Source organism: Cricetulus griseus (assembly GCF_003668045.3).
Source record: "Cricetulus griseus strain 17A/GY chromosome 1 unlocalized genomic scaffold, alternate assembly CriGri-PICRH-1.0 chr1_0, whole genome shotgun sequence".
Lineage (NCBI taxonomy): Eukaryota > Metazoa > Chordata > Mammalia > Rodentia > Cricetidae > Cricetulus > Cricetulus griseus.
In genome coordinates this window covers 119541485-119646419 of record NW_023276806.1, presented here as the reverse complement: position 1 = coordinate 119646419, position 104935 = coordinate 119541485, and the positions used below count along the sequence as shown (strand labels likewise).

General features: G+C 39.6%; 2 protein-coding genes across 10 annotated transcripts; one reads left to right on the top strand and one right to left on the bottom strand.

Annotated features, from left to right (window-relative positions):
• The first annotated feature begins 21058 nt into the window (after positions 1 to 21058).
• Positions 21059 to 101025, top strand: Phc3 (polyhomeotic homolog 3). 9 transcript variants are annotated; one of them, XR_004772095.1, is made up of 17 exons: positions 21059 to 21158; positions 24508 to 24673; positions 28696 to 28851; positions 32050 to 32127; positions 41980 to 42138; positions 44345 to 44443; positions 50964 to 51207; positions 56499 to 57370; positions 57662 to 57709; positions 61782 to 61935; positions 66424 to 66674; positions 73980 to 74139; positions 85898 to 86012; positions 87626 to 87758; positions 87849 to 88080; positions 92921 to 93359; positions 100762 to 101025. XR_004772095.1 is itself a non-coding variant. In XM_027392046.2 (16 exons), the coding sequence occupies exons 1-16, from the start codon at positions 21145 to 21147 to the stop codon at positions 93073 to 93075; spliced, it is 3036 nt and encodes a 1011-aa protein (XP_027247847.1). In that variant the 5' UTR covers positions 21059 to 21144; the 3' UTR covers positions 93076 to 101025. The 9 variants fall into 9 exon arrangements, 8 of the variants coding, with proteins under 8 accessions (XP_027247847.1, XP_027247849.1, XP_027247848.1 ...); XM_027392046.2 differs by having other exon boundaries at positions 92921 to 101025; XM_035451871.1 differs by having other exon boundaries at positions 21156 to 21173; positions 92921 to 101025.
• Positions 101026 to 103199: 2174 nt separating this feature from the next.
• Positions 103200 to 104521, bottom strand: Gpr160 (G protein-coupled receptor 160). Its single transcript, XM_035451873.1, has one exon. It carries the CDS (start codon positions 104453 to 104455, stop codon positions 103445 to 103447), a length of 1011 nt encoding a protein of 336 aa, XP_035307764.1. The 5' UTR covers positions 104456 to 104521; the 3' UTR covers positions 103200 to 103444.
• Positions 104522 to 104935: the final 414 nt, after the last annotated feature.

The following is a 104935-nucleotide window of genomic DNA, read 5'->3' as shown; positions in this document are numbered from 1 at the left end:
GAGAAAGACGACATGTGACAGAGCTTGGATGGAGGGTTGTTTTTTTTTATTATTATTATTTTATTTTATTAGTTCTAGTTAGGGAACAAGCTTATTTCAAGTCCCTTCTCCCTCTCCCTCCCTCATCCCAACCCTCCTCCCCCACCCCAGCCTACCCCCCACCCCATCCACCCACCACTCCCCAGGCAGGGTAGGGCCCTCAATGGGGGCTCTGCAAAGTCCACCAAGTCTTCCTATGCTGGTCCTGGACCCTTCCCCATGTGTCCATGGCCAGAGTGTATCCCTTCACGTGGGATGGGCTCTCAAAGTCCCTTCTTGCACCAGGGAAAAATACTAGTCCACCACCAGAGGCTCCCTGGAGTGCAGAGGCCTCCTTATTGACAGGATGGAGGGGTTTTTTTTTACTGGGAGAAAGTGAATGGGAAAAGGGGAGAGGGGAAACTGGTCTCTGGGGATCAGAATGGCAGAAGAGAGAGGCAGAGACAGAGAGAGAGAGAGTGAGAGATAGGGAAAGAGAGAAAGATGGGAGGGCAGGGTCCTTTTAAAAGGAGATGTAGTGCCGGGTGTTGGTGGCACACGCCTTTAGTCCTAGCACTCGGGAGGCAGAGGCAGGTGGATCTCTGTGAGTTCGAGACCAGCCTGGTCTACAAGAATTAGTTCCAAGACAGTCTCCAAAGCCACAGAGAAATCCTGTCTTGAAAAAAACCAAAAAAAGGGAGGGGGGATTAGTGAATGTGCACAGGTGGTGTTCTTAGTGGATGCAGCTAAGAGCATATCCTGTCAGAACCCTAAGAGCAAGCCAGTACAGATACCTGAATACTAACAGTCCATATGGACCATGGACACAAGCATGTACCCCCACTGTAGCTCGAACCACAGATACCAACATGTCCTCTGGGGACAGCATGGTCCATGGACATCTTTGGAGGATGCCCAATCCAGAAAATGAACAGTTCTCCATCTTAGGTATCCCGTCATTGCCTAGAGTCAGGGTTGTAGGGGGAAAAGGGCTAGCCAAAGAAACACACCCTGAACAGAGCCAAAGAAACACACTTTGACCCTGTAACCAGAGCCAAGAAATGCACCCTGACCCTGAAACCAGTGCCAAAGAAACACATTTTGGCTCTGGAACCACAGCCAGTGAAAGAAATACACCCTGACCCTAAAATTAGAGCCAAAAGGCTAGAAAGGACCAGTGAAAGAAACACATTTTGGCCCGGAAACCAGAGTTAAATCTGACCCTGAACCTTGCAGAAAACTAACCAATGCCTGAGCAGGCGATCTAGCCATCCTAAACTCATGGACTGAAATCTGACCAATCTCCACACTAGAAATCTCTCTGGAAAAACTTCACCCTTAGGAAGCGCTGGTTTCAGGGCCAAACAACTTTACATGCATTGCAACGAGTCATTGGTCTGGTTCAAGGTTTCTGGTTTCTGAATACCATCAATTCTGGGCTATCACTGAGACTCGTCTTGGATATAGTGCTGTTGCCCGAGTCAGGACGATCTTAGCTGGAACCTGACGAGCTCCAGACTCTCGAACATCTTCCTGTCCTTGGTGAGGGCTGTTGTATTGTGCTTGCAGCCTGTAGGCCACTCCGAGGCCCTGTGCCATACCCTTTGCCACAGTGTCTCTAGTTTTGCTGTTCTGCACCATGCGCCTGGCTCTGCTCCATCATCTTTCCTTCCAGTTTTATGAGTCCACTTTTTAAAAGCATCCTCCCATAAGACCTGCCCTTTTCAGTTGTTGCAGAGATGCTTCGGGCTCTGCAGACTCCTCCTCCTCTGAGGCAGCAGCCCCTTTTGTAGCCTCGGGTCTCTTAGGCCCTCAGGACTGCTCCTCAATACCATGGTGTTGCTGCAGCCATCTTGGATCTGTCCTCCATTTAACGTAGAAGTTTAAGTTCATGACTTGAGATTATTCTTGAGTTTTTAAATATAAATGTTCAATGAAAATACTCTGAATACTTCAAGTGTACCCATACATTTTGGTTTGTTTTCATTTTATCCATCTCAGTATTTCATTGTTTTCTTCTGATCTCTTCTCTTTAGGGGAATGTTTAACCTTCACTTTTGTGACTATGCCAAATTTCCTTCTGAGGATTGTTTCTAATTGCATCCTACCGTGGTCAAAGGACATGCTTTTAGTTACTTCAACCCTTTCAGCTTCATTGCAACTTGTTTTATAGGCAGCATGACTATAAATCTATCTGGGGGATTGTTCCCTGAACTTGACAAGAATGTGTGTTCAGCTGTTGAATGGTAGTCTTTTCTACACTCCCAACCTACTTTAGTGTTTCTTGTTAATGCCCTAATGTAATGTAATGTAACAGTTAATGTAACAACTGTTCTACACCGTTATTTATGATCCCCTGCCCTCCTTTCCCCTCCCCTCCCCTTTCCTCTTCTCTTCTCCTCTTCCAGGGCTTTGCTATGTGGCCCATGTTGACCCTCACACCTCAGCCTCCCAAGCGCTCGTAATACAAATATGAAACACCAGGATTACTTTTTATTTATTTAGACTTTTCCATGTGATTGTGGGGAGAATGTCCATAGGGTTTCCTTTATGTGCATTCATGAGGTAATAAGTAGATAATGTAATGTACAAACAGATAAATGGAACACAGAAATGTAATTTTCAGTAACAAACTACTGGAAAATATTGAGAATATTGAGGCAACTCTTTTGTTGTTATTGTCAACCTCTTTAATTAAAGAAAATAAGAGTCAGTAGAAGAGAGCTTTATGTTGCACGGTTGTTTGGTTTTGAGACACTATCTCACTCACTATGTAACCTCAACTGGCCTGAACCTTACCATGTAGACCAGGCTGGCCTCAAATTCACAGAGATTCACCTGCCTCTGCCTCTGCCTCCCAAGTACAGGCATTAAAGGCATGGACCGCTGGGCCCAGCAGTTGAAGAGTTAAAAGGACCTGGTCTAACCTGAATCATATCTCAAGGTTATGATTATCTTATCCTTATAAGGATAAAGATTATAAGGATAATCTCATCTTAAGAAACCTTCCTTTTTAAAGACAGAGTTACTTTCAAGAAGATTGCTTATCCCCCTGATGGACTTTTATGTTCAGTCTGAATTGGCCCTGACAGTGTGTTCTTTGGCTGGGATCAAATGTGTTTTTCTGCCCTTCATATGGTCATGAAAATCTGCCACTTGGTCTTCAATGTCTGTTTCTCATTTTTCTGTTGCCTAAATGTATAATGATCCTTAATAATATCCCCAGCTTTGTGTTAGAGACACAGTGCAGTGGCGGAGTGCTTGCTTGGAGTGCATGAGGCTGTGCATCCATTTCCCTGTCCTGAAAGAAGAAATCAATACCCTCAATTTTGCACAAGCCTGCCATTCTCTGTGGTTTCATTGAACCTGTGACAACACCATTAAAAGGAGAGAAAACTATTCAAAATGGAAATCCTGGTCATTTGGAGGGTTTTGTTGCCTTCTAGAGATAAGCATTGGCTGTTGGGCTCAATTATACTTGCCTCTGGCTGAATGTAATACTTGTAGTAAGAAAAAATCAAATTCGCACTAAAAATCCATAGGCTAAAGAGACTTAAAAATAGTATTTGCAAATGTCTCTCTATTTACAGTCATCAGAGCGCTTGTCCCATTGTGGAGTGAGGAAAGAGTCTGTTTGAAGAATGGTGAATGAGAGAGACACAGATTCTGTGTGGCCATGCTTTAGTATCACATTGTTTTACGTAAACTTTGCATATGGTGGTTGGGTGTGTGTGAATAATTGTATATGCATGTTTGTCATGTGTGTGTAGAATCCAGAAGCCAATTTTGAATATCCTTCCTCACTCAGGAACCATGCACCTGGTTCTTTGAGACAAGATCACTCATTGGAACCTGGGGATCATCGATTAGGCTAGGCTGTCTGGCCAGTGAACCCAAGAAACTACCTCTATCTCCAACTCCCCAGCACTGGGATTCTAACTATAAGCCACCACACCTGGATTCTAAAGGCTAATCACAGGTCCTGATACCTGTTGGTAAGCACCACATGAACTATCAAACCAGCCAGTTACGTAACTGCTGTGTTCAGAAGAGAAGACTGCTCTGACATGGGTTAAGTCAATAGAAAGTCTTTATTAACCAGCCAGCAACTACACTCACTGGGTGTATGGGATCTCAATGTAGTACTGAGCCTTTCTCAAATAGAACTTCCTCACCCGCAAGACAGTACTCTCTGTGTAGCCTTGCCTGTTCTGTAACTCACTCTGTAGACCAGTCTGGCCTCCAACTCACAGAGATCCACATGCCTCTGCCTTCCAAGTGCTGGGATCAAAGGCCACCACTATCAGGCTCAAATAGAGATTCACACACACACACACACACACACACACACACACAAAATGTTCTGGATGACATACTTCACTTAACAAGAACAGTTAGTTAGCCAGAAGCAGAACTGCAGAAGCTAAAAAGCAAGGTTAGTACATTTTGAGACTTTCCCAGAACTATATGGACCTTGATAGATGAGGCCTTTGATTTAGTTTTGGCAGGTGGTACTGTCTACGTGCTGAGTTTTACAGCCTGAATGGCACTTCCATCATGGAGTCAGTTGTGCTACAATATGTGGCTCTGCTACACTAACTTTAAGAGAAAAAGGCATACTTGGGAAGCAGAGGCAGGAGGATCTCTGTGAGTTTGAGACCAGTTTAGTCACATAGGAAGCTGCAGGACATCCAGGGCCACATAGAGAAACCCTGTCTCAAAACAAACAAACAAGAAAAAGTCATGAGCAAAAATGATCAAGACTCTTCACTGGAGTCTGATAATTAGGCTAATGCATTTAATTTTTATTCTGTTGATTAATCTTTTCGAGTTAGCATAGATAGCTAACAAGGTCACTTCAACTTTTCTGTCTCCTTTTCTTGACTCACTGCTACCTGAGTCCCTACTTCACTGACATGACCAACTTCATCTCAGGTAATTTCTGGGTTCTCCCTTCATCTGAGCCACACAGACGTATTTACACATGGTTTTCCAATCTCCTGGCCCACACACTAATTATATAGCATTCAAGCTATTCTTTGAAACAGAAGTGCTTGATTTTAAATTTATGTAATATTAAAAATATTTTGTTTCTTGATAATCATAAAAAATAGTTAACTTATTGATTCAAAAACACACATGCATAGACAAGCACGTGCGCACACACGTACTGGTATACATACACAAAATAAAAATAGTATCAAGTAAAAAATCATAATAAATATCTAATGAAGATAACAAAATACTCAATGTGGTCTCAATGTGGTCTAAGAAAGCCTGACTAATTACCTTTTGCAGCACTAATGCACTGTCTTCTTTTTCAAGCAAAGTATAGTCCAGAGGTGCCATCAGGACACCAGCTAATCAAAAGAAAAATGCAAAGTAGTGTCCATTATAAACAGTAAGCAAGAACAATACTCATAGTGACATTTATCTTGTTTGAGAACCAAACAACACATTGTTTCCAGTTAGACTAAATGGACAAAGTTAACTCTACAAATAACATGTTGGAGCTGGAGAAATAGCTCAGTCGTTAGGAGTATTTGCTGCTCCTACAGAGGTCCCAAGTTCAATTTCCAGTATCCACCCTTAGTAAGTCACAACATCCTGTAACTCCAGCTTCCAGGAATCTGACACTCTCTTCTTGACTTGAAGACACCGTATTTAAGCATTTATACTCACAACCAAACACACACACACACACACACACACACACACACACACACACACACACACACACAAATAAAAAATGTAGATGACATTATTAAAGAACTTCTGTCAAAATACAGAAACTTCTTCTGATAGTTTTTTCTTTTCGTTTGAATTGGAGTACTGGAAACTGAATTTGGGGCCTTTCACATTTTAAACCCACACTGAACCAATAAGCTACAACCTCAGAGCCCATAGACATCTCACTGCTTAATATTATTTAATGATATCTGCACAAGTATGTTGGGACTAACAATTAAAATATAAATTAGCTCCAATCTAGAGAATTTCCTTAAAAATGGCAGATTGCACTGAAAATATAAGCACATTGTAATAATGTCTCTGAACTGGCAGCATCTACCAAGCCTGCCATGGCCTCCTCCGGGAACCAGCTCTCTCCCTGACAAAGCTGCTGGACTTTGCCTGTCTCTCAGAAGCCACCTCTGCTTGCTGTTTTGGGCTCCAGCATTTCTGTACTGATTTTCTTCTGATCTTGAGTAGAACTAAACCGTACCCTATTTGGGGCCACAGATAAATCAGGGGGAAAATGGAGCTGCCAGTCTGGAATGATTTCTGTCTGTCTGTCTGTCACATAAGCAGTGCCAGTGGAAGGGCACTAGGAGATAAAGCCACCAAGTTCATCAGCATACTCTGCTGTTCACCCTTGACTCCACCATGTGACTGCTACTGAATGGCTTCCTACTCCAGAAAATAGCCATCTAGGAGCAAGCCTATAATTAAATCAACCCAGAGCTCCACACTCAGCCTTTTGAAGCAAGCAGCTATTTTCTTTAGGTGCCTCATAAACAGAAATGCCACTTTGTAAAGTCCTGTTGACACTTAGAAAATTACTGGCCCTTCCCGTTTGTGGTTGTGTCTAGTCAGCTCCTGGATCTCCCAGCCCACCGAATTAAGAGCTACTTTGCATGTGGAGTGTAACATGCAAAATAAAGAAAAAGAAAAGACTCAGAGACTGATATTTGGGTTCAGGCTTCAATATGAAGATCAGAAAAGCAAAGCAGCTGGCCACTAACTCTTACTTTTACCAGACTGAAAGCAATCCTGGCTCCACTAAACTTCAGACTACTGCCTCTCCTCAGCATGGCTGGAGAATCCTGAGACTTCAGTGTCTTCCTATCCTCAGTGTGACTGGAGAATGAATGCCTGATACTGACTACTGAAGATCCTGCTCCTATCTTTTATACCTTTTATGGGTCCTGGAATGAAAGGCACGTAGTCCCAAGTGCTGAGATCATCTTTGTGTGAGTTGTTTCTTCTTAGGACTGGATATATTTCTTGGGGTTCAATGTGGCCTTGAACTCACAGAGATCTGTCTACCTCTGCCTCCCAAGTGGTGGGATTAAAGACGTGTACCACCACCATCTGGCTTCTATAGCTTGTGGCTGGCATTGCTTTCTGAATCCTCAGGCATGCTTTAATCAGTCATAAATAATATATCACCACAAAATCAATCTATTTTGAATTGCACTGTGAATACTGTGGATGCCATTTGGACTACTAAAAGAGAATAAAGTATAACAGGCTCATGAACTTTCAAAGAAAAGAGAAAGATTGGTTTGAAGGCTAAGGTCTCCGGTAAACAATGCCCATGCTGAACTAGGGATGTAGCTCATTGGTGGTGCTTGCCTAACATACACAAAGTCCTGGGTTGGATCCTCTCTGAGTTTCTTTTTGAGTTGATGTGATAAAATACTCTGACAAAACCAATTTAGGAGAGACAGAGTTCATTCTGTCTCACAGTTTCATGTTATAGTCCACCATTTGGGAGGATTAAGAAAAACCCTAGCAGAAGCACACAGATAATCCTCCATTGGAATTTCCATCCTGGGTGGTTCCAGACCCTCCTGCCAAGTTGACAATGAGAGGAAGGCCTGTAATCTAAGAACTTGGGAGATAGAGGCTGGAGGATCAGAAGTTAAGGTCATCCTTGGCTACACTGGAAATGTAAGGCCATCCTGACTACATAAAACTCAATTTCAAAAACAAAACAGGATGGGTGGGCAGGAGAGATGGCTCAGTGATTGACAGGACTAGCTGCTCTTATAGATGACCCAGGTTTGGTTCCCAACACTCCCAGCACCCACACCAGGCAGCTCATGACTACTGTCTGTAATCCAGTTCCGAGGTGTACAATGCTTGTGGGCACTTGAATGTATCTGATGTACATACATACATACATACATACATACATACATACATACATACATACACAAAAATGAAATAAAATTAAATCCTTACAAAAAAAGTGCCATGCTGAAAAAATGTAAATAAGACTATCAAGGTACACAGAGAGGAAAAATAGAAACACCAAACAGAAGAATGATGAGGAGACACCACATACATGTGAACATGCATGCTCACACTCACATGCAGATTCAAACAAGAAAGAGAAGGCATGGACTAGAATGGTTACTAAAATCTGCTTTGTTGGAGGTAACTATATTAGAAACCCCACTACATGTGAAAGACTTAGTAGGGGGAATGCACTTGCTTTTCCAGAAGGCCCATGGGATACAGCCTGAGCTGAAAGCATCATTTGCCTGCCAGTTCTTGGTGTGAAAAATCATCCCATAGCTTCATTGTACAGAACTGGGGTGTCATCTGCGAAGGTACAGTTACTGGAGTGAATGTGAGGAAGCTGGGCCTGTGATGTAGGAGGCAAGGTTACTTGGGGGAAGTATGTTCAGGTTACCAACTGTCCTGCATGTGGCGATGGATACATACATATGGGCTGACTGATCTGATGGTGGGTCCGAATAAGCAATTCCTGTTGGTAGCTGAAAACCAAAGGTCAAGTGGGAAAACCATCATTGCTGCAATCTTTTTGAATACTACCAACAGCGTTGGGTATCTGCAGTTGTCAAGAAAACTATCTAGGACTGATGAGATGACTGAGTGGGTTAAGGCACGTGCTGCCAAGCCTGACAACCCAAATTCAGTGTCTGTGACCCACATGGAAGGGGAGAACTGACGACCACAAGCTGGTTTCTGACACCACGTGAAGGCACCCACACACAGACACAGATAAATAAGACAAATGTGCTTTTAAATTTCACAAATAGAACTATTCACTACATCATAGAAATTAAAATGGGAACACAAAATTATTTGTATTTGACAAATGGTTAAGTAAACCATTGCGCATGTCCAACACTAAACTTAATCTCGACCAGACAGGAAGGAAGGTGGCAACATTGAATAAAGCGAGTCTTTATTTTCTGTTTTTCCTACTGTTATTCCCACCAGTTGAGAATAAAGACCGCCAACACAGTATAAAGCCAAATTAGAAGCAAGCTTTAATTAAATACTGACCAGATGGGTGGGTTCTGGCCAGGTTCATAACCAGGTTCCCATTAAATGCCCCTGTGTCACCTTTTGCAGGGGCTTAAGAAGGCAAAACCTGTAATATACCAACATTTCCCACAAGGTCCAATCAGGGGCAAGCATGTATGCTGATATACTTCCTGCCTACATACCTCCTGCCTCCGTCCAATCAGGGGCAAGCATACATCCTGATATATTTCCTGTTCATTTACCTCCCGCCCACTTGCAATCAAGCACATCTGGTTCATGATGGGGAATGTCCTTCTGTGTATATGTTTATCTTATTGTTTGTTGAATAAAGCACTGTTGGCCAATAGAGGAGCAAGATAGGTGGGACTAGGAGTTGAGGAGAATTCTGGGAAATGTAGGAAAGAGAAGTCTGGTGATCCAGACAGGAAGTGACATAGCAGGCAGATTCAGAATTTAAGCAAGAACAAGCAGGAAGTCATTCTCTTTCTCTTCCTCTTCCTCCTGCTCTTTTTCTCTTTGGAGCCATCATGTGATCCCAGGAAGAGGAAGCCAGTGGAAGGCGTCCTCCATAAGTCTTATAAAATATATAGATTTATGATAATTAAGACTGTGTTAGCATATAAGAAATCCTAGTCAATCGGCCAGCGGCATTGTAAACTAATATAAGACTCTGTGTTATTCTGGGTGGCCACGTGTTGGCTGGCTTGGGCGGCATGGTGTAAAGATTTATCATTACAGGTGCAGGTGGGTCAAAAAAGCTTATTTAGGGGAGTGAAAACATGTGGCTTATTATCTCCCATAAACAATAGACTCCAGCATTTTAGGAACTATCTGTCCTTGGGCAAGGGACTTACAGATCAGAGGCATTTTTGTTTCATGGACTATTTAGGTATAGTAATTAAAAGTTAAAGTGTAAGCCAGGTGTTGGTGGCGCACACCTTTACTCCCAGCACTCAGAAGGCAGAGGCAGGCAGATCTCTGTTCGAGGCCAGCCTGGTCTACAAGAGCGAGTGCCAGGATAGGCTCCAAAGCTACATAGAGAAACCCTGTCTAGAATAAAACCAAAAAAAAAAAAAAGTTAAAGTGTAACTTGGGCTCTCACACTATATTTTTGAAAGTTTCCTTCATTACATTTTTATTGTATGTTTTTGTGTATGTGCAGAGGTCAGAAGGCAGGTTGTAGGATTCGGTTCTCTCCTCCCACCTTGAGGATGCTGGAGCTCCAACTCAGGTGGTAAGGCTTGGCTGTGACCTTTCACCAGGCCTTTCTGGCTAATTTAAAATGCTGACAAGCAGAGATAGTTGATAGTACTCTCCCTCCAGGCAAATCCCAGTGTGAAGGGAGAGTCTTAGCTAATTCACTTTGCCTCTTTTAGAATCTGCACAACATGTGTGTGAGAGGGGCCCCTGTGCAGAGATAAGACGACAGCCTCCAGAGCTGTCCTCAGAGTAGGTAATGGCCACCTTTTCTTCTAGGAGACAGGGTTTCTCACTCAACTAGACCTTGCCAGTAGGCTAGGCTAGCTGTTCAATAAACACCAGGGATCTGATGTCCCTGTCTCCCCAGAACTGGGATTATAAGTGTGTACCAAATGCCTGGCTTTTTTTTTTTTAATATGGTTTGTAGGTCTCAAACCCAGTCCCTCATGTTTGTAAGACAACTACTTTATTGTCTGAGCTCTCTCCCAGCCTGTTGTTTGGAATCTTTCAAACAGAATCATGGGATGGGTAAATTAGTAGTTGGAAGTCATTTTGTATTATCTACGAAATGACTGATTTTATAACATAGCAGGGTTTTTCATTGTTTGATACAACTTAAAAATAATTAAATATGTAACTTATCTACATGGTTTTGGTCACAGAAACGAAATAATTAAAAGAAGTAAAAATAAAGCAGGGCATGGCGGCACACACCTTTAGGTCTAGCACTCAGGAGGCAGAAGCAGGCAGGTCTCTGAGTTTGAGGCCAGCTTGCTCTACAGAGTGAGTTCCAGGACAGCCAGAGCTACACAGAGAAATCCTGTCTCGAAAGGAAAAATACAGTAAAAATACCATAAATTTGAAATTGAAACTTTCTGGTAAATGAAGAAAAAGTCCTATAATTTCCTGAAGTTCTTAGTTTTACTTTTTGCATTTTATTTACATGCTGGAGATCTAACCTCATGCTAACACCATGTAATGAGTTACTATTAAAGGGTAAAGGGTCATGTTAGCCCACAATAGCGTGGTCTTTTCACAATCAGTAGGTTCATCATATGTATGAAAGTGTATGTACTGAGTGTCATTTCTTGATATACCTTTTTTTTTCTTATTCAGTCAGCTTTTCAGAAATTTATTAGGAGGGGTTGGCTAGGTGGTTTCGCAGTTAAGCTGAATGCTTACATCAATCAGCTAAGAGCAGTTAGGCAGTTGAGAGCACTGCCTGCTCTTCCAGAGGAATCACCTTGGATTCCCACTACCCACATAAAGGCTTACAACCATCTGTGACTCCAGTTACAGGGGAGCTGATGAATTCTGGCCTGTAAGGCACCGGGCAGGAACATGATGGGTAGGAATGCATGCAGGATTAACACCCATACACACAAAATAAAACAATCTTTTACATGTTTTTGTGTTTTTTATTGTTGTCATTTGTTTGTTTTTGAGACAGGACCTCATGTATCCCAAGCTGACCTCAGACTCCTTGTATAGCTAAAGATTACCTTGAATCACTGAACTTCCAGCCTCTACCTCCCAAGCACTGGGTTTACAAGCATGTAATCACCATACTTGGTTTATGTAGTATTGGGGATCCCACCATGGGCCTCCTGTGTGCTGGACAAGCACTCTACCAAACTAAGCTAAGTCCTCAGCAATATTTAGTTTGGATTTTATATTTTAACCCAGTTAAACAGCTCCAAAAACCGATTATGTTCAGGCTAGATTATTTCATCTCCTTCTGTCATCTAACTAGGAAGCAAGCTTAAACTAAAAGGGGGAACAGAGTGTATTTTCCTTCATTCTTAATAATTTAAGACTGCCATTCTCTTAAAAGTAAATTTTCTGACTTTTAGAGGGAATTCTATGGTTTTTTAAATCTGTTTATAGATTTTTTCTAAAAATGTTTAATAATAATATTAAGAAACACTTTACCCATATTCTTTGTGGTAGTATTTTGTTCATGAGCTAATAAAGCTTACCTGAAGATCAGAGTGCAAAGCTAGACACAGCCATAGAGGCCAGGCAGTAGTGGCACATATCTTTAATCACAGCACTCAGGAGACAGAGGCAGATGGATCTCTATGAGTTCACGGCCACCCTGGGCTACATGAGAGTGAATCAGTCTAAAAGAGAAACAGTGCTCACACCTTTAATCTCAGCACTAGGGAGGTAGGGACAGGAGTGATATGGCTGGGCAGAGAGAGGAATATAAGGCGGGAGGAGACAGGAACTCAGGGCAGTATGAGTCAATCTGAGGAGCAGTTAAGTCGGGAGCAGTCTGGGATTCAGTGGACCACCCCTTCGGTCTGAGCATTGGTAGAGGTAAGAATTCCCTTGTAGCTGGCTTCTTTGCTCTTCTGATCTTCAACTTGAACCCCAATATCGTTCTCTGGGTCTTATTATTTGTGTTACAATTCTTTATTAGACTATTTGTCACTCTCTTGCTTCTTCGAAAGCAACAGTGAAGCACTAGAAAGTTTACAAATGAAAGCCTCTGCCCTCTCCAGCCACTTATTTAAAGCAACCAAAAGTTTCTCTTTCCAGTCCAAGTACTAAACAGGCCTGAACCCACTGCGTTTTTGAGAGCAGAAAACAGGCTTGTTCAAGGTGGGACAGCTGCAAGCAAACTTAGCAGCCCTTCCTATGGTCCCATGGGAAAAGAATGGAACTCAAGACTGGTAGCTTTCTTTCTTTCTTTCTTTCTTTTTTTCTTCCTTCCTTTCTTCCTTCCTTCCTTCCTCCCTCCCTCCCTCCCTCCCTCCCTCCCTTCCTTCCTTCCTTCCTTCCTTTCTCTCTCTTTTTCTTTCTTTCCTGTTTTCTTCCTTTCTATTTTTATTTAAATTAGAAGCAAGCTTGTTTCACATGTCAATCCCAGTTCCCTCTCCTTCCCTTCCTCCCCTGCCCCCCCACCAAACCCCCCAACCCATTCCCTTTCTGCTCCCCAGGGAGGGTGAGACCTTCCATGGGGAATCTTCAAAATCTGGATATCATTTGGAGCAGGGCCTAGGCCCTCCCCGTGTGTCCAGGCTGAGAGACTATCCCTCTATGTGGAATGGGCTCCCAAAGTCCATTCATGTACTAGGGATAAATACTGATCCACTGCCAGAGGCCTCACAGATTAACCAGACCTCCAAACTGACATCCACGCTCAGGGGGTCTGGAACAGTCCCACGCTGGTTTACCAGCTATCAGTCTGGGGTCCATGGGCAACCCCTTGTTCAGGTCAGCTGTTTCTGTGGATTTCTCCAGCCTAGTCTTGACCCCTTTGCTCATCACTCCTCCCTCTCTGCTACTGGATTCCAGAGTTCAGCTCAGTGCTTAGCTGTGGGTGTCTGCTTCTGCTTTCATCAGCTACTGGATGAAGGCTCTAGGATGGCATATAAGGTAGTCATCAATCTAATTATCAGAGAAGGGCATTTAAGGTAGCTTGTTGACAATTGCTTAGATTGTTAGTTGGGGACAACCTTGGAGATCTCTGGACATTTCCCTAGTGCCAGATTTCTCTTTAAACCTATAATGGCTCCCTCTATTATGTTATCGCTTTTCTTGCTCTCCCCCATTCTTTCCCTGACTCGATCTTCCTGCTCTCTCATGTCCTCCTTTTCTCTCCTCTTCTCCCCTTCTCTTTCTCCTAACTCCCTCTCTCCTCCTCCCATGCTCTGAATTAGCTCAGGAGATCTTGTCCCTTTCCCCTTCTCCAGGGGACCATGTATGTCTCTCTGGTAATTTTCTTTCTTTCTTTCTTTCTTTCCTTCTTTCTTTCTTTCTTTCTTTCTTTCTTTCTTTCTTTCTTTCCCTACCCTCCTTCCTTCCTTTCCCTCCCTCCTTTCCTTTCCTGTGCTGAGGATTAAACTCAGGGCTTTGCCTGTGCTGAGTTTACCACTGATCTATATCCCTAGTTGAATTTCATATTTTTCAAAAGAATTGTTTAAATGCACAAATAATATCTTGAAATATCTGTTGCTGGCAGATCTCTGTGAGTTTGATGCCATCCTGGTCTACAAAATGAATGCCTAAGGGGAAAAAAAGGAAAAGAAAAAAAAAAGAGTCACTGTATGTTCACTAGATACAACTTTCTTTTCTTTTAATAAACTGAGAAATAATGTTTCTGCCCCCTAGTTGATGCAGTCCCCCTGGCAATGTCACACATCAAACGACAGTTGAGGTTGTGTGACAGTCCCAAGCAGTAGACCAACATCAAGCAAACTGTTAATCTTGTGAAGAACAGGTAAGCTCTGTAGAAACTGAGAGGTAATTATACATAGCTAGGTCAGAGAAATAAAAAACAAACAACAAACCAAACTGTCTGATAAGTTATCTCAGAAGATAGATATGTGTGGCCTGAAACAGGAGCAGTTCTGTTTCATAAAAACTACTTTATCAGGAGCTAACTGAAAGAGCCCTTGTCAAAATGCAATGATCCCAGACCTAAATTCAAAGACAGCCAGGGCCCTCCTTTCACATGTGATAGGCTAAGGGCTGCTATTTAGCTGTTCAAGCCTGCTTTTCCTCAGCAGAAAATTCAGGATTGAAGATCACCAGGACCCACAGCAGTCTACAATTATAAGACTCTGAGGCCTGAGTTGGGAACCTTTGATTTGAGAAATTCATTCGACTTTCAGTTTCATGCACCGAGCATGATCTAGCTTCAGCATTTATTGGTTGACATTAGAAATCGTGAATCAGCTTTTCACCCATAAGATGTTTATTGAAGGTTTATTATATAATCCTGTGCTAGACCTTAAGGTAGGAAAACATAAACCTTACAGTTAAGTAGCTCACAGTAGCAGAGCTCTGTCAATATTTACTTAAAAGCATGTGATAAAGTTCAAGGTAAGTCAATGGGGGAAAAGAATAGTTTCACTGTTGCTTTTAAACAAGTAATTCTGGTACAATTAGTCCATCCATATACACAAAGGAGTGAAGTCAGACCTCTACCTCAGCTATTTATAAAAATTAACTTAAAACAGGTCAAAGATCTAGATGTAAGAGTTTAAATTATAAAACACTTAGGAAAAATGATCTTGAAGTAGAGGATTATTTCTTAGATATGATTCCAAAACCACAAACAACAAAAGAAAAAAAGAAGGGTGGGGCTTGGTGAAGCACACCTTGAATCCCAGCAGAGGCAAGTGGATCATCTAGGTTTACACAGATAATTCCAGGCCATCTAGGGCTGCATAGTAAGACTCACCTTAAAAGGGTTTCATAGAATTAAATGTGCCACACTGAGGCCTGAGTTGGGAACTCAGTAGATGGTGGAGTACCTCTTTAATCCCAACACTCTGGAAGCAGAGGCAGGTAGATTTCTATGGGTTCGAGGCCAGCCTCGTCTATAGAGCTAGTTCCAGGACAGGCAGGGCAACCTCAGAGAAACTTCATTTTAAAAACAAAGCAAAACAAACAAAAGGAATTAAACATACCGAACTTCAGAGTTCATCATTGACACAAGTCATCAGACAGAATTTGGATCTCTAAAACCGGTATAAATGCCGGGTAGGCATGGCAGTCCACCTGTAATTCCAGCTTTGGAAGGCTGCTTGCTCATATACATACAACCCTCCCAAACTCCCAACAACAATAATAACAACAAAACCCAAAATGTTCTTCAAATGATGAATGGACAAACAAAGATGTAGTATACCCACATATTATCATTCAGTGGCAAAAAAGAATAAATCACTGATATGCATAAACTACACAAATCTTAGGTGCTCTAGTGGTGCAATCGGTTAGTGCGTGGTACTTATACATAAATTACACAAATCTTACAAACATTGTGTAAAAAGAGACCTTATCTACCAGGCTACATATTATATGATTCTTTTTCTATTAAATGTCCAGAATAGGCAATCCATAGAGACAGGAAGTTGTTACCTGGAGTAGCAGGAAAGGGGGAGAGAGGAACGATACATGATCAGCACGAGGTTACTTGCGGGGTGATAGAAATGTTTTGAAATTACAAAATGCTAATGATTATACAATGTGTATATACTTGCATACACACACCTGAGTATATGCTTTAAATAAATTTTATGTTATATGAATTATATCTCAATTTTAAAAAGCACTTGATAAGTACTATGAATATTAAATACTATAGGAACAGCTGATTCCATCTGGGAGAGGCTGTGAGAACTGATGGAAGAAAATGGTATGCAAAATTTGAAAAACAATCCCGAATGAAAACAGTAGGTAAAGAGAAAGCAAGTAAAAAACCTGCCTTTGAGTACTGGCTCAGTGGGTAAAGGAGTTTGTTACACAAACTTGCCTGTTGGGGATCTTCCCTGGAGCTGCCCTCTTCAGACCCCACCCCTGAGAAAGCCTGCCAAGGGTCAGCTCCTCCCCCGGGATGCTGAAGACCTCACCTACAGGCTATTTAAGATTTCGTCTTCCTGCCTGCGCTGTGTGGTTCTCCCTCCTGGTTTCTCCCCTTCCCCTGGGACCACCAGGGAATGCTTTTCTCAGAATAAAACCTGGACTTTAATTCAGCTTGATCTGATTTATTACATCGGGATACAGAGAGACTTAATATTGGGATACAGAATCTTATCACTGGCAACCCAAGTTTGGTCCTTAGACCCAACAGTGGCAGAAGAGAACTGACTCCCGAGAGTTGTCCTCTTGACTTCCAAGTGCAGACTATATGGCACATGTGAGCCCACACTTGCATGCATCTTGTGCATGTGTGCACACATAATTAATAAAATAAATTTTTCCTGGAAGTGGTGGCACACGCCTTTAATCACTGCATTCGGGAGGCAGAGGCAGGCGGATCTCTGTGATTTTGAAGCCAGCATGGTCTACAGAATGGGTTCCAGGACAGCCAGGAATGTTTCAAAGAGAAACCCGGTCTCGAAAACAAAAACAAACAAACAAACAAAAAAGAAAAGAAAAGAAAAGAAAGAAAATAAATTTTAACAAGAAACCATGCGTGCCAGTCCTGCCAGTGAGTGGCATTGTTCAGACTTACTAACATGACTGTCTTCTTCTGCAAGATGAAGACTAAAATCTATTTCATGGATTGTTGTGTGCATTGGACAGTACAACGTGTGTAGAGCAGTCAATAGGCATTCCATACATGCTGCCTCTCTTCCTCCTCTATATTTTTTACTGCTAATTTTGGAGTAACTGACAGTGGCTATAAATGCAGAGCAGGGGAAAGGCTTTCTTTGTGTCGGAATAGTGAGAAATTTGATGAGACTGAAGTCTAAAGGCAGCAGGAAGCAGACATTAGAAGTTTTGAATAAAAAAGGGGACAAAAAAAGGTCTTTAGGATTTAGTCCTGAGAGATGCAGAAATCAGGGGACACTGGGAGGAGGAACAGAGAATGAAGACATTGGTTCTTTAGATGGTTTAGATGGTCCCAGAATGATCTCATTAGAGGATGTGGTTTCCTAGCCTCATTGAGTACAAGCCAGTGCCTGGCATTTTAACGGAGATATATATAATATATATATATATATATATATATATATATATATCTGAAGAAGACCTTGAATTTCTGGTCCTCCTACCTTTACCTCCTGAGTACTGGGAATGCCACGCCCAGCTACCCTTTTCTAAGTAGTGAATTACCTGGAAAATATTCTATTCCCTTTACAAAGAGTACATTGTTTCTGGCTCTTACACTACTATGTTGCAGCCTAAAATTTGTTGTAGGATGAATAATCTGGTGCAAATGAGCTTTTTCGTTGTTATAACAAAATAGCTGAGATAAATAACTTATAAAGGAGAAAATGGCTCATGCTTTCTGAGGTTTTAGTGGGACACGTGCTTTCTCAGGACACATACTTTTTGTTTGTTTTTCAAGACAGGGTTTCCCTGTGTAGTTCTGGCTGGCCTCAAACTCAGCGATCTGCCTGCCTTTGCCTCCTGAGTGCTGGGATTAAAGGTGTGTACCACCACCGCTTAGTGGGACAGGTGTCTTTAGGCCTGTGGGCAAGGTGGAACATCATAGTAGAAGTGTGTGGTGAAGGTCCTGGCTGGGAGAGAGTGAGAGGAGAGAGACCACAAGAGGTAGAGATGGAGATAAGAAGGTATTCAAGCATGCTTATCTCAAGTTGGTGATGAGCATTCAAAACTCTGAGGAGTGGGATGGAAAGACACTGGAGAATTTTAGCAGGACAGTACCACATTGTGGTTACATTTCTTCTTGGAGCTACTGTGTGAACAACAGAACATAGAAGAACAAGGTTGACCTGCGGTTGCTTACTGCTGTAGTCTGGGAGAAAGATCATGGTAGCTTGGCCTAGGCTGGTGAACGTTTCCTTTCTGTGACTGTGCCAAAATACCCTGACAAAAATCAACTTCATGAAGAAAGGGGTTTATTTTAGTTTACAATTCCAGGTCACTGCAGGTCGTTACGGCAGGATATCAAACAGCTAGTCATACCTGTCCACAGCCAAGAGCCGAGGCAGGTTAATACACACCTGCTTGCTTGCTTTTGCTCAGCTTAGTTTCTCTACTCTTTTGTTGTTTGTTTTTGTTTTTCGAGACAGGATCTCTCTGTGTAGCTTTGGAGCCTGTCCTGGAACTTGCCCTGCAGACCAGGCTGGCCTCAAACGCACAGAGACCAGCCTGCCTCTGCTCTCCAATGCTGGGATTAAAGAAAGGTATGTGCCATCACTGCCTGGCAGTTTCTCCACTCTTACACAGTTCAGGAGCCCTTGCCTGGGGAATGAGGCTGCCCACGAAGGCTGGATCTTTCCACACATCAATTGATTTAACTAACACAACAACCTATAGACACACCTAAAGTAGACAATTCCTTACTGAAGCTCTCTTCCCATGATTTAGGTTGTACCAAGTAGACAATTATGGCTAACTATCACAGCTAGTAACAGTGGAGGTGGTATACAATGACAACAGATTTGTACTTTGGTAAGTTCATTTGTGCCCCAGGGTGGTGGGGATAGAGACAAGCATATCATTGGAAGGTGGAGCTGAATGGATTTCAGGTGTTTACAAATGATGGGTACAACAGAAAAAGGACTCAAGTTGACTTCATCCTAAAACTCCACTTCTCAAACTCATCTGGTATGCCAGGGTGATAAATGCATACCATACAGAAAGGCTGAGTAGAAACTGGGTCCACAGCATCTTTGAGTGTTTCTTGTACTGAGGTCTCGAGGCACATGGCAAAATGCCTCTGTAGTGGGTGATCAGAGGTCATGGTCCAAATTTTGCAGTTACCATGGATTCTTGCTACATGACATCTAAGTGCCCTTGCATCTTTAAGGTTCTGTGCTGTGGTATTCAGCTGGGGCGGGGGGAGATAAAGCCCCTGTATCAAAGGGGTCAGACAGCAAGGTTGAGGCTTGGCACCATGAAGAGAACCCAGGAGAGGCTATTGGTGAAAGTGTCCTCCCCCAGTTGTCACAGAAGACCCCAGAATTTTGGAGATGTCAGTACCATGAGATGACCACCAAAACAGCAGCAGTCCTGGAGCCAGCTACATACTAGAAGACAAGCTGTGTGTGCTGTAGAAAATGGAACTAGACACTGGACCCAAACCCTTTGGAAGATCTCAGTAGATTGTCCGTGAATCCTAGACATGGGACATTGAATAATTTACACACTTGGAGTTTGGGATGCTCTGGTTCTTTCCTCCTGAAGTAAGGACTTATTTAACTTATTTTGTTTTTATGGGAGCCTACTGCTGAGAGACATTAGATTATAAAAGACTTTGGATTTTAAAAGAGACTGAATTTTTAAGTGTTTAAAATCTTGAAGACTGTGGGACTTTTAAAATGTGTTATATTGTAATGCTTTTATGTACGATTTTGGTGATGAAAAAGAAACGGAAGGTTGTGGCTTAACAGCAATTGGTTTCTGTGTCAAATTGACACGGGGGTCAGTTGTACTGGTTAGTTTTATGTCACAAAACTTGACACAAGCTAGACTGATTTGAGAGGAGGGAGCCTCAAATGAGAAAATGCCTCCATAAGATTAAGCTGTAAGCAAGCCTGCAGGCATTTTCTTAATTAATGATGGATGTCCACCCCATTGTGAGTGGAGTTATCCCTGGACTGGTGGTCCTGGGTTCTATAAGACAGCAGGTTGAGCAAGCTATAAGAGCAAGCCAGTAAGCTGCACTCCTTCATGGCCTCTGTATCAGCTTCTGCCTCCAGGTTCCTGTTTGAGTCCCATCCTGACTTCCTTTGATTGAACTGTGATGGAAGAGTAAACCAAAGGAGCCCTTTCCTCCCCAAGGTGCTTTGGACATGGTCTTTCATCACAGCAACAGTAATCCCGATTTTATCTCAGGAAATATGAGACATTGTTTGTGATCAGTATGTTTCCTTTTCTGTCAAAAGCAATAGCGATTTACACACTTCATGGATCTGTGAAGCAAAGTGATATATGTGTGCAGATGTCTACAAAATCTACTCCACAGATAAAGACCACTTCAGATCCTCATCTTTAATATTTTACAGTTGAAGTCAATTTTTGGCCTTCTTTTTGCTTCACATATCCCAGACTAGCTTTAAACTTTCTATATAGCCCAGGGATGACATTGAAATTTTATTTCTGGTGCCTACACTTTCCAGGGGCTCCACCACACCTGGTTTATGCGGTGCTGGGGATTGAACCTAGGACTTCATGCACGCTTCTGCAAGTACTCATCAACTTCTACATTTCCAGCGCTAGGCAGAACTTTTTCTGTTTTTGTCGCAGACCCCGGCCTCAGACGAAGATTCTGCATAGAAATAGAAGGTGGCCGGGGACAAGTAGGGAAACACAGGACACTTCACAGAAAGCCAAGGTTGGAGGGAGACAGCGGCTCGCTGGCCTCACGTGACCTCAGGGACCCCGGGGTAGCTCGAGTCCCGCCCCTCGGCTCTTGCAGGGGGAAGGGGAGGCGCATGCGCACCCCGTGTTAGTGATGGAGGAGAGAAGATGGCGGAAGCGGAGTGAGTGACTTGCTGGTGACTGATGTCGTAACCGGGGGGCGAGTGAGGGCAGCGACACGTCCCCCCGAGGGAGTTCTCAGGGCTCTGAGGTTGACAGTGCAGGGCTGAGGAGAGGCGAGAGCCACGGCGTGGCGGAGGAGCCCGGGCAGGGGCGGAGGAGGATGGCCGGTCTCGTCAGCCTCCTCTCGGGAGTGCGTGCGGCGCGGTCCGCTCCAGCGGCCGCGCGGCCCTGTCAGCACAGCCACCCTGGGGACCCGGGCCTGCGGGGTGTCGCCTGACACGAGCCCTGGGGCGCTCTTCCGGGGCTGTCACTCCGGCCGCGGCCCCGCCGAGGTGTGTCGGGCTGGCCGGGAGCCGCCAGGCCTCCGCGCTGACTTTTGCGGCCCATCGGCGTCCGGCGGGCTGTGCGGCGGGCTGGACAGCGGAGCCGGGGGACCGCGGGGACCGCGGGAGGCTTCCGGGCGGCGCTGCGGCCGGCCCAGGCCGAGGCCTTTCCTGCCTGGCACTCCCCCTCCGGGCTCGGGCTGCAGCGGCGTGCCTCCCTCCCTGGAGGGCCGCATTCTTGTGTGGCGCTGTGATGGTATGCTCGGTTAGCGACTTGAAACTTACTGGTTTCCTGGTAGGCCTGGGTGTAGCAGAGCTGAACAGCGCAGGCATTTCCATGCCAAGCCCATGCACTCATCAAAAGTGTTCTTTTGTACCAGGCCTCGAAATGTGATGCGATGATTTTTTGGCCAGTTGCACTCACCAGTATTTTAGAATTAATGTTTAGGTTCTCTGTGACCATTTTTGGTTAGTCAGAAATGCTCGGCATCGCCTTTGGGCTTGAGAGCACAGCTGAGCAGAAAAAGACTTTGCTGATTGGAAGGCAATTAAGAAAAAAAAAATAGCAGCGAAGTATAAAAAAAAAAGTATGATTCAACTTACAATAAAAGAAGTTAGTGAGAATCATTTCCCTCCGTTTTTTTCCTTTCACATTTCTCCTTGTAAATTGGATGTTAATTCAGGTGTGGTGGGCTGGAGAATTTCGAGTCTCATTGAGGCCAGCCTGGGCTCCATAGTGCTACCGTTTTGTTTTAGAGAAAAAAGTAAATGTTCTTGTTCCATTTTGGTCAACGATGGGAATGTCAGGTGGTTCAAATGTTATTTCTCAAGAGAAAAAGACAGATAAGGAAATAGGAAACTAGTAAAACTTCACGTGAGTTTCTGACCCCGGAGTGACAACTAATGTGGTTTTAGTGCAACAACATGGGAAGCCTTTGGAATTGACTATAGACATTTGAGTTTATTAAAATAGATTTCTCCCCCCCCCCCTCTCTCTCTCTCATTTTTTGAGACAGGATTTCTCTGTGTATCCCTAGCTGTCCTGGAACTCACTCTGTAGACCAGGCTGGCCTTGAACTCACAGAGATCCACCTGCCTCTGCCTGCCTAGTGCTGGGATTAAAGGTGTGCACGACTACTGCCTGGCAAAATATATATTTCTTACTGGGTGAAACTTCGTATCGAGGAAAAAGATTAGAAAGTTTGATACAAAAATGTACTTTACCGGCTGTATATAGGAAAGTGAATCAATTATATTCTACCACCACCCCAAATTTTAGAGCAATTCTTCGTGAAAAAAGATTTTTGTTAGGATATAAGAAGTTGCTTTTATTGCTACCTCATTTCCCTAAGTGTACTAATCTGTTGTTATGCTAAACTGTTACTAGAATTAGTAAGGACAATGTTATAGACTAATTTTAAAAAAGGCTACTGAGAGTTGAAAACAATTAAGATTTTTATGTGTATGGGTATTTTGTCTGCATTACTACATGGTGTGTGCCTGGCCCCTCAGAAGCCTGAAGAAGGCATCTGATCCTGGGACTCAGTTTTTGAGTGTCATGAGCCTCTGTGTGGGTGCTGGGCATGAAACCCAAGTCCTCTGCAAGAGTAGCCAGTGCTCTTAACTATGGGACCATCTCTTCATCCTCACTACTTTTGATTTTTAATTGCTATTTTTTTTTTTAAGAGACAGGGTCTTGTGTAGCCCTGGCATGTAGCTAAGGATGACCTTCCCCAAGTGCTGGAATTACATGTGTGTGTGCTACCATACCAATAACCATATGGCACTTGCAGTTAAACTAGTGAATTTAAGTCCTTAGGAGAGATGGCCAGCGGTTAGTAAAGGACCGGGGATCAATTCCCAGCAGCCACATTGTGGCTCAGAACTGTCCATAACTCTCCATATACATGTATAGGAGCATACAGGCATACAGACATACATACAACTCTCCTCTCTCCAGACACCCAAGAAGACATAAATAAGTAAAGAGCTCTGATACTGCTTGGTTTCATATCTCTCTCTCTCTCTCTCTCTCTCTCTCTCTCTCTCTCTCTCACTCTCTCTCTCTCTCTCTCTGAGACCGGTTTCTCTGTGTAGCTTTGGCTGTCTGTCCTGGGACAACTCACTTTGAAGACCAGGTTGGCCTCAGATTCACTGAGATCTCTCTGCCCCTGCCTCCATCACCACCATCATCACTTGGCTTCAAATCTTTTTTATGGAAAAAATTTTTCATAGAATATTTTTGATCATGTTTTTTCCCCTGCAGTTCCTCCCAGAGTGTCCCTACCTCCTTTGCTACTCAACTTTGTGTTCTTTTAATTCTCAGTCTTTTTTAAACAAATAAACATAAAACCAAAACCAAACCCCCAGAAACTGTTGGGCAGTGGTAGCACATGCCTTTTGGCAGGTGAATCTCCTTGAGTTTCAGGACAGCCTGGTCTACAGAGGGAAACTCTGTCTGGAGAGGTGGTGTAAAAGAAAACCCCAGAAATATACAACTCCCTACAAAAGCCTACAAAAATGAAAATCAAAATAAATAGGCACAAGACCAATTCTAGTCACAAATTGCCAAAATGAAGCAAAATGTAGCAAAACATCAACAAAAGTTCTGTGTTGTCTAACTACTCCTGAGCATGGGACCTGCCCTGATGTGTGGGTTGATTGATATATCCAGTGAGACTCCATTGGAGAAAATTTATTTTCCACTTCTAATGGGTATCAATTGCAGATTGCTAGTTAGGACTAGGACCCTGTCTCTCAAATCTGCCCCCTTTTCAATAATGCAAACATAAACTTCAATGTAGGCTTCATTTTAGTTACTGTTCTGAGTTATTTGAATTCAGTTTAGCAGATATACCCATCGACTATTCTGTATATGGGGGAAGTATGTTTCCCATCTATTTGGTGACTGTGTTGCTAGCTTTATTGTATTAAGGCCTTCCCAAACATTTCAACTCAGAACTAATTATTTCTTTATAGTGGATAGTGCTTTTTACCAGTACTGATCCTTTGTGTTGTCTACCAGGTTTAAGGATCACAGTGCAGCCATGGATAGCGAACCAAACTCTGGAACATCTTCTGTGTCAACAACAGCCAGTAGCACTACCACCACCACCATCACCACTTCCTCCTCTCGAATGCAGCAACCACAGATCTCTGTCTACAGTGGCTCAGACCGACACGCTGTTCAGGTATTTCAGCCATATGGGGAGGTTAAGACTGAAAAATGTCATACTGTTTTGTGCCTATGTCAGCTGTATGTGTTGATTCGTATCCATAGTAGAATTGTAATAGTTCAGGTTGGGAATATAGCTCAGTGGCTGAGTGCTTGCTAGTCTGTGTTTGATCTCTAGCATTGCCAAAAACCAAGTAAAAGAAAAAAAAATTAAGTTTTTTTAAGACCAATAAAGTTATTTAATAATTGTACTGTTGAGAGGGCTTACATTTGTCCACATGAAGCTTATAAGATTTCGTGTCAGGAAAATTATAATTGAATGTCTCTTAAGTGCTGCTGTAAGAGTGAAAATATGATTGTTAGATATTTAGGATAGCTGCTTTTCTGGCTTATTTTATACTTGAGCCCACCAGGCAACTTACAGAGAACTTCTCACTTTCAGGTGGTATAAGAACACTAAGCAGGAAGGCTCTACAGCTTCTTGGGGTAGAGTGGGAAGAGAATATTTTGAAAGATTTTTATGTAGTCACTTAGTTGAGAAAGTAAAATTGATTTAGTTGAACTTTATACCAGTGGAGACAATGAAGTATTGTTTTAAAAAGACATGAGTGTTGCAGTCTGATGGGTTCTTTGTGAACTCTGTGTGCCCTTGGGCAGAGGACATAATCATCTTCTTGAGTCCCAGGAAACGGTAAAAAGAGGATAACACTGTGTACTTTTATCAGTTATCATGAGAATTAAATGAAACATCTAGAACTGTGGGGGGGATGTTATAGGTCACTAATAAATGACCATAGTATCTGTCTATTGAACTATTTTCTGTGCTAAGCATTCAATGAATGCTTTCCTTATGTGGATTATTTTGTTTAATCTTCACCAGACCTTTATACAGCAGGCATCTTACAAATGGGAAAACCAGTGTTTTAAATTGGCTAAATAATTCCAAACTCACATTGCTGCTAGGTCTTCTGATTTCAGCTTCTGCTATAAGCTACTCTGTGTTCTTGCTGCTTCTATGTTATTTGCCTTCATTTTATAGGACCCTCAATTGCATTCTTTAAAGTTGTTGTTGTATTTTGTTTTGTGCTGGGGATCAAAGTTATTCACTGTGCTATACTGCTCACTCTGCTCTGTTCTTTCATGTTAGATAGAGAACTGTTGGAGACCTAGTTAGCGTAGCAGAAATTCAAACTTGAATGCACAGCATGCTTTTAACGTCCTCTTTTTTCTCTGTGGTGAGTGATGTATGGAAGGATATTATATTGAAGAACATACAGATAATATGATATTTGACTATGCTATTTTTTCATTTATCCAGCTTATTCAGTTAAGCTGGATAAATTTATAAATGAAATGTTACTTAGAGACATTGCAGGTGCTGATATGTCTCACAGGAATCACAAACTCTAGTTATTACAGATCATTGAATTACCTCATCTAAAATGTTTCAAAGCCATGTTCATTGAACCAGCTAATTTGTTTTCCCTGCCCCCCTCCCCAGACAGGTTTTCTTTGTGTAGTTCCAGCTGTCCTGGAACTAGCTCTGTAGATCTGCCTGCCTCTGCCTCCCAAGTGCTGGAATTAAAGACATGCGACACCACCACCCAGCCTTAATTGCTCTTTAACTTTCAAGCTTTCTTTTTTAGTCATGTGGACTAGTCTCCCTGGTTTCAGTAGAGAAACAAAATAAAAATGGTATAATGTGTAATTATAGTAGGTATCTATGGTGAATAGACTATGCTGACACGGGACATCACTATACTGAGAGAATGAGACCTCAAGTTGATTATTCACTTGCTCTTGAGTGTGAGTTCTTAGATATTTGTTATGGAATTAATGATCATATGTGGATTTATCTGACCAAAGAGAAACATTGTTGTTCTGAGTCATTTAGTGTTTTATCCATAGTCTTCTGCTTTGAGGACTCAACTAGGAATCTTGAGAAGAGTTTGTAGCAGGGACCATCTGTAGTTGTTGAGAGATAAGAACACATGCAAATGAACAGTAACTCATGGCAATCTGAGTAAGGGATTCTTGGCTTTATATCAGACATCCTGTCTTACTGTGATTTGAATACACTTACTCCATTGCTACTGTGAAAACGCTCCTGCAATGCTGAGATTAGAGCTCTGTGTATGCTGCTTCAGAGTCATAGAGGGCATGATGAGGCAGTCTGACTTATCCTTTGAACAGATGGAGGGAGGATTTTTCTATTGTCATTTTAGACTACTTGACCTCTCTGTGTATGCTCAGATTTTATATCTATTAACAATTACTATAGTTAATGATTTTTATGAGTTTATTTTTAACAGAATTACTCTATTTTATTAAAAATATTTGGATTTATTTGTGTAAGAGTGTTTTGGCTGCATGCATGTATGTCTTCCAAGTACATGAAGTCCAGGAAGGTCAGAAGAGGGTGTCCAGTCCTGTAGAACTGGAGCTATGGATGGTTGAGAGCCACCACAGTGGGTGCTGGGGACTGAATCTGGGTCCTTTGGAAGAGCAAGTGTTCAAAACAGCTGAGCCATCACTCCAGCGCTGTCTACATTTTGAATGTGTGTGTTTGCCTGCATGTATATCTGTGTACCATGTATGTGCTACTTACCATCCAGAAGATGGTGTCAGATGCTCTGGAACTACAGTTGTAAGTGGTTGTCAACTGCCACATGGTGCTGGGAACCATACTCAGGTCCTTAACTGAGCCAGCCCTCCAATTCTAGGAGTTTTTTTTTAAATAAATGCTCTTCCATCAAAGTCCCAGGAGCTGATAAGATGGCTCAGCAGATAAAGGCATTTGTCTTCATTCCTGACAGCCTGAGTTTGATTCCCAGAGCCCACATCATGGAAGGAGGGAACCAGCTCCTGTAAGCTGTCCTCTGACCTCACACACATATGTATGCCATGGTACACCAGTACACAAATAAAGAAATACAATTTTTAAGAGATAATTAAGACTATTCCTTTGTGGAAACAAAAAAATCAGATATTTTTTAAAAATAAAAAATTGAGTCATTTTTAAAGAGACGTGCCTTTTTTTTTTTTGTTGTTGTTGTTGTTTTGTTTTTTGAGACATGGTTTCTCTGTGTAGCCCTGGATATCCTGGAACTTGCTCTATAGACCAGGTTGGCCTTGAACTCACAGAGATCCGCCTGCTTCTGCTTCCCAAGTGCTGGGACTAAAGGTGTGTGCCACCACTCCCTGGCTGAGAATCTTATAAATCTTATACAATGTTTAAACCAGACACTAAAGGTCATTGCTAATATACTCACCTTATCTCCTTGAATATTTCAGAATTTTTAAGATCAAATGGTATCCTACTCAAAATTATTTTCTTCACTTTGTAATGTATTGGTTCTTTATATTGTATAGCTTTATATCTCCATTATGTAATACAGAATCACTAGGTATACTTGTAGCGATTTATATTAAAATTAATATTCAAGTTCAGTTTAAAGTTAAAATTCACTTCTTTAGCCCTTTTTATGTACTTGCTGGTCATGTAGCTGGTGGTCATTGCATGTCTGTATTACTGTTTGCAATGATACATGGCGAAAGCACTCTGTATACATATGCCCTGAAACCTACCACATTGTATATAGAAAGGCTATAAAACTTAAATTCTTACTGCTAGTATAGGAAGGGTTATTTTCCTAGTCAGTAGTAGTAATCTTTTGGATCTTTGTCTGTCCAAAAGTTGTAAATTGCTGTACCACTTTAATTAATAAGTTTTTGGACTACTAATGAGATTTAAGATTTCACATATTTGTCCCATTTTACTTTAAGTGAATCATCTGGGTAATTTAACCTAGTAGTGATAAGTAACAATAGGTAAATGTGTCAATAAGCTTAATGATATTGAATATTAAAGTCGTAAAAACTTAAGCTGTCACTTTCTATCCTAAGTTTATGGTTAATCTAATGGTTGATCTGGAGTTACAGTGGAGTCTGTGCTCAGCATGCATAAACCTCAGAAGCCGAGGGGGAGGACAGAGGTTGAGATGCTGGTTTGACATAGGGTCCCTTACCTCATCACAGGTAATCCAACAGGCATTGCACCGCCCTCCCAGCTCGGCTGCTCAGTACCTCCAGCAGATGTACGCGGCTCAGCAACAGCACTTGATGCTGCACACAGCTGCTCTTCAGCAGCAGCATCTAAGCAGCTCCCAGCTCCAGAGCCTTGCTGCTGTTCAGGTGAGAAAATAAGTGGACAATTTGTGAGGCCTCAGTTTATGTTAGATACGGTAATAACCTAAGATAACTTGGCAGGTGTTCATCTGTCAGCGTTCTGAAATGTCCTGTGATTGTTTCCCTAGAGGAGGTAGTTTAGTATACTGGCCGATAAATACAAGTTCACTGGGAGGAGAATGGGTATATTTTGTATGTTGTCTTGTTGCTCTTTATCTAAGCTAGATAAATGCTCTCTATATGGTATACTTTGTCTCTAAAATTTTAGGGACAACATTGAATACTTAAGGTTATATGAATTACATTTTTTTAAGCAAAAGTAAGTTATTTTTATTATATAGGTAGTTTATATTCATTAAAGAACATCAAATGGAATAAAATTACAAGAGGAAGATGGGGTAGAGTTGCTCATTCTTTCTATACCTGTCACTCCTGTTCTTCAGAGGTGGCCATGTGACAGTATACAGATGTGTGTGTATGTGTGTACCTTTCTTAAAAGTGAAATTAGTTCTATCAATAACATGATTTTATGACTAAAGGTTTGTATTTTAAAATACATTATCATTAATATTGTACAGTTTTAACTTTTTGTGAGATTTAGTTGTTAATCTTAAATCTCACCAGAAAATAATCTAAATTCTAAGAACCTGAAAAAAAATTCTGATATCTGTAGGTACCAGCTCTTGCTTCTTTTCAATAGTGTACTTTTGAAATTATTATTTTGAAATAGGGTTTCTTTGTGTAGCCCTGGCTGTCCTAGAATTCACTTTGTAGGCTTGAATTCACAGAGAATCTGCTTGCCTCTGCCTCCCAAGTGCTGGGATTAAGTGTACCACTGCCTGGTTAATTTCTCTCTCTCTCTCTCTCTCTCTCTCTCTCTCTCTCTCTCTGTTTTTCAAGACAGGGTTTCTCTGTGTAGCCTTGGCTGTCCTGGAACTCACTCTGTAGACCAGGCTGGCTTCAATCTTATAGAGCTCCACCTGCTTCTGCTTCCCAAATGCTGGTATTAGAGATGTGTACCACTATGCCAGGCTTCAATAGTAGAGTTTTTTTTGTTGTTTGATTTTTGAGACATGGTTTCTCTGTGTATCTCTGGCTGTCCTGGAACTCACGCTGTAGACCAGGCTAGCCTCAAACTCACAGTGATCCACCTGCCTCTGCCTCCCACGTGCTGGGATTAAAGGTGTGTACTGCCACTGCCTGGCTTCATTTTCTTTTTTAACAGTTATTAGTGGTTTTGGTGTATTGTGTGTGATTTACACATTAGCCTGTATGTGTATCCAAGTGTGTAATGTGTGTACCTATGTTCACTTGTGGAGGCCAGAGTAGGATACCAGTATCTTTCTTAGTTTTCTTTCTCTGTAGTTCTCCCATCTGATTGCCTTGAAACAGGGTCTTTCTGGAGCCAGAAGCTCACTGTTTCAGCTAGGCTACAGTCTGCAGGATCTCCCTGCCCTTTTCCTTCAATATTGGGTTTAAAAGAATGTAAAGCCATGCCTGGCTTTTTATGTGAATGCTAGGGATCCAAATTCAGTGTCCTTGGGCTTACAGAGCAAGTGTTCTTACCCACAGAGCTGTCTCTGCAGCTCTTAGCTTCTTTTTTATGGAGTAGGGAACTCAATTTTAAAGACAATAGTAGAGTGAAATTGATGAATTGTTCTACAGTCTGGAGAGTGATCTATCATAGTCATTTTTTTGTTGTTGTTGTTTTTTGGGTGAGACAGCGTTCTTTGTGTAGCCTTGGCTGTCCTGTAACTCACTCTGTTCTAGACTAGGTTGGCCTCAAACTCACAGCTCCACCTGCCTCTGCCTCTGGACTGCTGGGATTAAAGTCATGCCCCACCCCCACCTGGCATTTTTTTTTTATTTTGAATGAATGAGTTTATTAAGTAGATAGTAAGTGAAAATAAAAGGATAGATAAATAGAAAGAAGACATCAAATCAGGTGTTCAAAACAACCAGCAGGGCAAAACCCCATTGAGGCAGTTGGTTTTCCTAACAGTGTCCTGGATGGAGAAGTGTCCCCTGAGGTAAGGCTCCCAAGTAGTAGCATAAGTAACAGGGGGGAAGTCATACCATCAGGTCAGGGGCTTGCAGACATCCAGCAGAGCTCCCATTAGACATGTCGAGTTGGAGCAGAGTATCTGGATAACATCATCAAATTTGTGCTTACAAACTCCAGCAAAAAATAACAGAGAAATGAGGGAGTCGTTTAGATTTTCCAATTGAGCTTTCTCTGCATGGTTGAGCTCCACCCACACTCCTTCTCCCTATGGCTGAACTTCCAGATTTTCTTTCCCTTTTATTATTTACTTATTTAAGGATTTTATGTATGCGTATGTGTGTGTGTGTTTGTATGCACATCTGTATGCTAGTGCCTGTGGAGGCCAGAGAGGCTATTGGGTCTCTTGGAGCTGGAGTTACAGGCAGTGTGAACCACTCTCCAAGGATACTGGGAATCCAACTCTGCTCCATCTGCATGATAGCTGTTTTAACTACTGAGCCATCTTTCCAGCCCCAGTGCAGGCACTTTTATTTGGATGGGGATGGTTTGTGTTCTAGCTGTTTTGTTTGTTTGTTTGTTTGTTTGTTTTGTTTTGTTTTTTGTTTTTTTTTTACTCTTAGGCTGTTATGTGTCTTCCCTTGTGCCACAGAGTTAGTGAGGTCCAGCCCATTCCCAGGCAAGGGGGTCTCAGTAGATACTTGACATAATAGACCTGCTTGGGACATAATAAACATGCATAATAGTACATGCTGCTCAGTGACTTCAGATAACATATGACAGTTTACCAATAGAATGTACTGTATGAGAGTGTAGCTAATAAAACAATATTAGGGTCATGGAGATGGCTTAGAGGGTAAAGGCACCTGCTGCTAAGCTTGGCAAAAAATTTGATGAACTGAGTTTGATCCCTGGGATCCACACAGTAGAAGTTGTGTTCTGTGAAGCACATGTATACAGTAACATAAAATAAATACATACAGAAATGGAGAAGTGAGACTAGCCAGTGGGGCCTCTGTTTTTATCTTTGCTTTTTCTTTAAAAATGACCAGGGTCAAGCCATCTTGTAAAATTATTTGTTTCATGCAAAGACTTGGAGAATTTTTATTGTAGTTGTGGCTCAAGGAAGTGTTTGGTTCCCTCCCCAAGGAAGTTTTTAACTAAGTTTTTATAGACATATTATAATAGTTTTATTATTTTAGGCAAGTTTGTCCAGTGGAAGACCATCTACATCCCCCACAGGAAGTGTCACACAACAGTCAAGTATGTCCCAGACATCTGTAAGTATCCTAAAATTTCTCCTGGATTTAAAAATTTTTAACTGTTATTCTCCAAAAGTAAACCTGCTATTTATGAAGCTGCTATGTAATTAATGAGTGCTGAAAATGGAGTAATAAGGTTGGAGTGTTGGTGGTTTTTTTTTACTCTTTACTCTTTATGCTTTAGCTCTTTGGGGATCCGACACCCAGCTCCCAAATAAATCAAACACATGGAGTCTTATTATTACTTATGAATGCCTGGACTTAGCTTGGTGAATTTTCAGCCAGCTTTTCTTAACTTATCCTATTTACCTTTTGCCTCTGGGCTTTTACCTTTCTCTATTTCTGAATATCTTTTCTTTCCTTCTTACTCTGTGACTGGCTGTGTAGCTGGGTGACTGGCCTCCTTTTTTCTTGATCATTGATCTTCTATCTCTCTTCCAAGATTTTTCCTCCTATTTATTCTCTCTGCTTGCCAGCCCCAACTACCCTTTCTCCTGCCTTGCTATTGGCCATTTAGCTGTTTTTTAGACCAATCAAGTGTGTTCCAAGGCAAAGGAACACAGCTTCACAGAGTTAAACAAATGAAACAAAAGAATGCAATACATCTTTGCATCATTAAACAAATGTTCCACAGTATAAACAAATGTAACACATCTTAAAATAATATTATGCAACACTGGAGAGTTAAACTTTTGAAAATCTGAGGTTTTAAAAAATGGCTTATTTCACTGGGCAGTGGTGGTACACACCTTTAATCCCAGCACTTGGGAATCAGAGGCAGGTGGATCTTTGTGAATTCAAGGCCAGCCTGGTCTACAGAGCAAGTTCTAGGACAGTCCAGGCTATACAGAGAAGCCCTGTCTCAAAAACAAACAAACAAACAAATAGAAAAAAAAAAGGAAAGTGTTTTTTCTCATTATGATTTTATGTGTGAGGTACTTACAGAAACTCCAAGTGAATGTGCCTTTAAATGACATAATTAATACTACTTGTCCTAAGCCAGACAGCATTGAACTAAAACTTTGTGTGGCTGGCTGGGTAAGACAAGTATGATGTTAGGTAAAAATAAACATCATGTTTACTGTTCGGGTAGCTAGCTGTTCCACAATGGCCAAAGTAGCTTACAAAACTCAGTTCAACTGTGGAGAGACATGTAGTTGTCTTTTTCTCTGGGCTGCCAGCTCCCAAATAACAAGATGGGAGACTTATTAATTATGAAAGTTCAGCCTTAGCTTCAGCTTGTCCCACTAACTCCTATAACTTAAATTAACCCATTTATATTAATCTACATTTTGCCACATGGCTTTTACCTCTCTTCCATCCTGTGTGTCTCATTCATTCTATAGTATCTTTCTTGCATCTAGATTTATCTCCTACTTCCTCTCTCTCTACCTGGAAGTTCTGCCTATACCTCCTGCCCTGCTATAGGCTGTTCAGCTCTTTATTAAACCAATCACAGCAATAATATATCTTCACACAGTATACAAATATCCCACAACAGAGACAGATTGTGGTAACAGAACAGAAATCTCTAGGTAGTAATAATGAGCAATAAATTGTTAGGGAGCAGTCTACTCATGCTCTCTTGGTGTCCTCCATCCCCTCTGACTCCTACAACCCCTCTTCCTCAGGGTTTCCCAAGATCTGAGAGGAAGGGACTTGATGAGACCTCCAGTTTAGACTCTCTCTCTGCATGTTTGGTTGTGGGTGTCTGCACCCACTCTCATCTGCTACTGGAGAAAGGCTCTGTGATGATGACTAGACAATGAGTGTAGTAGAATATCATTAGGAATCATTTCATTGCTTTCTTTTTGAACAGTCCTGTTTGGTTCTACCATAGATATCTGGGCTAGCCAGTCTCCAGTTCCTGCCCATCTAGGCAGTATAGGATGGGGGTTTCCTTTTGTGGTATGGGCCTCAAGTTAAACCAGACATTGGTTGGCCACTTCTCATATATTCTGAGTCACCATTGCCCTAGCACATCTTGCAGGCAGGACATTTTGTTGGTGGAGGGTTTTGTGGTTGGTTGGTGTCCAGGTTTCTCTTTCTGTAGCATGCAGAGTACCTTCCTAGGCCAAAGAGACTAGACTGTAGGGGTGAAGTCATTCACTGAGATGTAAGGATGTTGTCCTCAGCAATTCCCCCTTCCTCCATCAGTTTTTGGAGAGCAGCCCTCTGTCCTAGCAGCAGGCTGGGTTGTTTAGGGATCTCCATGGAATCTCCTCAGCCAACAACTCAACCGAGAATGCAACCCAGTCCCACCACTGGAAGTTTTGCCTTGTTACAGAAGACTCCATATCCTTCATTACTGGGAGTTTCACTAGGGTCAAACTCATGGATTCTGGAGAGTTTCCAGTGCACTAGGTTGACAGACCGACCCCCAAATGCCTCCCAATTCCAGCTGTCTCTCCCTGTATTTCTTCCTTCATCTCTCCCTCCTTCACCTGATCCCTCCCCACCTACTCTCAGTCCACCCTCAAAACTTATTCTACTTCCCCTTCCCAGGGAGATCCATGAATTCCCCCAGAGCCCTTCTCCTTAACTAACCTCCCTGAGTCTTTGTATTGTAGCTTGATTATCAGCACCTAATGCCCACTTATAAGTGAGTACATACTGTGTCTGTCTTTCTGGGTCTGGGTTACCTCAGGATGATTTTTTTTTCTAGTTCTATCCTTTGCCTTCGAATTTCTTGATGTCATTTTTTTTTAAACATCTAAATACTCCATTTTGTAAATATACTTATTTTCTTAATTCTCTCTTTGGTTGAGGGACATCTAGGTTGTTTTCAGTTTCTGGCTATTATGAATAAAGCCACAATGAATGTAACTGAACAAGTGTCCTTGTGGTAAGGCGGAGTGTCCTTTGGGTACATGCCCAAGATTGCTATAGCTGGGTCTTAAGGTAGATGGATTCCCAATTTTCTGAGGATCTGCCATATTGATTCCCAAAGTAGCTGTACAAGTTTGCACTCTCACCAGCAATGGAGAAATGTTCCCCTTGCTCCACAACCTCACCAGCATGAGCTTTGGCTTGTGTTGTTGATCCTAGCCAAGATGGAATTTCAAAGTAATTTTGATTTGTATTTCCCTGATGGCTAAGGATATTGAATATTCCTTTAAGTGCTTCTCAGCTTTTTGAGATTCCTCTGTTGAGAATTCTGTGTTTAGATCTGCACTCCATTTTTAATTTGAATATTTGTTTTTTTGATATCTAGTTTCCTGAGTTCTTTATATATTTTGGATGTTAGTCCTCTATCATTTATATAAAAAGTCTTTTCCCATTTTGTAGGCTGCCATTTTGTCCTTTTGATAGTGTCCTTTGCCTTACAGGAGCTTTTCAGTTTCATGAGGTCCCATTTATTGTTTTTTTTTTTTTTTTTTTTTTTAAAGGTTGTGCTACCTCACCATTTTTTTTTTCAAGATTTTATTTATTTATTATGTATACAACATTCTGCTTCCAGGAGAGGGCACCAGGTCTCATAACGGATGGTTGTAAGCCACCATGTGGGAATTGAACTCAGGACCTCTGGAAGAGCAGTCAGTGATCTTAACCTCTGAGCCATCTCTCCAGCCCCAGAGGTCCCATTTATTAATTGTTGATCTTAGTGCTTGTTCAGGAAGTTATCTCCTATGACAATGTATTCAAAGCTATTCTCTATTTTTTTTTCTATCAGGTTTAATGTGTCTGGTTTTTGTTTTTTATTTTATTTTTTTCCAAGACAGGATTTCTCTGTGTAACTTTGGCTGTTCCTGGAATTTGCTCTATAGACCAGGCTAGCCTTGAGCTCATAGAGATCTACCTGCTTCTGCCTCCTGAGTGCTGGGCAATGTGTCTGGTTTTATGCTGAGGTCTTGTTTTTCCCTTCTTCCAACTCCTCATAGAAACTCTCTACCTCCCTAGCCATGCAACTTTATGTTCTTTCTTTACAAAAATCAGAAAATAGAAAAAAAACTCAATGAAACCCACAGAAACAGCTGACCTGAACAACAGGGAGCTCTTGGTCCCCAGACTGATAGCTGGGATACCAGCATGGGACTGATCCAGACCCCAAGAACGTGGGCTTTAATGAGGAGACCTTGGAAATCTATGGGACCTCCTGTAGTAGTTCAGTACTTATCCCTAGCATAGGAGTGGACTTTGGGAGCCCATTCCACATAGAGGAATACTTCCTGAGGCAAGACACACGGGGGTGGGCCTAGGCCCTATCCCAAAGGATATGATAGACTCTGATGACACCTTATGGAAGGCCTCATTCTCCCTGGGGAGCAGAAAGGATATGTGATAGGTAGGGTTTTAGTTGAGGGGGGATGGTAGGGGAGGAGGGGAGGGAGAGGGAACTGGGAGTTACATGTAAAACAATCTTGTTTCTAATTCAAATAAAAAAAAGATGGAAAAAAAGAAAAAAAAACCCCTCAAAACAAGAAATGTGAACAAACCCCCATTTTCATTTAATCAAATAAGAAAAAGACCAAAAATTCAAAAAACAAACAAACAAACCTCAAAGCAAAGCAAAACAAAACAAAATGAAATAAAAAGTCCACAAAAATACCACTGAGTTCCTTTTGTATGGGCTGGCTCCTTCTGGGCATAGGGATCTGATGTCTTCTTTTGGCCTCTGTAGCCACTTCATTCACCTGCCATCCCCACCAACTCCCTCACATATGTACACAAGTAAAAATAAATCTTTTTAAAAGAAAATTCAAGTTATGAGAAATTCAAGTTCTAACATCATACCCAGTGACATCACTGTTATTATGATGTGTTATGAAAGCTTGATTGAATGGACATGATTTTTCATGTTAAATTCTGTAACTGGCTAGTGATGTAACTTAGGGCAAGTAAGCTATTTAATTTCCTAGCACTCCAAGCTTTTGTGATACTGTCTATTTAGATTCTCTAGTTTTTCTTCATTCACATATCTCTAAATTTAGATTAAAGAGAGAAGGTTCAGTAAATGATGATATGGACTGAATTGTGTCTTCCCAAAATTCATATGTTGAAAACCTAACCCATGTTTGTATACTAGAAATAGACTCTGTAGTGAACTGATTTAAAGTTAAATGAGGTCTTAAGGGTAGAGCTCTCATATTAGAGGAGCTCTCATCAAAGAGGAAGTTTCCAGTGATCTCTCTAGCATGGGAGGATGTAGAAGGTAGCAGGCTGCTAGCTAAGAAGAGAGCCCACACTGGAAACTTAATGGACCAGCACTTGGGTTTGAACTCCCACACTCCCCACAATTGTAAAAAATAAATTTCTTTTTTTAAAGTTTGTGGTGCTGGGAATTGAATATAGGCTTTCCTGCATCCTTATGCAGCTCTACCACTTAGCATAGTCCCTGTTGCTCAAGTTGTTGGGTTGTGGTATTCTCTTATGGCAGACTAAGACAGACCAGGCTTTGGATCTTATGTTAAAGTTAGCCAGACAGATAAGTTTTTGAATTTTCAATAATACTGTTTTTGAAGAGAGGATTTTATTAAATAGAGTACTGGTGATTTGGATGTTAATTTATGACTTTTTCAGGGTTTCTTAAGTAGTTTGTTTTAATTAGTGTTCTATTGTTGTGAAGAGACACCATGACCATGACAACTCTTATAAAGGAAAACATTTAATTGGGGCTGGCTTACACTTTAGAGATTTAGTCCATTATTGTCATGGTGGGAAGTCTCACAGCCTGTAGGCAGACATTGTGCTGGAGAAGTAGCTGAGAGTTCTACATCTGGATCAGCAGGCAGCAGAAGAGAATGAAACACACTAGGCCTGGCTTGAGCTTCTGAGACCTCAAACCCCACCTCCAGTGACACACTTCCTCCAACAAGGCCACTCCTCCCAATAGTGCCAGTCCTTGTGAGCCTATGGGGCCATTTTCATTCAAATGACTACATTTTACATGTATGATAAAAATATGTGTATCTATTACATTGAAGGGTGAATGGTAGGGATAATGAGCATAAACTAGAATATAGATAATTTTAATATAGGCTTTTTATTGTTGCAAGTAGGTCATCTATAAACACAATCCTTATAGGATACAGTTCCATTTTCTGGAATTAGGTGATAGAAGAGGGTCTGATCCTGACCAAATAATAATGAGATTTTGGGATGGTGGTTATGGAAAGGCAGCCAATTATCTATTGTTCAGCATTGTGCTAGTTGTCTTGAGTGTGCACACGAGTTATAGACCCTTCCTTCATGGACAGCAATATTCATTTGAAGAATTATACCTAGACATAGAAATTATTTTAAGTATATAATCAAGTGATAATTGGCATGGTGGTGAATAGGAAAGAATTTGAAGGGATTGTCATATATAAAGTAGTTTTATATGGGATGTTAGTTTTTACAAAAAGTTTTCAGAGCCCAACAAAATAATGGATACCTGAAACTGACCTGTTTTGTTGGGTTCTGTGTTAGTCTTCTACACTCAAGAGAAAAATCTGTTCTAGTACCTTTGGGTGTGTGTGCATTTGTACTTTGCATGTGGAAGACTGAAGTCCATAGGGGGTCTGTTGTGATCATATTCCTTTTTAGTTTTTGATACAGGGTTGCTAATTGAATCTGGAGCTCCTAGCCTACCTTAGAGTGGCCATCCAGCAAGTCCCAGGGATCCTCCTATCTCTGCTTTCCTAGTGCTGAGATTATAGATTTGTACCATCTTGCCCCACCTTTTATGTTGGTACTGGGGCCAAACTCAGGTCCTCATTCATGTGTGACAAGCACTTTACTGACTGAATCATCTCTCCTGTGTTCTGTCAGGCATAGTATTGGGCACCAAAGATATATTCAAATAAATAGTCAAAGGCCATTATGGTGAGCATTCTGTTTGGTGGATATCTTATGATGCCTTACTTGTAGTGAACACATTGGAAATAAACTTGAATATTTAGTATGCCTGAAAATTTCTGTTTCAAACCCTTTGCAATTATTTTAACAAGGGTGTTGTATAAGTATTTTTTTTTTAAGGAAATTTGAAAACAAGGATGTTTGTTTTCAGAATTTTAGCTATTAAGCCTGAAAGTGCAACTTGATCATGGAGTACTTGCCTAGCATGCCATATGGCAAGGACTGAAAACAAATACTTTCTTCATCTACAAATAGAAACAGAGGGACAGTAGCAAGGATCAGACCTGGGGGTAGGCAGGGAAAAGGTCAGGGAGCCATGGCATGCTAAAAGGACAAATGTCACCTACTACTGATCCTAGCAAAATAGATTATCTGATCCACCTAACAAAGAATTCACTTAACTGCTTTGAGGAAAATTAAAACTTTAAATACAGAAAACCAATTCAGAGATTTCATCAGTGAAAGTTAACAGATTAAAATTTAAATAAAAAAATCCAATGCAAATCTTGGAACTGAATAATACATTGAAGAAGAAGAGGAGGAGAAAGAGGAAGAAGGAGGAGGAGGAGAAAGGAGGAGGAGGAGAAGGAGGAGGAAGAGGAGGAAGAAGAGGAAGAAGAAGAAGAAGAAGAAGAAGAAGAAGAAGAAGAAGAAGAAGAAGAAGAAGAAGAAGAAGAAGAAGAAGAATGCAGCCTGGGTTCATAGCCTGTGGCCTCCAGGAATGGCTTAGCCTTGGACTGGAACCTTCTGATTGTTGTGGCTGATGCAGTCAACTAAATGCCTGACCATATCACAGAGTTTATGAGTCCTATCTAGGGCAAGGGTAGGTTGTTCATTTAGTGAGTGGGTACCAGCCTAGAACTAGGGGTTGAGAGAGTCTGCTTGAGTCTGGGGGAGGGGTAACACAGGTAATGTGAATGGTTTCTCCAACATCTTTTCTTATTATGTTGTGACTATCTCCAATGTGTCTCACCTGGGTCTCATGAAGGGAGATCCATGTGCAGATATTTCAAGTTGATGTTTCCTCTGGTGGAAGATTGCTACAGAGCCCTGCTTTGCCATTTTGTTCCATCAAATTTAATGTGTGGATTGTATTAGAAGGCTATGCAGGGACTGTGAATTTGGGTTTTATACCCATACATGATAAATGTCTGAAATTTTTGATTCTCATAGGTGTCTCCCTCCACCCTTCCAGTATGTCAGGGCAGGTATAACAGCTTCCCAGCTGCTTGTCAGAATATATGATTAGAGCTTTTCACATATTGATCAGCCTTTCTCAGGATCTTGTCTCAAAATAGGGATTTTACTTCCAGCTTTACAGTATAATAGGCCAGCATGGACATTTCATCTTTGTAGACTTAATAAGCCTGGAGGTGCCTTGGTGTCAGCTGTTGCTTATGTGTCTAGGTTGGCCCTTCTTACTGACACCTGGGCATTTTCCTTCCCTGCTCCCTTGTGCACTTTAGCTCCATTCTTGTTTTCATGTTATTTGAGCATTTCAGAAAGTCTTTGAGCACTTGGATATGTATTGTATTCACTTCCTGAATCAGAAGTCTAATAAGCTATTTCTTAATTTTGTTTTCTACTTTGTTCCACAAAAAGATTTAAAGTGAGGTTGAGTTATGTTATTCTCTGAAATCATTTAAGAATGAATGATACATGAACATGATATGACTTGGAAAGACAAGCAAGGATGTAGTGTATCACTCTCTTCCCTGTTTCTCCACCTAACTCTTTCCATTTCCCCTTCACAGATCCAAGCAAGTTGACAGTTTCTAATGTGTTTTTCAGGGATCTGTTAGACTACACACTTTTGTTTTTGAGCTAGTATTTTATTATGTAGCTCAGGCTGGCCAGGAAGCTGAAGTGTAGCCTAGCTCAGACAAACCACAAACTAACAGTCCTCCTGCCTCAGCCTTTCTAGTGCTGGGATGACAAGCTTGTGCCACCCATTCAGCCACATACTCATTCCCCCCTTTTACTTTTTTTGTTTAGACCAAATCTCATGTACCCCAGGGCTGGCCTGTAACCCACAAGTCTCCTTCCTCAGCCTCTTGAGTGCTGGATTATATGACTCACTACACCTGCTTTCTTACTTTTTTGGGGGTGGGGTGGGGTTCTAGAGGGTTTCTCTGTGGCTTTGGAGGCTGTCCTGGAACTAGCTCTTGTAGACCAGGGTGGTCTGGAACTCACAGAGATCCCCCTGCCTCTGCCTCCTGAGTACTGGGATTAAAGGCGTACACTACCACCGCCTGGCTTACATCTGCTTTCTAATTAATTCTTAAGCTTGACTTGAAACTTTTAAAATGTTTGTTCATTAATTTTGTAGCCAATATTCATGATGTTTCTGTTTTGCACATAGCAATTGTATTTTCTTCTGATTTTAGAGCTTTTAAGTTAAAGTGATTATGTGTTACCTGCATGTTTTTAATATATGGATGGATTATTTGTGTTTTAAATTTTGTTCACTTCAGAAGCTCCTCAAAATGTGAGAGTGTGACAAAGCAATGTAGCAAAATTAGAATTTTAAAGTTACTCTGTGGAATATTAAAGTAATTGGATATTAGCCCTAATTTTGGGAAGGTAGTTGTAATGACATTTTTGTTTGTTTGTTTGTTTGTTTTTTGAGACAGGGTTTCTCTGTGTGGCTTTGGGGCCTGTCCTGGAACTCGCTATGTGGACCAGGCTGGCCTCAAACTTTCAGAAATCTGCCTGCCTCTACCTCCCGAGTATTGGGATTAAAGGTGTGTGCCACTACCACCCATCAAGTAAGGAGGTCATTTTTAAGATGCTAGAAGTCTTATGAAATGTGGATATGTTTCAAAGTTGTTCCAGTAAGTAAGCAGTCTATGCCCTGTGCTTGTATTCAGTCTGTGCTTATATGCAAGTAGTTGCCCAAAGTGAAGGGTTCTATCAAAGTTCAAAGCCTGTCCTTGAGGTGTCTACCATTGATGGCCTTGCTTTAGCTGGGTGAAGATGAGAACATGGAGGCAAGATACGGAAGATAACCTGTTATATTTCCTTCCTTAGATCAACCTCTCCACTTCTCCTACACCTGCTCAGTTGATGAATCGTTCCCAGGCTTCCAGTTCTACTAGTGGCAGTATTACCCAACAGACGATGTTACTAGGCAGTACCTCCCCTACCTTAACAGCCAGCCAAGCTCAAATGTATCTCCGAGCTCAGATGGTAAGATACAAGATACCAGCTTTTCAGTGTCTAAGGACTGGAGAGTGCAAATGTTTCTGGGTTTGATGCAATAGGCATTTTTAATACTTAAACAGTATTTAACAAGTGAGAGCATGTGCTTGTGTGTGCTCAGCCTTTGAACACTTACAAATATGCATAAATTCCACCTTGAATTCAGAGGCCTTCTTGGTAACAATATTTTTTTAATACTGTTACTGATTTTAAAACTTTTTTTCATGTTTTGACAACCCTACAATTCAAGTTTTTTTGTTTGTTTGTTTTGCTTTTCGAGACAGGGTTTCTCTGTGGCTTTGGAGGCTGTCCTGGAACTAGCTCTTGTAGACAAGGCTGGTCTCAAACTCACAGAGATCCACCTGCCTCTGCCTCCCGAGTGCTAGTATTAAAGGCGTGTGCCACCATCTAGCAACTGAAGAGCTTTTTGTAACTGATGGCATTTTACAGTTTTAGTACTTACAGTGATATATAAATCATTTATTCTGTTGATATTGATGATTTATGTCCAAGGACCTTCTGAAATCTGGATTGGAGTTCTGATAGTTTTTCAGATAATTCATAGCTTTGGTTATTACTGTCTCAAATTCTGTTGCATTCTTAGGTGTACTTCAGGTTTTTTTCTTTATTATTATAGTAATGGTAATTGGTAATTCTATAATTAGGTACCTACTGTTTTCCTGATTAATTGATGAACTTTTTTAAGCCATGTAGACATTGGCTGATATAATTTTGTACAGTTAGGCAAATGTTTTGGTATATATAAGTATATATATGTATTTCATTAGTTAATTTTGCAGTACCAGGGATTGAAACGGGGGCTTCATGAATAGTAGACAAGCGTCCTAGCAATACTCTCAGCCTCCTTAATATTCATATTTTTGACCAATGAACTGAATATGTATCTGATCCCTACTTCATTTAAAATTGGAAATTTTTGAGTCGTATTGCTGGCAGGAAGTGATGATGTGACACAACTTTTATTTGCAAATTGTAGAGTAGATGTTACCTTTTTCTTTTGGATTACTTTTCTCCCTTGAAATTGTTTTTAATAATATGATTTGAACTATTTGAAATATTTTTTGTTCTGTTTTGTTTTTGATGATTTTGACCTTTAAAATGGGCAATTCATACTGCTCAAACAGTAATATTTTCCTTTTTGGGTGGAGAGCTTTTAGGCCGCATGCACCAAAAGTAAGAAAATTTGTTGGTGAATTTACTTAGATTCAGTAAATGAGTAAAGAATTAAAATGTAAAAGAAGGGGTTCAGGAAAGGTGTGTATGGGGTGGTAAATAGGAGCAGGGGATAGTGAATATGATCACTATGTATGCGCATGCATGAAAATCACAGTGAAACCCAGTATTGTATATTTAATACCTGCTTGTAAAGGTTTAAGATGAGAAAGTTCCCTAATTGATCATTTTAGTTTAAATAGCAGGAAGTAGAAAGTACCTCCTGAAATGACTTTAAAATAGTGTAGCTACACACTCTAAAACCTATCATTATTTACTAAATCCAGTTAGACTGAATAGACTGTATTGTCTTAGAAATTAATGGTACTTGTTTAATGTTAAAAGTTTGAAACAAGATGGTGATGTACAGGTTGTTTATTTCTTTTGTTGTTTTGGTGTGAAGGCCTTTGGTTGCTCTGTTTTAACATTCTAGCATTTACATTTAGAACAAATAGCCCTTTACAAACAGGGTTAACATCAAGAGCAACCTTACTTTGTCCTACAACTGGTCCCTTGTAGGTGAGAAAGATCATAGTGTAGTATGTGGCACTGTTACTGTGTGGACTGAAGAGACGTTTTGGTGTTTCTTTTCCTGTTTCTTAACAAACATTAATCTATATCCTAACAGTTTTATTTTCACTTTCCATCTTAGGAATCCTGAGATAGTAGCTTTTACTTGGGACAAAATTGGGTTTGAGGGTCTCATCTCACCAAAGCACATTCTTTTCTTTGAATAGTTTTCCCTACTCTTAGAATTGTGAGCTATTTCAAAGCTGTTGATGACTTTTTTAGCTCTGTGATCATAACTTTGTTGTCGTGTGAAGCCTTTTGCTTAGGAGGTAGTCCTAATTGGCATTGTCTCTCTGTCACAAAGTTCAGTCTCTTGCCTGCTTGCTACACACTGTGTGTGGGACATGTTCTTTAGTCTTAGGGTATTATTTTTGGTTTTCTGTCTGTACAGCTGATTTTCACACCCGCTACCACTGTGGCTGCTGTGCAGTCTGACATTCCTGTTGTCTCGTCGTCATCGTCACCTTCCTGTCAGTCTGCAGCTGCTCAGGTGAGATTGTCTATCACAGTGTGGTACTGGAGGTCTGGGTCTCAGTGGAAAGACGGTCACTGCATTCGTGTTTCAGCTCCTCTGCTCAGAGTGCATTGCCATGCCTTTCAGGTGACATTCACAGAACCCTGGGAACTTCAAGAGCATGCTTGCTTGTAGAGACAAGAAATAATTAAACAGATTCAGATTAGTAGACGTACATCCATCAAGTTAATGAAAGTTCTAATAACGACACCGTAGTGTTAGTTCTATTGTGTGCCAGATTTCTTTTTTATGTGCGGTATATTCTTTTTGTAGATTGCCTTTGGAAGCAGTTACATAACAGATAAGTCAAAGTGGATGGTAATTTTAAGTTTAAAAATGAATTAAATCAGGCAATTTGAAGTTAAAAACTTAAGTAGAGTATTACTTTATTTGGTACTTTGGGAAAAATGAACCTTACTTTCCCTTTTACTCACAAAAATAAAATAAAAGTAGAATATAGGCCTAAAGTTAAAAATAAAAAAATTAGCCTTCCAGGACAGATTCTTTGCAAGTCTAGGGTGGGCAAGGCTTCTTTGGGCACAAATAAGATTGACTAGAAACAATAATAGTGATAAATTGGACTTAATGAAACTAAAAATTATTCTTTAAAGAATCATTAAAAAATGAGTATCTAGGCTGCAGGCTGAGGATAACTATTCTCAATATATGTATCTGACCAAAGACTGTATCTAGAGTATAGAAAACATTCCTGTAGGTTAATAATTGAATCATAAGGTCAATTACAAATGGAAAAAAGATTTGAAGAGATAGTTGACAAAAGACACTCACCATATAGGGCAGATGTGGTGATGTAAGCCTTTAATTCCAGCACTTAGGAGTCAGAGGCAAATATAGCTCTCTGTGAGCTTGTGGCCGACTTGGTCTACATAGTGAGTTTCAATACAGCCAGAAGTATATAGTGAGACTCTGTCTGAACAAACAAACAAACAAAGAGACAATGTACAGAAGTCCAATGAGCACATGATAAGATGTTCAACATCATAGATCATTACAAATGTGCAAGTCAGAACCATAAAGAGCATCATCAAACAATCATTTGGGGGGCTAACTAAATGACACTGACTGACACTATACAATAGTTTATAATAGCTATGTATTCTTTAAATGCTGACTGTATAAACAGATGGTGTCATATTCATACAGTGGAATAGTTAGTACTCAAAAATGAAAAGAGCAAATCATCCATACATCTCATAAACATTATGGCTAGCAAATGAAGCTAGACAATGAGTACAGCCTCTGTGATTCTGTAGTTTTTAAATTTCAGGAGAGGGAAAACTCTCCATAGTGAAAAAATTAAGTTAACAGAGGTAGGAAAAATTGACTAGGAGGGATGTTTAGTGTATTGGTTGGGATGGTGGTTATATAGTATATACCCACTGTCAAAACTTATGGGACAGTTGTATCTTATTGTAAATGATACCTTAGTAAATTTCATAAAAATCATTTAGATTGAGTAAACTTTTAAGTTAAAATAATTGAGTAGACTATTACTTTTTATGGTGCTATTTTGTTGTTTTTTATAGTAAATGTTTTAGACTTCATGACAGACATTCATACATTGGGTCATCTTTGTCTTAAATATCTCTTGTTCACTTTTATTGATTGATTAATTTTGATTGATTGATTGATTGATTGAGACAGGGTTCTCTATAGCTTTGGAGCCTGACCTGGAACTCGATCTGTAAACCAGGCTGGCCTTGAACTCACAGAGATCCACCTGCTTCTGCCTCTTGAGTATTGGGATTAAAGGCATGTACCAGGCTTTAATCTTTTTTGAGACAGTGTTTTATTAGTAGCCTTGGATGGCCTGGTACTTGATGATTGCCCCAGGGCTTGAGCTTGAGACAGTACTCTTGTCTCAGCTTCTTCAGTGCTGAGACTACAGGTATGAGTCACCATGCCTGGTGCATTTCATTTTTTGTTTCATATTTCAGCTTTCTGGTAAATCTAAGAAATGAGATAGTGGCTGGTTGTGGTCCTGCATGCCTTTATCCCAGTGCTTGAGAGGCAGAGGCAGGTGGATCTCTGTGAATTTGAAGGCAGCCTGGTCTACAATGTGAGTTCCTGGACAGCCAGGGCTATACAGAGAAACTTTGTCTCGAAAATCCAAAAGAAAGAAAGGAAGGAAGGGAAAAAGGAAAGAAAAGAGAAATGAGATAGTAATAATTCATATTCTTTGATCTTTTTCATGGAACCTCTGTGTATTGGTATATTTAATAATAAAGACTAATTTTCATGTATTAGTTATAAAGATTTTGGTCAGGTAAACTCAGAGTTTTCCTAACTTGCTCCCTGACCCTTTGTAGTTCCTTACCAGGAACTACCAGGGGTCACTAAATGCTAATTCAAGGTTATCCCTGCTAAATTTTGATTATTATCTTGGAAATGATACCTCAGTTTTTACAAGAGGCAAATGAGGCAATCAGAAGTTACTTAGTACAGTGCTGCCACATACTGAGGTATATCTCCTGCTTGCTGTCTTTGACATTGTGTGAAGACAAATCATACATTTGGTTGTTAGCTTTTGAGAAACTAGAAATGAAGAGATAATAAATAACCATTTAAATGTTTGATAGTTTCCATGATAAACCAGCTGTTTAGGAGATAATGCTTCTCTTTAATACGATCTGGAGCTCAATTTGCTTACTGTTTCTCATGGTGAAAGCATTCTTATAAGTCTTTAATGTAGTTCATGTAGTTTGTGAAAGCGGTCTTCTGGTGCCATTGGATGTGACCTGTCTGCTCTGTGGCTGTGCCGGTCTGACTTGGTTAAGGCTTTCCAGGGACTGGAGGGATCTTTCTGTGAACACTGCTTTTGAATAAGTCTGGCAGTGGTAGGCCATGCTGACCAACAAAGACACAACTTTGGGTCCAGGACTATTGGTTTTGAAATTTTTGTTTTGTTTGGTTTTGTTTTGTTTTTCAAGACAGGGTTTTTCTGTATAGTTCTGGCTGTCCTGGAACTCAGACATATGCCTGCCTCTGCCTCCCAAGTGCTGGTTCTAAAGGAGTGTGCCACCACTGTCCTTTATTCTTTTCTTTTTTACTTTTCTACTTTTTTAAAAAAATTAGGTCTGTAGTTTAAAAATTATATTTTTTTTAATTGAGAATATTGGATCTGTAGTTTAATGTTCTAATTTTTACTGAGTAAAAACTATTTTTTTAAGACACAGTCTCATTGTGTACTTCTGGCTGACCTGGAGAACTTTATATAGATTAGGCTGGCCTCAAATTCACAGAAATCCATCTACTTCTACCTCCAGAGTGATGGGATTAAAGGTGTGTGTCACCATGACTGGCAAAAGAAGGATGTTTGTACTAGAGTAAGAAGCCCTATTTATCAAAGGGCACTCTGGGAAATTCTGGTTTGAAGAGAAACCAGCTTTTTACATTAAAAAGCTGGGAACTAAAGCTCTCCTGTGGCCAGCACAGCACTGACACCCCTCCCCACTTCTGCAAAGAGAGGATGCTGTGCTAGTGTCTGCAATGCTTGAGTCCAGTTAAATGATTCTGAGAATATTTTGGTAGTGAAATATTCATTATATATCACAAAATGCTAGAGTGAAATTAGCAAAAATACCTTATGCATGATGTCAAAGGTTTTATAAAATCATAGGCTTTGAAATGAAAATTAAAGCTAGGATACCCATTATTCCTCATCTTAGGATGGGTTTTCTTCCAAAATGAAACTACCCTGGGAATGTGGTCTTTCCAGTAGTAAGTAGTACCTTTGGTGCTATAGTTTCTACCTTGTAATTTATTTACTTCAAGTTGGTATTTGAGCAAAGATGGCAGCAGAGTAGCTAAAGTCTACAAGCTTGTGTAGAACACAACATCATACTTAACTTTGGTGGCAAGTGCATTGTCTTTCAGGGTTCCAGAAAATAGCAGGCACATTATAGGAATGGGTGTGGTGCAGGTATTAGGGATCATTGTGTCAAATCTTCAGTTACTGTTCAGACGTTTTTCATCTTGAAGGATTCATTCAAGTTTTTCAGGTTGTTTATTCTTGGTTGTCATTATTATATGGTCTACCACATGGATCATTTGTGGAAAATGTTATATTCTCTCTTATGTAGTTCTTCCTGGGAGAGTTTATTGTCAATTTACTTATTAACTTTTAGACTCAGATCATGCTGTGTGGCCAAGACTGTGCTAGAATTAACTATGTATCTTAGACTGGATTTGAACTTGTTTGCGATTCTCCAGCTTCTGCCTCCTTGTGCTGTTATAGTAGGCCTGTGCCTCTATACCTGAAAATAGTTTTTTTTTTTTTCTCTCTTGTCATACTAGATATGGTACCCAGGGCCTTGTACATACTAAGCAAGTGCCCTCCCACCTAACTACATCCCTGTCCTTCCTGAGATATTTTAATGTGCCCCCATTAAAGTGGTGAAGTTTGTTAGAAAATATGAACAGATTTTAGTGTTAGCATAAGAGCCATAAGTAGAATCAAATAACCTTTCAAATAGCTATGTGATGTGATTTCAAAATCAGATATAAGAGACTATTCCCGACTTAGGAAGTTTCCAGTGTTTATAGTTCTGAATTGCTAGGGGTGCAAAAGTCAATGCCGAAACCCCTAGCCTATTAGCCAGAGTCTCACCATTTCACAGATGTGAATGTTAATAATGCACAGACAAGCTAGACATTGTTCTGTAGGCCAATCTCACATTCCAAGGAAGCATCCTGGAGCAGAAGGAGGAAATTCCTCACAAAGGACTCTTGGAAGCTCTTCTGAGAGAGGGAAGGGGTTATTGGACTTAGAATAATGGCTTGAGAAAGAATGATACTTAGACAAGTGGAGACAGAACAAAGGGCACCAAATGAAAGATGTACATGGTGTTATGGAACAGTGAGAGCAGTTTGGCAGGTATATGAGAATTGTAGACTGGAGAAGAGAAAGTGGGTTCAATGTGGGTTGGGTCTACACTGTGGGCTTTGAGTGGCAACCCAAGGAATACAGTAATTTTACTTTTTATATGAAACTTTAATACTAATGGTATTTAATATATTTTGACACAATAGGAAATATTCAAGGAAAATCAGAGAAGACGCCCATATGGTCTCCCTTAGAAGATTTTTTTCAAGGGATGCTTTAGTCAATTTCTGTTGCTAACAAATAACCTAGGAGAAACAATTTAAAAGGAGGGAAATTTATTTTGGCCTGTGGCTTTGGTTCATGTTGGGTGGGTCAGTGCTGTTGTTTTCCTGGGGCATAGAGGCGGATTGTCATGGCAGGGACTATGATAGATCTAACTTGCTTACTTCTTGGCAGACAGAGGAAGGGATCAGGGCCCCGAATCTGCTTCAAAGATATGCCCTTAGTGACCAACTTTCTCCAGCCACTCCCCTCTTCTACAGATCCACTGTCTCCTAGTAGTCTGTTCAGATTTTAAGTTCATTTGCTAATTAAACCATTGATGAACTCAGAGTCCTCATCTACTTCTGAGCACTGCTTGTGCTGGGACCAAGCCATATTCTTTTTGGGGGGTGAAATGGGGAGGTACTTCATTTCCACACATTAACAGTAGCTATAGAATTAATTGAAACTTGCCTGACACAACCATTTATTTACGTTCTGTTAACACTGTTTTGGCATTTGGACCGGGAATATAGCCTTGAGCATCAGCTAAGTTGTGTAGAGTCAGCACACTGAAACTGAAGAAGCTGGACCTCAGCAGCATGTCATTAGCTTTGTTAAGGTGGGGCCTCCTTTGACCCTCCCAGGACCATTGCTAGCACTAAATGTATTTGGTGCATGCTCCAGATAGGCAAGAAGCTACGCAGCTTTTGGTGGGGCATTTTCTGCTTTGCTCTTTGGAAAGGTAAAAGCTCAAGTGAGATGAAGTCAGATAATTCTGTCAGTTTACAGTGTTTAGAATGTCTCCAGTTTAGGCAAAGCACCACATAGACAGACCCATTCCAGAGCTAGGCATAATGTTTCAGCTCAAAAAAGCCAGTTTTCAAAGGCAGTGAGTGAGTGGTCAGTACACAATTTTAATTTAAGAAGCTTTCTGAAAATGCTTCTCATAAATATCACACTGGAGTAGATGACTAGATGATGAATCAATCGTCTTTAATAGTAATCCTCTAACGCATTTAGAGTTGGTCACTTTTAATGCAGTGTGTGGCAGAGCCATTTCCTCATATTTATAGTTCATTGCCGTCAACCCTCACCCCTTAGTATTCGTTTGGTTTTCATTTAATTCCTCATGTTCTTCCCATCCTTCCACTCTTCTTCACTCACAGCTGTCCCATACCCACCCTTTATGTCCTTTCCAACTTGCCACATAGTATTTAAGATGTGCTTATGTAGAGTGGCCTTTCCTTAAGGGTTAATCAGTTGTCTCAGGAGCATGGACCTCTTTGTGTAGGAGGCACAATATTAACTGCTGTCATTGTTGTAATGATTGTTGTATCAGCTAAAGCTATCTGTTTTCATCTTTACTTTTTGTTATGTGGTTCTTAGGTTCAGAATTTAACATTACGCAGCCAGAAGTTGGGTGTATTATCTAGCTCACAGAATGGCCCACCAAAAAGCACTGGTCAAACTCAGTCACTGACAATTTGCCATAATAAAACAACAGTGACCAGTTCTAAAATCAGCCAACGAGACCCTTCTCCAGAGAGCAAGAAGGGAGGAAGCCCAAGTTTGGAATCTCGAAGCACAGCAGTCACTCGGACATCAAGCATTCACCAGTTAATAGCACCAGGTGGGATAAATGTTCATAGAAAATAGTTGCCTTATTTGTTTTCTTAGCAGACAGCAAAACAAAGGGTATATGCTACTTGAATAAGAATGACAATTTTAAAACATTTTAAAATGAGAATTCTTGTCAGCTAAAGAAGACCTCACTAAGTAGCTTGAAAAAATTTCAGAAAATCTAGTAGTTGAAACAAATTATAGCAGCAAAATAGATGGCCTTTCTCTGTTGTTACTTGGCACTTAACATCTTTACGATGTGCTGGTCTCTTTATACTAATAAAATCTTTTAGCTTTTAAAAAACGATTGTGTAGTTTATATAGTATGCTTTAGTGGAACATATTTTTATGCTTTTAGTAAAAAAGTAAGTGCATTTTGTTTAAGTCATTAGTGCTAAGAATTTGTTACTTTTTCAAAAAGATTGGGCAAATAAGGAAATTATTTTCCTAACCCCACATCCACCACTACCAGTGTGGGCTTTCATCTAGGCAAAAGTTGTCAAGTTCTTTCTATTCGTATTAATCCATGAGGATCTCATTTCTTCAGGTAACCCTGCTTCATGGTTCCTAAACTGAAAATGTTGGTGCCTTCCGGAGTGAGCTTCCTGTCTCTTGTTCTATACTATTGAAATTTACTTTTCCCCCTAGACTGATTTCTGTGTCCATTTGGTACTCAGGATTGAATCTAGAACCTCACACACAGGCCACACAAGTGCTCTAACATGGTCACAGCCCTTTAACAACTTCTGTGTTAGAGTTGTCAATCTTATTTGCTTCACGAAACCTCAGAATCTTGGCATTGCCTGATTCCTCTAAGTTGAAATATCTCTTTCCTCAGAACTTCTATCACAGGTTCTATGCTTCCTGAACTCAAGCTTCTTTACTAGACAGCAAGCACCTTGCAGGTGCTCCTGTAGAGACCTCAGCATTTCTGCCTGTGATAGGCAGTTTTTCAGCATTCTACTTTATTATATCTTTTAATCTTTTTTCAGATTCACCTTTTCATCTTAACAGCACTAAATTGTGCCTTATGTTCATTTGGCTGTAATAGGTAGGCTGGTATATATTTGGACCAGTCTTCTAGTTTTCCACACTTAGACTTTGGAAATTATCAATCTTTTCCATTAACATTATTTAGTTACCATGGTGCTTAGGATTGTTATGAATGAATCTTAGAGAAGTGCTATAAACTTTGCTAATAACTCCTTTCATGCTATAGTTAGATTTTTTTTTATTATAGATATCTAAGTCCTAGTCTATATGTCCAGATAAGTGTGTTTTTGTACACAGCATTGACAGAGTATTCTCAGCCTCACAGTAGCATCTAGCCAGGGTTCTTAGAGTCAGTGTGGAACAGCAGTACCTACTATGCCTGAGTTGGCTGGTCAGGGCATAGTAGCTAGTGAGACCTGTCATCTTACCTTTTTTTTTTTTTAGCTAGAACTATGCCAACAGTCATTTGAAATAGAGGAAAAAAAACAGACCTAATAGTACTATAGTGGACATGGTTACTGTTTTCTTGCATGTAATTTCTCTCTCTCTCTCTCTCTCTCTCTCTCTCTCTCTCTCTCTCTCTCTCTCTCTTTGGGTTTTCAAGACAGGGTTTCCCTGTGTAGCTTTGGAGCCTGTCCTTAAACTAGCTCTTATAGACCAGGCTGGTCTTGAACTCACAGAGATCTGCCTGCCTCTGCCTCCCAAGTGCTGGGATTAAAGGCATGTGCCACAAATGCCCGACTTCTTGCATGCAATTTTAGGGTCTAAATATAACCTGATTTTCTTTACTATTTCTCCTTGAGGGTAAAAGCTTTCATTTGTTAACAATTATATTTATTTTTTTATATAAATATAAAAAAGACAGTAGCCTAGGCTGCCCTTGAACTCATGACAATTCTCCTGCCTCAGCTGCCTATCATGCATGACTGATAATTCTGTTTTTAATATATAAAGGTGAACGTTTACCTTTAACCACATTTCTAGAAATCATGGAATGTGTTTTTAAAGCAGTTTTTTAGAGGGCCTTTTCTTTTTTCCTTTTTTCTTCTCTAGAAATTAATTCAACATGTAATGAAAAAATCTTCTACTGATTTTTTTCTAGCTGTCACCAAGAAATGTCATACATACCTTGGAAGTCTCAGGTCAAAGTCTGGTGTTCCTAGTTTCTGATGAGGACTGTCTTTCTGCCTCATCATTTGCCACTTTCTCTGTGTTCTCAGATGGACTTATCCTGTGAGCCAGGAGAGCTCTCTAATAATTTCTTTAAGAACATGGTTTTGGGGAAGACTTAGTTTCGTGTGTTAGGGGTAGGGCAGGGGGCATGAGCATTTCACAGAGTCCATGTTGAGGTCAGAGGACAACTTGTAGGAGTTGGTTCTTTCCTTCTACCACGTGGGTTCCAGGAATCAAACTCAGGTCATCAGGCTTGTTGGCAAGTGCCTTTACCTGTTGAGCCATCTCACCAGCCCTGCTATCTCTTTTTATTCGTATACAAATCTCTGCCATTCCAGGGGCTCACTCCTAGAATCCCACATGACCTTAATTTCCTAGACTTTCCATCTCTACATATAGCCATTTTAGGGGTTATGGTTTCAACATGGTGAATTTTGGGAAAGGGGCACAAATAGTTTGTAAGAGAGCCTTGAACTCTCTTACTTAGTGCTGCTCTTTGGTAGGTGATTCCAGTTAATCTGTCATATATTGCATTAGTTTTGTACCATGTCTACTTCATGGGGTTGCAGTAATGATTGAATGAAATGATATACTATTGTAAATAATAAGAGAAATTATGCCAGTCATTGACCTTTTGATTATTAGTCCACTCTGACAGTAAAATAGTGTTCATTAAAGTCAAGGAATTTAACCAGTTGGACATAATTTTGTAGACATCTTCAGCTTTCCTTGCTCATAGTCCTCATCCTGCATTCTAGGACTTGTTATTACATTCTTTGACTTCTGATCTGAGAAAAATTTGATTTAGATGAAGAATAGATTGTTACTCTACTGAAACGTTAGATTATTTACCTATAAGAGCACAAAGTTATTCTAGTGGGTACATCACCTGTGTTAGGACATGTGGGGCTGGAAAGAAGTTAAGAGTGGTTATTCCTGCAAGGACTGGAGATCTGTTCCCAGGACTCTTGTTGGATGGTTCACAACCACCTGTAACTCTCAGCTCAAGGGACTCTTCAGGTTTCAGAGACTCACACTCATGCATACACCACATAGACACATAATTAAAAGTAAAAAGTATTTGAAAAAGATGATAAAATTAAATTATAACATTCTTTTTTAAAATGGAGACTAAAAGTTCTGTTTCCTTATCTGAAAGAATAACAGCCACTTACTCCACAGCTGTTATCCAAGTGCTAATCAGAGAACTGAAAGCACTTTATAGGACCACAGGATTTATTTATATAATATAGCTATCTGCACATTTGTAGATTTATTCACTGTTCTCTTCTGAACACTGTCTTAAGTTGAATTACTAGCTCATGTGAAAAGTTATTTTTGCATTAAGTTTTAGACCTCATTTTTCTTCAGTGCTGTGTTTGAGCTCATGCTCATGCTTGTGTTCTGACCACAGCCCTTCATCTAAAAGTAATTAGTAGATATCTAGTGAAATTTCTAAATACTCTTTTGAGATACTAATTAGATTTTTTTTTTTTTTTTTTTTGGCAGTGTTTCTCTGTGTAGCTCCAGATATTCTAGAACTCATTCTGTAGACCAGGCTGGTCTTGAACTCAAGAGATCTGCCTGCCTCTGTCTCCTGAGTTCTGGCATTAAAGGTGTGCAACACCTCCTGGCAGATGTAATTTCTTTAAAGGATCTCTATAATTTTTAAACATCATTTTTTATGTATGATTTTTGCCTGCACATATACGTACATCACATGTGTGCCAGGTGCCTGGGGAAGCCAGAAGAAGGTATTGGATCCCCTGTGACTGGAGTTACAGATAGATATGAGGTGCCATGTGGGCGCTGAGAACAAAATTCAGGTCCTGGAAGGACAACCAGTGCTCTTAACTGCTGGAAGGTCTTTTCATCTTAAATTTTGACCCCTAAAATTTAAATTATAATCAAATGCAAAAATATTTAAGAAAAAAGTTATTAGAAGTTTGTATAAGGCTGTTGCCATAACTGGTTGAATACAAAAAGATGTAAAGTGCTATGTAATTTTTATATTTACATTGCAAGATAAATTCTGTCTTTAGATATGATTTAGATATGTACTTGGTGTGTGTGTGTGTGTGTGTGTGTGTGTGTGTGTGTGTGTGTGTGTGTGTACATTGAGACAGGGTCTCCCTTATAGTCCTGGCTGGCCTGGAACTTGCTATGATTGCAAGCTTGCCTCTAACACAGAGATCCACTGTGCCTTTGCCTTCCAAGTGTTAGGATTAAAGATGTGCCTACCATAACATCTTAGATGTGTGTAAGTTCTGTGTGGCATTAAGCAGTTGTTTCAGTTTACCTTCCAGTGGCCTCATTTCTCAGTTCTAGGTAGGGGAGATTTCATCAGCTTCTCCTCCTGTAAAGAGGCATCATGGTGGGAGCTATTCATAACTTAGGGTGATCCTTGGCTGAATTCATCCCAGTTGTGAGTACCTGTGGAGGCGATCTGATAGATACTACTACTTACAACTCACTCTGGGTTTCCATTGAGTGGAAAGGGTTAAACACCATCTCTTGTTTAGGTATCATGATCTTATTCATTCTCTGAAAGAAAACAACTGCTCACTTTGATTTGGAATGGCCCTGCTACAAGATTCAGCCATGTATTTTGCTTAATTGAAGTTTTATGTGGAACAATTTCATTTTGATCAAATAATAAAGACTTCATCCAAGCTGAAACATTCACTTAGGAAGTTTTTTAGCCAATTGATTTTGCTATTAGTTTGCGACATGTTTTGTCATTGATAGGTCTTGATCTTGAAGTTACCCCTGTGTACTGTATTGTTGAGTACTGATATTTCACCTTCAGAGAAGAGATAGACTCAAGTGTATTGACCTAAGAACTAAGCTAATGAAGCTGCTCTATGTGACCTGGAAGAGTAGAATGTGTGAAGCTGTACTTATGTGATTAAATTGTTTTCGTTCAGTGTTTCATAGCATAGCTTATTTTATCCAGTGTTTTTAACCTTGCAAGGAAAATATGTTGTCATAGAATGTTAAATACTCATACTTAAAAGACTTGTAATAGACTGCTAGTGACTATGACTCTCTAATGTGAAAACTCTCCTCCTTTAGAGTTATGTATAACTATTTCATTTTGAAATCAGTACTAATTGTCATTTTTTTCTCTCACAGCTTCATATTCTCCAATTCAACCTCATTCTCTAATCAAACATCAACAGATTCCTCTTCATTCACCACCTCCTAAGGTTTCCCATCATCAGCTGATTTTACAACAGCAACAACAGCAAATTCAGCCAATCACCCTTCAGAATCCAACTCAAGATCTGTCCCCATCCCAGCACTGTATTCCACTCCCAAACCATGGCCTTTCTCCGGCTCCTAGTAATGCCCAATCACAGCATTGCTCACCAATTCAGAGCCATCCCCCTCCTTTAACTGTGTCTCCCAACCAGGCACAGTCAGCACAGCAATCTGTAGTGGTGTCTCCTCCTCCACCTCATTCCCCAAGTCAGTCTCCTACTATAATTATCCATCCACAAGCACTTATCCAGCCACACCCTCTTGTGTCTTCAGCTCTTCAAACAGGGCCAAATTTGCAGCAGGCTACTGCTGATCAGGTACAACCCACAGCACAGCTGAATCTTCCATCCCATCTTCCACTTCCAGCATCCCCTGTTGTACACATTGGCCCAGTCCAACAGTCTGCCTTGGTGTCCCCTGCTCAGCAGATTGTGTCTCCAACATCACACCAGCAATATTCAACCCTGCAGTCATCTCCACTTCCAATTGCAACCCCTCCACAGATGTCGACATCTCCTCCAGCTCAGATCCCACCACTGCCCTTGCAGTCTATGCAGTCTTTACAAGTGCAGCCTGAAATTCTATCCCAGGGCCAGGTTTTGGTGCAGAATGCGTTGGTGTCAGAAGAAGAGCTCCCTGCTGCAGAAGCTCTGGTCCAGTTGCCATTTCAGACTCTTCCTCCTCCACAGACTGTTGCGGTAAATCTCCAAGTACAACCAGCAGCACCCGTTGATCCACCAGTGGTAAGCCCTTGGCAGCTCTTTGACTTTCTTGCTGAACTGAACGTAAAGCTGGTTCTCCCACACTGTGCTGTTCTGTGAAGTCTAAATGCCTATGATTTTTTTAAGCTTGCATTTTTCCTGTGTCAGTATTCCGACAATGTATTGTATGGGCAAAGGAAAAAAAAATGTCATTTGTTGTAGTATGGTTGCATGCTTTAAATTTGTGATGGTTATTAAAGTCCCTCGTTAATTTTATTACTATTTAAACAAATCCATCTGCTATCTTTACAGAGTTGATTTTTTTTCCCCAAGGGAATGCATTTGAACCAGTGTCATCTGCACAAAGTTTTTTCTCTTAAGGTGATTATCCTTCATAGATCCCTTCTGTATGTTCTTAAGCGCATGGTTTATCTAGCTAACCTTTTAGTTGTATGCATTTGGAAGTCTTGGGCCTTGAGCAGCTTTTCTTTGAAGGAATGGGTGTGATTGTATGATGTAACTTTTTTTTGATGAAATTATGTTTTGTAATTAAAATTGTAAAAACATTCTAGGGTAGAATTCAACTTGATAAAAAACTGACTTTTTATAGTTTCTATCTACTAAGAGAAAATATATACTTAAGTCATTTCTCAGTTAAAAGACTCAAAACTGTGAGTCTCTGGCTTTGACACTGAGAGTAACAGAAATGAAGTAAGAATTTTGAATAATTGGGATTTCAATGGAATGTATCAGAATGAGCCTCTAGAAAAGGTCACATGAAGCGTAAAAAGGAAAATTATCTTGAAAATATTTTTCTTTTTCAAAATTTTCTCTGAAGTAGTTACTGAAATTTATAAAATGGTTTATGCAAAAATTGAAATAAGGTTTTTACAAGTTTACCAGATTCAGTTTCTTACTGAGGAAAAGAATTTTTCTAAAAGGAAGTTTTGTATCAAACATTGAAAATCACTGAAAGTCAGACCAGTTCTTGGGAAGCTGGGGCAGGAGAATCAAGAGTTTGGCCATCCTGGACAGTCCAGTGAGTTCAAGAGCAGCCTTGGCTATAGGAGTCCCCACAGAATATTTCTAAATTGAAATATTTAGATATCAATTAACATTGATCTTAGAAGGAAAGGAGTTTTGCTGTCTTCATTAGTAGAAACATTTGACTCTTACAACTCCATTTTGTAGTTTGTTGTTCTGTCCTTTTAAGTGATCTTAATAGGCACAGAGCTGCTCAGTTTTACCTGTTATTGCCCCAGAAGCCAGAACCTAGGAGAAACCAGTGCTAGATAAGCTTGTCCTCTAATTATGCCTCTGTGTTTTAGAGCACTTACAACAGGGTTTGCACTGAGGATGTAGTTTAGTGGTAGAGCACCTGTTTAGCATATGCCAGGCCCTGGTGCAGTCCCTAGTTACTGTCAAAACAAAAACATGAAAAACAAAGGTTTAGGAAAAATACAGAACCTCCAAAGAAATCAAATTCAACTTAATTTCATTTTCTTAACATTTAATTCAGTGACTGGTTTTCAATGAATAAACAATAAAATATCATATACCTTTTAAATGTATTTTTTAGTAGGAGGACTTTTGGTCAACATAATTAGGGTAGAAATGCCAAAAATAAAACACTTTAAATACTGTGTCAAAATATTATTGGATTTGTTTTGCTGATTTTGCCCTCTGTTTTTAAACACAAGGCGATGGCCATTTCTGGAAGGTCCCTCTGTTACTGTGTGACAACAGGACCTGCTGTCTGGATGCCAGTGTTCTTTGGATTCTTTTCACAGCAACTATTTACTAAGTTTCTGGTTTGTTGTTCTTGTGGCCAGAATTTTTTTCCATAAAAACACCGTTTCCACCCTTGATTATTTCTTTCTAATAAAATGTAAAAACTTCAAAGAAAAAGGTGAATTATCAAACTAAATCAGTATGTTTTCAAAAAAGATATTTCTATAAAAGAAATAGTTTTTTTTTAAATTGAGATTGGGTGTAAATAAGATATGTTGAGGATAGATGATTTAGAACTAATAAACAAATGTTCCTCAGTTTATTTAGGAAAGGGAGACAGATGGGAATATGGACTTTACTGAGGTAAGTTTGGTGGTCTTCATTATTTTTAGAATAGTTATAGTTATGAGCTAAATAGAACTTGTGCAGTTTTGTAATGATCTTGTGAGCAAAATCTCCAATTACTGCCTTTCTCAGTATTTTAGTTGTTGCATTTAGATGTTTTTTGTGCTGATTGTGCCAGATATGTGTGAGAAATTTCTTATGCCTACTTTATTTCCCTGTTAACTTGTTTTCTTTTATGTGGGAGATTATGAAGAGCTCCCTGTATTTAACCTCATCATAAGAAAGAAAAGTATTTTATAGTGTTCTTTGATGGGTAATTTGAAAAAAATTCTGTTTGTATTATAGCCTTTTCCTTTTTAAAAAAATAGTTTTCAAAAATCAGAATTAAGTACATGGTGATTGCTTAAAAGATGCTGTAAGCAAATGTTGCAGCAGCAGGTGGCAGCAGTGAGGAGGAAGAGGTTAGAGTTTAGCAGATGGCCTTTGGAGGGAAAGAACTGTCTGTGAGGGAAGGAGCACCATGGATGAAACTTAACTGTCAAGAAGCCACTCTTGCATGACTGCCTTCAGCCAGCTCTCCAGCACCCCCCATCCCCTGAACTAACACTGCACCTTCTAGTTTTTAGGTACCAGACAGGTTTATTTTATTTTATTTTTGGTTGTTTTTGTTAACTCATAGACATTTTGGGCAGTGATGTAGTCTATGGTGAGTATTATCCTTATGTTAAACATTGCTGTTACCACGAATAGACTAGTGCCGTAAGCTGTGTAGTATACAGTAACAATGACTTGCTTCCACTTGTGACATGAGGGGCTCTTGGTGAAACAGGTTTCTAGTTCATGGATGTAAAAAAATATATTTAAAAAATGTTACCTACTTAGTACCTGATTTGGATCATAATTCAAGATATCAAGTTAAATATAAAATGACTCTAGTGGGATTTTAGATTTTTTGTTTGTTTTTTTGAGACAGGGTTTCTTTGTGTAGTCCTGGCTGTCCTGAACTCATTCTGTAGACCAGACTGGACTTGAACTCAGAGATTTGCCTGCCTCTGCCTCCTGAGTGCTGGAACTAAGGCATGCCACCCTCAGAAATTTTATTTTTAAAGCAAAAACCATGTTCAATCTTTTTTTGCTGGTGTTTAGATGGGCTTTTGTTAAGCATCCAGGCTAGCCTTGAACTCAGTATTTTGTCTTAGAGTTTTTTTTTTCTGTTTTTTTTTAACCAGTATTACTTGTTATGCATATCTTCATAAATGAAACTTTATAGTACTTTACATGTTTTGTGCCAGATTAAAAAAATCTTGATTATTTTCATATTAAATTCTCAACACCTCAGATTATCAAAATTTTCCAACAATTTAACTAAAAATGTAATAATGAATATCACTTAAAGTTAACTTTGTGAATGTTCAGGATTTTTTTAACTGTTAAGATTTATTTCAATGTTAATTAGTTTAAGAAATCTTAAAAAACCTCAATCTTTGTAAATGTAAGTGAAAACTTTGCTACATGAAAGAAACTGAGCTGTCTTACAGCTTTGTGTTAGTAGAGGGCCATCTTTCAGAAATAGCAACCAATCAAAGCACATCTTAATTTCTAGAAACACTTTGAAAGTTAATCCTAAAGTTTCATAAAATGTTAGTTGAGTAATATAGCTCTAGTTACATGATTTCTCCTCTGTGATTTTGATGTCACAATCTTTCAGTAAAACCACTACAGTTAGATAAAAGGGACTAACAGATAGAGCCATGTTGTGTGTGTTCAGTTTTAAAGAAAAATGTTTTCTGTATATTTTGTACTAGCTTATAAGAAATTACTTGATTCTTGATAGAACAGAAAGGGAATGAAAATGATTGCTTATTTTTCTGCAGTTTCATATACATTACTTTTCCTAATTTAGCCTTTAATAACGATGAGTAATCTTGCATATAATTTTTTGGCATTATGTTGGCCTGGCATATATTATTTTGGAAGTTTAGTTAGAGTGTTTGTGAAAAGTACTGGCACCTGTTTTAATTCACAATAGGTAGAAAGTAACAGAAGCAATGGTGTTTTAAAATAGTTATTTGATTGTATAAAGCCAAAACTTTTTTTTTAATTCTTGAAAATATGTTCAGATATGGTTATTATCATTTGGAAAGTCCAGTGATTCCTGGCTTACATAACTGGCCCAAAGTGTGCTTTCAGTGTCACACTACTAAGCAGTAGAGGAATTTTTACAAGTGGTTTCAATTTTCCTTTGAACTTGTCAAATATAGTCATTTGCCTTGCTTTTAATTTTAAATCATTTAGAATTAATTTTTTTAAAAATTCAGAATACCACATGAAATGTAGTTTTCGAAAAATTTCAAGTCAGTATGACTTGTCTTTGCAGGTTTATCAAGTAGAAGATGTGTGTGAGGAAGAAATGCCTGAGGACTCGGATGAGTGTGCGAGGATGGATAGAACACCGCCACCACCCACTTTGTCTCCAGCAGCTATCACTGTGGGGCGAGGGGAGGATTTGACATCTGAACATCCTTTGTTAGGTGAGAAAATACAAAATATAGGAGAAGATTCTTTTGTTTTGTTTTGTTTTTTGTTTGTTTGTTTTTTTTCGAGACGGTTTCTCTGTGTAGCCCTAGCTGTGCTAGAATTCACTCTGTAGACCAGGCTGGCCTTGAACTCACAGAAATCCCAGTGCCTCTGCCTCCCGAGTGCTGGAATTAAAGGCATGTGCCACCACCACTGCTGGCAAAGATTGTTTTTGATAGGTGTCAGTAATAGGAAATTTTTTTATTAGAGATGGCATTAGACTAATTTATTGCCGTTAACTGTAACAAAAGGTAGATTATCTTTAGAATTTAAAAATGTATGAAGAGTATCATTTTATTAAAGAATAAATAAAAAATACTTGTTTTCTTGGGAAATCCTTTACTAGCAGTGGAAAGTTACTGGTTTATAAAAGTTTTAAAACCACCCCCCCCCCAAAAAAAACCATGACATTTCAAGCATTGTGATTATTAGTGGCTACTCATATTCCTGTATTAGCTATTTCTAGCTTTAAAATTAGAATAGAGGACTAGGAAGATGGCTTAGTGGATAAAGCACTTGCTGCTCAAGTGTGAGGTCCTGAGTTCAGATCCCCAGAGTCCACATAAAGCTAGCACAGTGGTATACTCCTGTAATCCCAGTGTTCCCACAGTTAGATGAGAGGTGGAGACAAGGGAAAGTCCAGAAACCTGTGGGCCAGCTAGCTAGTGTGTATTGGCAAACAACAAAACAGACCCTGTCTAAAAATCAACATCTAAGGTTGTTCTCTGACCTCCCTCTCCCCCAAAAGGGGGAAAACTCATTGGGTAAAAGTGCTTTGTCATGCAAGCCCAATGACTTGAGTTCAGATTCTTGTAACCATATAGCAATTTGTAATCATAATATTCCTATAGTGAGATGGGAGGTGGAGACCAGAGAGTTTGCCTGGAAACTTGTGAGCCAGGCAGTCTGTACAGGGCAGCAGTAGAAACAAGAGAGACATTGCCTTAAAAAAGGTAGAAGGGTTTTTGTTTTGTTTTACTTTTGGGTGGTGCTGAGGATGAAAATCAGGGTCTTAGGCATGCTAGCAAGCTCTACTACTAACCTACATTTTCAGCCAGTATGTATAGTTTCTTTTTCTGAAAGCATTTGTTGCTGCAGATGTACTTTTGATTCAAAAGTAGAAATACCAGCTTACTTGAATAATAAACTTGATGGTGGTTCTGCTTTAATTACAAGTTAAGTGTGACTCTTATTGATAAGACACGAAATGTTGGGACACAGGTTTGTCATCATGCTTTTTCCTTGTGTATTGTTGGAGAACCTTCCAAGCCTGTTTTTCTAGATGCTGCCAGCTACAGTGTAGACATTTCAGTCTTCTGTAATTTACTTCATTCCTCTATGGCATGTGGAAGGGGGGAGTAAGAAAGTGATATTTATAATAACTTATCAAATGATGGAACTAACTTACAAAAATAGACTTGTTTGTGGCTAGAGAGATGGGCTAGTAGTTAAACACCTTTACTGTTCTTGCCGATCAGAGTTTGCAACCCAGAATGGACATGGCAGCTCACAACTGCTTGTAACTCTCAGTTTCAGGGGATCTGATACCCTCTTTTGGCCTCCACAGGCACTGCACACACTAGGCAAACATTCACATATAAATAAATAAATAAATAAATAATATATAAATACATATAAATAACAATAAATCCTAAAAAATAGACTTGCTTCCATCCATGATTCAACTTTTATAAATATGTAAAAATCTTTAAAAGTTTCCATTAAAAAAGGTAGGACAAATTCACTGCCAGTGTGTATCTATAAATAGATTCAGTAACCTATTCCCAAGTCATAGAGCTGCCTAGAGGACAGTACAGTACAGTACAGCACAATAGTAGTGTTTCTTTTTGTTGTGAATTGCCAGTGTTGTTCATGCTTTTGCTTTTTAGCAGCTTCTTAAAAATTGTCAAATAATAGATGTTTGTTATTTTTATTGTTTTAAAAGACAGAAACTTACAGATATGTTTTTAACACAACTTGAGAGAACTTTATTATACACATAACCTAAAGGTTAATTCAGATTATCACTGAGCAGTATTTTCTGGAAAAATTATACTTAATACAGTGTCTTAGTCCATTTTGTGGACTTGGGCTGGTTGTGGTGGAATATGCTTGTAGCATCAGCACTCAGGAGACTGAGGAAGGAAGATGTGGAGTTTGAAACCAGCATAGGCTACCTAATAGGAACCATCTCATAACAAATAAATAGACCATAGACTTAGGGCTTTATACTAAAGAGAACTGTAGTTGGCTTGTGTTTCTGGAGTGTGGGGACTGTAAGGCGAAGGTGCTGTATCTGGTAAGGACCTTCCTGCTGAGCTATTACATGGTAGAAGCATCACTGGGAATGTGAGCATCCTACAGAGTTTCTCTACTATGGAAATGAGTCCTGCTCACCATCCATAAAGTTCTACTTCTCAATACTTCCGTTGAGGACTTATTTCCTAACATAGGGATTTTGGAATGTCTATTTAAACCATAGCATGTAATTTTATATTTATTGAGCAAGAAAGTGTCTTTAAATCTGTAAGGGCTATTTCAAATTTTATTTTATTTTAGTTCCTCATAGATTTTTTTTTTTTTTTGTCTTTTGTCCCATAGAAGTAGATGTGATGATTTGGCATATGGGTAGGGCTACTGTAGTGTTCCTGCTTGATAATACATGTGGACAGTTGTGCATATATTCACAGACATTAGCAAGTTACCATCCTATGGATGCTTTTCTTACCCTTTCCTCCCTCCTTCCCCTCTCTCTCCATCCCTTCTTTCCCCCCCCTCTTTATCTTGCCCTTCTTCTTTTCCTAGTTAAATAGATTCTGTAGCTTTGGGTTTATTTTATGCCTAGAAGAGAGGATTTGTTTGTTTTTGATACATAGTTTCTCTCTGTAGTGCTCACTGGCCTGGAACTCTTAGAGATTTTGCCTGCCTCTGCTTCTTAAGTGTGGGGATTAAAGGCCTGTCCAATTATATGTCATTAAACAGGTGTTTGAATATTTATCTTTTTGGACATGGGTTACTTTATTATCACTATAATAGTGGTGGTGAAACCTATAGGACATTAATTACACTGGTTTTACTAAGGATAAGCTTTTTGTGTTTCCATTTTTTATTTTGAATTTTAATACAATTTTGTGGTATAGGGGGTTTATCCCTGTGCTTGCTACTCATGCATTTTCCACTGATTTATAACCCCAGTCTCTACTATGCTGCTTTATCAGTTGACTTTTCTGTTCTTTAGGGAGCCTGTTATTTCTTCCTTTCCACCTAAGTTAGCTATATTTTAAAATATTTTTAGCCTCATTAGCTGGTGGTATCAGTCCTTGTTGGGTTTTTTGGTTTGTTTGTTTGTTTTCTTTTCGGTTTTTCAAGACAGGGTTTCTCTGTGTAGCTTTGGAGCCTATCCTGGCACTCACTCTGGAGACCAGGCTGGCCTCGAACTCACAGAGATCCATCTGCCTCTGCCTCCTGAATGCTGGCATTAAAGGCATGTGCCACCACCACTTGGCTGATGTCAGTCTTTTTTTATACAATAGTGGAGAAGAATTAACATGTGCTCTAACATCATACTATCTGGGACAGTGCCACAGTTTCATTGCCTGTTTGTTGTATACCATTAAGGCAAGTAAGTTAATCTGTCTGTGGCTTGTTTTAAGATAGAGGTGATAACATTGACCGCCCATAGACTACTTGTAGATTAAATGAGGTACAACCTGATAGCATTGAACATGACATTGGCCACCTGATTGCTCAATGAGTGTCTTTGCATACATGCCTTCTGTTTTCTTCAGAAATCTGTTCTCATTAGTATGTCTAGATATAAGCTGCTTCTCCTCTCTACTTTAGTGTGGACTGTCAAGGGCTGGTGCTACTGGTGGGCAGTAAGTAACTCTTTCACCCATCAGATTGCTAGCTTGACCCTTCCTGTGGGCCTGCCAAGTGCCCCAGCATTTCCCCAGTCACACAGTCAACACTAGTTGAAAGAAAGCAAAGTGCCTTTGAGAGGATTTGGAGGGTCTCCCTGCTTTGAAGTTACAGTCTATGACCTACCTAAACAACTGAAATTCCTACTTATTCTTGGGAGTTTGTGATCCTTTTTAATTTTTCAAATGAGTATTTGTCTATGTGGAATAGAGAGGAATGTAAGGTATTTATTATCTGTATAGTTTAAAAGCAGACAATCTCAACTGGCCATTTTTGTAGTTATTCTTGAAAATGATATTTAGGGTATTTTCATGTTTTATGGGGGTAATAAAAACTGTTTAGATGGTAATTTTGAGCATGTTAGTGTATGTTTGTAGGATGGGGATATTAGTTTGTTCCTTATATGGGTATTGTGCAGATTAAATGAGACAGTGAGCATAATGTACTTGGAAAACAGCAGATCTAAGTGAGCTTCCATCTCTGCAGGGCAGATGGCTAAAGATCACTCCCCTTTCTTTCAGAGCAAGTGGAGTTGCCTGCTGTGGCCTCAGTCAGTGCTTCAGTGATTAAGTCACCATCAGATCCCGCCCATGGCTCTGTTCCTCCACCACCACTCTTAATTCCAGCTGCTGCCACAAGGAGCAGTAGCACATCTATGGCCAGCAGCACTCCCAACCTAGAAAACAAGCCTCCACAGGCTATTGTCAAACCACAGATCTTGACCCATGTTATTGAAGGCTTTGTGATTCAGGAAGGATTGGAGCCATTTCCTGTAAGTAGAAAGCTTTTTGTTTTAAAAATTATTTCAGCCATATAACACTATCTTAAAAAATTGTTTATTATTGTTCTCTAAGAAAATATATATAATCTTATTTTAAAGGTTGATTTTTTTTTTAGTATAGAATTTTGACTGTCTGATCTTCTATGTATTTTTCTATATAGGTTCTGAGACATTTTGTACTAGCCATTTCTGATCTTAATTTTGCTTATCTGCCTGATGGAGATGCCCTTTTGGTGTGTAAGAATTAAATACGCTAGCATTATTCTTTGTTGTACTTGGCATTTAATATCCATAGCTATTACTTATTATCACCACTGTGCTGACAATTACAACTTTACTTTTCCATGTTATATAAGTAATACATGCTTTAGGATTGGAGAGATGGCTTAGCCGTTAAAAGCTAGGCTCACAACCAAAAGTTTAAAACTTGAACTATAGAACAAATAATAATATCACAGTACATGTATATTCACATAATCAAGATTATTATTTTATATACAATTCTTTTTTTACTTCATAAGTAAGCATTAATAATATCTTTGTACATTTTGAAAGGTGACACAGTATTCTACTCTATGGACAGCTATAATATATAAATCATTTTAGACACTGTTTTCATTTTATCACTGTTTAGTTTAATGTACAGCTTTATGTTAGGGTGCATGTTTAGCATGTTTAAGGTGCTTGTTCAGGTCTTCAGCACCCCCCACACACACACACACACAAGAGGAGGATATTATACTTTTGTATGTAAGTTGTTCAGATTTTAAATAGTTTTCTTAGCATAAATTCCAAGAAGTAGTATTATTTTGATACTGGATGAGATTGTTTCCTCATCCACTAGAAGTATAGGCCATTAGCAGCATTGCATAATAGAACTACTTTTATAAGTTTTGCTTGAGGCATATTAAGTTACTGAAATGAATATGAGTGTTTCAATTTAAAATTTTGATTTATCCTAATTTTTAAAAAATTTTATTTTATGGGGATGGGTGTTTTGTCTGCTGTGTACCATGTATGTGCCAGTGGCCCTTAGAAGTCAGAAGAGAGTGTTGGACCCTTGAAACTGAAGTTACAAGTGGCTGTGAGCTATCATATGAGTGCTGGGAGTCAAACCAGGGTCCTATGCAAAAAGCAGCCAGTGTATTTAACTGCTAAGCCATCTCTCCAGCCTCTGTAGAGATTTCCAGTAAGCTTTGGTCTCCCACCATTCCGTAACCAGCATTCTTTCCAGATTAGCTGAGGGCTTGCCTAAAGATTCAGTACATATTCTTGGTTTAAATTTTTCCTGAAAATATTTCTAAAATATGTATTCATGATACTGAACACAATGACTATTTTGTTGTTGATGTTAGCATCATAGTGTTTGAGGAGTTTCTGTTTGTTCTATAATTACAGTGGTTATGTTGCTGAGGAGTCAGAAGATTTGAGTGCTAGCCTTAATATTGCTTTGTAAAGAAGTAATTTGAACTCTTTGACCATTAGCACCCCTATCTATAAAATATATAAAGTATGGACTTTTTTTCTTTATTGAAAGTAGGTTTTGTCAGGTGGTTGTGGCACACAGTAATCCCAGCACTTGGGAGGCAGAGGCAGGCAGATCTCAGTTTGAGGCCAGCCTGGTGTACAGAGTGAGATCCAGGACAGCCAGGGCTATCATTCAGAGAAACCTCGTCTCAAAAAACAAAACAAAACAAAAACTAAACCAAAACAAAAAAGTAGCTTTTATTCTTACATAATATATCATAGTTATGGTTTCCCCTCCCTCTACTCTGTTTCTCCTAAACTCCCATCCCATCTGGATCCATCCTCTTTCTGTCTCATTAGAAAACAGGCTTCTAAGGGATAATAGTAAAAAAAAAAAAAAAAAGATCAGATAAGACTAAAACTAATACATCAGAAGAGGACAAAACAAAACAGAAGCAACAGAGCCCAAGAAAAGGTACACAAAACAGATTTGACTCAGGGACCCACTTGTTTGCACACTCAAGAGTCCCATAAAAACACTAAACTGGAAGCCATTTTTATATATATAAAGGATTTGTAGTGTAAAAAGATACAGGAAAAATTCATAAATGAAATAAAAATAAAAAATAAGATAATTTTTAAAAAGCCCTGATATAACACTGTAAGAATTTGCTTTCTGTTGGCCTACAGCCTATGTGCAGACTATCCTTAAGGGTAGTTTGTTTCTGCAGTGAAACTCCCTTGGAGAAAACTAAAATTTTATTTGCAAGTGGTTATCAGTTGGAGTTGTTTCTAGGGTAGGCATGAGGGCGTGTGTTCACTTCTTTTAGCTCTAGGACCCTATTTGGTGCAGACCTGTACAGACCCAGTGCATGTTGCCATAGTCTTTGAGTTCTTATGTACATTGATCCTGTTGATTTAGAGGACCTTGTTTTCTTGGTGTCCTCCATCCCCTCTGACTCTTACACTCTTTCTGCCTTCTCTTTAGTAGTTTTCCTGAGCCCTAAGGAGAGAGATTTGATGGGAAGCCTTGTTTATTGCTGAAATGTTACCAAGTCTCTCATTCTCAGCATATTGTCTGGCTGGAGGGGGGTAGGGATAGTCGTATTTATTCCTATATACCACAGGAGTAATTTTAATACTTAAAAAAAAATAGAACATTTGATTTTGCTGTACGTTCCTGGGCTATCTAGTCTCAGGTTCTTGGTTACCCAAACTGTGTTGGGTACGGGTTCCATCTTGTGGACTGGGCCTTAAGTCAAATCCAACATTGATTACTCCTACACAATTTATGCCACCATTGCACTAGCATATCTTTCAGGGAGAACATCATGGAACATCAAAGGGTTTGTGACTAGGGTGGCGTTTATGTTTTTCTTTTGACATCGTTCAGAGTACCCTTCTTTACCAAGTATACTAGACCATTGGGCTGAAGGCTCCATGGAGACACCAGCTCAACTTCTCCATGTTCAGTGAACTGTGTAGGTATTGTCTTCAGCAAAGGAGCCTTGTTGTCAGTTTGTGGAGAGAAATTTACAGTCTTGGCAGCAGCCTGGTTGTTTGGGGATTTCCATGAGACAACTTTGGCCAACAACTCACTTACATGTAATCCAATCCCAGTACTGGAAGCTTCATTTGGTGACTAGAGATGTCCAGTTGGGGCTCTGTCTTCCTATTATTTGGTGATTTCATTTACATCACCTTCAAATATGTATCTATATATTTTAGGAGGCATCTACTGTGTTAGGTTTTTATACTACCCCTCAGATTGCCCTTAATTTTAATTATCTCCCCATGTGTTTCCTTTGTTGTATCCCTCCCCCGCCCCACTTGATCTTCCCATTCCAGTCTCCTGCCCCATCCATCCATAACTATTATATTCCCTATTTCCCTCCCCCAGTTCCTTATTCTGTACCTAACCTCTGTGGTTCTATGAATTGTAGCTTGGTTATCATTGATTTAACAGCTAATATCCACATACAAATGAATAATACCATATTTGTCTTTTTGGGTCAGGGTTACCTCACTCAGGATAATATTTTTCTAGTTCCAACCATTTACTTGCAAATTTCATTATTTCATTTTTTAAATGGCAGAGTGATATACCATTGTGTAAATAAATGTACATTTTCTTTATACATTCATTTGTTGAGGGACATCTAGGTTGTTTTTAGTTTCTGGCTATTAGGAATAGAATAGCAGTGAACATAGTTGGGCAAGCGTCTCTGTGGTAGGATGAAGCATCCTTTGGGAATATGCTCAAGAATGGTATAGCTGTATCTTGAGTAGATCAATTCCCATCTTCCTGAGGAACTGCCACACTGATTTCCATAGTAGTTGTACAATGGATGAGTGTTCACCTTACTCCATATCCTTGCCAGCATGAGGTGTCATTTGTTTTTTTGATCTTAGCAATTCAGATGGGTATAAGATAAAATCTCAAAGTAGTCTTGATTTACATTTCCCTGGTGACTCAAGATGTTGAACATTTCTTTAAGTGCTTCTCAGCCATTTGGATTTCCTCTTTTGAGAATTCTATTAAGATCTGTACCCCATTTTTCCTTTTATTGAAATTAGATTTTCTTCTCACATATATCCTGATTATGTTTTCCCCTCCCTCTAATACTCCCAGTTCTTCCCTACCTCCTCTCCCATCTGGATCAACTCCCTTTCTGTCTCTTACTAGAAAACAAACAGGCTTCTAAGGGATAATAAATGAAATAAAGCAAACTTTCACTTTAAAGTCAGACAAGACAAACCAACAGAAGGAAAAAAAAGCCCACAAGAGAAGGTACAAAAATCAGAAACCCATTCATTTGTAAACCAAGGGATCACATAAAAACACTAAAGAACCTGGTACAGACCAGGGAAGGCTATGTGCGTGCTGCCTCAGTCTCTGTGAGTTCATACGAGCTTTAATCATGTTGATTTAGAGGGTTGTTGTTTGCTTGGAGTCCTCCATTACTTCTGGCTCTTACATTCTTTCTGCTTCCTCTTCCACAGGGTTCCCTGAACTCTGAGGGGAAGGATTTGATGGGTATACCCCATTTAGGGCTGATTATTCCAGGGTCCCTCTCTTTTCTGCATAATGTCTGGCTGTGGGTCTTAATATTTATTCTCATTGCTGCAGAAGGAAGGTTCCCTGATGATGACTGAGCTAGGCACTGTAGATCTGTACCCATCTTTAAATTAGGTTATTTGTTTTCTTGATATCTAGTTTTTTGGGTGGTTTCTTTTTATATTTTGGATATTAGCCCTCTATTGGATATGCAGGTGGTAAAAATCTTTTCCCATGCATAGCCTGCTGCTTTGTCCTATTGACGGTGTCCTTTGTTGTGCAGAAGCTTCTGAGTTTCATGAGGTCCCATTTTATTAACTGTTGATCTTAGTGCCTGTGCTAATCGTGTTCTGTTCAGAAAGTCTTCTGTGCCAGTGAATTCAAGGCTGTTTTCTACTATCTCTATGAGATTCAATGTATGTGGCTTGTGTTGAAGTCTGGTCTGTTTGGACTTGAGTTTTGTGCAGGGTGATAAGTATGAATCTATTTGGATTCTTCTACATTCAGCCATCCAGTTTGACCAGCACCATTTGTTGAAGATGCTATCTTTTTTTCCAGTGTGTATTTCTGCCTTCTTAATAAGAAGCCAGATGTCCATAGGTGTGTGGATTTCTCTGGGTCTTCAGTTTGAATCCATTGACGAACATGTTTGTTTTTATGCTAATACTATGTTGTTTTCATTAGTATAGTTTTGTAGTACAATTTAGGTCGGGGATGGTGATACTTCCAACAGGTCTTTTATATTTAGGATTGTTTTAACTATCCTATTGTGTGTGTGTGTGTGTGTGTGTGTGTGTGTGTGTGTGTGTGTGTGTGTGTGTGTGTGTGTTTCCCTATGAAGCTTAAAATTTTCCTTTCAAGATCTGTGAAGAATTGTGTTGGAGTTTTGATGGGGATTGCATTGAATCTGTAGATTGCTTTTGGTAGGATGGCCAGTTTTATTGTATTAATCCTAGTGATCCATGAGCATGGGAGATCTCCTATTTTCTGATACTTTCTTCAATGTCTTAAAGTTTTTTTATCATTCAAGTCTTTCATTTGCTTGGTTAGAGTTACCCCAAGATATTTTATATTATTTGTGGCTGTTGTAAAAGGTGTTGTTTCCCCAACTTCTTTATTTATCCATTTGTCATTTGTATATAGGAGGGCTACTGATTTTTATGAGTTAATTTTATATCTAGCTACTTTGCTGAAAGTGTTTATCAGATGTAAGAGTTCCCTGGTGAAATTTTTAGGGTCACTTATGTTTGCTATCTTATTACCTGAAAATAAAGATATTTTGGCTTCTTCCTTTCCAATTTATATCCCCTTGATATGGCTTAAATTTCGTTTTATCATGCAATGTCTTATTTTCTCCATTCATGGAAATTGAAAGTTTTGCTGGGTACAGTAATCTGGGCTGGCATCCATAGTCTTTTAGAGTCAGTAGAACATCTGTCCAGGCCCTTCTGGCTTTAAGAGTCTCCATTTAGAAGCCAGCTGTTTTTCAGATAGGTCTACCTTTATATGTTACTTGGTCTTTTGCCTTGCAGCTTTTTTTTTTAAGATTTATTTATTTATTATGTATACAACATTCTGCTTCCATGTATATCTGCACACCAGCAGAGGGCACCAGATCTCATAACAGATGGTTGTGAGCCACCATGTGGTTGCTGGGAATTGACCTCTGGAAGAGCAGCTGGTGCTCTTAACCTCTGAGCCATCTCTCCAGCCCCTACCTTGCAGCTTTTAATACTTTCTCTTTTCTGTATATTTAGTGCTTTGATTATTATGTGCCAAAAGGAATTTGTTTTCAGGTCCAGTGTATTTGGTGTTTCTGTATTTTTAAAAGCCACCAGCAAGATGGTGCAGCAGGTAAAAGCCATTTCTGTACTAACTTGGCAGTCTGAGTTTGACCCCTGGGACCCACGTAGAGGTAGAAAGAGCATACTTAATTCCATAAAGTTGTTCTCTTGTCCACATATGTGCTGTAGTAATCCTTTCCTCATCACATCACACACACACACACACACACACACACACACACACACACACACACACACACACTCACATTCTGGGGGCAGTGTGAGCTGGGGAGAAGGCTCAGCTGGTAAAGTATCCCCTGTACAAAGATGAACACACCCATGGTGGTTTCCCTGATCTTCACCACCAAATCATAAAATGTCTGCAGATACAAACAGCCTTTTATTAGAGAGCTAGTCCTGTGTATTCAAGGCTCTGATCAAAAGAGATAGTACTGTGAAAAATGAAACTGGGCATGGACATTGCCTAGGACTAGAATCCCAGCACTGGACAGAGGGTGAGATGCAAGAGGAGCTACATAGTGAAAAGCTATCTTACATTCTAAAGACACAGAGGAGGGTATATCTCAGTGCAAAACCTTGCATTCAATCCCCAGAACTGCAAAATAAATCAATTCAAACAGCAACTTTTTCCCTTTCAGTGCTTTGCAGGGTAATCTGATTGCTTCTGTTTTAATATTACAAATGTAAGGAATCACTAGATTTTAAGACTTCTTTTAGCTACTTGCTTAAAACAGCAGTGCATTGAATTTGACAGCCACTGCAGTATGTATTCTGCCACTGGCTAGCAGTGGCGTATATATATAGAACCTTTTACTTGATGATTTACCTTTAATGATTGGATTTGATCATTGAGTAAGTGAATACCACAACTACCATTCTTCCAGAGGGGTCATTTTAAAATTAGACTCATCTATTTCTGACTAATTTTTACAGATGATTTATTTTCATTCTCTTTTTCACTTAAAGGTGAGTCGTTCATCTTTGCTGATAGAACAACCTGTGAAAAAGAGGCCTCTTTTGGATAATCAGGTGGTGAATTCTGTGTGTGTGCAGCCAGAGCTACAAAATAACACAAAGCATGCAGATAACTCATCTGACACAGAGATGGAAGACATGATTGCAGAAGGTCTGTGGATCTTATCAAACCTTTGATTTAATTTTGGCTTTTACTGCTTGAAATAGTGTGGCTTTTTATTCTGCATAGATTTTCACTTGGAAAGAATTCAGTTTTGCTTAGATACAATGAGTTTGTAAATACTATTAACTAGAATAATGAGTGAGCTAACAACTTTCATAGCTAAAATAACTAAAAGAACAACATCGGTGCTGATTTGTGCAATGTTTGATTTCTAGGTTCTGTCTAAGTTCTAGCTAAGTTCTGTCCAGTTCTATCTAAGTTCAAGGTTCTAAGTTCTACCCATACATGAGAAAAGTAATTTAAAAATTTTTGAATCAGGACAACAAAGTCTTGCTTTTAAAAAGCAGACCTAAGCAACAAGTGACTATTTTACTAAATTTGCTTCACAATATAGAGCATTGAGGCATGTGGTTTTAGATTTGTCCTTATTGTGATAGATGTTACAAGCTGGGTACTACAGTTATACTCAGGGTGTTCTCTTCAGTCAATAGATGGATAACATTTGTTCTGAGAGAAAAATATTAATCCCCTTACTGTCAAAGACTCCTTCTCAACTGACTATATTCTAATATCGACTATCCCTTAAAAGTCATGATAAAAGGCTGAGGGAAAGCAAACACAGGTAAATGCAAAACTGATGTTCTGTGCCTAGAGTTTCCTATTTAATGTCAGCAAATGGTTATGCCTTTTCTTTTTAATGAGGTTCTGAATGTGTGCTTAAAAAAATAACCAACAGAACAAAATAACCTAGCTGTACTGTGTAGGAGAGTCTTCAAGAGAGATGGATCTTATCATTTCACCATGGCCCTACAGTTGATGTTGTTCAGTTTGAAGTATTTAGTTAGGACTGACAATGGTGAGCTCATTAACATCTTTGTCTTAGTAATTATCCTTAGGATCTCTAAAATTAATTTATTTTTTTGCAAATATTTATTTAGTTTATGTTCCTTTATTGTGTGTCTCTATACAATGTTAAATTTACCAAAGTGGCATGTTCATAAGCAAAACCTACATCCTTCTGACTCTTAAAGAGTGACACTGCTGTTGGTGGTGTTTTATAAGCTCTTGTGAAGTAGTCAACATTTTTACTTCTTATTTGAACAACCAAGCCTGTAATAGCATAACATTTGACTTTTACTAACTTCTGGTTATTTTGAGTTCAGTTTGATTTCTTCTGATGTACAAGATTGTTAACCATGAAACATTCCAAACACATATTCAGTTAGAGAGAGCTGTGTGCTCTTCCCTCATTACAGGTTCGCTGCTGTGAGCAGTTGCTGTTCCTCCAGTCACTTCATGAAATCTCTTCTGCTTCCTTCTCTCTCAGACTTCCCTTTGCTGTCTTTCTTTCCTGCTTCTCCATCCTTTCCTCCCTCTTCCTTTCTGAAAGTTGTGGTCATTTAAGAGAGATACAGGATATCTCTCTTAAAAACAGATATTTTCTTACATAAGTAAATAACAAAATTAATGATTCTTTGGTGTAATAACCGATTCACTTCAGATTTTCTCAGTTATCTGAAGCATGTTCTTTCATAGTCATTTGATTAAAGTTAGGATCCAAACAAGGTTACCATGGTGGCTTTCATTGTTAGAATTTAATTTCATTTAATTCTCAAAATCATGGTTTTAGTTAGTTGATTATATGTGAGGGCATTTTCAATTTGAGATGAAAAGTAGTGAAGGTGAATGTTCAGTTTTCTTTTTTTGCTTGTATCTGTAAATGTATAAATGAAGATTCTGTGCAAAAACATGCTTATCATGTCACCCTGATGAACACACAGGAGGAAATTTTACAACATATTTCCTGATATTTGTAGTTTATAAAGTATAATGGACAATATATGACATTGCTAGTGTGCTGGCACATGAGCGGTATGTACAGAAAAAGTGAAAACACCCTTCTTCCCTTAAGAGACTTTTTGGTTAGTTGGAAACTAGGGAATCTCCATTACAGAGCAGCAAGTGTTAGATACAGACAGTAAGAACACAGAACTGGCTGAAATTATTTACAGCTTGATGAATTTCTTACATTTGTGAGTTTGAATCATATTTTGTGTTAAAAGAGACAAGGAGGCAAGCATAGATTTAAGATAACAGTCAGAAAAGAACAGTTGATTAGGACATGATCAGACACACAGAGGATGTGTGTAGGAGCACATCACACTAAAGTACCATTGAACAGACAGATGAGTCAGGCCCAGAAGGATCCCGATGGAAGATCTTGGGGGGGGGTTTACTCAAGTTTTTTGGCAGTACAATAAACCAAACTGGCATTTCTGTTGGAGGTATTAAATGTCTGGCATATGACTGACACCTGTAGTCCTAGTGGGAAGAGGAAAGGAAAGGACTAAAGAGAGACAGGACAAGATGCTACAAAAGGAGAGAAAAATCTAAAGATGGCTAATATTTTTCATAGTAGAGAACTATTACATAATGCTAACATTTTGCCAGGTGGTGGTGGTGCACTCCTTTGATCCCAGCACTCAGGAGGCAGAGGCAGGTTGACCTCTGTGAGTTTGAGGCCAGCCTGTTTTACAGAGCTAGTTCTAGGACAGCTAAGGCTACCAAAGAAACCCTGTCTCAAAAAACAAAACAAAACAAAATAAAACAAAAAAGCTAACATTGTAAGTCTTTCAAAGTTTAATTTCTAAGGCCATTTTATAATTTCAGCATTTTTATTATTGTATATACCAGTGTTCATGCAGTTATAATATGGAATAAAATGATGAGGTCATTTACTTGGTGATTATAGTTTTTGTATTTATAATTTCAGTATAAATACACTAATTTTAAGGTAGGCAAACTATTAAATTCATTGTATGTATAAATCTTTATAAAGGATTGTCCAAGTTTGCTTCTCTGCTACTGTGATAAAACCCTGACCAAAACCAGCTCAACAGGAGAAAGGATTATTTCAGCCCATCATCAAGGCCAGAACCGAAGTAAAGACCATGAAGGAACACTGCTTACTGACTTGCTCCCCATAGTATGCTCAGCTTGCAGTCTTGTACAAAACCTAGGACCAGGGGTGGCACTTCCTACAGCTAGCTGGGCTCTCCCACACCAATCTTTAATTTAAAAAGTGCCCCACAGACATGCTTACAGGCCAACTGATGAAGGCAGTTCCTCATTTGAGTTCCTTCTTCACAAATGACTAGTTTCTATCAAGTTGACAGAAAAACCAGTACAGTTGACTGTAGCATGAGTTCTAATTGGTCTTAATAATAAATGTCCCCCTCCCCAAATAATAATAAAAGCCCAGAGTCAGATATAGGGGTAAATGCTCAAAGATCAAAGAGACAAAGGAGCATAGCCATGGCCACACTTTACCTTGCCAATTTCTCAGCCAAAAAAGGTCCAAGCTCCTGTCTCTTCCTACCTTATATTCCTCTCTCTGCTCAGCCATATCATTTCCTGTCTGTACAGACCTCCAGATCTCTATGGTTAACTAGTGCCTTGCTCTGCCCTCTGATCTTCAGGTACAAACAAGATATCACCACAGTTGACCCTTGGGTAACTTCATACAAACACTTTTAAACTTTAATCTTTACTTTCTTATTTATCCCAGGATCCCATGTTAATATCACAATATGCCACATAGTCCCCCTTTTATGTATGTGAGTGCTCTGTCTTCATGCACACCAGAAGAGAGCATTAGATCCCATTATAGATGGTTGTGAACCACCATGCGGTTGCTGGGAATTCTGGAAGAGAAGCCAGTTCTCTTAACCACTGAGCCATCTCTCTAGCCCAAACATAGTCCCACATTTTAAAAAATTTGCAACATTTTAAAAGTCTCAACTGTGGGCTCCTATAAAATTTGAAATGAGTTATATACTTTCTTTTGGTTTTCCAAGACAGGGTTTCTCTGTGTAGCCCTGACTGTTTTGGAACTTGCACTATAGATCAGGCTAGCCTCAAACTCACAGAGATCACCTGCCTCTGCCTCTAGACCGGTATTAAAGGCATGCACCACCACCACCTGGCTACTTTCTTATTCTAAAAGGGAAGAACTAGGGAATAGTAATAGTCAGATCAAAGCAAAACCAAACTCCACCAGGGTTAATAGCTCAGTGTCTGTGACTCACTCATAGTCTTCTAGGCTTCTAAGAGCTTGGGTAGCCCAGCCCCTCCATTTTGTGTCAAGCTGACAAAAACTAACCAGCACAAGGATCAACTATGGTTTGATTTGGACTGGTGGTTCTGTAATTAGAATTTCCAAACAATAGCTTGTGATTTATTAACATCATATTATCTTCCTTAGTAAGTCATTGCATTGATCACGGTTTCCAAATCATTTCTCCTCTTTGCTGCTTATCCTCCTGTGATTTCAAGTCTGTAGAGAAATAAAAACAATTCCTTACCTGTAATGTGACTTTTCTTGGCCCGGCAGGCCTTGTGACCCTTGAGCCCCAAATAAACACATGGATGGTATATTAGTTATTAAGCTGTTGGCTGGTGATTAGCGTTTCTTATTGGCTAGCTCTGTCTTAATTATTAACCCATAACTACTAATCTATGTATTTCCATGTGGTCTTGGCTTACTGGGAATGCCAGACCTGCAACTCCTTTGCCTGCTACATGATGACTGCTCAGCATCTCCACAGAGAAGAGAGCAATTTCCTGTTTGTCCCTGCATATATCCTCTTTCTGTCCAGCTACGTCACTTCCTGCCTGTCCATACAGATCTCCAGACCTCTATGGTTGGCTAGTGGCAGTTTCTGGCCAGTGTTTTATTCATCAAACCAATAAGACAAACATATACACAGAATGACATTCCCCATTGCTTACCATGGTAGTTTGGATGTAATTGGCCCCTGTAATTTCATAGGCAGTGGTACAATTAGGAGATGTGGCTTTGTTGGAGTAGGTGTTGTCTTATTGGAGGAAATGTGTCACTGTGGAAGTGTGTGCCTGCAAGATGTAGAACTCTCAACTACTTTTACAGCACCATTGCTGCCTGCAGACCACTATGTCCTACCATGATGATATTGGACTGAACCTCTGAACCTGTAAGCTGTCACCTCAATTAAATGTTTTCCTTTATAAGTTACTTTGACAGGCAGTGGTGGTGCATGCTTTTAATCCCAGCACTTAGAAGGCAGAGGCAGGTGGATCTTTGTGAGTTGAAGGCTAGCCTGGTCTACAGAATGAGATCCAAGACAGGCTCCAAAGCTGTACAGAGAAACCCTGCCTCAATGCGCCCCCCCCACCCACATACACAAGAGAGAGAGAGAGAGAGAGAGAGAGAGAGAGAGAGAGAGAGAGAGAGAGTTGCCGTGGTCATGGTTCTCTTCATAGTAATAGAAACTCTAACTAAAGCAGAAGTTGGTCCCAGGGATTGGGGTATTGGCTGTGATGGACCTGACCATGCTTTTGTTTGGAGGAATTTGGACTTTGGTACTTTGGGTTAGGAAAGCAGTGGAATGCTTTAAGCACTGCTCAATGGGCCATGCTAGTAGGAGCAAGGATGACAGAGGTGCTAAGAGTTATTTGAACTGCTGTTGGGGACTGGATAAAGAGATTTCAGAAGAGAAGAATTTTAGTATGTTGTCTAGTGATTGTTCTTGTGATATTTGATTGAGAAAGTGGGTGCATTTTGTCCTTGTCTGGAGAGTTTGCCTGAGGCTAAAGTGAAGAGTTTCAGATTAATTCCATTGGTAGATGAAATCTCAAAACAGCCTATAATAGACTCTGTCCATGTGGTTATTAGTGGCAACTCGAATGAAATATCACAAGAACAATCCTGTGTCATTATATGTTGGAAGCATGTGATCTGTTTTGTTTTGTTTTGTTTTTTTATTTTGATTTTATAGGGGATTACAGTTCAGACATTCCATGAATCTAAGAAGAGACTTTGTAATTTGGACTTTAAAATACTGTTGAGACTGTGATAGACTATGGGGACTTTTGAAGTTGGATTAAATGCATTTTGCATTATGATATTGTTACAAGCTTATGGGGGCTAGGGAGTGGAATGTGGTAGTTTGAATGTAATTCCCCTCCCCATAATCTCATAGGGAATGGCATTATTAGGTGTGGCCCTGTTAGAGGAAGTGTGTCACTGTGGAGGTTGGCTTTGAGGTCTCATATATGCTTAAGCCACACCTAGTGTCTTAGTCAACTTCTTGTTGCCTGCAAGATGAAGAACTGTCAGTTACCTCTCCAGCACCTTGTCTGCCTGCACACTGCCATGTCCCACCATGATGATAATGGACCAAACCTCTGAAACTGTAAACTGTCATCTCAATTTAAGTGTTTTCCTCTATAAGGGTTGCTATGGTCACGATGTCTTTTCACAGCAATAGAAATCCTAAGACACTCACATAAAGACACTGGAGGCTTGCATGTATCATGATACAGGTTGACCACTTCATTAGAAACTCAATAATTTTCAATAAGTAAGATGGAAAATTTGATTTTCCTGACACAGTCTATAGTTATCAGTTTGAGGCTTGGTGATGATGGGCGTCCTAGCTTTGTGCCTTCAGTCAGTGCCATCTTACTTCCGGTATGGCCCATCCTTAAAATCATATTCACACTGGAGAGATGGAGGAAAGTATTTATTTGGATTTGCCAGCATTTTTTTCATCATTTTAAATTTATTTTATATACCAACCACAATTTCCCCTCCTTCCTCTCCTTCCATTCCCTCCCCCACTTTCTTCTATCCCTCCCCCCATCCACTCCTCCTCTATCTCCTTTCATATGGGGTAAGGCCTCCCATGGAAGTCAACAATGCATGGCATATCAAGTTTAGGCAGGCCCTAGCTCTTCCCCCTTGCATTAAGGTTGAACAAGGCATTTCACCATAGGGAGTAGGTTCCAAAGAGCCAGCTCACGAATCAGTGACAGGTCCTGGACCCACTACTTCCCACAAAAGACCAAGCTACACAACTGTCATCCAGATACAGAAGGCCTAGGCTGGTCCCATGCTGGCTCCCTAGCTGTCCATCCAGAGTCCATGAGCTCCTACAAGCTCAGGTTAGCTGTCTTTGTGGGTTTCCCCATCATGATCTTGACCCTCCCTTGCTCATATAATCTCTCCACCCCTTTTTTAACTGGACTCCCAAAGCTCAGTCCAGTGCTTGGCTGTGGTTTTTTGTAGCTGTTTCCATCAGGTACTGGATGAAGGCTCTGTGATGACAATTAGGGTAGTCACTAATCTGATTACAGGAGAAGGTCAGTTCAGTCACACTCTCCACTATTGCTAGGAGTCTTAGCTGGGGTCATCCTTGTGGATTCCTGAGGGTTTCCCTGGCACCAGGTTTCTTCCTAGCCCCATATTTGTCCCACGCGATATTCTCGCCGGCAAGAATCACACAGGACATTCGGATCCTTCTGCAGGAAAGCTTTAATGCATCTTGAGAGGAAAGCATAAGCTTACCAGAGTGGAGACCCTGAGCCAAGAATCCCGTCCCCTAATAAAGGCTGGCAGCGCTGCCTGGGACGTGTCACCCCTATGATTGGCTTCAGCTCCTCAGGCCATATGAGCCACGGAATAGGCAGAGATCAAGGAAATGGAAAATTACCCAGCGCCTGCGAAATAATTTACATTCAGTGCCTGCAGGCACCATCATTGTAATGGAGAATGCAGGGACGGCTCCCTACACATATTGGCCCCTCTACCAAGATATCTCATTCATTACTCTCCCCTTCCATTCTGCCCCCAACTTGACCAATCCCATTCCCTCATGTTCTCATCCCCACATCCTCTCCTCTCCACTCCCTCCCCACCCCCAGTTTACCCAAGAGATATCATCTATTTTCCATTCCTAGGGAGATACCTCTTAGGGTCCTCCTTTTTACCTAACTTCTCTGGGGTTGTGGATTTTTAGCCTGGTTATCCTTTGCTTTACATCTTATATCTACTTATGAGTGAGTACATACTGTGTTTGTATTTCTGGGTCTGGGTTATTTCACTCAGGATGATTTTTTTTTCCAGTTCCATCCATTTGCCTGCAAATTTCATGATGCCATTTTCCCCCCACTGAGTAATACTCCATTGTGTAGATATACCACATTTTCTTTATCCATTCTTTAGTTGAGGGGCATCTAAGTTGTTTCCAGGTTCTGGCTATTATGAATAATGTTGCTATGAACATAGTTGATCAAGTATCCTTGTGGTATGATTGTGTATCCTTTGAGTATATGCCCAAGAGTGGTATAGCTAGGTCTTGAAGTAGATTGATTCCCAATTTTCTGAGAAACCACCATATTGATTTCCAAAGTGGCTGTACAAGTTTGCACTCCCACCAGCAGTGATGGACTGTTCCCCTTTCACCAGCATAGGCTGTCATAGCATTTTTGATGGTGGCCATTCTGACAGGTGTAAGATAGTATCTCAGAGTCATTTTGATTTGCATTTCCCTGATAGCTAGGGATGTTGAACACTCCTTTAAGTGTATATTGGCCATTCAAGATTCTTCTGTTGAGAAGTCTGTTTAAACCTGTACCCCGTTTTTTAATGGGATTTTTTGGTATTTTGATGTCGAGTTTTTTGAGTTCTTTGTATATTTTGGAAATCAGCACTCTGTCAGATGTGGGGTTGGTAAAGATCTTTTCCCGTTCTGTAGTCTGCTATTTTGTTCTGTTGACATGCCCTTTGCCTTACAGAAGCTTTTCATTTTCAGGAGGTCCCATTTATTAATTGTTGCTCTCAGTGTCTGGGCTACTGGTGTTCTATTCAGGAAGTGGTCTCCTGTGCCAGTGCATTCAAGGCTACTTCCCACTTTCTCTTCTGTAAGGTTCAGTGTGTCTGGATTTATGTTGAGGTCTGTGAACCACTTGGACTTGAGTTTTGTGCAGGTGATAGACATGAATTTGCCAGCATTTCTATTCACACCTCAGGGTCAGAAATCTACCACACCTAGGGCAGAAGTAATTTTTACCCCGGTGCCATACTCCTAGGATTTGTCTCTGGGAGAAAGTGAAGTATGACCAGTTGTCTATAAGTAGAAGTCCATCATTATTAGCTAAATCAACAGGGGTTTATGTTAAATTTATTTGGTTTTCCATATTTTTATTCAAATGTTAAAAATCTGGCCAAACATTAAGATAGGAATTATTTTCTCTACCAGTATTGGGATTGAAGCCTAGGACTTATCACGTGCTAGGCAAGTACCCTAACAACTTAGTTATATCTCTAGTCTTTGTGTGTTTTTATTTGAGATAGAGTTTCACTAAGTTGCCTGGGTAGGCCTTGACTTGACATCCTCCTGCCTCAACTCCCCAAGAGCTGGGGTCACCAGCTGTATCACCATCCCACACTGGAATAGAAATTTCCAGTGTTACTTTATGAGGGATAAACTGCTGCTCTGCTTTATTGGGATGCTGTTCTTTAACAGTATCTTTTTCACAGCAGCAGCAGTAATAGCATGTTACCAGGTATTTCACTATATTGTGTTAGTAATTTTAAAAAGAGTCTAAAGCAAAGCTTTGAGCAGCTTGCTGAACAGCTTCTTGTTAGTTACATTAGTGGGAGTGGTTGGATGAGTTCTGTCTCTGTGGTACAGGCTTTCTAAGATCAGTTCAGGTGAAAAGGCCATTCGTGTGAGTACAGCAGCAGATTCCAAGGACACAGGTGAAAGGTTTTTGGAAGGGGAAAATTTTTTCAGTTTTCATTAAGTACATTTTGAATTTATCCTTTGAAAAATTGTTTTTTATTTTGAGTTTTTAATCTCAGCATTTCTTTTTTTTTTAGATTTTTTTTTTATTTTAGAAGTGCTGTTATGTATCCATCTCCCCATTCCCTCGCCCTCCCATGTTCCCCACCAACCCCCAACTCACCCCCACCTCCTTTGAAAATTTTATACATGTATATATTGTGTTTTGATTCAATGCACTCTGTGCTCTCTCCTTCCTTCCAAGACAGCTTCCCCATCTTTTCTTTATCCCAGCTTCGTGCCCCCGATCCCCCCAACTCTGAGTTCACTTAGTGCTACCAGTATGTGCATGGGTTTGGGCTGTCCACTGGAGCACGGTCATCCTACCAGGGGCCACATACCTGAAGAAAAAAAGTGACTCTCCTTTCCGAGAAACTGTCTGCTGATAATAACTCCACAGCTGGGATCCTGTGAAAGGGGCAATTTTTATTTCACTTGGCGTTGAGACAATTTCATCCACATTGTGGCAAACTCAGTGAACTTTGCATACATATCAAGGTAGTTTTGAGAGTTTCCTTTAAATGGCCACTCTGGGGCTGAAGATGTAGAGCATTTGCTTGGGGTATGAGAAGCACTAGGTTTTATTCCCTTGCACCACATACAAAACACAAACCAACAAAGGCCACTTGTTGGCTTGTGATTTCATTAGTAAAGATGATGTATTTGGAGCTTTGCAGCACCAACTTTGACTCCACAGTATGTTTCTTAGTAGTTCTTACTCCATCACTTAATCTAATACTTTCCTTCTGCTTCTCTAATAAACTCTCAATTCACTGGGTATGTGCCAGCCAAATCTATTTTATGATCTTTGTACATTTACTGAGTATATACTACTCACATCTACTCAATTCACCTTCATCTTAGAGACTTTTGTAATAATATAGGAAAACACACATGGAGCTCACTACTAAAAGTTTACCTAGCTCAGTACTTTTTGTTTCTTTTGCTATTCATGTGCCTTGGCATAATATGGTGGATTTTAAGTTTCACTGGAATAGTTGAGTACTTATTATGTGTTTTAGTACTCTTGAGTTCTTTATATTTTATTTGTTGTTTTCAAGTGTATGGGCATTTTGTATGCATGTATGTCTGTGCACTGCTTGGTGCTTGGTGCCTTAAGACGCAGATGAGGGTGTTGGATTCCTCAGAATGGGTGTTATGGATGGTTAAGAGCTGCCACTTAGGAGTTGAACCCTGGTCCTCTGCAAGAGCCACTAATGAGCCTAACTACTGAGTCATCTTTCCACTCCAGTACTGTTAGTTCTTGTGTGGAAACTGTGAAATGGAACAGGCATCAATGTAATAGTCACTCCAGTTCTTTGGGAAAGGTCATGAAGATTGAGCTTTTTGCTTTAGGTGCTGTGTCTGAAGTAAGAGATAAGAGAGTAGGAGAGGGTTTGGGTTTGGTTTGGGATTGGGGTTAGGACTAGCATTCTTACTTAGCAGTGAGCACCCTAGAAAATGTACCAATTGTCAGGCATTATGAGATTGCCTGAGATTTTAAAAGCAGAATTAATTTTATTTAATAGTAAAAGTAACTGTTTATATATTGATAATACAAAATCTTTATAAAATTGGTCATATACTTCAGCTCTCTTAAATATTTTACATGCCCCACTAAAATCAAACATATAGAAGTTTCTCCATTTTGAAGCCATTCTCTTCTCCATTAGGAATTTAAAGCTTTCCCTGCTGTAAATATTCATAGTTTAGTGCACCAAATTCATATCCCACATTCTGCTTTTGAAAATGTTCCTTCTCATGGGCAGTGAATATATGGACTGTCTTCATTTCTCAGTGTTTATAAATCATATATTGTTGTTTGTTTGTACATTTTAGACATGCTGGATTCTTAGGAAAGCTAACCTATGCCTATTTGTATAAATGTATTAATTGTATAGAAAAAAACACCATCATTTTTATGTAGAAACAAGGAATTAGTAGGAGCCCAGCTAGAGTAGCTCGGGATCTAAAGAAGGTGAGGAAATCCTGGTCTGACAGTGTTGTGTAACTAGAATTAGAGGCTGAAAGAAATTTTGACACACTCAGGTTTTTGTTTTTTTTCCCCCTTCTTTTTTTAGAGACATTAGAAGAAATGGATAGTGAGTTGCTCAAGTGTGAATTCTGTGGGAAAATGGGATATCCTAATGAATTTTTACGGTCAAAACGATTCTGTACTATGTCATGTGCCAAAAGGTATGTTGGTGTTCTTGGATTTGCTGAGGGAGAACCAGTAACTTTTGCCATAAAGTCAAGACACAGTACAGTTGAGCTTTGGTGGGAGTTAGCTGTGATAACAAGGGGAAGGCTAGGTGCCATTGGCAGACACTTACTCTGTGTCTAGTTACTAGAATTTACTAAGTGGTAATTATGTACTAATAATGCAGTTTCATAGTATATGCTTATGAAGCAGCAGCCATTGGGTGCAAGGGTATACTTTGGAGAATCTCTCCTGTAACATGTCAAGTATATGATGGAATATTAGTCTTGTGTTTAAAAAATTATAACCAACTTTCAAAATCAATTAGTAATAAGTAATTAGTAATAAGATCATGTAGTATTTATGTTCTAATTTGAATTTCAGTTTGCATGTAACACATGAAAGAACAGTACTTTCTAATGCTGGTTTAAAACGCTTGTAAATTTGGGAAATGGTCTGTCTTTTAGGATATTGTAAACCTCTTGACTATTGAGATGTTTAACAGGACACTTAACACTATCTGTCATTACTCTTTGCCCCGAAACGATGACTGTCTTGGTATATAGTATACTTCTGATGGACTTCGTTAGGTCAGGGACCCCAGCATAGAGCAAGATAGAGAGGCTGAATCAGGTCAGGGAAGCGCTGCCACTGTTTACATGGCTACTTAGTCTTGGAGGGCTAAATACACAAGCACTAACTGCCAGGCACAAAGCTAGTTCTCTCCTTTCCTCGGTAGTAAGCTTTGTCCCCTGATGTTAATTAGAAATTAAAACTTAACTTTGCTGAGCCCACAGATAAACCCATGTGAACATAGCAGGATTTCTTCAGTTCTTTCAGTGGCTCTCGGGTACATTTGCATATTTAGAAGACAAATAGTTCATTAATTCTCATTGTATTCCTTTTCTGTCTCTTATATTTTCAGAAAACATAGGTAAAATTATATCTATTATTCTTGAATAGTTATCAATAACAAAATTAATGTCTGTGTGCTTTGCCTCCAAGAATATCTGTGCACCATGTATGTGGCTGATGTGGAAGCCAGAAGAGGGCATTGGATCCTGTAGAACTGGGGGTGCAGGCAGTTGTGAGCCTCCACTGTGTGCTGAGAACCAAACCCTGGTCTCCACATGTGCATATGCATCTGCACATATATGTGCTCCTGTACCTGCACATATGTATCTGCATACTTCTTTACAAACACACTAAAAACAGCAAGACAAAACAAAACCCAATGTATTACTTGTAAAATAGCTTAAATAAGCATTGGAAATATACAGAGATTCTCTTCCAGAACCATGAATTTTCTTATTGCTTTGCAAATTATCTTATGCATTTTGCATGTTTCTCATTATTCTCTAATCAAGAGAAAATACCATTACTTTGTAATAGGTATTCAGTATTATGTTGAGAGATATTTTATGATATACTCAGAGGCCATTTTTGACCTGTAGGATAAATAAATCCATTCAATAAGATAGGTGTACTTTTGAAATATTATAGTCCTTATTATCTAGTACTTACTGTGTCACAGTGGTTTTAAAATTACAGTTAAATTCTGAATGGGGTGTCTATATATTGCTTAATTTTTCTTTGTTGAATTTTTTAGGTACAATGTTAGCTGTTCTAAAAAATTTGCACTTAGTCGTTGGAATCGTAAGCCTGATAATCAAAGTCTTGGGCATCGGGGCCGTCGTCCAAGTGGCCCTGAAGGGACAGCAAGAGAACATATCCTTAGGCAGGTCTGTAGAAAGTTTGCTTCAATATACAATGTCCTTTTCAGAAATGCAAGGAAAGTGCAATGCTGTATTTTACTTTACTGCATTTTCCAGCTTCCAATTACTTATCCATCTGCAGAAGAAGACTTGGCTTCTCATGAAGATTCTGTGCCCTCTGCTATGACAACTCGTCTTCGAAGGCAGAGTGAGCGGGAAAGAGAACGTGAGCTTCGAGATGTGAGAATCAGGAAAATGCCTGAGAACAGTGACTTGCTCCCAGTTGCACAGACAGAGCCCTCTATATGGACGGTCGATGATGTCTGGGCTTTCATCCATTCTTTGCCTGGTATGTGACTCACCTGGATGCTTTTCTTGCGCCAAGAAAATTATCTGAAGTCCATCCACACCTTTGGCATTAAAGGTGTAAATAAAATGTCATTTGCTATTGAAATGGGATTTGCTTCCTCTTACTTATCCCTCAGCATGACTCTGTACTCTTTCAAACCCCCAAATTAGTAAGCATGGACTAGTCCTGCATTGCTCTTGTGCCCCAGCTGGTGGATGGTAAGGTTCTCTCTTCTAGTTTGATTCTCTTGAGAGGGCAGGAGAGGGAATCAGACACTTCTCCCTTTCTTCTTCTCTATTTCCTAATAATTTTTCTCTTCGTTTCTTTAGCTAGCCCTTTTTGAAACTGAAACAAGAAAGTTGTGTGTGTGTGTGTGTGTGTGTGTGTGTGTGTGTGTGTGTGTGTGTGTGTGTGTGTATTTCAGAAAGCTAATCAATACTGTAAAGTAGGGTGAACTTTTGGTGTCTTTGTGAAACGTTACATCCTCCTTATGCCTGCCTGCTCTCTCTACTTCCCCACCAGCTTCAGCTCCCTTTCTCTTTAAGCAACAGTCTTTGTGATGGCCAAAGATGGTAGGGCCTTTGCTTGCAATAAGACCCACACTAAATGTATGTTAGGACAGTGTATTTCTTTTAAATTTGTAAAACTCTGGCCTTATGAACCTAGAAAATGAGATTTTAAAAATGTATTTCTTTCTAGTCTCATTGTGAGTTGTATCATTCCCTTTCTTCAAGCTTTCTAGAAGAGTACATCTCACTTCAAGCACTTCAAAACAAAACAAAAACAAAAACAAAACCCATAATCCTTTATTGATTCTTTGGGAATTTCACATCATGCAAAATTTCTAACAAAACAAGTTTGTTTTGTTTTTTTTTGTTTTGTTTTTGTTTTTTTTTTTCCGAGGCAGGGTTTCTCTGTAGCTTTGGAGCCCATCCTGGCACTTGCTCTGGAGACCAGGCTGGCCTCCAACTCACAGAGATCCGCCTGCCTCTGCCTCCTGAGTGCTGGGATTAAAGGCGTGCGCCACCAACGCCCGGCAAAACAAGATATTTTTAACAAATTTATTTTAACAAAACAGGAAGATGGAATTGTTTAATGGAAGTATACTGCATGTAAATTTATAAGCACCTGTATATGAAAACTAAGGTGTATATTAATAGCTGTTAGATTGCTAAACTTGATCTCTTAGAGGTTAGTGAACCTTACTGATGACTGTTTTAATATTTAACGAAATAAAACCAAATTTTAGTTTCAGACCAGTTTAGCTGTATTAATACTGGAGTCTACCCCAGGTTGATCACCCAGGGCTGGGTGTCTTGCGCTACTTGGTAGTCTGTTTCCCAAGGGGTGTGTAGTATGTCTTTGAGCCTGGGTTCTTACTGGGGCAAAGGTGTCTTTTCCCTTTGGGTAGGGGAATTGCTTTATAGCCTAATGAAATTAATTGTCCCAAATAACCAGCAAATTGTCCTTACTGCTGAGCCATAAGGACAATATGTCAAGTGTTGTTTTATGGCAGTTTCCCAGCAAGAAGGTGCTGCACCACTCTGGACTGCTTCATTAGATCAGACCTTGGCCTTGCTCTTCCTTCATCCAAGTTCAGCAGCCATAGCCCAAACTGGACATTACATTCTTTTCTTAGAGTTCATATGCACTTAAGAACACTACATGTCATTGAGAAGAAACAATCCTTGAGTGGTTCTATTTATTCTATCCTTCTGTCTTTCCGTCTTTCCTTTTTTCCTTCCTTTCTTCTTTCCTTCCTTCTTGCCTTCCTCCTTTCCTCCCTTCCTCCCTCCCTCCCTCCCTGATGAAGTGGGAGTGTTTCTGAATTGCTTTAATGGACCAAATAATACTATATTTGTGCAATCGGTTGTTGTCTTTCCAAAATTTTCCTCAGAGTAGCTTAGGGTGAATCTTACACCAGAAAAAAATGTGTTTCTTTTTCTTTCTTACTCTCCTGCATTTATAAATAACTTTCTGAGCTTCCTTAAGGCTGTTTCTTTTTCCTGAGTATTTTTACAAGCTTTTCTCAATAGTAGGAATGAGTTTATACATTTTGTGATCTCTTAATCTTCTTTCCAGATAGGATGAGCTTCCTTGTAATCAGGGCACCTGTATTTACCCCTGGGTTTCTTTTATCTTTGTGTTATCATGTTATTAAATACCCATGGGACTATGTTAAGGTTTCCAAGTAGCAAATTCATATCTCTGAGCTGTTATCAGAGAGAAAATTAACACAACTTGGGTGCATTAGAAGTTCTCCACAGAACACTTCTGGTTTCAACTAATTGCAGGTTACCTTCTGCATTACCCTTTAGTGAACTGCCCTTTTGGAAAGATTATTCTATACTGATCTGTGAATCCAGATTGAATTTCTCTGTAGGAACCATTTCTTTAAAGTACAACTATTTACTGTCTTTGGGGATGGTTATTTTGTAATATTGAGTGGCACTTGGTGTCTTTCCTGCAACTTTAGTGAGGTCAGTTTGTGCATAGAATGTTTTGATTTAGATTTCAAAGTGGGAGAAGTGATTGTGGACACTGAAAAGTTTAAATGGGACATGAGCAGGGCCAGAGCCTCACCTGGAGCTCTTCACTTGATCAGGGTGAGTGAGGCAGCCTCATTTGTGTGTGTGTGTTGTACTCAGTGCTTGGCTTCAAACACTCAACAGTGGGAGCTGCTGTCAGTCAGGGTGTCAGTTTCTCAGAACTTTAACTCAGAGTATCTTGAATACTTAAAAAGAAAATCTTGTTTGTTTGGTTTTTTTTTTTCCAGTGAGTTTCTAGATGTCTACTTGCTTGTCTGCCTCCCTTTCTATAAATAAATCACTTTATTTTCTGTGCTAATGATGCTTTTTGTGGTTGGCTTGAGAAAATTGGGATCTAAAAATGACGAATGTGTGTTATTTAATCTTGCTGTTTCCCAATACACTTTAAAACTATTTTGCCAATACCTTTACTATCTACCTACAAGCAGCCATCTGGAAAGGAACCCAGTCAAGAGGAAGGAGAGCATGCTGAGTGTTTCCCCTCGGGAGCTCTTGTGGGAGCTCTGGTGGTCCTCACTCTCCTCACTCATTTCTGAATCTAAGTAAGCCTACCCTCTCTCTCTTCTTCCCTTCCCTGGTTCTTATGAATAAGACTGGAGAGAAGTGTTAGCTCTTCCATAAAAGAAGGACGAGTCACAACTAGATGCAAGATTAGTCAATTTTGTTGAGAGCTACTTCTGAGCAAAGAAAAAGGGCTTTTCTATGGTGAGTAACCCTGTTTCTTTATATGGTTTCTTATCTGTGGTACATGGGCAAAGCCATACAAATTTTATACAGGATCTTGAAATACAAATTTTTGAAGTTTGAGAAATTACCAAAATAGAGAAATTGAAAAGCTGGCTGCTGTATAAGATGCAGTAAAGAGAAATAACAGCCAATGAGGAACACTGAGGAAAATGATGGCCACACAAATGAACACATGAGCGAAACATGTTACTACCATAGATAGCTCTCTACAGTGGATGACATTTTTCCAGTTCATCATTTCTTCATTCATCCTTATGTAAATGCATGTATGCTGCACTGTAGTGCTTTGGGGTGCTCCTGGGTCTGTAGGGTTAGGCCTAGTTATCTTAATATAAGCTAGAGGCTGACATTTACAATGGAAAGGAGAACCATCCTAGCAAAACATTATATTCCAAAGTACAAATTAATCATTTCCTTTTTCCATCATCTGTTTTCTGTGATTCTCCATGGAATACTGATTTGAATACAAAAGGGTGGTAAAGCTGTTAGATGTTGTTCTTAAGCCAACTTTTATAATTTTACTATCAGAAAAGCAGCTTTTATGCTCTTGCTTTCTCTCCTCTTTGGGCTCCATGGTTCATTGCCTAACTTAGAGGTCTCTTTCCCTTGATAGGGAGTGACTGAGTATTTTGGTAGGCCATAGAACAGTCAGGTTCAGTTGGCAAGAGCCTGCTTCAGGTTGAGGCTATGCACTGTTTACTTGGCAGGAGATTGCCCTGCAGCTTCATGATTTCAGAGACAACTTGTTTTTCTGTTTTTGCCAAAAGTGAAGGTAAGGAGTGCTGAGGGCTGTGGTGATGTGTTCAGGGACAGAACACTTGCTTACCATCACCAGGGTTCTGGGTTCTGTTCCCAGCACCACTAAAAAGGGGGAGGGAAGCTATGGCACTTTCCTGTAATCCCAGCATGTATGTGGGAAAACAGGATAAGTTCAAGATCAGCCTACAGGCTACATAGACTGTTACAGATGACTAGAAATTAGCTCAGTGATGTTAAGCTTTGAAGTTGATGTTACAAGTTAAGCAGTAGGATGTGTGTCAGCGGTCTTGTAACATGTTAGTACAATAATCTTGGGAGGTTTATACTGTCTTGAGGGAAAAAAATAAAGTATTTTAGACATACTTGGAGTTAGGTGAATTCAAAGAAGGTACAGGTGAATGAAAGTTTAATCTGACATTTGAGAAAATATTTCCAGATTATTATTTATGGCAAAATATTTTATTCCTCTCTGCCTATATATGAAGTTCTGTTATGGGAAGATGAGCCCATGAAGTATAAAACCTCAGAATGAAGTCCTTTTTGCATGGGAAATGCAATGTATTTACTGATCCCTTTTACCTCTTGCTATTATTTCTGCAATGTTTTTAAAGCAAGTAAACTTTTTCCTTGGTTTTGACTTCTTCAGGGATGAACCCTAGGCTTGCCATGACATTGATTTATCAGCCTCTGCTATAAACTCACAGGCCGAGGGACAGCACAACTGTCACTGCTAGGAGCTCCATCTAATTGTATGGAACTTTAACTTTCTTTTCTTGGAATTACAGGCTGCCAGGATGTTGCCGATGAATTCCGGGCACAAGAGATTGATGGACAGGCCCTGCTCTTGCTAAAAGAAGACCATCTCATGAGTGCAATGAACATCAAGCTGGGCCCAGCCCTGAAGATTTGTGCACGCATCAACTCTCTGAAGGACTCTTAACAGGAACCCAAGGCTTTCCTGTAATATCAGTTTTATTCCTCTTAGTGGGTAAAGGTAAAGCCTCATTTGGCTGAGAATATTAGACTGATGATGGAAGGCCAAGCACATTGGGACTGCCACTTCCAGTGCCGACATTTCTCTTCAGATACCCTCACTCATCATACATTTTCATAATTAGCCAACATTGGTGAAGTTAATTTTACCAATTACATACCACACTGAAAGACTTATTACAGAGGCTCATATTTTTCAAAGAAACATGTTATACTAGATAATTTTTAAAGGTAATATTTATCAATTTATCATTAATATGAAAGAATCGTTTAAAAATAATTTTTGATTTACACCCCCCCCCTTTGATTCTGTTTTCTTATAGGTTTTTCTACCCTGTTTGTTTTCCAAAGGTTATCATAGAGATATAGAGTAATTTAGGAGCCCATTGACAGAATTGAATGCAATGAAATATCAGTATGTTTTAAAAAACTTATCTTCCAGACAAATGTTTTGGCTGTGAAGAAAGATTGTGTTCTTGCATAAACAGTGTTTATGGAGGTCACAAGAGACTTTCCTGCAATCGGCATAACTGATAGTGGTTCTCTTGGTTTTGTACATTAAGAGCAATAGCTCTCAGTGGAGGTCTCTTTTTGTCCTCTAGGGGGCATTTAGCAATATCTGGACACATTCTGGTTGCCACAGCTTGTGGTTGAGTTTTGGGAGGGTTGTTACAGGAACTGAGGTGGTAGTGGCAGCCACAGATGTTGCTGAATATCCCTCAGTGCACAGGACTATTACCAAGAATGATACACTATGGACACCAGTAGTGCCAAGGTTGAGAAGCCCTGGTGAACAGAGAGTGCTGCATGTTGCTCTTTTTCACCTTCAGGGGCATACTTAAAGATAGGGTATGATAAGGAGTACATGTTTAGTGAAGTATTATTCAGATGGCATTAATGTTCTGAAGTTTTTGTTTTTTGTTTTTTTCCAGTTTTACTGTATACTGGAAAAGGGAAGAAAATCCATAAAATTGGTCTATAAGATTAGGTTAATTTACAGAACATGTGACTCTGATATGGCATTGGCCCATGTTCACCTTTTCCTGACTGTTGCTCTGCACTGATGAAGGTGTAAGATGCAGTCTTGCCTGGGAGCCTCTTCCAGCAAGGAGAGTTGGCAGTGGAGGTGTGATCCCTTCCTCATGCCTTTCTCAAAGCGACCCTGCTGAATCTGTCTATAATGCACATTTCTTTCTCCCTTTCTGAGTCCTTGGATTCTTTCCACAAAGCATTTAAAATGATTTCTCTTAATCAAAAGTTTTTACTCAGCAGTTATTTTTCTGTAGAGTTAGGACATTAGGACAAAATTTTCTGTGGGTACTCTGAGAGCCTTAAAGTGTGAGCATCGGAAGACTTGATGACAAGCTTGCTTTCTCTATCTTTACTACATCATTGAGAAATCAGAACAGTTAAAAAGGAGTGGATAGCAGATCCTTGGCCACAGATGTAAGAGTCTGAGCTCACATTTTCACTGCTCTATTCAGAGATTGTGTTGAGCTAATAGAAGACTAAAAGACGTCACAAAGGTATCACAGATATTTATCTTTTGGCTTTGTGTACATTAGAAAATGTCAGTTATTTTTATACAAAAATATAGTGGGTAATTTTTTTAATCTTTAGATGCCTCTTGTTTGAATGTATGCTTGGTGGGATTGTTAGTGTAGTAGTTTAAGAGGTGTTCACTGGTAGTCCTGTGTAGACTCAAAATGTGTAAGTAGTGTGAGGCTCATGTTTCAAACCTAAGGTAGTATAATCTCTGTTACATATTTCTTTATATCACATTTTGTTATTAATGTTTCAAGGAAGATAGGTATTCTATAGTCCATCTCATTTATTAGCAATGAGTCGTCATGGCAGTTATCATACATTTTCCCTTCATTCTCCTAAACAGGCTAAGCAGCACTAAGAGATTGCCTACTATGTGAAGGAGGCACAAACGCACATTTCCTCTGGAATTAAAACTGTATTGTAGTAATCCAGTTAATACAGACTTGATTGTCCAGTATAGACCTCCAGCAATAATGCTTCCCTCCTACAAATACTTAATATAGCCTATAACTCTACACTTCTACTAGAATCAGCCCATTGTGTGCTTAGGAGAAACCCCTGGGCCTAGCACTGTCTTTAAGCATCCCTAAGCATCTTACAAGATGAGTTTCTATTAGAGAATGTCTTCTTGTCCAGATCTTCTGTTGTCTGCACTTAAATTCAACTAGAAAATACACTTTTTTTTTCTACAAGTGGGTTGTTTTATTTAGAAGTGGCTCATTTGTTATTTGGTAGTTCTCCCATTGCTGCAGGTATTTCTTTCTAGATAATTTAATCATCCTAATTTGAAAACTTCAATTACATGTTATGGGGACACACACCCTATGTCCCCCTGTGTCCTGAGCATTAGGCTGTTCAGTATGGCATAGATAGGAAGGATGCCATTTTCTTTTCCTTTGTAGTACTAAGTTCTTTCTTGGAGAAAAAAAAAAAAGATGACAAGCAGAAAGGGAACATGGGTTCTTCCTATTTTTGCTACCTGAGTTTGTATTTCCTTACTTTAAACCCCCTTTTGCACTAGGAACCTACTTTTCACATTTTAAGTTCTGTGTTCTTAGGAAAATACACAGTTGGCTTGTAAAAGTTACTTTATATGACAATACTTACAAGCTTTGTGTAGACATTTGTGGGGCACAGCTACACAGCTTAATTATAAACCAACACAGCCCCAAGGATGCTATCTCCATACTTGACAGCTTTGGTGACATGCAACTGTGATGGTTAAATTCACTTCATTTGCTGTGGAGTCTTTCTAAACAGAACTGTAAAGTCCAGGTTAAAGCTGTCACCTTCGAGGAGAGATGCTAGTGAACGAACTAGAGTGGGCTAACAGGCAAATGGAACTTCCCACTTGTTCATTCCATCATTGCAACATTGAACAAATTTCTGCACTTTTGACATTAAAATTCATGTTTTCCTATATAAATAGAAGTGGTTTTCTGTGTTTTAGGAATCCTGCTGCTTTCTTTTTGTTTCTTTGTATTGGAAGACTAGTGTATGAGACCATGCCTTTGGATAATTTTTTTATGTGTCTTCATATATTAAGTGCAAAATTATAGTCACTTACCTGTTTACAAATATCTTGGATTGAAGTCTTTCACGGGACACAGTTTCTCACAAGTTTAGTTGTGTGCCTCAGAACTCAGAGCCCTTAAAAGGGCTCAGTGCTTTTCTGGACCAGAGTGGTAGGGAGGAAATATAGTCAAGTAATTTTAGGCTTTGATTTCATGTGTGTAGGTGATTTTAGAAAGAAGAAACTCTTACCGATACATGTGAATGAAGCTGATCTTGCAGCTATGTCCAATGTATGCAACCTCGGTCATACTGTTAAAGCATTTCAAACATGTTTTCAACATGAGAGGCTGGCTATATGTGTGGTTTGAAGACTTTATCCTTTGTGAATGCCAGCAACAACTGCTGCCAACTGGTATTGTTAGTGGCATGGAATGAATGGCCTTGTCTTATTTCCTTCATTAACCCCCCTTTGTCCCCAACCCTACCCCAAATAAACCACACAGGGCTTTCTTCTTAGTTCTTGGCTTGGGGTTGGGTAGCATCCTGGCTTGGAAATCTTCATGATTTTGTAACAAGGCTAGACCTTTATAATTTTACCAGTTGTATTTCAATGAAAGCCTTCTCCATCTATGCAAATCATTTCCTAGTTATGTTTCTTGTGCACCATAGGTCTGTGTGACTAGTTGTACCCTAACACGTTTTTTTGTTGTTTGTTTGTTTTGTTGGTGGTGGTGGTGTGGGGGGCAAATAGGAAGGTGACACTGCTAGCTAAATGAAGACATTTAACGTGATCCATGGTAATGGGTGGCTGGACTCCCATTATAGCAATACAAAGGTCTTAGGGTATGTGTTAGTTGTTTTGTTTGCTGGTACCAGGGACTGAAGTCAGTGTTTCACACTCCATCCCTGAGCTTTCATACTGTGTTTTTTGCTTGTTTGCCTAGACTAACCTGAAATTGTTATCCTCTGGCCTTTTCTCAAGTGCTGGAATGAAGGTCTGTGCCACCATGCCAAACCTAGCCCCTGGTGGTTTTAAATGTCAAGATTTTCCTGTAATCAAATAAGTTCTCTCTCTTATCACCTGACCCTGCTGTGAGGCACTTTGATGTTATTAGTACCCAAGTGAGTGATCCTGGATTTCTGAAGATAACCAGTAAGAAGGAGAGAGAGTACTGTTAAAATTTACAAGTCTGTTGTGAGTGAGTGGCCAGATTAGAGAGGAGTTTCCAATTTAGATACCACAGCTGATGCATGCAGTCTTGCAGCCAGTCATGAAGAAAAGCACTGGTCATGAAGAAAAGCACTGTAAGGTAGTTTGTTGTGTCTCAGTCTGAGGATCGTTGACTGGCTGTTTCTCCTGACTAGGTCCCAGTAGGCACAGGCCTGCCTGTGTTCTTGGTGTAAAGCAGAATGACTCATGACATGAACTATTTAACTCACAATCATCAATATTGATACTTTATCCATTTGGAGTATTTTATTTCATCTCAAAGATTGGTTTTCAATTTATATGAGTAAATATCAGTATTAGAAATGGTAAATTTTCTTATTAATATTTAATTTTAACCCATTGAACCATACTTCTTAAGAAATTCTCTGGAAAGATATTTCTCTTGTGTTAGATTATAAAATGCATTATCCTATAGTTTATAGCTGTTTCTTCAATTTAAAATGTTGGAAATGACATTAACTTTTTTAAAAAAAAGTTACCTAAAACATTAAGATCTTACAAGTGTGCATATTAGTTCTAGAATTCAATCTACTTTAGAAGTATACTAAGAGAAAACTTTTCTTTTTGAAAGTCAGGAGGTACCAAGTGAAATATAAGTATTGCCATCATGCTCCAGAAAAGAACATTAGGAGCCCCTGCCCTCTGTAGTGATGTGCTCCCAGCCTCCCTGAGACAGAGTCCCACATGCACACACACACTTTCTGGCAAGTGCCATAGTGATGGGAAATTATTTTCATGGGGATTTTATTGTTTTTCCCTTTTGATAGGTTGCAGATATTTTTTTATTTAAAAATACAATTTTAATAAAATGTGAGGTTTACAATGAGCTTCTAACACCTTTTTTTAGGCTGAGGTCTTTCTATTGCTTTTCAAGTGCTGTCCATGATATTGCTGGTATTGGGCATGAATCTATAGAACGATAAAACTTTAAAGAAGTATGTACTGAATGAATTTTAATTTTGAAAAAAATCAGTATAAATTTAAAGAATTATGCTAACATGGCATAATTTTAATGAAATATAAGAGGGATGTAGTTAAGTCCTTTTATACTGTCTGAATTAATGCCAGTCATCATCTTAGATATTCATAGTACCTATTGCTTATTGGCTTAATGGAATACGTCAGTGTTAACCTGTGCTTTGTAGACCTTTCTCTGACAGTGGTGAAGAGGGATAGAGATTATAACATCACTGGCACAAACATGAACCCACTGTAGAAGGAAGGGACTTTTTTAGTCTTGCCTCAAGTAACCTAAATATGTACAGTGTTTAAAGCCCTTGTACATAATGCCTGTGTTAAATGTTTGGTTGTACTAAAAAATGAGCAAAATTACTATTTTTATTCAGTAGTGAGTGACATAAATACATTTGCTGCATTACCATGCTGAGTGGAGATGAAACACTGTGGCTTTGAGACTTGGTATTACCCAGATGGCAAATTAGCTGTGTGACACCTTGGGCAGTTGTTTGGCTTTTAATCTCATCTGAATGAGTACCTGCACTACTAAATATGTTGACTTTTGGCATAAGTCATTATTGAAGAAACACCTTCCCCAGCTCTAAAGTTACATTCCTGAGCTACATAATCGGTATTAATTACCACTGGCCTGACTGAATGGCACTCATGCACTTATTCATCCATTTGTAAACTATTTGATAACTTGGGTTGTGTGTAGCATATACAAGTAAAAAAAAAAAAAATCAAGTCTTCCCAAACAGCCTCACTGCTGCTTAAGCATATATGTACTAACTCCCAGTTAATGCCCTGTTGCCTGGGAACTGGGATTCAATGACACCCGAGGGTCCAAATCACATCCCCACTCTCATACCACCTTTCACATACTTCACATCTGTTGACAACAGTAAGGACACCTACCATAACCAACTCTGAGTGTTGTGACAGGCAGTGTCAGGGCTAGTCCTGTGCATGGTATGCAGCAGGATGACAGAAGCTGATGTGGAATCATTATGCATCTTTAGTTGCAAAGATTTATATCCATTATTGATTGATAGTGGAGCAGTTGTCCAAAACAGACATCTGAAAGGAGGTCAGGAGAACAGGCTGCTGCCACCGCTTTGTAGAGTTGATTGCATTGTGTGCTGCAGCCAGTCAGAAGGGGTGTACACTGCACCATGAAGGAAGGCAGCACTGGTAACAAGGCAGGTCCTGCTGCGCCGCTGGCCAGCATTTGAGGAGTAAAGATGGAATCAGATTTAACTGGGTAAATTCCCCTGTCACTCTGGGATTCTGTGAATCAGGTTGTAAATTTTACTTTAAATACTAACATCAGTTGATACTAACATTCTTTATAAAGATATAAAAGTATATTTTAAAAGCTTTTATGTATCATAGCTGTAGCTTTTTAAGGTGGGAAAATGTCCAAATAAAGTGTCTGATTACTATATATAATAGATGCTTTCAAACAGGCTTTTTTTTTTAAGGTATACTAATCTAAATAGCCCAATAATTTGGCCTTGTAAATTGCTCTATGATGCTGGTTACTTTTAAAGTGCTTTAAGTTCTTTAAAGTATACCTAAGTTGTAAAGTATCCCATGCTGTTTAGATCTCTGTTGCATTGATGCTGTTTTTATATATGCATTCTTGGAACTTTAGGATTCAGCCAAGAATACAGAGATTGAAATTTGTTGTGTGATTTTTCACATTGATCACCTCATTCAAAAGATGGGTCTCCTTTTTCTTTTTCCAAAATTCTGAAATTCTTGGGAAGTGCAGGATTGTGCTACAAATGAAGGTTGCATGCTGCAGATAGTTGTGCATAGGGGCAGATGCTGACAGGAGGAAAAGGCACTTCTTCAAGCCTCTTGATTCAGTTAGAATGTTCTGTCTTTTTACTGCTTTTAATTTGGTTCACAGGAGCAAGCTGCTGTGACTTTTTTTTTTATGTTTTAAGCACATTTTTTTAAAAATCTTCCTTTTGGTTCTTCCTATTGTTCTAAAATCAAAGTTTCATAATAAAAAAAATCTCAGATGATGATTCATCAAGGAAAAAAGCACCACCAAGGGGGGAAAATTTTTGTTTTAATCTTAGAGAAAGCAAATATTAAGGTTCTATGGATGCGTCTTACATGGGTGTTGTATAGTCCTCACAGGAAATGACATAGTTGTAGCACCTTAGCATAGACTTCCTAGACTGGTGTTCATAGCTACAGTTTTACAATGTAGAACCTGAAAATGAAGTTAATTTTGCATTATAAGAGCACACCATTATCTATGTAAAAAGTGTTCATTTGATGTATTTTTTTAAGAAAAGAGAAAGCACTTTCATATTAAGTCGCATGTGTATGAATTTTAGACTTCCTGTTTGTGTGTCTATTCAGTGACTAAAATGGAGCATCAGATGTTTGCTGGCAACGTTAACTGCTAATGGAAGCACCTTATACTCTGCTGCTTACACTTGCTTGGATTGCACCTTTGTCACCTGCACACTTTCACATTAGAGTATTGGCTTCGAGTGGCTCTGGGTGGAAGGTCAGTGGTGGGCCTACAGGATCTTTTATTTATGTTGTTTATATTACAATAATATATTGTAGACCAGTTGTAACTTCAGTTCTTTACAAATAAAAACCTGACTGGTTATTGCATTTTTACTTCTTTAAGCTTTTGAGAGATCGTGGGGAAATCTAAGGTAAAGACCTTAATGGAGGGCTGAACTGGTTATAAATTTCCTGGCATATAATCCACAAAGAGTATACATTAAAATCAGTATAGCTAAGTATATTTTATTCTCATGTCATAGCTAATTGGAAGGGGAAAAAAAAAACTCCAAAAGCAAACCAACAAACATGGAGAGGATAGCATAGATGAGTCAATTAAAAAGGCTGGCTTCTGTCATCTGAACTCAAGCACACTGGATCACAGGGTTATGTCTGCTGAGCTTTGCTGTGGCTAGAGTGCTTGCCAAGCATGTCTGAAGCCCGGGTTTAATCTCCAGCACCACACAAATCAGCCTTTGGATGTAATTGTGTCTATTTGCATTTTAAAAATAGAACAATGTAATTTTTTATTCCTACTTTCTCTTATGTGTTAATGCACAATTTTTAAACGTTTTAAATACTGCAGTATATCCTTGCAGCAACACACAGATGAGTATGTGACTTAAATCAGGCTACTCATTCACTGAGGTTTTACCTGAAAGTAGCAGCTCTAAATTGGGCTGATAAAAGCCCAGGTTATTGGCAGCTGGAATTGCCCTCTACATTATTAGCAAATGAAACTCGACGTCCCAGAAATGGTCTGTTGGTTTATTTTACTACTTCATTGTTTCAGTGCCCCTTTTCTTAGAATGGCTCAGGTTAGTTAGGATTGCATCATAAGGTGTCACCTGGAATATTCGATACCTTAATTTTTTCAGACATTATTGAATAACCCTTATCCAAAAGCATTTTAGACTAGGAATGCTGACCCTGTGCTTGCAGCTCACTCAGAACTAATTATCCAGCACCATGGCTAACTTGTGTCTAGGTGGCTGGTGCCAACCTGAAGACCTGGATGTCCAAGGAAACAGGACCTCAGTTCCTTAAGATGTCATACTGTGTGTTTTAAGTGAAAAAAAAAATTCATAAAAAGCTATTGTTTGAGAAGCCACGAGTGGAACTCATGAATGATGTAACAGTGGGAAGAGCATAGCTGAAGGAAGCCAGGGTTTGAGTCTCACCTCCCTCCCCTTCACTAGCTGAGTGAGCTTGGGTAAGCTTCTTAATATTGATGCTTTAGTCTCCTTCCCTGCAAGAGGAGGATGTGAACAGTGTTGTCAGGATGATTAGATCAGTGGCTCCCTACATGTAAGTACTTACCCAGCACACACAAGCCTGTTGGGTTACAGCTGCTGTACAGCACTGTTTTAGGATAGAATCCATTTGTGGATCATGAACTTAACTCCATAGGTCACAACTACTTTTTAAAACATCTTGGGGAGGGGGAGACTGGATGATCTCATGTAGACCAGGCTGACCTTGAGGTAACCAAAGATGACCTTGAATTTCTGGTCTTCCTGCTTACACCTCCCCAGGTGCAGGACTGCAGATACACACTACTACACTGCTTTGTGCTGCTAGGCCTCAGTGGGCACAGTTAAGCAGTCTACCAAGTGAGCCTAGCCTAAAAGCCACTCAACTTTTGAAATGCTAGGGGTGGCTCTTGGAACATATATTAGTATTTGTAAACAGCAGCCAAAACATCTATGTAGCTTAATTCATAAAGTGATTTCAGCTTATTCTGATCCACATTGCTTCCCTCCAGGGGTGGTTTCTACAGGGGGGTGGGAGTAGGGATGGGAGTGTGGAGTTGTGTCCAGGAGGGTTGGGAATATGTGGAGACATTTTTGATTGCTGCTTCTGGGGAAGGTGTTACTGGCAACTATACAATGTGTAGGGTTACCCCTACAAGACAGATCAAGCCCCAAATCTCAACAGCCCAAGGCTTTTTGTAGCATATGTTGCTAAATGATTATGATCTGATGTGCACATGTTATAAACAAACATGCATTTGGCATGTCATGACAAGATCCTCCATGGTTCCCAGCTTTATAAGCTGAACAGCTGAAACTTTCCAGGAATATTTGTAATAAAATATTTTAGCTATATTTAAAATGAGCTAATCCTCCCCTTAAAGTTTATTTATACCAAATCATTTTAAATTGTTTTTCTCTAAAGTTGATAAAATATTTTAGTTCAAATCTTAGCATTGGCAGTAAATTCTCAAATTTATTTAACATTTTACATCCAGTAGTTTTTTGGAGTAAAACAACAAGCTGGCCACATGTTAATGTGTTTATTTTACTTTTGGATTAGTACCAAACACACATGTCCAAATACACAATGTTGCTGAACAGGCATAAAAACTTCATTGTGTTACTGTGTCCTTAGCACTATTTAATATCCACCACACCTTAGAGGCTGTGCTGAAAAAAGTAGAGCTTCAGGAACGTGACCTGAATCCCCTCTGTCCTGCTTGTAAGACTGATCCTTGGTGCTTCTGGAGTTCTCCCAACACAGTAGCATATCAACAGATGATTATGGAAACGGGCCTCTCCACTTGCTTAAGTCTATGCATTGGAACAAAACAGCATTTCCAGTTGACAAAAGGATCCACAGGTAATGTGCTGTCTCTTATATAAAGCTTCTGGGAGTTGAACCAATAAACTGCAGCAATGAGAAAACTGTTGACAAAGTAGAGCCAGGGGACGTTCATTTCTACATATGCTGGGATCTGAACTCCAAGTGACAGGGTGAGGACCTGAAGTGCTACAAAGGGAAACCAGGTACCAAGAAAGCACACAATGAGCCTGGGCAAGAGTGCTTCTTTAGACCTCACAGTGTAACCAGAGTGGGATGGGAAAGGAAAGTAGAGGATGGTCTTGTTCATATAGGATGCTATCCTAATTGCCTGTACCAAGGCAACAACTTCTGGCCATGAAATCAGAAAAGCCACCAATAAAATCATCAGCATAGACAATGACAGCCAGTAACTCTGAGTGCTGACATAGGCAGGACATTGGTACATAGAAGCCCTGTGTGTCTTCAGGCTTTGTGAGATAGCTGGCTCTCCCAAAACATAAGCAAAGACTGAAGTCCAAATTAAAATGACTGTCAAGAAATAAAAGAACTTTTGCCACTTAGATGAATGTTTGGTGGCTCTAGACAGATTTAAATAGTGATCTATACAAGCTAGTAAGCAAACTGGATAGTGCAAAACGCCATAAGTGAAGGAAATGATTTGTGTGAGCAGACAGATGTGGTATTTTGTAAACCTAATACCTAGAACTACAAAGTCCCTAAAGTAGGACAGAATAGAAATGTTTACCAACAGCAGAAGATCAACAAATGCTAGTGAAAAGCAGAAATACTCCATAAAACTCCAATAGGTGTCTTTCCTTTTCATTCCTAGGATGAGGATATTTAATAGTATTTTCCCAAGTATGATCAAGAACAACAGACAGTTAACATCTAGGGGCTGCTTTGACTGGTGTAACAGGTGCTGAAAAGAGCAGTTCTCTGAAGAAAGAGCTGTCATTTTAGATAGATTTCAAGACGATCTGGTGAATACATAGGACAAGAAACAGCTCCACTTTTATTTTCTTTCCCTGCAAAAAGAAGAAAAACCTTGATGTTATCATGGTGCTCTCTCTACTGTAAGACTTTACACGCTTCTCCATTTGCATAAGTTCATGACTCGTGAGTGGAGTGAAGCAGCATTACTAGTTGACAAATGGATGCACAGACAATGATCTCTCCTAACACTATGAATAGAGACCAGGATCAAACATTTTGAGCTGACTTTCAATTTACATAAAAGTGTGACTTCTCTATTAAGTGTGGTTTTTATCAACTTGTAAAAGAGATACTTGTATTTACCTCAGCCAAAACATTAGAAGAAACACAGGCTCATGGAATTACCAATTGCTCCAGACAACCTCCCTTTTTGTGCTTTTGGCAGTGAAATTTAGAGGTCATTTTGAATAGCCCTTTTCACATTTTTCTATCTAGCTTTCTC

Coding starts and splice junctions, on each gene's coding strand:
- Phc3 (XM_027392046.2), top strand. Junction 57,710..61,781: donor ACAAAGTTTTTTCTCTTAAG/GTGATTATCCTT, acceptor TTGTCTTTGCAG/GTTTATCAAGTAGAAGATGT. Junction 74,140..85,897: donor GGAAGACATGATTGCAGAAG/GTCTGTGGATCT, acceptor TTCTTTTTTTAG/AGACATTAGAAGAAATGGAT.
- Gpr160 (XM_035451873.1), bottom strand. CDS start 104,455: ATGACAGCTCTTTCTTCAGAGAACTGCTCTTTTCAGCACCTGTTACAC.